Source organism: Xyrauchen texanus, chromosome 1 (assembly GCF_025860055.1).
Source record: "Xyrauchen texanus isolate HMW12.3.18 chromosome 1, RBS_HiC_50CHRs, whole genome shotgun sequence".
NCBI lineage: Eukaryota > Metazoa > Chordata > Actinopteri > Cypriniformes > Catostomidae > Xyrauchen > Xyrauchen texanus.
This window is the reverse complement of record NC_068276.1, coordinates 25,345,573-25,489,751: the sequence shown is the minus strand read 5'-3', so window position 1 is coordinate 25,489,751 and position 144,179 is coordinate 25,345,573. Positions and strand designations below refer to the sequence as shown.

The following is a 144,179-nucleotide window of genomic DNA, read 5'->3' as shown; positions in this document are numbered from 1 at the left end:
GTTTGTGACACTGAGTCTCTATCATTTTAACTCAGGTCTGCATTTTCAAAATAGCCTTACTGAGAACATGGCAACACAGTGTCTGGTTTGTGTACAGCATACTTTACATGTGTCAAGTTCAAGGATGTGTGTGAACGAGCTTCACTCATAAATGCACCAAGGAGTAAAAGGATAGATTTATAGTGAACAAGGACGTGTTTCTTCAATCAATTTAAAAGACATTGATTCAATTTGATGTCCTTTTTGGAGCTTAAAAGTTTTGGCCCCACTCACTTGCATTAGAAGGACACATCTTCCCAGATAGCAATAAGTCGGCGGTCCGCTGGCGGTGCGCCGGCGGCAGTAGAAGCGGCAGAATGGCGATATCGCAAACACGTTTGACGGCGGTCCGCCGGCGGCAGCCGCTTTTTAAAAGCGGCAGCCGCCTTCCTACCGCCTTCAATACGCGGACGGCCCGCTGGCCAGCCGCCGCTCCGCCGCCGTTATATCGAAGGCGGACCGTCGGAGGCAAACGCTTTTTTCGAGCGATCTGCCGCCGCTTATTGTATATATATATGTGTATATATATATTCTTATATTTATAGCATGCAGTTTATCAAGAATGATTGATCAAACCAGACAAATTTCCATTTGGCGTTTTAATTCCACATTTCAAAGTACAGTAACTGTCATTGAAACAAGATGTCAGATCACTGAAATATAAATGATAGAAAAATACAAACATTATATACACACACACACACACACACACACACACACAAAAGAACATGCAGGTTTCCAATTTCTTTTTTTTTTTAAAAACACTATTGTAACACTTACAATAATTGTTAATAATATAAAGAGGTCAGCTCTGGGATGAAAAGAATTACCAGTAAACACAAGCAATGAGGATATTTGGTACCAAAGAAAGTGCAGGATACCAAATAAATTGAGGTATAACATCATATTTACAAGTCATTTCTAACAATAGGTTAAGTGGTAATAATTTAGAGTAAAGCTCTGGAGTAGAATATACCATTATAACTGCAATGCTGACCTGTGGCACAAGGATTTACAAGCTATATGTAACAATAGAATAACAGTTAAGCACTGTGATGGAATGAAAGTATAATTTTTGGTACTAGTTAATGTGCAATATCAAGTATCAGAGGTATGAAATAGGATTTACAAACTATAATAGAATTGTTAAGCACTGACGGAATGAAATAAGCCAATACTAAAGTCACAGTAAGAAGAATATTTGATACCAGATAATGTGCAAATATCAAGTATTAGATGTATAATCTAGGATTTACATGCTATATTTAAAAATAGAATAGTTAAGCACTGTAACAATGAAATAAGCAGCAAATTGTATATGAAATAATTGAGATCTTTGGTATCAAGGAATGTGCAGGATAACAGGTATAATATACATTTTGACATTCAACTTACACATGACAACAAGTGGGAATAAATATAATTAACAGCAGAAAATCTGGCTGTAGAGAACACAGCCAATCAGAATGTCTGGAGAGGTTGGGGACTGCGTGGCGTAGTGGGCTAAGAATCACCGGTTTTCCCGACCTCCAGAATGAGGCAGTGCAAATTAGCATATCTTCAGTGATTCCTCGTGCGCCTGTATAAAAGGACAAACCATCCCATATTCATCCAAGGAGCTGCCCTCAAAGCAGGGTCACGAGAAAAAAAAAAAAAAAAAAGAGCAATTTCCACAGTGAACAGTGTGGATTGGGTGAGTGTAGTCTGACACTTTTAGCAGGCTCTTTTAGGGGTCTTGATGTTACTGACTGCAGGATAAAGAAAGGGTTCCAGTTGTCAGTGATGCTGGGGTGTCAGTAGTCAGCCTTGGGGTCGGCTGTGGGTCCCTCTCAGCTGTGCGGCGCCTTTTTCCACCTTCATGTTCAGATGCTCCTTTCAGGTAACGTTAACCTGGATCGCCTCATCAGTGGCATCCTGTGTTGCCGGGTTCTTCCGGATGGCTCCTGTAGAAAATAAAGATCTGTCATTCCATTTGAATGGCATAAGGTCATACACATCTACTTAAATATAAAAAAAATATCCAACTTACTTTGAACAATGGTCTTCAGGAACATGTCTCTAAAACGTGCTTTATCCCCTACACCAGTCCAGGTTGTATTGATGGAAAGGTGATTAGAGAAGATACTCTGAAGCATTCGCCACACGGTTGTCTTTAGGTCCCTCCCACATTTGATTGCCAAAAACCGAAGCTGAAAATACAAAAAAAACATGTTACAAATTACATTTCTCTGAAGCTTCTCATAAATTTAAAATGTGACAGGCTGTGGATTCAGACTGTAGAATATGCAGTGTACGATCTTAATTGTACTTTTTAGATTACCCTATACCGTTATAAACGAAATCGGCACACTTACAAATCGTTGCTGGAGCTCTTTATCCTGCCTCAAACTGTTGTCAAGCAACGCCAAATCTTCCTGGGTGTCTAGGGGGAGTAACAGATCCCCTGGCAGGGATAACTCTCCAACAGACACATTGGCACTGAAACGTTGCAGCATAGCATTTTGTCGTCCATGCTATGCACAACATCGCCAAATTCCAAGACGTCGCAGGATTAGGGTTTGATCTGCACCTACAGGGGTTCCCAGAATAAAAGAATAAAGTAGTCAGTCCTGGTCCTTCAACTACTAAACTATGACATTTATATCTAGGTCTACTACATGTACAGGTGGCCCCAGTGGGAATTAAACCAACAACCACAGGTTTTGTTTGCAAGTTGTACCCGATTGCCCAGTGCGAGCAAACGTCTTCAACATTGTCCCAACTTGCTTCACCTGCTCTTGAAGCGAGCCGCTGTCATCTGGGAAGTAACAATATATTGATTAGCAATACACTAAATATAATAGTAATATAATATAACCACAATTATCATACCAGTAACTTTCCCTGTAATTTCTATCCACAGTATGTTATGCATGGCATACAAGTTCATAATGAAGAACCCTTATGATAACATCAATTTAATTTTTTTTCTTTGAAGCAGAATATTTGTTCAGTAAAAGGGAGGAAAAAGAAAATGAAATATTGGTATACAGATTTTGGTTGATATATCATACTGTACAGTGAAATGTGCTATTGTTATATCCCTACTCACCTGAAGGACGGATAGATCAGGCAAATCTCCAGTCAGGCCTTTGTAGAGTGTGTGCTCCTTTTGAATAAAACTTTCATTAGTGGGAAGTTGCATATCCACAGGTATTTTAATTCAAACATGCAACATATTGTAATAAATCTACAATATTCAGCCTTTACCTTACACCCTCGGTTGTTGCTCTACACTTTTACTATATTAAATACTTATTTATATAGCTTGCTCACTGTATAATCATGATAGCCTAATACTTATAACACAAGATTGCATCTTAAACGAATGACTGAGTTGAAAACTTGAATAAGAACGCATTTTACACAGAGGGGACCAGCTAGGGAAACTTACCTGCCTACAATAACTGTTTTCATTTGATTTGAGTTACATTAAACATGAATAACCTTAGCCGAGTCCCCAGGAACATCGGGCTATTAAAGTAACAAGCCTGTAACTGCGGTCTTATTAATTCTAGCTTCACCATACACTCAAACTGTGAGGTTTATCTGCTTTTACTTACATTGCTCTGTACATAATATACTGTTTTTTGTTCTTTATATACAGATTGTATTAGATTTGCACTACAGGTGTGTATGTGGGTATGTATGAAGGTGAGTGTATGTACGTATATGTATAATTATTTATTCTGTGTTCTTTTTTGTTTTTAATTACCTATGTCTTGCTGCTGTTTTTTGGTATTGTTTGTATTGTTGTTGACTGGTAGCTCCTGTCACCTAGACAAATTCCTTGTATGTGTAAGCATACTTGGCAATAAAGCTGATTCTGATTCTGATTTTCTCATGGACCTGTAACACAATGCCCTGACAGTGACTTCACCGGTGTCCTGATCTTTATTAGAAACTGAGAGGAGACCAAGTTAATATAATTGATATCACAATTATCACAAAAATTAACAAACAGTCTGCTTTAAAACTAAGAAAAAACAAGCTTCTATACTAACGTTACATTAAAAATGAACACGTGGCTGAACTAGCTTAGCCGCTATATGCCGGCACACCACATTAGATTAAAATACTTACCCTTGTAGTTGTGCAGATAACTTCGATATGTAGAGTTTAAAGCCCTTGTCCCTCTTGCTTGTCGGAGCAGGGGACCAGGCATCAACAATGCGATGAACATCGCTGACGCCAGTATTTCGGAAGATTCTGGAGACATCGAGTAAAAAGACATTTTGGGCGTACGCCAAGTAAACCGGAAACAGATATGGCGACAGCGGAACTTCACAGTTCAGTCTTTGTCATGTGTTTTAGCAATACATTTTTAACATTTATAATGCGTTTAGATTTTTTTTATTGCCTTTACAGGGACTTTAACACTTTCTTAAACATTTGTACAGGTCATAATTGCAAAACCTGTAAAAGGTAAAATAACAAAAAAAATCGAGGTTGGAAAAAATGTAGACATAAACGAAATTTCTGCGCAACTGTGAAACTGTGAGTTTATCCTTCACGTCAAAACAGGGATTTTCATGTTTATGATAGATATCACCATGGTTGCAAATTAATAAAAAATAATTAAAGTATACCCGATATTTTGGCCATGTTGCAGATGTCTTTCACTGTTCACTGATACAGGCATTGGTGAAAAGTCTAACTTCATCAATTTATTCTGCTAAATTGTTCATACCCTGTATTAAATATCTATTTTAAAACCTAATCAGAATCAGAAAGATATTTATTGCCAAGTAAGTTTTACAAAAAGGAATTATTTTTGGTTTATTGCATGTCTCAATGTGCATCAATCAAAGAAATGTAAACAATTTTCACCTGTGCATAAATAATTCAATATATTTTACATATATTACTGTATAATCGCTTCAGAGTTTCAAAGTAATTTAAATGTCATTTCCTAAACCTTACTTTATCATGGAATCAAGAGTCAAGAATCTGTTATAAACCCTAATGGCTTTGGAGCAAAAAATAATAATAGCCAACATGGCTGGTCTATTTTGAGAGTCTAAGCTGTCCTTGCAGGCTATTTCAAAGCGGCTTGCCGCCGGCCGGCCGCGGTCGATTGCCGCGAGGCAACCGCCAGAGAAAACGAAGTGGGCGGCCCACCGTCTGACCGCCGGCGGCATCTCGCAAGAAATGGGAGTGAGGAATTCGGCGGCAAACGCTTCATCCCCGCCAGTGGGACGCACCTATAGCCGACAGCTTGGGGACGGCGGCAAAAAGAAGCCGTGCGGACATTTTTTGCTATCTGGGTTACTGTACATTCGTCAAAATATCTTCTTTGTGTTCTGCAGAAGAAAGTCATTTGAGACAGCATGAGGATGAGTAAATGATAACAGTGAATAAAAGATAACAGAGTTAAATTTTTTTAAAGGAAACTGTTTCATTTAGATGTTTCTAAAATGGAGGACTTTGTGTGTGTGTGTGTGTGTGTGTGTGTGTGTGTGTGTGTGTGTGTGTGTGTGTGTGTGTGTGTGTGTGTGTGTGTGTGTGTGTGTTTTAAGTGTCCAAAAGAGCCAATATAATTTTTGGTACCACTGCACATGTACAGTATGTAGGGCAAAAGACTTGGTAGTCGAAAATGAGTAACTATCATGTCAGGCACTTAAAACACATGAAAGTACAACAGAGCTATGGAAATGCCTCTTTATGTGTGGCCCTAATCGTTGGGTGTTTGTGGGGGAAGGTGGTGTGAAAACCTTTCATTCCTTTAACTAATCATTTGTAGTTTCTCAATGCAACCTGTCTGTACCAAATGCAGAAGCAAGCAAACTAGCAGGCAGTGTAGATTTATAAATGATTCATTATCAGAAGTACCAGGGGAGCTGCTGATGCTATGCAAAAACATTAATTAGTTGAATTGAGAATTAAACTAACAGGAAAAACACTCTGCCAAGGCTGACTATTAGGGGCACGGGGCAACTCCCAGAATCTCGGATGCCACGATGAGCACAGTGGGAAGGAGAGAGTATCTATTAATGATACTAAGACACTCAGGCTGGGAGAGGAGAAAGAGGTGAACCGATAAAGCTGGTTGGGAGAGGAGTCAAGAATAAGAAGGATTCATGAAGAGTTGAAGACAGGGGTTAGGAAGATAAGGAGGAGCAGGACAGATTGTGGGAGGCTCGGAGGAAGAATAGAGAAATGAGTAGAAGTGGAGAGTGGTGGGCCTACAGAGAATGAACAACACAGAAGGTGGTTTGTTTCAACACAGAAAAAACTTTTCTCACTTGACACATAAAATGTCCTTTCTCTGTGTTCAGCCAGTGCCTCTGAGTCTCCATACATGCATCTGCCTGCTCTTTGCAGGGATGTAGAGATGATTTGTGAAATTATTTACAGATTAAATAGAAATGTGAGCAGAGACAATTTATTCCAGCCAATTATCACTCAGTGCAGCCTACTGATTCCACAGTATAACAATGTAATTCATCTGTGGAATAACTCTATCACAGCTACACCACCTGTCATTTGCTTTTAACTTTTATTTAGAATTTAAAAGGTTAGTTCACTCATAAATTAAAATTATGTTATCATTTCTCACACTCATGTCGTTTCAAACCTGCATGACTTTTTTTCTGTGGAACACAAAAGGGGACATTAGGCAGAATGTTAGGGATGGACAGCCTAATTCATCATCCACTTTCATTTTATTCCTCTAGTCAAATGAGTAAAGAACAACATGAGGGTGAGTAAATAACAGCATTCGAAGTCATCAGGCAGTTCAATATTAAATATGACCAATGTGAGGGCCAACAGTTCTTTATATTGTCAGTTAACACCCCAAATCTAAGAATACATCAAATTATTCAAACATTTACCACATTGGACGCCATGCGAGGTTCGGACGTGTGAATGGCAAGATCTGCACTCTTTGCTATAACACTATTAATGTCATAAACTGGTGAGATTCGATACACTCTGTTCCATAACTGTTCTAGGAGGAAAATATGTAAAAGAATTCAAAATCATTGGGCTCTGGAGACATTAAAATACACTTGCATGCTCAAGCTGACTTTTTATATCTAATTTCCCTCATTTATTCTGTGGTTGATTGCTCAGTTGGAAACATTTTAGTCTCAGATCACGCCCTGGTGAATTTAGAGGTGTTTTCACATATGGAGAAAAGGAAATCATATAGTTGGTGCTTTAATATATCCCTATTGCAAAATCCAGAATTCAAACAGGCTGAAATCAATGTTTATATGGAGACCAACTGGTCCTCAGTATCCTCTGTGGACGTGGCTTGGGAGGCACTTAAGGCAGTTCTTAGGGGCCGTATCATACAGTATGCCTCATTCACCAGAAAATCCAAAGCACGCAAACTCATGGATTTGGAAGGGAATATTAAAAGTGCCAAGGCAGAGATAAAGTGCAGAATGTCGTCTGATGGCCTCAGAGAATTGACCCGTTTGAAATACATATATAATACTATTTTGTCATGGAAGGTGACGTTTTGGCTATCCAGGGCAAGACAGTCATACTTTGAGTCGAGTGACAAGGCAGGAAAACATCTGGCTAGACATATACAACAGAGAATCTTTTTCTACCATTCCCTCAGTGAAATCTGCTGGTGGTGAAATATTTACCTCAGCCATTGATATTAATAATGCTTTTAAAAAATTATATCTTGATCTCCATAGTTCCATGTCTTTGTCTACTGATGAGGATATTAGAAACCATTAGAACTTCCTAAACTGATGGCTGAGCAAAATAATTATCTTAATTTTGAGATAACCTTGGAGGAGCTTGGTGAGGTAATTAAGGCCTTGCTTACAGGCAAGGCTCCGGGCCAGATGGCTTTGCCACTGAGTTCTTTAGATCTTATGAAACAGAATTGGCTCCACTTTTGCTAGAAGTTTATATGGAATCATTAAAGAATGGAAAGCTCCTGCCAACCATGATCCAAGCCCGGATCAGTCTGATTCTTGAAAAGGACAAAGATCCAAGTGAGTGTAAGAGTTACCGTCCAATTTCCCTGATACAGCTAGACGTTAAAATATTGTAAAATATTTTGGCTAACCAATTAAGTTATGAAATCTCTTACATATAGATCAGGAGCAGTGTATACAGTGTCCGTAGCTCTTCTGATAACATTTGGTGTTTCATCAATATCATATGGTCAGTGGTGAATGATCAGACTCCAGTTTCTGCCATCTAGAATGGGATTATCTTTTTAAGATTTTGGAAATGTACAGGTTTGAGAAAAATTTCATTGGTTGATTAAGTTACTTTATAGACACCCGGTAGCCACGGTACAAACGAATGCATTAATTTCAGACTATTTTACTCTGGATAGGGGCAGCCAGCAGGGTTGCCCTCTTTCCCAATTATTGTTCTGTCTTGCCCTGGAACCATTAGCAGCCGTGATAAGGAAGGAGGATGATTTTCCAGGGGTCATGGTGGGTTACGCAGATGATATTTTATCATTGGTCTCTGACCATACTAAATATATGCCTTGCCACCACAGAATTATTCAATCCTTTTCTAAGTTCTTGGGATACTTTAATTGCTCAAAATATGAAGCTTAGACAGGTGCCTTCCAGTGGCCCAAACAGGGCATTATGTATTTGGGTATTTAATTCCCTATAGATGTGCCATTCTCTTATTTCAAGCAATTTGATAGCATAGAGAAATCCTTCATTTGGAATGGTAAATGTCCCAGATCACATTTCAGTAAGTTGCATAGGCTGACTGACAAAGGTGGGCTAGGCCTACCTAAGATTTAGTTTTATTAATATGCATTCAATCTCAGACATTTAGCTCATTGGTCGCTTTCACCTGAGAGAGCCACTCCCTGGTTTTGTATTGAACCGGATGTACTTGCCCCTATTTCTCCATTGCAAAGCCTTTCTATCAAAATAATCTGAGACGTTAAGTTACACCCCATTATCTTGTATTTGCACTTGGTATGGACAAAAGTGTCCTTAGTGTTTAATTCAGACATTTATTTAAATGTTGCCTTGAGCATATGGTTGAACCCAAAATTATGTATTAATTAGTCCCTTTTCTGCTGGTCAGAGTGGATTGTGAGGGAGGTTAATACACTTGGTGACCTATATGAGAGTGGAGTGTTGAGATCCTTTGAAAATTTGGTTCAACATTTTGGGATACCCAGATCACAGTTCTTTAGGTATTTACAGCTGCGCCACCTGCTCTGTACTATTTTTTGGGAGTAGCATGCCCCCCCTCCCCTAAACCAGCAGATACTCTGGGAGTGGTAATTACTGCTTTTGGAAAAGGTAATGAGGCATCAGTGTATTGCTCCCTGCTAATTCAGTATCTGGGGGATGGAGCTTTAACTTCTATCAAGAGATTATGGGAGAAAGATTAATCTTGGTATTGGAGGAGGAAATATGGGCCAGGATTCTAAAAAACATCAAGTCTGCATCTGGAGATGCAAGGGTGCACCTTATGCCATTCAAGATTTCACATCGATTCTATTGGACCCCTTCTAGATTGTATAGGCTTGGTCTTAAAGACACACCCACCTGCTGGAGATGCCAATCAGAAGAGGAGACACAACCCAAGTTTTTTGGTCTTGTGTTAAGATCCAAGAATTTTGGTTGAAGGTTCAGAGTTTTTTTGTGTAATGTATTGGGCACTCAAATTAAATTTTTCCCCAGACTCTGTATTTTAGGCAATGGAGCGGTCATTAATATAGGGGATTGTAACAGAAACCCAGACTCAAAGATGATGATAGAACACAAAGGCAGGTATTTATTTAACACACAGGGAATATATACAGGTGAGTATCAATCAGAAGGAGTAGAACAATAAATGATGTGCAGAGTAGTGAGAGTAGTTTATGGGCCACACTCACAAACATCAGACGGGAACATGAGGAGAGGAGAAACAGGGGAGACAGATCGATGGAGATGCTGGAGAGGAACTTTGGAGAAATCGCTGAATATCACTGGAGTGGAACTTTGGAGGCTAGCTGGAAACCAGGTAAGTGGCAGGTCAGTGAGTCTGTATTCCAAGGGAAGACTAGACATCGAATGAAAATGAGTGTGGCTTTAGTAGGGAGCTGATTGGCATGGTGATGAGAGACAGGTGCAGGGTGATTAGTACTCTGGAGAGAGAGCGGGGTGTGAAGTGAGAGAGGGAGCTTTGTGAATCCATGACAGGAATAAACACATAAACCAGTGTTATGATCGGCAGACAAATTGTTTTAAGGGGATGGAAGTTGGCAGGAGCACCCTCATTTCAAGAATGGTGCACGGAGATTGGGAGGGTGGCGGCATTGGGATTCATTTGATGGGAAATGGGGCAGCTATTTGGTGTTTTTGGAGGGCTCTCGTGGAGGGGCAATGGAGCGAGAAGTTTAGTTTTAAATGTGTGATTATTATTATTATTTCTTTTTTGTGTGTGTGTCTATAATTATGTGGACCACAGGGATGTTGTTGAGGGTCAGGGTGGGGTTGGGGGTTGGGAGGAGGATGGGTAATTGTGGGGGTTAAATGTTGATTTTGTGTATATATGTTTTTCTTTTCTCTGTTATCTGTATGAATCAATAAAAATGTTAATCAGGGAGAAAAAAATACCCACATTTAGCTTTCAAGAGGAAGAACAACCTCAAGAAGTATTTGAGTAAACTTAATGAAGAGATCATGTGTTTCATAAATAATACCACTGCTCAGAATTTAGGGTGAAAACTCAATATAATAAGTTTTCCTCAGTTCTGGGCAACAAGCATGAAACACAATTACAGAAATATGAATTTATTAGAAAAGGTCACACATCTTCTGATGCAAGCCAATAGTCACTGGAAGCGTAATAATTCTAAGGCCAACCTGAATATTATTTCAGTCAGTGAAGAATTGGATCAGGCCTGTTGAAAAGAGTGAGGAAGCAGGTTTTTGAGAGAGGGGATTATTTGGGTAACTTATTGTTCTTTTGAGGTCTCAGAAGTTCTGTTTAACTCTGCCAACTTTAGCATGCATTTATCCCCAATCCCAGACGTGTGACACACACACACAATGTTAAAAAATAAGCACCAGAGAGCTATGAAGGCTGAAAATCACCAAATGTCAGTCTCGATCTATCCACTCCAGTTATCTGTCTGCCATGGCAAGCTTTGAACCTGTCTGTTCTGCATGTATGCAATTTCACCTACGATTGATTAGCCACAAGAAATTAATCATAACTGCACACTAGATGAAACAAATTGGAAAATGAAAAATTAGACCAAGGCTGAAGCTAAAAGGAAAGGAGACCTGCCAACATTTCTAAGCCTCCTTAATTGACTCACTGGAGGGCCAAGACTCTAGTGGCTAGCTAGGTGTTTCAAAGTCTATGTTCTCTGCAACCACTGCATTCACTGGAAATAATGAATGTTTTTAGATATGGAAAATAAATATTTAATTTAACTGTCAGTTCTGTGGGGCGAGCACTTGGATCTTTCATGTGATGGCAGTTTAGAGGGGGGGCTGTGGATGTGTGGAGGGACACTGCTTGTGAGCTGAAGGCATCACTCCATTTACAAAGCAAGAGGGAAGCCAGAGCTCCTTTAATCAGAGGCCGGACGCATTGGGCCAGGCATGATCAGGCTTTGCTTGACAACATTTAGTGTGGTAAGTTTCACTCATGATAGGAATCCAGACAGGATTCAAAGTATTGACATTTGAAATATTTCCTAATAGGCAAGTTTTAGTTACATTTAAATGCTGTTTCGGCTAAAGCAGGCATTTACATTGTATGTTGTATGATATAAATATGATATTTACATTTACATTTATGCATTTGGCAGACGCTTTTATCCAACGTGACTTACAGGGACAATCCCCCTGGAGCAACCTGGAGTTAAGTGCCTTGCTCAAGGACACAATGGTGGTGGCTGTGGGGATCGAACCAGTGACCTTCTGATTACCAGTTATGTGGTTTAGACCACTACACCAACACCACCGCTTGCAAATATGTGTTCAGGTAAAATGAGTGAAATGCTCATATAATGATTTCTGAAGGATCATGAGACACTGAAGACTGCAGTAATGATGCTGAAAATTCAACTTTGATCACAAATTGCATTTTACAATATATTTAAATAGGAAACTGTTCTTTTAAATTGTAAAAAGAGTTCACACAATGTTTTTACTTTATTTTGGATCAAATAAATGCAGTCTTGGTGAGCAAAAACTTTTAAATGGTTGTGTAGGTATAAAATTAAGTAAAGTCTTTATGTTAAGAAAATATATAGTTAGATTACTTCTTTTAACTTAAAACTTGATTTTGATCATTAAGTCTCCTCACATTCATTCTCGTTGTCACATTCCTCATTGATAGGCCCAGAGGAGTGGTCTTTTTATCCTCAGGTATGAATTACATAAATATTGTGATAGTTCACGCCTCCTCGCATATTACCATTCAACACTAAAAGTGTCTTACAAAAGTTCAATTACTATGTTGTTTTGTATGAATGAGTGATCAGGATGGTTTTCACATCATTGTGTAGCAAACACTCTAGGCTACAAGATCCGGTTCTCAAAGGTCTTGTGGACAAATGTTTAGTATGTGTTATATGACCTTATTTCAAAGACTTAAAATGTAATTTTTTTCAAAAACCACGCATAAACGTTATTTTCTCAAAAATACAAACATGTACACACGTGTTGCTCACATATTATTTTAGCCCAGTTTGTGCTGAATACAGTGTTATGAGACTTTAGCCATTAATATGTTATTAAGCAACTGAAAAAAGCACAAATGTCAAGGCATGTCAAAACTTCTCCAGGGCCCAAAACACCCTCAGACCCCAGAGGGTTAAGGCTCTCTGATAAAACCTACAAGCCCTAATTTAGCATGAAGGAAAACATTTGAAATTTTATGTGCATTTGAAAATATGTATCTTTATCATCTCGAGAGTAATGATGCAAGCAAGCATCTCCTCCTGTGTGTCATTTACATTGTGTGAATGAGCCAAGATCATTAGCCATTGCACAAATAAAAATTGAAGTGAAACTATAAAAATTCTCGCTTGCATTTTTCTGGGAGTTTGGCGCGAACCTATGTAGATGGTACACCCATCAGAGCACTATAAAGCACTGCATCTTAATGCTCAGCTCTGAATGTGGCCGGTCCGTTCATATTAGGTGCTCAAATAATACAACAAGAACGGAATATGAGACACAAAAACATGTCATGGTAATCATGGTATATCTATATTTGCTTAAAATTCCCATATGTGGACAGTAAATTGTGACTGGAATATGAAGTATGTAATGCAGCAACATATGGCAGGCCACCAGGTACTTATGTCATAAAACGCAAAGCGGACTGGTACCTCTTTGCCCTTACATCACTCTAATAATTCAGACCACAAAAGGACACAAAAACTAACCTTACTCAGACCAAGGTGCTCTTTTGTGTCCTTTTAGTGGGATCTGAAACCACTTGGGCAGTTCACATTTACACATTATACCGCTCTGAGAGCGATTGGAGTGCTAAAACAAACTAGGTGTAGAAACATTATACACTGGATTATATTGAAAGTATAGAAAAAATATATTTTACATTTATTGCAATATATTCAGATATATAAACATTTTATAAGTAGCTTGAGAGTGTAGCGAGACCAACTTAATTGCGTCATGGAAGTGAGCGGTCACTGCTGAGCTTCTTTGCTGAGGTTTGTGGATCTTTCTCATTAGGATTCTTGGGTAGTGTAGTTTTTTACCAGGAATGTTTTTAACATATTTTTTTTATAAAGTGGAAATAATGTGGACCATTGATTAACAACCTTAGAGCACAGTTGGTCTTTCTTTGAAGGGAATATTAGAGGGATTTTAACTTCCGGAACCAAACCGCTGTGCGCTTTACCAAGTTACCAAAGTATTAATGTAGTAACGTCATTTAATGTTGAAACATTTATTATTGATCAGCATGTTACGTTCTTGATATGTTTTTGGGGCATCAACATATTAAAATTAGCTGACATTTAAATTTGAAGCCTAATTTGTGTGCTTTCAAATTGTCACACTGTTAGTTCGCCTTCGGTTTAATGTAGTCTGGCGTAATAGCTTTGGGAGACCACAAGGGGGTGATATAACATTTATTGTACTTAATACTGAAGGACACATCAATGTGGTACAGGTGGCAGTCACCATACACACAAAAGTTAAAGTGAAGATGATGAGTTTGTTAGGTGAGTGTTTGAAAGTGATGTAACTGTGCAAACTGAACAATGGCAACATTTATAATGCAATTTCTCTATATGTAGCCTTGAATAGGTTTCATTCAAGCAGTGAAACCACAAAAGATTAAAACAAAAAATGCATTGTGTAGGCCATAGCAAAGATACACATACACAATATATCATCCAGTAATGGCTAAAGTAAATAATCTATGACCTTTGGTAATGATTTGGGTCGAATGTAATGGAAAACTATGTGAGTTGTGCTACATAGTGCTGCAGAATTTTGAGCAGACTCCAGAATCGTAGCTGGACACCAGTGACAGACACGAAATGGTGGCTGCAGTGTATGTACCTTCATAGAAAATAATTGTTTCTAATTTTAGAATGCGCCATGTTGTCCGACAGACCTGTCCTGTGTGCAACCCCCTTTAAGTTACCCTGCCACCAACATTTTACCAAAGTTGTGTTGAAAAATATGTATGAAGAGACTAAAATTATTGTGCAACGATAAGATAGATAGATAGATCTGAAAAATGGCGATCTAGATAATAATCATCGGGTAATGTTCTGATTATTTATATGTGAAAAAAAGGCATTGTTCCCAAGCCTAAGTAACAGTAACTATTGTAGTTTGGTTACCATGGTGAATTTCCTAAATTGAATGGTGTTATTTTGTACAGTACATTACTTATTTTATGTTAGTGTACTAGACTCAAACCACTTTTCAAATTTTTCTAACTGTCAGGTCAAAATTAACATTGATTAACATGATGTTAAAACATTTAAATGGGTTGGTGGTGGAACAAATGGGTCAACATAAAAACAGAACATTATCTAATTTTCTCATATTCTACATGAAGAACTAATAGATCAGAAGACAGGTTTGCACACTGGACTACAGCCGTGTGTTTTGTCCTCTGTTTACATCTACGGATTATCATGTCAGTATTTGTGTTAGTTACAGTATTTGGCTCCATTGTGGACTAGACTTCATAATATGGCCTAGTTTATTACACTACTTAATTGACCCCACAAAGATTGTGGTGGTGGGGGCGTGGTTAAGCGCTGGTTTGTGAATGGAGAGCGAGATCAGGAGAAGAGAATGGTAAGGATCATCACCAGGCAATGATTGCCTTTAACAGCTGTTTGTCATTGCAGTGACAGTGTGGAGACAGACTTTTAGGAGCGAGCCAGACGCCAATGAGCTAGAGAGCAGCACTGTGTTCCAGAGTGTGATATTTGTGTTGTGCTGAAAAGCATTATTTGAGTGTGTCTACTGAAAAGTGTGAATTGTAGACTGTGAAAGTGTGGGAAATAAAGCCCTTTTGAGTTGGATCTCGTCGTCTCCCGAATTTTGTTACTCTGATGCTGAAACCTGGGAAGTTAGGGAGGACATGGTCAAGACCCTCACCAGCATCAACCAGACGTAACATCAGGCCCTCCTCCAGCTGCGCACTGAGCAGGAACAGCGATTCATAGCACTCCTCCAGGCCCAAGCAAATGCCGACAGATGTTCCTGGAGCTGGCTGCACCAGGAGGGTTCTGCTGCCGCAACCTTGGACCCCTAACCGCCCCGACCCAGCTTCCACTAGTCAAGATGGGCCCCCTCGACGAACCGGAGGTCTTCTTGGAGCTCTTTGAGTGGACTGCAGGGGCATGCGGATGGCCAGGCACCCAGTGTGTGGTCCAATTGAAGCCCAACTTGCGGCGCAATGGTTAACCAGCAGAGAACATCGTGATGTACGGTGACATGAGAAAAGGCATCCTGCAATGGGCCGGCTGGACACCCGAGTTGCAGTGCCAACACTTCTGCCTTTGCACAACAACTCCGGGATGCCTGCCTGTCATCGATCTGGTAGTACTGGAGCAGTTCAGCACTCAACTTCCGAGAGAGATGGCGGAGTGGGTCCAGTGCCACCATCCGGCATCACTCCAAACAGCCATTCAGCTGGCAGATGACCACATGACAGCGTAATCGGTAGCTGACGACCCCAGAGATCCTTCTCTCTCTCTTCTTCCCTTGTCTCCCCTTCTCAACCTGCTTTACATCCTGTCCCTGCCATCCCCTCCTATACTGGCTCCTTGACTCCGGGGATTGCACTACCCACTGGATTCCCCTGCCCCTCTCACTCCCAGGGTGGTGAACCCACTGTCACGGGTGCAGGCGTGGAGCCTGGGCTGGTCTTTTGGGGCTGTGGGGAGGAAGATGGGTAATTGTGGGGGTTAAATGTTGATTTTGTGTATATATGTTTTTCTTTTCTCTGTTATCTGTATGAATCAATAAGAATGTTAATCAGGGAGAAAAAAATACCCACATTTAGCTTTCAAGAGGAAGAACAACCTCAAGAAGTCTTTGAGTAAACTTAATGAAGAGATCATGTGTTTCATAAATAATACCACTGCTCAGAATTTAGGGTGAAAACTCAATATAATAAGTTTTCCTCAGTTCTGGGCAACAAGCATGAAACACAATTACAGAAATATGAATTTATTTGAAAAGGTCACACATCTTCTGATGCAAGCCAACAGTCACTGGAAGCGTAATAATTCTAAGGCCAACCTGAATATTATTTCAGTCAGTGAAGAATTGGATCAGGCCTGTTGAACAGAGTGAGGAAGCAGGTTTTTGAGAGAGGGGATTATTTGGGTAACTTATTGTTCTTTTGAGGTCTCAGAAGTTCTGTTTAACTCTGCCAACTTTAGCATGCATTTATCCCCAATCCCAGACGTGTGACGCACACACACAATGTTAAAAAATAAGCACCAGAGAGCTATGAAGGCTGAAAATCACCAAATGTCAGTCTCAACCTATCCACTCCAGTTATCTGTCTGCCATGGCGAGCTTTGAACCTGTCTGTTCTGCATGTATGCAATTTCACCTACGATTGATTAGCCACAAGAAATTAATCATAACTGCACACTAGATGAAACAAATTGGAAAATGAAAAATTAGACCAAGGCTGAAGCTAAAAGGAAAGGAGACCTGCCAACATTTCTAAGCCTCCTTAATTGACCCACTGGAGGGCCAAGACTCTAGTGGCTAGCTAGGTGTTTCAAAAGTCTATGTTCTCTGCAACCACTGCATTCACTGGAAATAATGAATGTTTTTAGATATGGAAAATAAATATTTAATTTAACTGTCAGTTCTGTGGGGCGAGCACTTGGATCTTTCATGTGATGGCAGTTTAGAGGGGGGGCTGTCGATGTGTGGAGGGACACTGCTTGTGAGCTGAAGGCATCACTCCATTTACAAAGCAAGAGGGAAGCCAGAGCTCCTTTAATCAGAGGCCGGACGCATTGGGCCAGGCATGATCAGGCTTTGCCTGACAACATTTAGTGTGGTAAGTTTCACTCATGATAGGAATCCAGACAGGATTCAAAGTATTGACATTTGAAATATTTCCTAATAGGCAAGTTTTAGTTACATTTAAATGCTGTTTCGGCTAAAGCAGGCATTTACATTGTATGTTGTATGATATAAATATGATATTTACATTTACATTTATGCATTTGGCAGACGCTTTTATCCAACGTGACTTACAGGGACAATCCCCCTGGAGCAACCTGGAGTTAAGTGCCTTGCTCAAGGACACAATGGTGGTGGATGTGGGGATCGAACCAGTGACCTTCTGATTACCAGTTATGTGGTTTAGACCACTACACCACCACCACCGCTTGCAAATATGTGTTCAGGTAAAATGAGTGAAATGCTCATACTGTCACGAACCCCGCTCCTCTGCCCCATCTCCGCTTCCTCGAGCACGCACACATGCACTCCGCGAGCGTGCTCGCTTCCCGCTCCCTCGCTCCGCCCCCTTGAGCTTGTACGCTCTTTTTCCTCCCTCGGGCTTCCACGCCCGGTTTTTCTATTACGAGCTCTCGCTCGTAAACTATCTCCCCCCTCTGGCTCACTTGCCCGCTGCAGCCAGAACATTATGACCACCTGCACTCACGCGCTTCCAATCCCCACACATTGTATACACCTGCACTCGCACCTATATATATCACTATCCTTTCATTTGTATCTTGTTGGTTATTGTATTTAGTTCCCTGTATCTTTGCCCTGCTAGTCTCGCCTAGTTTTGCCCCCCCCCCGCTAGTCTCGTCTAGTTTTGACCTCCCTACTATTCTTCCTCTTAGCTTGCCAGCTCCCCTAGTTCCCCTGTCTTTGCTCCCACTTGTTATACATCCTGTTTCCCCCGGCTTTGACCCTCGCTCCCCTCGACTACTCTCCCGGATTTGCCCCCTTTACTCTCCTTGATTCCCTGTCTTTCGACTCTACGCTTTCACTGACCATTTTTCACTGGATTTGCCCTGTTTTTGTACTGTTGCCTGCTCTTATACTAATAAAAGCACTTTTCTCCGACATTGTGACTGCCTCATCTTGTGTGTTTGTGTGCGGGTTACACATATAATGATTTCTGAAGGATCATGAGACACTGAAGACTGCAGTAATGATGCTGAAAATTCAACTTTGATCACAAATTGCATTTTACAATATATTTAAATAGGAAACTGTTCTTTTAAATTGTAAAAAGAGTTCACACAATGTTTTTACTTTATTTTGGATCAAATAAATGCAGTCTTGTTGAGCAAAAACTTTTAAATGGATGTGTAGGTATACACTCACCTAAAGGATTATTAGGAACACCATACTAATACTGTGTTTGACCCCTTTTGCCTTCAGAACGGCCTTAATTCTACGTGGCATTGATTCAACAAGGTGCTGAAAGCATTCTTTAGAAATGTTGGCCCATATTGATAGGATAGCATCTTGCAGTTGATGGAGATTTGTGGGATGCACATCCAGGGCACGAAGCTCCTGTTCCACCACATCTCAAAGATGCTCTATTGGGTTGAGATCTGGTGACTGTGGGGGCCATTTTAGTACAGTGAACTCATTGTCATGTTCAAGAAACCAATTTGAAATGATTCGAGCTTTGTGACATGGTGCATTACCCTGCTGGAAGTAGCCATCAGAGGATGGGTACACGGTGGCCATAAAGGGATGGACATGGTCAGAAACAATGCTCAGGTAGGCCGTGGCATTTAAACGATGCCCAATTGGCACTAAGGGGCCTAAAGTGTGCCAAGAAAACATCCCCCACACCATTACACCACCACCACCAGCCTGCACAGTGGTAACAAGGCATAATGGATCCATGTTCTCATTCTGTTTACGCCAAATTCTGACTCTACCATCTGAATGTCTCAACAGAAATCGAGACTCATCAGACCAGGCAACATTTTTCCAGTCTTCAACTGTCCAATTTTGGTGAGCTATTGCAAATTGTAGCCTCTTTTTCCTATTTGTAGTGGAGATGAGTGGTACCCGGTGGGGTCTTCTGCTGTTGTAGCCCATCCGCCTCAAGGTTGTGCGTGTTGTGGCTTCACAAATGCTTTGCTGCATACCTCGGTTGTAACGAGTGGTTATTTCAGGCAAAGTTGTTCTTCTATCAGCTTGAATCAGTCGGCCCATTCTCCTCTGACCTCTAGCATCAACAAGGCATTTTTGCCCACAGGACTGCCGCATACTGGATGTTTTTCCCTTTTCACACCATTCTTTGTAAACCCTAGAAATGGTTGTGCGTGAAAATCCCAGTAACTGAGCAGATTGTGAAATATTCAGACCGGCCCGTCTGGCACCAACAACCATGCCACGCTCAAAATTGCTTAAATCACCTTTCTTTCCCATTCTGACATTCAGTTTGGAGTCCAGGAGATTGTCTTGACCAGGACCACACCCCTAAATGCATTGAAGCAACTGCCATGTGATTGGTTGATTAGATAATTGCATTAATGAGAAATTGAACAGGTGTTCCTAATAATCCTTTAGGTGAGTGTAAAATTAAGTAAAGTCTTTATGTTAAGAAAATATATAGTTAGATTACGTCTTTTAACTTAAAACTTAATTTTGATCATTAAGTCTCCTCACATTCATTCTCTTTGTCACATTCCTCATTGATAGGCCCAGAGGAGTGGTCTTTTTATACTCAGGTGTGAATTACATAAATATTGTGATAGTTCACGCCTCCTCGCATATTACCATTCAACACTAAAAGTGTCTTACAAAAGTTCAATTACTATGTTGTTTTGTATGAATGAGTGATCAGGATGGTTTTCACACCATTTTGTAGCAGACACTCTAGGCTACAAGATCCGGTTCTCAAAGGTCTTGTGGACAAATGTTTAGTATGTGTTATATGACCTTATTTCAAATACTTAAAATGTAATTTTTTTCAAAAACCACGCATAAACGTTATTTTCTCAAAAATACAAACATGTACACACGTGTTGCTCACATATTATTGTAGCCCAGTTTGTGCTGAATACAGTGTTATCAGACTTTAGCCATTAATATGTTTTTAAGCAACTGAAAAAAAGCACAAATGTCAAGGCATGTCGAAACTTCTCCAGGGCCCAAAACACCCTCAGACCCCAGAGGGTTAAGGCTCTCCGATAAAACCTACAAGCCCTAATTTAGCATGAAGGAAAACATTTGAAATTTTATGTGCATTTGAAAATATGTATCTTTATCATCTCGAGAGTAATGATGCAAGCAAGCATCTCCTCCTGTGTGTCATTTACATTGTGTGAATGAGCCAAGATCATTAGCCATTGCACAAATAAAAATTGAAGGGAAACTATAAAAATTCTCGCTTGCATTTTTCTGGGAGTTTGGCGCGAACCTATGTAGATGGTACACCCATCAGAGCACTATAAAGCACTTCATCTTAACACTCAGCTCTGAATGTGGCCAGTCCGTTCATATTAGGTGCTCAAAAAATACAACAAGAACGGAATACGTGACACAAAAACATGTCATGGTAATCATGGTATATCTATATTTGCTTAAAATTCCCGTATGTGGACAGTAAATTGTGACTGGAATATGAAGTATGTAATGCAGCAACATATGGCAGGCCACCAGGTACTTATGTCATAAAACGCAAAGCGGACTGGTACCTCTTTGCCCTTACATCACTCTAATAATTCAGACCACAAAAGGACACAAAAACTAACCTTACTCAGACCAAGGTGATCTTTTGTGTCCTTTTAGTGGGATCTGAAACCACTTGGGCAGTTCACATTTACACATTATACCGCTCTGAGAGCGATTGGAGTGCTAAAACAAACTAGGTGTAGAAACATTATACACTGGATTATACTGAAAGTATAGAAAAAATATATTTTACGTTTATTGCAAAATATTCAGATATATAAACATTTTATAAGTAGCTTGAGAGTGTAGCGAGACCAACTTAATTGCGTCATGGAAGTGAGCGGTCACTGCTGAGCTTCTTTGCTGAGGTTTGTGGATCTTTCTCATTAGGATTCTTGGGTAGTGTAGTTTTTTACCAGGAATGTTTTTAACATATTTTTTTTATAAAGTGGAAATAATGTGGACCATTGATTAACAACCTTAGAGCACAGTTGGTCTTTCTTTGAAGGGAATATTAGAGGGATTTTAACTTCCGGAACCAAACCGCTGTGCTCTTTACCAAGTTACCAAATATTAATGTAGTAACGTCATTTAATGTTGAAACATTTATTATTGATCAGCATGTTACGTTCTTGATATGTTTTTGGGGCATCGACATATTAAAATTAGCTGACATTTAAATTTGAAGCCTAATTTGTGTGCTTTCAAATTGTCACACTGTCAGTTCGCCTTCGGTTTAATGTAGTCTGGCGTAATAGCTTTGGGAGACCACAAGGGGGTGATATAACATTTATTGTACTTAATACTGAAGGACACATCAATGTGGTACAGGTGGCAGTCACCATACACACAAAAGTTAAAGTGAAGATGATGAGTTTGTTAGGTGAGTGTTTGAAAGTGATGTAACTGTGCAAACTGAACAATGGCAACATTTATAATGCAATTTCTCTATATGTAGCCTTGAATAGGTTTCATTCAAGCAGTGAAACCACAAAAAGATTAAAACAAAAAAATGCATTGTGTAGGCCATAGCAAAGATACACATACACAATATATCATCCAGTAATGGCTAAAGTAAATAATCTATGACCTTTGGTAATGATTTGGGTCGAATGTAATGGAAAACTATGTGAGTTGTGCTACATAGTGCTGCAGAATTTTGAGCAGACTCCAGAATCGTAGCTGGACACCAGTGACAGACACGAAATGGTGGCTGCAGTGTATGTACCTTCATAGAAAATAATTGTTTCTAATTTTAGAATGCGCCATGTTGTCCGACAGACCTGTCCTGTGTGCAACCCCCTTTAAGTTACCCTGCCACCAACATTTTACCAAAGTTGTGTTGAAAAATAAGTATGAAGAGACTAAAATTATTGTGCAACGATAAGATAGATAGATAGATAGATCTGAAAAATGGCGATCTAGATAATAATCATCGGGTAATGTTCTGATTATTTATATGTGAAAAAAAGGCATTGTTCCCAAGCCTAAGTAACAGTAACTATTGTAGTTTGGTTACCATGGTGAATTTCCTAAATTGAATGGTGTTATTTTGTACAGTACATTACTTATTTTATGTTAGTGTACTAGACTCAAACCACTTTTCAAATTTTTCTAACTGTCAGGTCAAAATTAACATTGATTAACATGATGTTAAAACATTTAAATGGGTTGGTGGTGGAACAAATGGGTCAACATAAAAACAGAACATTATCTAATTTTCTCATATTCTACATGAAGAACTAATAGATCAGAAGACAGGTTTGCACACTGGACTACAGCCGTGTGTTTTGTCCTCTGTTTACATCTACGGATTATCATGTCAATATTTGTGTTAGTTACAGTATTTGGCTCCATTGTGGACTAGACTTCATAATATGGCCTAGTTTATTACTTTACTTAATTGACCCCACAAAGATTGTGGTGGTGGGGGCGTGGTTAAGCTGGTTTGTGAATGGAGAGCTGAGATCAGGAGAAGAGAATGGTAAGGATCATCACCCGGCAATGATTGCCTTTAACAGCTGTTTGTCATTGCAGTGACAGTGTGGAGACAGACTTTTAGGAGCGAGCCAGACGCTAATGAGCTAGAGAGCAGCACTGTGTTCCAGAGTGTGATATTTGTGTTGTGCTGAAAAGCATTATTTGAGTGTGTCTACTGAAAAGTGTGAATTGTAGACTGTGAAAGTGTGGGAAATAAAGCCCTTTTGAGTTGGATCTCGTCGTCTCCCGAATTTTGTTACTCTGATGCTGAAACCTGGGAAGTTAGGGAGGACATGGTCAAGACCCTCACCAGCATCAACCAGACGTAACATCAGGCCCTCCTCCAGCTGCGCACTGAGCAGGAACAGCGATTCATAGCACTCCTCCAGGCCCAAGCAAATGCCGACAGATGTTCCTGGAGCTGGCTGCACCAGGAGGGTTCTGCTGCCGCAACCTTGGACCCCTAACCGCCCCGACCCAGCTTCCACTAGTCAAGATGGGCCCCCTCGACGAACCGGAGGTCTTCTTGGAGCTCTTTGAGTATACTGCAGGGGCATGCGGATGGCCAGGCACCCAGTGTGTGGTCCAATTGAAGCCCAACTTGCGGCGCAATAGTTAACCAGCAGAGAACATTGTGATGTACGGTGACATGAGAAAAGGCATCCTGCAATGGGCCGGCTGGACACCCGAGTTGCAGTGCCAACACTTCTGCCTTTACCCAACAGCTCCGGCATGCCTGCCTGTCATCGATCTGGTAGTACTGGAGCAGTTCAGCACTCAACTTCCGAGAGAGATGGCGGATGTCCAGTGCCACCATCCGGCGTCACTCCAAACAGCCATTCAGCTGGCAGATGACCACATGACAGCGTAATCGGTAGCTGACGACCCCAGAGATCCTTCTCTCTCTCTTCTTCCCTTGTCTCCCCTTCTCACCCTGCTTTACATCCTGTCCCTGCCATCCCCTCCTATACTGGCTCCTTGACTCCGGGGATTGCACTACCCACCAGATTCCCCTGCCCCTCTCACTCCCAGGGTGGTGAACCCACTGTCACGGGTGCAGGCATGGAGCCTGGGCTGGTCTGTTGGGGCTGTGGGGAGACCAGGCATTTCTGGGACCAGTGCCTGCTGATGGATTTGAGCACATTGGTTCAGTCCCCTACACAAAGCATTCCACCCCCCATCAAGCTGGGATGTTCAGCATACCTGTGTGTATTAAGGGAGGTACATACCAGGCCTTTGGTGGATTCAGGTTACAGCCAAACCGCCATCCATCAATGCCTGGTTCAAGACTAGACTTTGGGTGCGAGACACAAGGTGAAGGTAAGGTGTGTGCATTATCGTGTTAGTAACCATGACAATTCAATTTCAAGGACAAAAGCATTGTGGCAAGGCTGCTGATAGTTCATGCCTCACCCATCCACTAATTTTGGGCACAAATTGGTCAGCGTTTTCCACTCTATTAAGGGAAATTTGTGTAGATGGGTCCTGTAACAGAGCATCTCGGTGTGGGGTTTGTGATGCACTAGCTGGGGAGTTGGAGCCGGGCCATCAACGTCAGCTCCACGTCAGTATGACATAAGGGAGGGGGAAGTCTCATCTTCACCAGCCCTTAGATGATTCCCCTACCAGGAATTTCCCTCTGGAGCAGACGTGAGATGAGACTCTTTTACACGCCTTTTACCAAGTAAGAGTCAGACATTGCACTCGCTTATCCGTACTTTTCGTACTAAATGGTCGTTTGTATTGAGTGACCCAGGATGCTCAGACAAAGGAAGATACAACCCAGTTATTGATACTGAAGGGCCATCAGGTAATGTTATTCCAGACAACTCATTATATCCAATGATGGGTCTCTTAGGGCAGGAAAAACACTATACCATCTAATGGACTGTTTTTACTGGCTGGGCATGTTCCGTGTTGGTGTGCGGCATGCAGTAAAAGTCAGCTGGAGAATCCACCGGCCATCTCAAGAGTGCCTTTGCGCCCACACCCTTTGATCGAGCTCACTTTTGAAAGAATTGGTATGGACGTCTTCGGGCCATTAGAGTGGACGGCATGTGGACATCGCTTTGTGATGTTTCTGGTGGACTATGCTATGTGATATCCAGAAGCAGTACTTTTGTGCCACATCTCATCATGTAGTGTTGCGGAGGCACTCTTCAGATTAATCTCCCGAGTGTGGACTCACTGATCAAGGCACTACTTTATGTCACGTACAAATTATGGAGCATTAAATCGATTTGGACAAGCGTCTACCACCCGCAAACAGACGGCTTGGTCGAACGGTTTAATAAAACCCTAAAAAACATGATTTGTACGTTTGTGCATGAAGGTGCTCGGAGTTGGGATAAGTGGCTTGAACCCCTGTTATTCACAGTTCCAGAGGTCCCACAAGCCTCCACTATGTCTTAGATGTCACGAGGACCTTCAAACAGCAAAGAAAAAATTCAATACGTTCTTGACCTGAGAGCAAAACTCCACGCATTGGGGAAACTATCACAGGAGAATTTGATACAGGCTCAAGAATGTCAGACCTGGCTGTATAACAGGGGAGCTCGGCTACAGGAATTTACACAGGGAGATAAAGTCCTTGTATTACTCCACACACGAAGCTCTAAATTACTCGCAAATTGGCAAGGGCCCTTTAAGGTCACACAGCGAGTCGGGGAAGTCGATCAGTTGGGTGTGGCTTGCTTTTATTCACTGGATTTAACAAAGGGTTATTGGCAGATACCCTTAACACCAATGTGTCGTGAGAAAATGGCCTTCTCCACACCGTTTGGCTTGTACCAATTCGTGACCCTTCCGTTCGGTTTGTTTGGGGCCCTGGCTACGTTTCATAGCATTATGGACCGCAATCTGTGTATGCCGCTGCCTATATGGAAGACATTATCATATACAGTAATGTTTGGCAGTGGCATATTCAGCATCTGAGGGTAGTTCTGAGGTCACTGCGATGGGCGGGACTCATGGCAAATCCTAAGAAGAGTTCAATTGGATGGGTGGAGTTACGGTATCTGGGGTTCCACTTGGGTCACGGGCAGGTGTTCCCCCAAATTGATAATATCACAGCGGTTGCGGCATGCCAGAGACCCAAGACATAAAAGGAGGTAAGACAGTTCCTGGGGCTGGCTGGTTATTATAGGAGGTTTGCGCCTAATTATTCGTACATCAACAGCCCACTGACTGATCTCACTAAAAAGGGAGCCCCAGAACCATCCAGTGGTCAGAGCAGTGCCAACAAGCTTTTATGCAGCTGGAGGGAGTGCTTCATGGTGGGTTGTTGTTACATGCTCCTTATTTTTCTCTCCCTTTTGTTGTACAGACTGATTGCATCAGACAGAGTGTTGGGAGACGTGTTGTCCCAGGTGGTCGAGGGGGAGGAGTGCTCGGTGCTGCACACCAGCCATAAGCTTTCGGCGAGAGAGGCAATGTAAAGCACCAATAAGAAGGAGTGTCTGGCCATCAAGTGGGCAGTCCTCACCCTTCAGTATTACCTCCTGGGGCAGGCTTTCATTCTTTGTTTGAACCATGCCCCACTCCATTGGCACTCCATAAGGATACCAATATGCGGATCAACCATTGGTCTCTGTCTCTTCTGCATTTTAAGTTTGAGGTGGTCCACAGAAATGGGAGGGGGTGTACTGGGTAGGCCAGATGGCAACCCGGCCTGAGTTGGGCGATGGGGGTATGTGATGGAGGGGGCATGGTTAAGTGCCGGTTTGTGAATGGAGAACAAGATCAGGAGATGAGAACAGTAAAGAACATCACCTGGCAATGATTGCCTCTAACAACTGTTTGTCATTGCAGTGAGAGTGGAGATGTGGCTTTTATTAGCGAGCCAGACGCCAGTGAGGGAGAGAGCTGCATGGAGCAGACTGTTCTAGAATGCAATATTTGTGTTGTACTGAAAAGCCTTATTTGAGTGTGTCCACTGAAAAGTGTGATTTATAGACTGTGAAATTTGTGGGAAATAAAGCACTTTTAGTTGGAGCTCGCTGTCTCCTGCTTCCTCCTTTCTGTGTAAAAAAAGAACTTTGTTACACAGATTCATATCTCATATGACTCCGGGATACATTGAAATTCTCAATGTTTGAAAAGCTGGAAATAATTAGAGTCAGCTTGTTCTCTCTAACATATTGAACTCAAAGAATATGTGCTGCCTTACTGCCCAGTTGCACAAGGTTAGTAGTGTAGATCAACAAATGTGCCATCTTGTGTGTAGCTAAATTGGTCCCTTTGCTGACTCAGTAATAAGAGAATGGGTTAAATGCATTGCTTCAGCATTAATAGACCTCAGCAATCCCCACTTGACTACTTCATTATCCAATTGTTGAAAACAGATGAAACCAGTAACAAAAAATCTAAAGTCTTTGCTGCATGCAGAACAAACTGTGTACTGATTATAAATTTCCTCTCTCATCTTGATTGCAGCTAGGAGCAACAGCTTGAGAAGCTAAAAACAAACCTAGGCAATAATTGAAATGTATCATGAAGTTACCCCTGTAAATAACCAGCAGCCAATACAACACATTCTTTCTCTTTTCCATTAACACCAGCCTGTATCCACCTGCAAACAAGTATACACAGGACTGCATGTGCACACAATGTAGGTGGGAGAAAGGTTTGGAGAATTGCCCAATTTCACATTTATCCTTAAAATTAAAAACGGTGATTCATCTGTGGAATATTAACGGTCAACAGTATCTTTCAGCGGATGAAGCCCTTTGAAGAAAAAAAATGAGGGTACAAGGGAAAAGAAAGAGGGGAAAAAAGGCCTCTCTGTTCAATGTTAATCCCGTATAGTGAATAACCCTGAGAGAAATGTAAATACAAATGTCCAATAACATGACAGCACACTAATCATTTTTACAAACTATATTAAATCTGTCCATTGTGCTTGCCTTTGCTAAGGATTGGCTCCCCGTGTAATTGTCATTGTAACCAATGTTGGCTTATGGGGAGGGAGAATTTAACTGTATTGATATAAGGTGACTGGTAGGCTTATTATTACTGTATTATTACCTCGTATATGTTTATTAAAACAATTTGTCGTGCAGAACAGTACTGGGGAATGGAAACATTAAATCCCAGTGTACTTCAGCCACAGAAATGAGTTACAATAAAATGAATAGTGGCAAAGCCTGGGCTGACACCGCAGTGCTGCGTAATAACCCACAGCTTCATTTCATTTGCTGATAATTTCCTGCCGTGGCCCTTGCCATTAAACATACATGTTGAGGATGATTGAAATAGGCCCTAAAAAGGCAACACAGAGAGAATAGAATAGGAAAAAGGCTTGGTTTTCTGTGGTCATCTTGAAGTTCAAAGGATGCAATGGTTTATCCTGTAGGCACAATGTGATCTCAAGAGTAATCATAGGCATTCAAAGGAAAAGTGTGGCTCTAGCACACATACAAATTTGTATGTTTGCATTGACACCGTAACATACAATATCAACATATGGACAACATCTGAAATGTAAACTGTTATATTTTGAACAACTTTAGAAAAGTACAAATGTTTGCAATTCCTTTGGGAAAAATTACAACAGAACACACAATACAATCAGGAAATGAGTGAAACACATGTTAATGTTACAATGTATTTATGTCTCTAAAGCTGTACATAAGTAAAAGTGCTGATGTTTTAAATGAATGCATTGTTTTATTGTTATTGTATGTTTCAGTGTCTAACCAAATGTACAAAAATGTATGTGAAAACATTATGTACAAATATCTTCAAATACTCTTGAGATCACCCTGGTATATGTCTTGAAACTAGTAGTGGCACATGCTGAACAAAAAGAAAGATCAGATGACCAAATGAAAGGATGTTAAGCTAACAAATGGCCTGAATGCAATGGGATCGACGTCCCATGTCACAACAATGTCAGACATATCTGATTAGTTTAATCTTGTATCTAAGAATATGTGACTGATGCAGCTTTGGGGAACTGATCACATGAAGCTTAAACAGACTGCATGTTGTACGGTGTTTGCTGATCTTTGCCTGTATTATTAGTCATCCAACTTGTGAGCAATATCACTACAACACCAAATGGCAGAAAAAGTAATGCACCACACAGATCAAAAGAACAGATAATTTGCCCCCTAGGAATTAATAAAGTAATATCATATTGTATAAGCTCTCTTTTCGCACCGTTGTCACAAAAAGAGAGCTGAGCCGAAAGGCAAAGTTCTCGATCTACCGGTCAATTTTTGTTCCTACCCTCACCTATGGTCATGAAGGTTGAGTCATGACCGAAAGAACTAGGTCGCGAGTACAAGCGGCCGAAATGGGCTTCCTCAGAAGGGTGGCGGGCTTCTCCCTTAGAGATAGGGTGAGGAGCTCAGTCATCCGTGAGGAGCTCGGAGTAGAGCCGCTGCTCCTTTGCGTTGAAAGGAGTCAGTTGAGGTGGTTTGGGCATCTGGTAAGGATGCCCCCTGGCCGCCTCCCTAGGGAGGTGTTTCAGGCACGTCCAGCTGGGAGGAGGCCTCGGGGAAGACCCAGGACTAGGTGGAGAGATTACATCTCCACACTGGCCTGGGAACACCTCGGGGTTCCCCAGTCAGAGTTGGTTAATGTGGCTCGGGATAGGGAAGTTTGGGGCCCCCTGCTGGAGCAGCTGCCCCCGCGACCCGACTTCGGATAAGCGGTTGAAGATGGATGGATGGATGGATATATTGTATAATTTCCATGTGTGTGATAGATCTTTCATAATAATCTTATTGGGTGCATGCAAAGGGTGTTGTTTTACATAATCTTTTTGAAGGGTTATTTTCCATAGACAATATATTAGGTTATCAATCCCCCTCTAATGCCAACAGTCTCAATCTAACAATGCAGTTGATTTAGTGACCAGCTTACGCCCATCATCACATCCACAAAAAGCCCTGGTCCTTCTGATCAATGCACAGGGTGATATACGAGTTCTCAGGTGTTATTTCCATTTATCATATTGTCCCATCAGTGCAAAATGTGTCTTTCAACATTAAATTTATTCCAGGAAAGAAATTAAATAACTACAGTGTTTTTTAATTTTTTTTATTTACTTAAGCCACATCCACTGAGGTTGATATTGTATCTTTCGCTGAACAAATTGTTTGCAGGCTGGATTGAGGACCTTCATTTTGTAAATCTCTTTTTCTCACTGGAATGTGTTGTTTTTGTTTACATTTAGTGAAGACAGGAATTGGTCATGGTAGGCCATAGGAACACAATGGGATTAGCCAGATTTTTTAAATCTATATTTCAAAACTGTTTTAATCAAATGGGAGGTATGTGAATGGGAGAGTATTGAGTTGCATTTTTTATGTCACTGGCCCTTGGGCCTCTGCTTTCTCAGATTAATTTCCTGATTACACAGCAAACAAAAATAAACGGATGCTACCAGCTAATTCCAGCATAATTAACAATTGAGGGAGTGGATTCGTCCAAAATTAAATCCCATGCTGTAACTCTCTTTCTGGACTATGTGGAAAACGCTTATTCAACAAACTCACCGTCATCACTGTAGGAAAGACAATGCTTTAGTTTCTCTGCAGTTTATGGTGAGAAAATTTACATGAAAGATGCCATGCAATAATAACACAACTGCAGCAGTATTTACACACTGTTAACACTGTCTCATTTCCAATGCAGTTTTGCTATTCATTAATTTGCTCCCTCTTTGAGACTTTAAGGAGATAGTCCTCTTTTACTCACATTCATGTCACTCCAAACCTGTATAATGTTCTTTCTTCTGTGGAACACAAAAGGCAGTATTGTAATAAATGCCCCATTGGCTGAATTCAATACAATGACAGTAAATATCTTACTTTAGTAGGGATACACCAATCAATCAGCCACCACCCTAAATCACCCGATCTTTGTCTTAAATCTTTGATCGGCAAGCGTCCCATCAAGCCTAGATTCAGATCCTATCTTTTTATTTTAAATTGTCATATCCATGAAATCACACATATGCTACATTAATGAATGAGCACTTGCTCAGCCCTCGAAGCACTGTGGCCAATGGAGTGTGAGTTATTGGCAAATAACTAGTCAATCGCAAATTTTCAGACATGCTGTAATTTATATGAATATGCCAGTTTGTTTTAAAAATGTGTCATTGAGGTAGTAAATCTGACTCACTGTACATTTAGACACAGTGGAGACAAAGATACTGCGAACAGATGTAAAAACAAATTAAACAACAAATAAAGATGGAAATAAAAATCTGAATATGTAACATGAGCTTAACAAGGAAAGACACCGGGAGCAGGATTCTTCAAATACAGGTAGGAAACTTTTAAATTGACCACTTCTCTTGTTTACAGCTTCACAATAACTCATCAGCTTCACACTAATTCATCAGTTTCACAATAACACATCAGCTTCACAGTAAGGCTCTCGAACCAGTCTCTCCCTTACGATCTGGAGCTTGCATGTATACCCCTCTCCCCAATCTCACTACAATTAGAGACAGGTGTAAGTCATAATTTGGCTCAGGTGTATGCCCCCTTACCGCTCTCTCCCAACGGATGCTCGACCATGCCCCCGCCCCTGTTGCTACATATCCCCACCGCCCGACTCAGGCCGGGAGACATTCTGATATCCTGACCGTCGCAGTGACCTCAGAACTGCTCTCAGATGCTGCATCAATCAACGCTATGAATGATGATGTCATCCAAATAGGTAGCAGCGTAAGCCAAATATGGTCTGAGGATTCAATCCATGAGGCGCTGAAATGTAGCAGGAGCCCCAAACAATCCGAATGAAAGTGTCACAAATTGGTGTAATCCGAACGGTGTGGAGAAAGTTGTTTTTTTCACGGGAAATTGGTGTCAAGGTGATCTGCCAATAACCCTATGTAAAATCCAGTGTAGAGTAAAAACGAGCAGTGCCCACCCGATCGAGCAACTCATCAATACGAGACATTGGGTAGGCATAAAATTAGGCACCGCATTGACGTTTCAATAATCCACACAGAACCTTACAGACCCGTTGTTCTTAGGCACCAGAACAACCGGGCTGGACTAGTCGCTGTGGGTTTTTAGCCATCCAATTCTTCCCAAACAATTTTTTTTTATGTTTGGGCAATCGGTATGTACGTGTTGGATGAGGTTAGTGTGACCCGGTAGAGGGGAAAACACAATCGCAAATTCTTGTTGTAGTTTGGCAACCTCTGTGAGTTAGTACGGTGAGAGGTGGTCTCCGCAAGTGACGGTGACGTGATTGTGTTTTGTGCTTACCTCTCGCTTGAGCACGGCCCTTTCCAGAACTACTGTAGCCAACGTCACCGTGGCTGACTCTCTCCACAATTTCAGTAGGTTGAGGTGATAAATTTGACATGTGGGCACATCTATGGGTTTGCTTTACCTCATAATCACCCACTTAGCATGTGACCTCAAAGGGTCCTTGCCACTTGGCGAGTAATTTGAAGCTCGATGTAGGGAGTAATATGAGTACCTTATCTCCCGTTGCAAATTCCCTTAGCCAAGTTCCCCTGTTATCCAGTCGGCTCTGTTGTTCTTGAGCTTGGAGCAAATTATCCTGTGTTAGTTGTCTCAAAGTGTGGAGTTTTACTCTAAGATCAAGAACGTATTGAATTTAATTCTTACTGTTTGAAGCTCCCTCCTCCCAAGCTTATGCGTATGACATCAAGCACGCCACGTGGTTGCCGCCCATACAGCAGCTCGAATGGGGAAAACCCAGTGGAGGCTTGAGGGACCTCTCGTACTGCGAATAACAGGGGATCGAGCCATTTGTCCCAATTTCTAGCATTCTTGTGCACAAATACGAATCATGTTTTTAAGGGTTTTAGTAAATCGTTCCACCAGGCCATCTTTTTGTAGATAGTAAACACAGGTGCAGATTGATTTAATGCCCAATAATTCGCAAAGCTCGTGTAGTGTTTGTGACATAAAGGTTGTGTCCTGATCAGTGAGGATTTCTTTCGGAATCCCAACACGGAAGATTATTTTGAAGAGAGCCTCCACAATACGTGCTGAGATGCTGCGTAGAGGCACTGCTTCCGGATATTGCGTTACATAGTCCACCAGGATTAATACAAAGCGATGTCCGCATGCTGACCACTCTAATGGCCCGACAAGGTCCATGCCAATTCTCTCGAAGGGGACCTCGATCAGCCTCGATATTTTGTATGGGTGATCTCTCATCACCCATACAAAATATCTACTTGTCAATACTTGTCACAAACATGCTGCAAATGAACTTGCTATTTGCCACAAATGTTTGACATAAGTTTGCAGCTGGTAGTAGTGAACCAGTAGAAAACCTTTGGCGACACTGAAGAGTTTGCTGCAAAACTTGTTTGCTTGTGAAAATAATGAGATTTTCATAATGTTTCTTATTATTGAATGTATCTCTGCTCTGTGTGATACTCTCATGTTGTTTACTGGTTGCCAGTTGACATTTGATAGTGACAACAGAACTATTCATATCTGTTTTCTATTCAAATATATGTTAGCATTTTACAATTGATAAAAATTGAATGCAATTTTACAGTGTACTTGTAAAAGTGTGGCAAAATCTGTTATCGTATCGGTATCGCCCTATCTCAGTGTTAAAGAAATCGGTGATCAGAACAGGTCTCAAATTTCCTGATTGGTGCACAACTACACATTAGTGCTTAATGAAGCATCCAAGTGTCATATAAGTAGTCGTCTAAAAGCATGCATTCACTTTGTCTGATGAACAGGCCAGAATTAATGTCTTTATTCATTTTTAAATTATATCAAATCAATGACAAAGTTCAAGAGGTTTGATGTTATCAACATAGCCTCCATATTGGATTTCAGAGCTATTAATAGATTTTATTAGATATTATTTGATTTGATTGAATTTGACAGTGAATATCAACTTAAATTACAATATGATCATAAGTGATACAAATTAAAGTGATTGTATGGCTTAAGAAGACTTGGAATATGACACACACAATAAATAGCCCTTTTTATGACACTGCATGCTTTGTTAGGCATTAAAGTGAGTTACTATGTATTGCTATTGGACTGAATTCAGGCAACAGGACATTCATTAATTCTTTACTTTTATTTTCTGTAGACAAATTAAAGTCAGCCTATGGGTGTGGACTGACATGAGGGTGAATAAATAATTACAGAATTTTCATTTTAGGGTGAAATATCACTTTTTTTATTAAAATGAACAAAAGAGTTACAGCGGTAAAGATGGATCAGAAATACGGTTAGAGACATTTAAATTTAAACACACTTGCTAGAGCTAATGCCATAGATTAAATAAGAGTCCAGTATCACAAAACTGACAACAGCCCCTCTAAATGGCTTCACTTCATCTTAACCACCGTCAGATTGTGTGCTCTGCTTTATTGTTTAGTCTCTGGATGTCATGACTGTAACAGTACAATTATTATCAGCAAATGCAATTAAATGTGAGGTCACTCTGAGTCAGACCATCCCACCTCACACCCATAGACCTCCTTCCTGTACAGACCCTCTTAGCTGCAAATTAATACAACTAATTACCATGTCAATCACAAGTAATGCTTATTAATGCCATTTTTGACAGCAAGTAGTCCCCCTTAAAAGCCCACTAAAAGACTGACTGCAGGGAAAACTAACTGCAAGAGAGTGAGAGTGAGCCATGCTTCGGTCCCACTTATGGCATTAGTCAATCTGCTGTCCAGATGTCTTACACAGGTGACAGCTGCAATAGCCTAACAAGCAAATTAATCATGGGGCTTTTGTGGCACTTCTTTCTCTGGAAACTCATTTAGCTTCATAAAAGGCTTCATCTCATGTGAAAAGTGACAAATTGCAGGCGCTGCGTGAAAGGCCCGAGCAGTGTGTGTGTGTGTGTGTTGCCTGAGAGGTAAAGCCAGGCAGGAGAACTCAGGCCAAGCCTGGCTCAAACATAAAGACGTCCTACTGCTGCCACGCCAAACGCAACTTCTGACGCTTCTCACAGGTGGCATGCCCAGATTAAAAGCCAACCCTGCCTCTGAAGCCAGCCACACGGCTAGCCCTTTGAAGCAGGGAAAAAGCACTTACTGCTGTTTGCTAATCACTCATTGTCTCTGTAGCTGGACAAGGAAACATGGATGCAAAAAACAGGCCCATAGGAATTTGGTTAACTAGCCTTTTGGCTTTGATAAGAAGGCCATGGGGGAAAATGCACATTTGACCTTTTGAGTTTGAGACATGGAAGCTCATGGATGAAGTTTTGTTGGGCAGACTTTTTAATAGAACGAGGCGTGTGGTAGGAAAAAAGGCTTGTTTCACAATCACAGACACAATTGTGTTCTCTGTAAATAAAGCCGCAGTGTTTCATGGCGATTTCTGAGTTGCTATGAAAAGAAAAACTTTTCAGCTCAGCCATAATAGCTTCAAGAGCAAGGGGAGCTTCAAGGAACAAAAAAGAAGAACATAATGACTTTATATTCCTTTATAAAGGAAGTATGGGCAATTGAAAACGAACAATGACAATAGAAGTAACAAAGCATAAAACTTTCGGATTTAGTGGAAGCAGAAATTTAATAATACGAAATATAAGAGATAAGTCCTTGAAAGTCGTCCAACACAAAACTGCAATTATTCTCATTACAATTAAAGAATAAAGGGTTTGCAAAGCAAAGTCTTCTCTTAAAGAGGATTACACTACTTTGTACGAGAGGGAGCATTCCCTATTCGTTTCTCTTCATTTTTCTCAAGAAGTTTATAAAGTGACAGATGTCAAAACTGTCATTATTACATGTGCAAGTATTGGATTCCTACTTTTTCACAGATAAAAAAAAAAACATTGTGCTTTATATTCCATTTCTTAAATCCTTTTAGTAAACAGCTGCCATTGTAGATTCTACATGGCCTCATGTAATAGTGGCTCATAAGCATTCTGCATGCATATTACATTAACACATTCAAAAAAGAAGTACAATGCACATTTTATGTTGCACAGAAACTACAGATTTTCTGAATTAATTCAACATGTCAACACTGCACCTCACTTTATGTCCTCTTATCTGTAGAATGATAGATAGAGAGTCATCCTCGTAGTTGCTTGCTTTTGGTAAACACCTCAATCACAGCAATAGATTTTGTTTAATTTTCTGTGTAATTAATGTCAGGAACAGGGTGCTCAGACTTGCGTTGTCTTCCACTGGCTCGGCACAGTTATGGGTGACAAACTTGAGTGATGACTTCATTTATAGATCGTGCAACCATCAAGCGGAAGGCAGACGTAGTCGACAAGGCCTCTGCCTCTCCAGGACGAAGATAGAGCCAACCTCTGACTCTCCCGCACTGTCCCACTGCCTGATATCCCCTTATCATGACAACTCACGTAATACATCTTAGAGCATTACACTGTGAGCATGCCGAGCTGTGATGGGCAAACTGGCTCTCTCGTCCAAATGTCTACTTTACATGTTTTAATGAATTACGGCTAGGTTGTTGAACAGCCTATTACCACAGCAGGCAGTTAGTGACAGGTGTTTGCCCATGCATCACTGAGGATGGGCTGCTGGGGAGAGCTGGTGACATATGGCATGAAGAGAGGGACTCCAGGTAGGCTGTTTGTCTTCTCTCGGCTATCTAGTATTGGGTGGGGTGGATGAGACACTGCCAGGGAAAGAGAAGTTCTGTTGGGTGAGAAATAGGGCAATGATCAGCCCAACTGAGAATGCGATTGTTTAATGTTGTCAGGCTAAAATGACAACGGCCGGTTGCATAAACATAGCCATTAACTTAAGACTGCTTCTAACAATTAGTTTGACTAGCTAAAGACACCATAGAAAGCCTGTTACATAAAACAAGCTCACAGTTGTATTTAGTAAGACAGTCTTAATAGCATTGCATTGTGGGAAAAGTAAGACACTGAACAGCTTTATAAAAAAATGGCAGACAGTGGACACTCAACACAGTTTTCATTCGCTGAAAATATTTGCTTATTAGAGGACTACAGTGCTTCAACATTTATTCTAATGAACAAATTTAGAGATTTTAACCCAAATAATAAAAAACATGACATTTTGTTCCCGCGACCCGACTTCGGATAAGCGGTTGAAGATGGATGGATGGATGGATGACATTTTGTTACCATCATTGAAGTCAAAGTCTTCTACAAAGTCTCAACTCAAGCCCCTTTAATCCCTCAATGGAAGCCTCCAATGGCTCAGCTGACAGTTATTTTCTATGGCAACATAGAATATAAACAAAAGTTAGCCTAGACTTGCTGTCTTAAATTAGACTGATCTAAGTCCTTATAAAACTGACTGAAAAATTGAAGACCAACATTTTAGATGACTAACTAGTAAGACTAGTCTAAACTAGTTATATGCAACTGGCCCCTGGACTTAATGAAGTGGGAAGTTGACCCTTTTTCCAAATAGAGTACAAATTAGGGTCTCAAACATACCTTTTCTGAAATGTACACTCTAGGGCCTGAGGTACTTAACCTTAAGAAAATGTAGATTTTTTTAAAGCTTAGGACATCAAATTAAATATTATGTGAGCTGTTTTATATTATGTTCTATTCATATTTTATAAGGTTTGCGATTTGCCATTTTGTTTTGTAAACCAAATTTTCCATATAACGTGTTTAAAATAAATATTTCACTCAAAAATGAAAATTTTGAACAAGCGAGCCACTGTGAACAAGCTTCTCTCAGTGCTCATGAACACGCAGTGAACGTTACTAAAAAATGACCTAAATTTCACATCACATCAAAATTCAGCATATGCCAGTGGTCGATATGTAAAAATGTATAATTAAAAAAACTTATATATATATGAAAATATTCCCTGCCTTCAGTTCGTTTGGGTGCAGCCTTCTCAAGGCTTTCTTATTTGTCAGTTTAAAGCAACAAACAACTTCTCAGTAACTTTTCAAACACTTCAGAGGTGTATTCCAGAAAGCAAGGTTAACTTACCGTGACATAACCCCGAACTCTCGGTTGATTAACCCAAAACTTACTTAACGCTGTGGGTTTCAGAACACCTGCGCAAGGTTTGTTCAGGCAACCATGAGTTTGACACTCATTTGTGCGCGTTCACGGTGAACTCAGAAAGGCATTCTCTGCACTGCCCTACAAAGCAAAAAGGCAGTAACTACGCAGAGTGCAGAACTGAGAAAAATGACTTTAAAGTTATCCTGTCATCCAGCCTAAGTAGTTGTAGGTAGATTATTGGACATGTGGCTGTTTTGTTACTTTATATTAGTTTATTCTTTGTACATATCAATCCTCATATTTAATTTGATATTTTACCCCTATTTTGCAGTTACTGTATTCTTGCTTTGTATTACTTACCAAAAACGTGGCACCATACCAAGGAAAAAGGCGGTAACTACAGATTCTCCAAAAACTATTTTGCCACAACTTGGGCTCTGGGTGTGTTATACACTGTATTTGAAATAATTGGAACCATTTGTTTTCCTGAACATGGATATACCAAACCCAAACTAATTTGACCATTTTAGGTCAATATTTTCCACCCAGAAGCTGTTCTGATGCTGAAACGGCTGCTTAAAGTCTCACATTGCTAAGCTGTGTCAAGGCCCAAATTGGGAAAATTTATTTTGAATAGGACCACATGCTTTTCTAGTTATTGAATATTTTTCCACCGCTGGTTGGATTATAACTTTGTGACATGAACAACAAAATGATGACATGGCATCGGCGATGATGTGAAGTTACAGCTAGGAGCAGGGAGGATCAGGGGCAGGTAAGCAAAGCTATTTAAAACATTGCCTGTCAATTAGCATAATGCTATCTGAATAGACCTCTGAGAGGAAGTCCCGCCCTGGTGGCTGACAGGTGTTTATATTGTGATAGCCTAGCCTCTAAATGTTTAATCTGTCACTGTTACTTACCATTCTCCGGGTATTTTCTTTTCAATGCCATTTCGACCATCTTCTTTCCCCGGCTTTGTGCCATCTCAAACAAAATGTGTGTGAAGTTAGAAGTGTGAAATCGCAAATGTTAAAACCGTCCCGTGAGGATGCTGCAAATTCAGCTGTGTGTGTTCACCATGGAAACAGTAACTTCCCCTCACAGCAACACGGTTATTTTTTGTTAGGTAAAACATAACAAGAATACAGTAATGGATGTTACTGTACTCTTGCTTTGTTTCACTAGGGCTTTTTGCAGTTAATGTACAAACGACTACCATTTTTCTCCAAAACGACACACATTTGAGATAAGATGTTTTGTCACATAACAAAGGATGCCTTGAATGTCATGAAAATGATAATAACTCATTTTTGACCAAAAATGCAGTTACTGCCTTTTTGTTTTGTAGGGCAGTGCAGATCCCGACTTCTCAAGTTACCATGGAAACAGTCGCTAAGAAGAAAGACGCATTATATTTCAATGACGCAGAACATTACGTTTTATTGACTGCAAACGAGCATTATTTCATATTCACTCATAATAGCGATTGGATCTGCATCGGTTTAGGACAGAGTTTGCTTGACAAAAATTATACTCAATCATTGCGTGAATTTTAAAATAGATATATAATAGATATAGATATAAAGTTCTACAGTACATATAAAAGCTTAATTCAACATTTAATATTAGACCTCTCTCGCCTACTTTAATGTTTCATAGGTCGACCGATATGTTATTTGTGTGCACTACATTTCATTATAAGTAGTGACATTCATATTCTATTAATATTATGATAATAGGCTATAGAAACTATATATTTTATTTTAAGATGAATTTTAATGGTATTTACTATGATCTGTGCATGCTCATTTTATTTCACTATATGTCATGTGAACTGAATGTATTTTCTTTATTTTTAATACATTTGATGTACCCAGTTGGGGTTTCTAAAAACTTCGCCTTTAATTTCCCACAGTTGCTGATGGTCTCATTGTATTAATAGAACCTCTTTCAATTGTATGATCTCCCACAGTTGTCATCATTTTCCATTGATTTATTGTAATATCTTTCAGTAGGCCACACATGATTATTCATGTGCATTATAAGGTGAAGATCTGCTGTAAAAGAGGCAGACAGAGGTAGGAGTTAAATTGTGTGCATTATGTTCTTTTCTCATTTGATGTGGCATTGTACAATAGGGTCCATCTGCCTCCAGCAACATGGTACGGAATTAAAATATATTGTTCTAATTGAAGATCATGTGTCTGACTATACATTATAGATGTTCATGATCTCAGCATTAGGGAAAAGTAACTCATCTCTTCCTTGTTAATAGGAAACTGTTAAAGGTCCCTATTGAAAAGCAGAACAAAAATATAATTTAGAGATGGACCATGTACAGCTTCTGATGGAGAAGAGGAGGCTGATACATCTTTTTATTGAATTACCTGACCACCAGCTAAAGAAGAGCACTGTGGGTGACCCTAAATGACAGCATGTCTCATTTATATTTTCAGATAATAACGAGAGAACAATGAACAAGTCTGGAAATGTGGGCATTTGGGCACAGTAGCCTACATGAATTAGAGTGATAAGAAATAAAATCTCTAACCTCTATATCTGTGGTCTGTGATATATTACACATATTATCTAGATAGCGAAGAAGAATAACAAGTGATTAATTGCTGAAGCTTTAAATTGGCAGACATTACATATTGATACCATGGAATGTAAATAACATTAATATTCATTGACTGAAGGAACTGTTAATAGAATGTGAATGCTATAATAAGTTTATTCTATGAAACTTATAAAATAAAAATTATTTATTAGAAGGGCTAAATATAAATACATAAGGCCCTGTCTTCACAGTGAAGAGTGTGGGGACATGCCAGTGTGTTCTTCGTTAAAAAAATATTACAGTATTAAAACCTTCCCATTAAATTTAAAGTGCAATGTACACACTTTGTTCACTTTTGAATGCAAATCTGTGGTGTGAGACTGAAAATGCCAGAGTAAAAGATTTGTAAGGTAAAGATCGCATTTTAACATAATATTGCTTAAAAAGTATAATATTGTGCGTAATCTGAACTTTCTCGCCCACTGTGCTGCTATTAAAAGGGCACGCATGCGATGGCAGCCTCTAAAACATCTACCTGAAATAAACTAACTCTGGAACATAACCTACTCCGGAGCAGGTTCTGTTCAGAAAGTTGCTATGGCTACTAACCAGGGGCATTGCTAGACATAAAACTCTACTGGGGCACAGGCCCCCCATTACTCATATTGCTTTTTTTTCTTTCTTGAAAGCCTGCTGCATGCAAGAAGTGTGCAACCCAATGCAATATACAAACTTCCATTGCTTAACTCACTATTCCTACACTACAACAAATACTAGGAAAGGTAAACATGTAGAGATATTAATCTTTATGAAAATAATTAAGTATCTTCAACATACTGTACATGAACTTTCTCAAGATGTTTTACGGCATAAAATGCATACACTGTAAATGCATATAACAAAACCGGAGAAAACTTTCTTGCACATTTGCATTCTTCAATATTACACATTACACATTAGGAAATCCTCTGTCAAGTAAGTCTATGGAATTGCACTATCCAACAATCAGGCAAAATGGCCTCAGAAGAAACGACTTTAGACAAAAAGGTTGCTATGCAGAGTTGGTCGCTAGGCAGAGTTGGTAGCTAAACTGGCTGAGTTTGGTTGCTTGCTTGAGCTATCTCTAACTTTATAAATGTAGAAGTGTCCTTTCTATAAATTAATAACTAGCCATAATTGGTTTGAATTAATGTTTGAAACACATTAAGTTTACTTGCAACAACAACTCAAAACAAGCCAAACTCTAGTCAATTTAATCGCTAGGTAATTCGCACATAGCAGCCATAGTTTGGCACTCTGTTTCAGGAACTGCCAACTGTTTATGTAGTGTCCAAAACTAGCGCTAGCGAATTAACCCTCTGGGGTCTGAGGGTGTTTTGAGCCCTGGAGAAGTTTTGACATGCCTTGACATATGTGCTTTTTTCAGTTGCTTAAAAACATATTAATGTCTAAATTCTAATAACACTGTATTCAGCACAAACTGGCTACAATAATATGTGAACAACATGTGTTACCATGTTTGTATTTTTGAGAAAATAACATTTATGCATGGTTATTTCAAGTCATTGAAATAAGGCCATATAACACATAATAAATATTTGTCCACAAGACCTTTGAGAACTTCTGATCACTCATTCATACAAAACAATATAGCAATTGAACTTTTGTAAGACAATTTTAGTGTTGAAAGGTCATATGCGAGGAAGCATGAACGATCATGAATTTGGATTGTGATTCACACCTGAAGAGACCCCTCCCCTGGGCCTATCAATGAGGAATGTGACAGAAAGAGAATGAATGTGAGGAGACTTAATGATCAAAATCAAGTTTTAAGTTAAAAGAAGTAATCTGACTATATATTTACTTTACATAAAGACTTTACTTAATTTTATACCTACACTACCATTTAAAAGAAGTGTCTTCTGCTCACCAATAGTTAATTTATTTGATCCAAAATACAGTAAAAACATTGTGTGAACTCATTTTACAATTTAAAAGAACAGTTTTCTATTGAAATATATTGTAAAATGCAATTTGTGATCAAAGCTGAACTTTCAGCATCATTACTGCAGTCTTCAGTGTCTCATGATCCTTCAAAAATCATTATAAGATGCTGATTTTCTGATATGGGCAAATTTAAAGTGCATTTTACTCATTTATCCTGAACACATATTTGCAAGCACAAGCATTGATGATAATGAGGCAGCATAAACACTAGATCAAATATATTTTAAACATTCATATAATTTTATATCATATTATATATCATATTTATATCATACAGCATACAATTTAAATTGCTGCTTTAGCCAAAACAACATTTAAATGTAACTAAAACTTGCTTATTAGGACATATTTCACGTCAATACTGTGAATCCTGTCTAGCAAGTCTGGAAATAGTCCCACTAGTAAAATATGTACATGTTTATATAAGATAGCATATCAACTAATGAAAACTAAATGACTTACTCGTCCAAAATTGTATCCTAGGCTGGATAAAGTCTCTCTTCAAAATACAAATGTTCATCGGAGTCCCGCTCTTCTTCTGAGGAAAATGTTAACTCTTCCTTCCTATCGCATGTGTATCATTACAAATGCGCAGTAAAGTGAATTAATTGTTTACATCAAACCTCTGAACACTGTTGGGGGCGTGTACCATTTCCCTTGATAGTCTCAGCCCATTAGCGAATGAATGGCACGCTCTACTGGTGGGTGGGATCACATTACCTATAGTGAGCTAAGCCTGTAAAAAATGTACAGTGCTTTGTTTCATACAGATTACATTGGAGGAGAATATTTGTTTTAAATTTGAATTGTTTTATTTCAAAGTAGAAATCTTAAGCTTTCTTCAGACATATGTTTCATGTTTGTGTTATAAGTATTCGAGGAGTTTCAGTTCATTTTTGTGACGTGTTTCAGAAATATGCTCATGGAGACAGAGACGTCTGATAGCTCACCCTTTTTATTTTCTTTATTTTACAAAAGCACAAGGTTTTGTTGTTATTGTGAGTGTACACAAATAAAAGTAGACCCTTTGTAGTTTCTAATGATGTCTTACACTTAACTTTATACCCAAAAATGACTGAGTATTTTAAGTTGTTTCAGCTGTAATGACAAAAATATCCAGCAGGACGCGCCGGCACATCCGTCGATCCCAGAGGGTTAAACACTAAACAGATCGATGAAGATCAAGAGCAAATACTAAACAGATCGATGAAGATCAAGAGCAAATACAGACAGGTAAATAAACACTGCAAGTCCTTTGTGTGAGACTTGACAGTGAAGTGGTGTGAAGGTTAGTTATTTATGCAGGCAGTGATGAGCAAGTGAATGGAGTGCAGGTGTGGTGAATTAGAAATTGGGTGATGAAGAGAGGAGTGCTGAGGGAGGTACAGAGCCCGAGTGAGGTGTGACAATGACAAAGTTTTCACACATGCATGAGTTCGATGGAAAAACAGCACAAGCACAGTCGATGAATTCAGATATCGACCCTTTGTTTCTTCGATCGTCTGAAATCCTCAGGGGTAAAATGTTCACTGCACATCCTCCAATATTTGAGAGAATGTAGGGGTGTACTGATATCCAGGTTCAGCGCGATAAGACAGAACTTCAATTGCTCATGATCATGTAGGCAATCAATGAACAGTTCATATTTTTCCCGGCGCATTTTCTTTGGGGTTTCTGAAAGTTAAAGCATCCAGGATACACATGCCAAATGACCATTTTTAACAAGACACAAACAAATACAAATCAAAACTTTTGTACAGCCCTCTTCTTGTAAACAATGACGCGCTTTCTGCCTCCTCTATGTGACGCTTGACCTTACTAATGAGCCTACGTCATCCCTCTCATGAGCGCACATCACAGAGATGTATGGAAGTGAACATTTGTAGTTAAAAAGTATACAGGTATTGTTCTGTTTCTAATAATAATCAATCGTTTGGGTTCAGAAGAATTTAATTTGTCGACTGTTGTGTTGGTTATTTTGATGCACCCTAAATATGCATTTTGGAGTACACTCACTTACATTGTTTAAAAGGGGAGGCATGAAGTGAAATCCTAAAAAATATTATATTCTGTTTTGATGAAAGAAACATCTTGGATGTAAATTATCAGCAAATTTTCATTTTTGGGTGAACTATTCCTTTAAACAGTTTATTAAGCATAGATAAACAATGGCCAATCTTAAATGGAGAAGAACTTCATATTACCTTGCTCAGTTCTTATTTTCTCTACACAGCCTCACAAGGAAACCTCACTCCAGCAATGTTTCCTTTGTACCAACAAAACATCTCCCAGTGGCCGTTTCCTGTTTCAAAGGATTCTGTGAAGCCGGATACCACTGAAAAAACTGCAGCTTTTCATGTGATTTGGTTGGAATGTTGATGACAAAACATTGACTTATAATGTAGGCTAAGAGTCAGATTAACATTACTTTAAATTTATGTTGGCTACCTTTTATTTATGACCTTTATTGCATTGTAATATATAGTCTGCTTACTGCAAATATTTGTGTTGCATAACGCACAAGTTAGCACATTCAATTTAAACATGGCATGTAAAGAGCAATCAGACAAACTAATGCACAGTAATTCATACTGAAGTATCCATAAAACATCTGACCAGATTGCTTTTCCTAATTTTGTATTCTGTGCCTGTCCATCCAACACACGATACCATCCGAAGATTACCAAGACTTTAGTGAAACCTCTGAAATGGTTAAAAAAAAGACCACCAAGAGATGTTTTGCAGGTGCCCTGGAAAACAAAACTTTCATTTTGAGACTGAGCTGCTCTGTTGCTCTTTGTTTACACTGTTGCTGCCGAACTAATTTAGTTAAAAGCACATGCATGTCAAGACCCAGGTGTTGATTTTACCCCCCAAAAACCTTTGATTCAGTGGTAATGCTTCATGTTGTCAATTCAAATCCTCTAATGTTTATTTTCCATTTAATGCTGCAATTTAAACAATGTAACCAAAACAAAAAAGTGTATACACAACCTAAACCCTTTGAGTTTTGATGGGTAAATTATGCATCAGGCACAATCAGAGAGGCTTGTTTAAGGGTTCAAAGTATTCTTAGGATTGGATAATACTCAATGTCACCATATGAGTCAACAAAAGTGCTATTTATTTAATTATTTGGGAATTATTTTTCTTTTAATCTAATTTATCAAACATACTGCCTGTATATTGCAAACACAGAAAGGAAAGTAATTTGGTAATAAATCAAGCCCTTGATATTTGACACAAGGACTGTGCTTAGTTTCAATTTTGGTGTTGGTATAATGATACATATCAGAAATGTCAAATTATTTGATGACACTGCTCTCTTAGCTGCATTTTTTACTGGCAAAAATGTCATTAAAAGTACATCACCATCACCTGGTCAAGCGATATATCCAGAATATATTATAGCGATATTATAGTTCAAAGAAAAGTGAAAAAGAATAGTCTTCGCACAGCTCTTTTCCAAACAACAGTTTCGAGTGACTTAAGAAAACAACATAAAAGTATTATAAAAGTATACAATACATATGACTCATGCTCTATATTCCGAGACTACTGAAGCAATACAAAATCTTTTGTGTTAGCCACAGAACAACATTTTTAAATAAATGTAAAATGGCATTATCCATTCTGTATGTATTTAAACTAGCATTCATTATTCCTTTAAGAAATGTTAAGAAAGTTCCCAAACCATTTGTTAAGAACATCTGCCTCTTCAGGACTTTATGCATCATGGCTTTATGATTGAGCCTCTCTTACACTTTGAAGTCTGTGCTCCAGATGATATTTATCAGTTGAGGATGAGGCAAACTTCTTTTCTGCTCTGCTGATGAGTGTGATGGTGTTTTAAAAATGGCTCAGGTTTCTATGGGCCTAAGTGTCTCACACCCCCAAGACAATATTGCCCAGGCGCCAGCAAGGCAATATTCAACCCATTCCATCACTTTATTCCACTCCCTACACATCCATATTTCATCCTACTTCTGCCTTAATGAAAGGCATGGCAACCTTACAACTAAGTCTCCTTACAGAGTTGAAATGGAAAATTAATAAATAAAAATCAGCTGGCCCTCATACAGACAGAGAACAAGGGTGTGTAGGGCCAAACTGTGGTACACAATGTCCAAAAAAAGAAAACAAAATCGGAGAAAAAAAAAGTAAGTGAGACAGACAGAGAAAGAGAAAGAGAGCAGAGAGAGAGAGAGAGAGAGAGAGAGAGAGAGAGATGTAAGGATAAAGTCCTCGGAAGCTCTGAGACAGAGGAGGTCATATGCCTGGAAAATGCTGGCTATCTCGATCCCCAGTTACTCCATCCAATCCCTTGTTCCCTTACCATGAAAAAGACAAGCGGCTGTTTATCCCAATGCCCTTTAACTGACATTAGTGCAGGTCTCATGTGCAATGCAGTTATCTTCCGCTGTCCTGAATATGTGACGTTTTTTTAAGTATTGTTTTGCTGTGTTAAGCGTCTCTTCTCTCTAGACGATTTTCAGTAAAGGGCTGCTGGGGCAGAAATCATTTGCTGTATGTGTGTTTGTGGGTTTAGGGAGGAGGGAGGGAGCTTGTTTCCGTGCTTGGTACTTGTACCTGTAAACATGTGCATAGTGGATGTTGGGACCCCAATGGGCTGCCTGCTGAAAAGGAAGGAATGGCAACATGGTCCTTCCCGTGAGCCACTGCAGGATGTGGCATTGGTTATTGAAAATCTGTGTACCTCAATGTCCCCATTTGTTTCACTGAAAGTGCAAAGCTCATAGGCTTGGCTTAAACAATAATTCTGAATGGACGAGGCCTTTAGATATTAAATTCCAACCTACAGGGATCCTGCATATTATTTGAAAGAACTAAAGCTGTCTAGAGTTTTGGTTTGTTTATCTCACTCAAACTCTTACAAATACAGTAAAAAAAATAAAACATCCAGTCTCTGTATACTCTAGAGTAATTTTTGGTTTACATTGCATTGGCCGATATGGCAGTCGTTTTGGACTTATACAAGGTGGATGCAGCATTATAAGGGTGGATGTAACATCATTAGTGTGGATGCAACATCATACACATGCAATAGCTTTTTACAATTGCCATTGTAGAAATGTGCTATTGTAAGCCATAAAGTATTTATTCAGTGGAAAAAAGTGTCCAATAATAGTTACCAAGTTACCAAGATAAAATGAGTAGTATTTGGCTGGTCAAGTGATCTCCACAAGGCAGCCCAGCTCCATGTAAAATAAGACTTTTTTTTAAAAGATAAAGCTTTTATTAGGCTATTGATATTGATAACTCTTCGTTTCATGCAAGTGTACCTTTTTTGTTTTTCAAAAACTACTGTTCAGCTGCTTATGGTTCAGAAAAACTTACTGTGTGCACTTTTTATTAATTAAAATGTAATTTAGTCAAAAACATATATAGAATTACAAATCAATGCTTACTGTAGCTGTGTACCAAATTACACACTATACATTTACAATATACACTATGTCCTCGACCATGTACAACCCCAATTCTGTAAAAGTTGGGACAGTATGCAAAATGTTAATAAAAAGAAAAAGGAGTGTGTGGCAGCGGGGGCGTTGTCAAGCGCCCGTCCGGGAGAGAAAAGCGGTAAGGGCGCTCACACCTGAGCTAAATTATGTCTAACACCTGTCTCTAATTGCAGTAGCTTGAGGAGAGCGGCATAAAAAGCAGCAGCAACAGAGCCCAGGGGCAGAGCCCGACACGAAGGCCAAGAAGCTATTGTGTTGAATCTGTGTGTGTATATGTATTATTGTTGGAGAATTAAAAGAGCAACCTTACCTGAAACCTGTTGCTGTTTCCGTCCCTTCCTCAGTGGAAACCCGTCACAGAGTGATTTATAAATTATATTCACCCTTTGCTATAATGAAAGCACTGCAGCTACACAATATATTATGTTTTTCCTTGTGAATTTCATTGTTTTGGGAAAATATACAGTAATTTCAAATCAGACGATTGCAACATGCTCCAAATGTTGAGACAGGGGCAGTTTAAAACTAAGAGCAATTTGATGAGTTGAAATAACAAGGTGATGTGAAACAGGATAAATTAAACAGGTGAGGCAATCGTGTATATAGGGAGGCTCCAAAAACAGCCTAGTCCTTCAAGAGAAAGGATCATTCAAAACTTGTCATTTTGGCAACAGATGCTTCAGCAAATAATCCAGCACTTTGAGAATAATGTTCCATTAGAAGAATTTGGGGCATTTCACCCTGTACAGTGCACAAAATTGTTAAAAGATTCAAGGAATCTGGTCAAATCTCGCTCCGTAAAGGGCAAGACAAAAACATTTCTGAATGCACATGATCTCTGATCCCTCAGACATCACTCTCTTAAAAAACGGCATTCATCTGTAATGGATATCATGAACATGGGCTTGGTATAGCTTTAGTAAATCTTTGTTTGTCAACACCACTCGCCGCTGCATCCACAGATGGAAGACTTTACTATGTAAAGCAGAAGCCCTGCATCAACACTGTCCAGAAGCGCTGCTGACTTCTCTGGGCTCGGTCTCATCTTAGATGTAAAGTAGAACAGTGGAACTGTGTTTTTTGGTCTAAGAGTCCACATTTCAAAACGTTTTTGAAAAGAAAAGCTGTCGTGTCATCCAGACCAATGAGGAAAAAAGCCATCCAAGCTGTTATTAGCATCAGGTCCAAAAGCCATTGTCTTTATGGGCCAGGGGTGTGTCACTGCCCATGGCATGGGTAACTCACACATCTGTGAGAACACCATGAATGCAGACAGATATGCAAAACATATTGGAGCAACATATACTGTCATCTATCACCGTCTTTTCCAGAAACATCCCTGCATATTCCAGAAAGACAACTTCAAACAACATACTGCCCAAATTTCAAGTGCATGGCTGTGTAAGCAGAGAGTGTGGGTGCTAGATTGGCCTGCATGCAGTCCTGAACTGTCTTCAGCTGAGAATGTGTAGGATCTATTTGCAGGCTCTAATAGAAATTATGACAGTAAAACAACAACCAACAAGAACTGACAAAGCAAAGCAAAAACTAAAGGGTATTTATACAAACAAAAGCTAATGAGGGAATGGAAAACAGGTGAGAACAATAAGGAAAAGGTGGCTGTGATGAGGTCAGTGCATACTGGGTAATGTAGACTGGGGGAAACACTTCAATATAAGAGTCCTAGGAAAAACGAAGGCGACAGACTGTGACAGTGTGGCGTATTGTGAAGCATACGATAGTATTTCAGATAGTCCTGGAAGATTTTTTGTGAAGCTATCTTTAGTGCTCGAAAGAATTGTTCTACCTGAATGATAGTAGATTGGTGTAGATTGAGTAACATTAGCTGATCTCAGCATACAAGAGATGAGGTAATGATCCGAGATGTCATCACTCTGCTGCAGAATTTCTATATTATCAACTCCATATGACAGAATTAAATCTAGCATATGATTATGGCGATGAGGTGGTCCAGTCACATTTGTTTTGACTCCAAGCGAGTTGAGAATATCGATAAATGCTAATCACAATGTGTCATGTTCATTGTCTATGTGAATGTTGAAGTCACCAACAATTAAAGCTCTATCTACAGTAACTACAAGATCTGATAGAACATTTGCAAATTCACCAAGGAATCAGAATAAGGCCCAGGTGATCTATATACTGTTGCAAGGGCAAAAGACGACAGAGATCTTTTATTTATGTCTGATGGTGTTAAATTAAGCATTATTAGTTCAAAAGCTTTAAACTTATTTCCTGTCTTCTGAGTAACACCAAATCCAACACATAATTGTAGCAACACCTCCTCCTCGCCCCTTCAGACGAGGCTAATTTTTATAACAATAAACTGGGGGAGTAGATTCATTTAAACTAATATATTCATCCGGTTTAAGCCAGGTTTCAGTCAAACAGAGCGTATCCAAACTATGATCTGTAATAATTTAATTTACAATTGGTGCTTTGGTTGAAAGAGTGCTAATGTTTAGTAGTCCTATCTTTATATGATTTTTATCTTCAATTTGTTTAGTTTTTTCAAGTTTGACCTTGAATTTTTTTTCTAAATGATTTAGTGAGGGGTTTGTGTTTGGTAGTTCTGGGAACAGACACAGTCCCTATATGATAACTAGGTGATACAGACTCTGTGTTGTAGTTTATGTGATCTGTGTGATGTATCATGGCAGCTAGCATACTTTTGGATTAGCCAGTTTGTCTGCTTCGTGTCCTGGGCCCGAGTAAGTCAAATACTATCATTAATAAGACTATGAGACAAATTACTAGAGAGGAGAGCATCTCTTTCCCTGGAGGGATGGAGTCCATCTCTTTAGCAGGTCAGGTCTACCCCTCATCTAATTGTCTATAAATCCTATGCTATTCTCCAGATACCACTCAGACATCCAGCCATTCAGTAACACTAATCTACTATAAACCTCATCACCACCTCTTTAAAATTATCTCTAGTGATCTCCGACTGGCGAAGCCAGACGTTGTTAGTGCTGACATGAAAAACAATATTAGAAAATCTAAGTTTAGCATTAGCCAGCACTTGTAAATTTGATCTCATGCCAGATGCTCTGGCACACAAAATGCATTTAATTATGGTGGCTGGAGTCTCTATTTCCACGTTCCTTTCAATAGAATCACCTATGACCAAGGCTCTTTCAACAGGATTCTCAGTGGGTGCATCACTGAGTGGGGAGAATCGATTGGAAACCCTAACAGGAACGGGAGAGTGGTGTCACTTTGCTGAGCGTGTATGCCGCCGAGACATCACTCAAACACCCTGTGCAGGGACTCTTCAGCTGGAACCAAAGTGTTGCTCGGTGTACTACCCGCATCCAAAACAGTATCTACTAGCTTCTCTTTCTCACTGACCTTGACTAGCGTTCGGATACAGGTCTCTAACTAATTAACTTTCTCCATCACCCTGACTAATTCCTTACATTTATCACACGTGAATCCTTCACTGCTGACGGAAGAAGCTATAGTACACATGTGGAATTTAATGCAGGAAGAATTATATGAGCGAATGCCATCACTTACAGAAATTGTTTGTTGTTGTTGGTTGTTCCTGAGCGGCGAGGATTTGGATCGATCTTGATATGTGGTTCTTTGAGATCGATGCAATAATCAGTGTAACACAGAGGAGAAAACGGGTGCGCACTGAATAATGCACACAGTTAGATCGGGATAAAAATAGAAAGAGGATGCACATGAAAAAATGCACGCAATTGAATTGCAATAAGAGAATATGCAGGGGAAAACCTGATGCGCAATGACTATTTTGTGAATCCCATGAACTGAAAGTGACTGGACTTGGTTTAGAAAATGTAATACATTGTGGTGAAGTAATGCAGAAACAACTGTGCAATATGTAACAAATTTAACTTAAATGACTCCCTCGCCACCATAAAACCTGTGTGAAAAAAATATTTCAATGGGCTGGCCCATAACATTCAGAATGACTCACTGGCCATGCTCTTCCATCGTGGTCTGTGACCTGGTCTCCCATGAATAACTTTCTCTCTTTACATTCACCAGACTGGGCTCTGCTCTGATTAACACCTCCAGACAGTAGATTAATGTGAGCTGTAAATTATGCCATCATTAGCATATTGATTATTTCTAAGTAATTACACCCAAACATGTGAAGCAATGTGGCACACATTTGCTGTGAATTCAGGATTCTCAGTCTAAGACAAAAACAACACAAAAATGCATGGAATTTGCTCCAAGAGAACAAAAGGTATGGAGCCGAAAAGATTAGTTGACCTGTTTTTTACAACTACATTTTGCATAATGGGGGAACTGAAGGGAAGGCCAAGCAAAAATGGAGAAAAGAGGTGGAATATTTTCAGCTTATATTGCAGAGAGTGGTTCCTATTACAGTGCATAATGACTCTATTTGCACTCCATTAGGTTACACAAACTCTGCTACTCATGACACACAGCGCTCATGCCTGCTGCTTTGCCAAAATTGAATGCGTTACACAACCATTCCACAGTCTAGCATCTGCAGGTTAAACATCTCCAATGGTGTTCTCTGAAACAAATGCATCAAAGAGGCTGAATAAATGGTCGAAGAGTGAAGGTAAACTAACCGGATTACTCCATTATACTATTAAGTTCACTCTGATACACTGAGAGATAGCGAACAGGCAAAAGCCATCAGAGGATATTAAATGGGGTTTGGATCCTCTCATGACTGCTCACTAGTGTCTTTGAAATTGAGCAGAGCTCTCACGATGACATGACTGAGGCTACATTACTGCACCGTGTTCAGATGAGGCCTAGCTGATGGCAGAGGCTTTGGCGAAAAATCTGATAAATAAACTGCTACCAAAGGCCTGTTTTATTGTGTATGCTCGCCTAAATCAAATATCAACAAAGCACAAACAAATGATTCTCTCAAAACTTAGAAAAAATTAGTATTTAGATCTGGGTTATTAAAGGTAAACATTAGCAAAGCATGACATTTGAAAAAGATTTCTGCCCTTCCACCCCACTTCATCAAAAGGTCTTGATGTGGTTTGAGCATCCAAAGGCAACTGGATTTTATGGATTCACACCAGCCTTCACAACTTCACAAGCACATGGGTTGGTGTGTGTATGTGTGTGTACAAGCAAGCCACGCAAGATTACCTCCAATCCCTGCAACCAGACACCCTCACACGCAAGCATGCCACCCGTGCAAGAGATGGAGAGAGTTTATATGTCACATAGAGGCTGGAACTCCGAGTGCCAACATGCATCTCCAGGAAACACTATGCTTTCAGTCTGATTCATTCCACTTTGTTATGCCCTTGCTTTGCACAAGCAAATTGTTTCTAAAAAGTGATGTGAGGGAGGAAATGGCTGTGGAGGATAGGTGAAGACTAACGCGCGATGACACCGTGTTTAATGAATTTGAACTCTGAATGGGAAGCGGGAGGTGGGGGAAGAAAGAGAGAAGAAATAGCAAAGCCTGCAAATGGTAGCAGGAGAGTGAAAGAAAGAGACAAAATTGAAAACCAGCTCTGCAGTCCCCTTAAGCAGCCTCCTGAAAGAAGCCATCTCAGCATAAGGTATTCCCACTGCAGATAAAGGACTTCCTCCCTGCTCATAATCAACACATAATGCATTATTTTCCACAGATAACGAGAAAAGAATTAGTTCAAATTATTTTAAGTTTTCTTAATTGCTTTTGCTGCCTTAAGCTGTTCTCAGCTGCCGCTCGAGCCTCTGTGCTGTTACTGCTGAGTTTACACACTCTTACATTTGTGTTAGCCTAATTCATGCACTTATCTTCCAATTCTAAAATAATGTTTTATGAAGCATTCTGGTCTTTATCTATATGTACACCTCCAATGCAATCACAGCCCTTAAATGATATTTCCACTAACACTCATCCCTAAAATTAAAAAAGCGGTGGGCGTGCGTTTCAGTGAACAAGCTAATATCCTAGATCCCAATGGGGCATTTACAGGTGGGTTTTTAACTCTAATTATCATCCACAATTACAGTATATCAACTTTTAGTAGCCCATTGTACTCCTGTAATACATCATGTAGACAGGTGCCTTGGCTATGGAGTATTTGTCTTGCATTAGATGGCAAAAAAACAAAAAGTCACTGAGATATAATGTCCTACCCATGCGTGATAATGAGGAAGGCACATTATGATTTTAATAGAGTGGCATAAGGAGCAATAAAGCATGTCCATTTTAATGCAGTAACTTACAGTAAGGCAGGACAAAGACATTCCATTAGATGGAAATGGTTTAAAGTATTGTTATAATAATAGTCAAGGTTTTGCCAGTCTAAACATGATCAGGTCGGGTATGAAACATCACATTCACAACCTTGATACAGCTCCTTTAGAATCCGGATCCATTGATTGAGTGAAAAAAATATTTTAACTTGAAGAATGTTTTACTTTAAATACATGTTAATCTCAATTGACAACATTTGTAGTGTAATGTTGACCACAAAAACTTATTTTGACTCATTACTGTTTTAAAATTCAACAATTTGGGATATTCTTATACCATTTACTGTATATATATATATATATATATATATATATATATATACACTCACCTAAAGGATTATTAGGAACACCATACTAATACTGTGTTTGGCCCCCTTTCACCTTCAGAACTGCCTTAATTCTATGTGGCATTGATTCAACAAGGTGCTGAAAGCATTCTTTAGAAATGTTGGACATATTGATAGGATAGCATCTTGCAGTTGATGGAGATTTGTGGGATGCACATCCAGGGCATGAAGCTCCCATTCCACCACATCCCAAAGATGCTCGATTGGGTTGAGATCTGGTGACTGTGGGGGCCATTTTAGTACAGTGAACTCATTGTCATGTTCAAGAAACCAATTTGAAATGATTCGAGCTTTGTGACATGGTGCATTATCCTGCTGGAAGTAGCCATCAGAGGATGGGTACATGGTGGCCATAAAGGGATGGACATGGTCAGAAACAATGCTCAGGTAGGCCGTGGCATTTAAACGATGCCCAATTGGCACTAAGGGGCCTAAAGTGTGCAAGGAAAACATCCCCCACACCATTACACCACCACCACCAGCCTGCACAGTGGTAACAAGGCATGATGGATCCATGTTCTCATTCTGTTTACGCCAAATTCTGACTCTACCATCTGAATGTCTCAACAGAAATTGAGACTCATCAGACCAGGCAACATTTTTCCAATTTTGGTGAGCTCTTGCAAATTGTAGCCTCTTTTTCCTATTTGTAGTGGAGATGAGTGGTACCCGGTGGGGTCTTCTGCTGTTGTAGCCCATCCGCCTCAAGGTTGTGCGTGTTGTGGCTTCACAAAGGCTTTGCTGCATACCTCGGTTGTAACGAGTAGTTATTTCAGGCAAAGTTGCTCTTCTATCAGCTTGAATCAGTTGGCCCATTCTCCTCTAACTTCTAGCATCAACAAGGCATTTTCGCCCACAGGACTGCCACATACTGGATGTTTTTCCCTTTTCACACCATTCTTTGTAAACCCTAGAAATGGTTGTGCATGAAAATCCCAGTAACTGAGCAGATTGTGAAATACTCAGACCGGCCCGTCTGGCACCAACAACCATGCCACGCTCAAAATTGCTTAAATCACCTTTCTTTCCCATTCTGACATTCAGTTTGGAGTTCAGGAGTTTGTCTTGACCAGGACCACACCCCTAAATACATTGAAGCAACTGCCATGTGATTGGTTGATTAGATAATTGCATTAATGAGAAATTGAACAGGTGTTCCTAGTAATCCTTTAGGTGAGTGTATATATATATATTGTCACGAACCCCGCTCCCTCGCTCCGCCCCCTCGAGCTTCCACGCTCGTTCCGCCCCCTCGAGCTCCCATGCTCGTTCCGCCCCCTCGAGCTCGCACGCTCTTTTTGCTCGCTCAAGCCCTCACGCCCACTTTGCTCCTACTGGCTCACATGCTCAGTAGGGCAATCTCCCTTCCTCGAGTTTCTCACACGTTTCCAATCCCCCAGAACATTATGACCACCTGCACTCGCGTCATCTGCACTCCTGCACATTAGTTTCACCTGCACTCGTCTCATCACCTGTCATGGTTTATACCTGCACTCGCCCCTATATATATCACTACCCTTTCGTCTCACGGTTGTTGGTTATTGTATTTAGTTTCCCATGTCTTTGCCCCCCGCTAGTCTCGTCTAGTTCTGAAACTCCTCTCGTTTACCCCTTAGCTTGCCAGCTCCCCTTGTTCCCCTGTCTTTTGCTCCCTCTAGTCCCGTCTCGCTGATTCTGTTTACCCCGGCTTTGACCCTCGCTCCCCTCTACTACTCTTCACTGGATTTGCCCCTTGAATGTACTTTTGCCTGCCTGCAATAAAACGCAGTTTGACTTACATTGTGACTGTCTCTTCTAGTGTGTGTGTGTGTACGGGTTACAAAATAACCAACCCCACCGAAGACAGTCACAATGCGTCGCGCTGAGGATTCGCGCAGCTCACTAGAGCGGAGGAACACGTCACATTCAGCGCGAGGAGCTACGGTGTGGAAACTTGACCAAGCGCTCGCGGCCCAGGGGCAGCAGGTATGTTCTATGTCTGAAATTTTTCACCCTGTTTCACCTGTGTCTGCCCCTGAGCCCGTTGATGCTTTCCACGCATCCGTGAGCGCTGTATGCTCTCCATCCCCGGAGAGGTTTTATGGCTCATCGGACGCGAACCAAGGGTTTTCCATGCAAGGCAGTGGTTATGTAACTCATAACCCCATCCTTGACATTATGGAGCCAGCGGCCCGACTCTTGGGTTTGCACCAGGGGAGCCAACCCTTGGAGGCTTATATTATGGATTTTTGTGCCCTGGCGTACCAGGTGAATTTTGATGAGGTGGCTCTGAAAGACATTTTTCAATTTGGACTGAATGAGCCAGCCTCATCATTCATGCCTGGTGGTCGCTGCTCTCTCAACCTGGCTCAGTTTATTGACCTCGCCCTACTGTACGCTGGTTCCTCGTTTACTGTGGGGAAGGCAGAAACTGAACCAGCGTTCCATACCACGGCCCCCGTCTTGAAGCCTACCATGGCCCCCGTCTTGAAGCCTACCACGGCCCCGTCTTGAAGCCTACCATGGCCCCCTTCTTGAAGCCTACCATGGCCCCTGTCTTGAAGCCTACCACGGCCCCTGTCTTGAAGCCTACCACGGCCCCCGTCTTGAAGCCTTACACGGCCCTAATCCCGAAGCCTGTCACGGCCCTAGCCCCGAAGCCTTACACGGCCCTAGTCCCAAAGCCTGTCACGGCCCTAGTCCCGAAGCCTGACACGGCCCCAGTCCCGAGGCCTGTCACGGCCCCAGTCCCGAGGCCTGTCACGGCCCCAGTCCCGAAGCCTGACATGGCCCGAGCCCCGAAGCCTGACACGGCCCCAGTCCCGAGGCCTGTCACAGCCCCAGTCCCGAAGCCTGTCATGGCCCCAGTCTCGAAGCCTTACACGGCCCCAGTCCCGAAGCCTGTCACGGCCCTAGTCCCGAAGCCTGTCGCGGCCCTAGTCCCGAAGCCTGTCGCGGCCCCAGTCCCAAAGCCTGACACGGCCAACGAGCCAGCGCCCATGCCCGCCACGGTTGGCGAGCCAGCGCCTGTAGCCTCGACCGTCCCCATGGCCACGTCCCCTGTTGGCCGAGGACACAAGAGAAGGAAGAGGGCCCCTTCTCCCCAGTCTCGTCTTGTGCTCAAGACCACAGAGGTTCCCTCAGAGTCTTCCACAGCTCTACCGACTTCTGCTCCGCCCCCAGAGTCTTCCACGGCTCTGCCGGGTTCTGCTCCGCCCCCAGAGTCTTCCACGGCTCTGCCGGGTTCTGCTCCGCCCCCAGAGTCTTCCACGGCTCTGCCGGGTTCTGCTGCACCCCCAGAGTCTTCCACGGCTCTGCTGGGTTCTGCTCTGCCCCCAGAGTCTTCCACAGCTCTGCCGGGTTCTGCTCCGCCCCAGAGTCTTCCACGGCTCTGCCGGGTTCTGCTCCGCCCCCAGAGTCTTCCACGGCTCTGCCGGGTTCTGCTCCGTTCTCAGAGTCTTCCAGGGCTCTGCCAGCCTCTGCTCCGCTCTCAGAGTCTTCCACGGCTCTGATAGCCTCTGCTCGCCCCTCAGAGCCCTCGCGACCTCCGCCTCTCGAGTCTCCCAAGGCTCCTCCTCCCAAGCCTCCCAGGGCTCCTCTCAAGCCTCCCAGGGCTCTTCCTCTCGAGCCTCCTAAGGCTCCTCCTCTCGAGCCTCCCAGAGCTCTACCTCCCAAGCCCCCCAGGGTTCTGCCTTTCAAGTCTCTCGAGCCTCCCAGAGCGCCGCCTCTCAGGGCTTCTCCTCCCGAGTCTTTCAAGGCTCCTCCTCCCAAGCCTCCCAGGGCTCCTCTTCTCGAGCCTTCCAAGGCTCCTCCTCCCAAGCCTCCCAGGGCTCCTCCTCTCGAGCCTCTCAGGGCTTCTCCTCTCGAGTCTTTCAGGGCTCCCCCTCCCAAGCCTCTCAGGGCTTCTCCTCTTGAGTCTCTCAGGGCTCCTCCCCCTCTCAAGCCTCTCAGGGCTCCCCCTCTCGAGTCTCTGAGGGCTCCTCCTCCCCTCAAGCCTCTCAGGGCTTCTCCTCTCGAGTCTTTCAGGGCTCCACCCTCTTCCAAGCCTCTCAGGGCTCCGTCTCTCGAGTCTTTCATGGCTCCCCCTTCGAGCCTCTCGAGCCTTCCAGGGCCCCACCTCTAGAGCCATTCGAGTCTTCCATGACCTTTTTCCCCGAGCCTCTCACGGCTCTACTCCCAGAGACTACAGAGCTTCCTAGGGCTCCGCCTCCTGAGCCTCCTACGGCTCTACCCCCCGAGACTACAGAGCCTGCCAGGTCGTCGCTTGGGGACCTCCCACGGCGCCACCTCCATTGGCTCCACCTCCTGAGCCTTCCAGGCCTTCCCCCCTAAAGCCTCCTTCAGCTCCACAGCCAGAGGCACCTACAGTGCTGCCTCTGACGACACCGCCTTTCACGGCTCTTCCCTGGCCCCCTGACCCTGTCCGGTGGCCCCCTGACACTCTCCCTGTCCTGTGGCCTCTTCCCTGGCCTCCTGACCCTGTTCCTGTCCGGTGGTCACATTCCAGACCCCCGGACCCAGTCCCTGTCCTCCAGTCGCCTTCCAGACACCCTGACCCAGCCTCTGCCCTACGGCTGCCCCCTAGATCTCCCGACCACCCGCCTGTCCGCTATGTTCCCCCAGACCTTGCCTTGATACTGCCCATTGACCCCATGGACTGTCTCATTTCCCTCTGTGCCCCTTGGACTGCCCTCAATTTTGTTTGTGTTTTGTGGGTTGTCTGTTCAGGGTTTTTTGTTTGTTGGGTTCAGCTCCAGCACCACGCGAGCCGTCAGGCCGTCCGTTTAGAGGGGAGTACTGTCACGAACCCCGCTCTCGCTCCGCCCCTCGAGCTTCCACGGTCGTTCCGCCCCTCGAGCTCCCACGCTCGTTCCGCCCCTCGAGCTCGCGACGCTCTTTTTGCTCGCTCAAGCCCTCACGCCCACTTTGCTCCTACTGGCTCACATGCTCGTAGGCAATCTCCCTTCCTCGAAGTTTCTCACGCGTGTCCAATCCCCCAGAACATTATGACCACCTGCACTCGCGTCATCTGCACTCTAGCACATTAGTTTCACCTGCACTCGCCTCATCACCTGTCATGGTTTACACCTGCACTCGCCCCTATATATATCACTACCCTTTCGCTCTCACGGTTGTTGGTTATTGTATTTAGTTTCCGTGTCTTTGCCCCCGCTAGTCTCGTCTAGTTCTGAAACTCCTCTCGTTTACCCCTTAGCTTGCCAGCTCCCCTTGTTCCCCTGTCTTTTGCTCCCTCTAGTCCCGTCTTGCTGATCCTGTTTACCCCGGCTTTGACCCTCGCTCCCCTCTACTACTCTCCCGGATTTGCCCCCTTTACTCTCTCCGATTCCCCGGCTTCGACCTCTTGCTCCCCTTGACTACTCTTCACTGGATTTGCCCCTTGATTGTACTTTTGCCTGCCTGCAATAAAACGCAGTTTGACTTACATTGTGACTGTCTCTTCTAGTGTGTGTGTGTGTACGGGTTACATATATACAGTGTGTATAAATAAGGGATAAATCTATTTATGTTGCAATCATCATTATGCTACAAATGATTTGAGCTTGAATTGAAAATAAACCTGAAAATTGTATTGAAATAAACCTGTCCAACTAAAGTACTAGTTTTAAACAAGCTTTTCTGCACTAGAGCAGTTTGAGCCCTTAACAAAGCTGTTAATGTTCTGCAAAGAATGTGCAAATTGTAAGAGCTGTCTGTAGAGTGGAGTCCCCAAAAAACACTCCTTCTACTTAGAGCCAGTGATGGAACAAATTTGGTCAAATTGGTAAAGTGCCCAAAGGGAGGAGGGAGACGTTCCATGGAAAACCAATTCCAAGCTTGGGTGAGTCCAACATTGTTTGGAAACTCTCCAATCTGAGAGACCCAACACTGAGTGTTAGGCATAGACTGTTAAATAAGATTAGAAAACGGGCTGTCCTTAGAGCAACCCTCAGTACTGGAGAGAAGGGGATTTCTGTCACAATGTAGTAAAGTCATAGTCTCCTTGTGCACCTGTCATTATAATTTTGTAAAAATGTTTGTATGCGCTGAAAAGCAGAATGCTGCTAAGTGGCACAGATTTTACAGATTTTGAGATCGCTTTGTGAATGCTGCTTGGAGAGCATCCGTTTCCTGCTTTGATATATTCCTGGTAGGACCAATTAAGCTTATACAATTCCTACAGGAGATGAAGAGAGGGCTGATGGATCTGTCATGGGACTGCATGATCAAAGCACACAGAGTGACGAGAGAGGGGGGAAAAAACATCACATGCAATTTCACATTTATTAGGGACTTTAAGAGGCTTGTTGTACACCAGTGGAGTTCATCTGAAAACAGTGCCGTTTAAATCATAGAGAACACAGCATAATTGAGACCTTGGAATAACGTGATAAAGCAGCTGTGCACGATTTCCTAAAATAATGACAGAGAGGCAGAGCCTTCAAGCTTTCAGAGTACTCATGATGCCCCCTCTGCCCATTCTCTCAACTGCTCTCCTTTTCTTGTCCATCTCATCTGAGAGTAGCTACTGATTCATAAAATCATTAAATCCCTATGTTGCACTATGAGTCTGCTGCTTTTAAATGATTTGCTTTTGTTATGAGCCAAAGAATCCTTTCATGGTGAATCAAAATTGAGAGCATGTAAACTAAAACAGAGACATGTTTAATGGTAGCCAGCTGGTATGTGTTAGCTGTGCAGTGTGTAAACCTCATTCTCCTGGCCTTAAGATACGCACTTGCGACCGAGGCTGGGGCTGTGGCTTTTCTTGCCTCCTTGCTAACGCGTGTGGCTCCCATGCCGGGGATCGCCGGTTCAAATCCCATTTGGGGTAGGTCGGGTAGGACCGCTGCCACTGGTGCCGTGACCCAGATGGGAGTAAGGTTTAGGGTGATGAGTGTAACGGTAGCCAGTTGGTACATGATAGCTGTGCAGTGTGTAAACCTCACTCTCCTGGCCTTGTGAGACAAACTTGCAACCGAGGCAAGAGGCCATGGCTTTTTTAGCCACCTTGCTAGTGCATCCGGCTCCTATGCCGGGGATTGCTGGTTCGAATCAAGCAGGTCGAGCAGGACAGGTGACCGATGACACATGCACAACAGCGGATTTACACCATCATTGGCAGTGAAGTGGCTTTAAATCTCAGTAGCTAATAAATCCATAAAAAGCCATGTTATCCCTACAGGAGTTGGAAATTGAGGAGTCTGAATAATGTCAATTTGATGTTAAAGTTTTGGGCTAGTATCAGATATTAAGTCTTTCTTCTGTGGAACACAAAAGGAGACGTTAGGCAAAAGGTTAGCCTCAGTCATCATTCACTTTCATTGCATCTTTTTTCCATACAATGAAAGTGAATGGTGACTGAGGCTAAAATTCTGCCAGACATCTCTATTTGTATTCTATGGAGGAAAGAAAGTGGGTTTTGAACAAATTGTGGGTGTGTAAAAGATGACAGAATTTAAATTTATGGCTTTAATATGCCTTTAAAGATAGATGCAAAGCCACATACTGAGTCCAGCATGTTAGTCCTACACTCTCTCCTGGCTTGCCTTACTGGGACAGATGGAGAAGGTAAATCAAGGCAGCTGAGTGGAGAGCACTAGTGACAGTGCATTAAGGCCTTCTTTGAGCAAACTGTCACAACTGAATGTTGGGGGGGTAGTTTGATTATACGTGGCTGACGTCCTGTCAGACATCCTTAAAAGCAAATGGGCCCTAAGTGCAGTTCAGCTCTCGCACTGTTAAGACGACAGCCACTGTGTGTGGGAGCATCTGTGCACCCCTCCTCCGCCCTTCCTCTTCATCCTTCTCGTCCTCGTCTTCCTCCGTACATTACTCACAGAGGACAATGAAGTGAGAAGTGATGGCGGAACCATCTCTGTGCACTTTCACCCCGTGTCCAAAAAAGCCTCTGACAAAGTGTCAGTCTTCAACATCATCATCATCCCCATCCCCGTCATTAAGAGCCAGGAGAACTTTTATGCTGTCTTTGCAGACCGTCAAACATCCAGGCCACTTTAACTCCCCCTCTACAGCCAGTGCATTTTCGTGCCAACACTGGAAATCTAATTGGGAAAAGGTACTATTTTATTCATCAATATGGTGGAGCTCCAGGGGCCTAACTGTCAGAGATAAGGTCTGTGTGAGTGCTGCAGTGTGTCGAGGTAGAGCGCAGGCCAGCGTGAGAGACACATCCTGAATGCTTGCATATACTGAACATGGACTTCTCTAAAGCAGGTTCTGAAGGTTTCTAGAAATCTGGTGTCCCAGGTCAATCAATCTTTTGACATGATTTTTATTAAATTTATATTCAAATAAAAATTACACTTACTCTTAATATCTTACTGAATGAGGAATAAAATTAATTCATTTTTCAGACTATAAGATTATTTATTTATTTTTTGCCTTTTGCAACTTTTGTAGAGAGGACAGGAAATTATGATGTTGTATACTGATTATTGATTCAAAGTTGCAGTATAGTTGCAGAAAGTTTCCAAGAATTTAGAAATTAAGGGGGCATTAGACATAATTCTATTTCTCTCTACATTCTATTTCCTTCCAGAATAGAGCCTTATAGCTCTATTCTGGAAACATTACCAGAACGTTATGGGAACCAAAAATTGTGAACAATATCAGGAAATGTTGTGATTAGAAATTGTGTCACCATAGCTCAATGTGTCAGAGCACATGCGCTAACCTCTAAGCCAAGGCTCCAACAAAAAAGTACACTATTATAATTTTAATGTATAATATATAATATTATCATCCTATTTTTACTTATTGTTAACAGTTGGATTTCAGTTGTGAATAAAATATAATAGCATTTTATGTCACAATAGTAATTTTTACAGAGGCTTTTACAAACCCTCCACGGCTTCAATACAGAACAAGCAATACAGAAGTTGCCACTACATTTTAAATGTTTGTCAAAAGCTACTTTTTTTGCCCTTCCATAGCACAGTATTTTTATCAGTCCACCTGGAAAGAAAGTAGTACTGGCTTGACACAACAAGTGCAGTAACAAGTAAAGATTAAATAATTACTGTTTGTAGTGGCATCAGATATTCAGAGTTTTGTTTCGGGCACTTAGTAACAAATACTAACAACTAAATATCCACAAACATAACCGTATATTCAATAAATATTCCAGATTTATAACTTATGGACAGGCAAACTTCATATCACAGATTCTATACACATAATATGCTATTTTTCCATTTAGTCAAAAGTCGGACAACATGAGACCACCTATCTCCATAATTCAGCATATTATAAACAAATCTCTTACATGAGAGAGCAGATGTACTAATGGTTGCCCAACAAGTCCATCCACTTCATCTTTAATGACTGTCTAAGACCTCACACCGATGAGAGGAACATGTTTACAGCAGTGCAGTCCTGCTAATCTAAGTAGCTCCATGGTGTTTGTTACTTCACTCTTCCATTTGGCCCAGTGTGTGGATGACTGTGCCCACTGTTTAGCCCGACTCAGAGGTGCTCAGAGAGGGATAAAACTGATTCCCCCATCTGGTTGAAATCCACTTTCCTCCCGTCCCTCGTGAACTGCTATCTTCTCCAGGATGCAAAAAAGCACTCCTGTAAGTGCCTGCCGCAGATGAGGAACACAGAAATATTCAAACATAGATTGAAATTTGTTGTTCTTCACAAATTTGTTTGGTGGGGGGTAGTGGGCAAATGGGCTGTTTTTCAAAGTGAGCATTTTAGACGCTGAAAAATTTACTAGATGTATGTGTAACACTTGTACGCTGTGCATGGGATCATCATTAAGACATTAAAAATGTACATGGTTCCAGAGGCCATTTTGCGTCCCAGTGAGCATATTTTTGGGTCTATTTGAGGACCCCTGAGGATGTGAGATCAGTCATGTCCTCCTCCAAGGACCAAGGATGAGATCAAGGGCAGAAAGATAAGTACAAAGCTGTAGCAGAAAGGTTGCAGACCTTGAGTCTTTATATGTTTATGAAGATGTTCATGAACAATAACAAGAGGGTTCCATAATTTAAACCCATGTCTCATTCAGAGTGGTTGCAGAAAGTTGTGTTTGTCAGTTTGTAACTAATTCTTGGCTTGAGCCATTTAATCATAAATCTGTTTAATGCACCACATCCTTCTGAGCTCTGTCACTATGCAAATGCCATCAGTTCAGAAGCCTTTCTAGACACTTGGGGCCTGATAGGATATGATACTTTAACAGTATATCTGAACTCTAACCAACAGCTATTAGGTAGAATCCAACAGGATGGATGAGTGCTTGACAAGTACAATTTCAGTGAAAGAGGTCATTATATGCTATAAAATGCTACATCGGCACTTTAAGGCTATATTGCCTTACGCTGCAGTCTCTACTATTCTTAGTGTCTTTGATGTCCTTTTGTGTTTTTTAAACTGCTTTTAATAATTTTTTCATTATCATAATGCATACACTCATACCAGATTATCTGCATTTCAGACCAAAAAAAATACAAATCAAAGGAAACTAATATGTGGTTTGGTACCACTAAAAATAAAAACTCTTTCATTATTTACTCATCCGAATGTCACTTTAAACCTTTGTGGCTTTACATCATCATGTTTAGTCATGAGACACGTTAACAACCAATAAGGGATGTGTTCCATTCAGAAGGGATCATCCCTATGCCCTACTCCCTTCAAAGACTTTACCACCCACTGTGAGAGCTTTGAAAGTCTAAAAGGTGTGGGGCTCAAAAATAAGGGTCACTCAGAACTCATTTTTTAAGTTATTTTTATTAGGAATTCTGTTTGAAGTGATCTTACAGCATAACTATCACGATTGTTCTCCCTTCAAAGTGCACATCGGAGGGTAATTTATTGGAGAACTTTAATAATATGAATTGCTTTGAGAGTATATAAGGCCAAATTGATTGTATTGTATGAGAAGACTTGGAATATAGAGCACAAGTCGTATAGATTACATTTACTGAGGTTTCTTCAAGTGTATCTGTGTGCATCCTGCAAGACGACAAGGAACATGAAGCAGGAGTCAGCATCCATTTAACATGAATAAATCCTGTAAAAAGTGCAGTTGATTTTAGTTAATTTCTCAATGTCAATATGAAGCCTCATCAAAGACTAGGTAAGCCTGCTCAGCCACACACAGTTCTAAAGAAAAGAAGAAGAAACATTACCTGTTGCAAAGCAGCAACTTGCGTGTTTTCTTATTTTTACACTCTATCCCCCCAACTTCCAGCAGTTCTCTCTCTCCCTCTTTTTTCTAAAAGCCACCCAAGAAGAGATTAATCATGAAGGGAAAACTCAACTTCACCCTCTAGCTGCAGGTCACAGTTCTTATTTCGTGTGGAATTGGCTTTCGGAAAGCAGAAGGTCTGCCTGGGGGGCAGGGACCTGATATGAGAGGAATTTGAGAATGAGGCAGAGGGGATTGATTAGCCCACTTCATATCCCCATACTCACTAAGCACACTCCAGCTGCAATCTAACACACCGCTGAGCTGAATAGACAAGAGAAATTGGATTCCTTCCTAATATTTAACCTTCAAGTCAGCTCTAACAGCTGTTGATGGGTTGCTTTCACAGGTAGTTACAGAGCAGACTTTTTTGTTTTTTTCGTTCTTTGTTGCTGCAGAGTTTTTGTGGTTAGTTATCCAATTACATCAGTGCAAGGAGCGGAGAGCTTCCCTGGGCTTTGGGCAGCGGTATTTCTGCAACTTATGATGTAATCTAATGATTCTAATTCACTTGCACACACAATCACATGACAAAAGATGTGACCTTTAATGGATGGGCACAATGGTGGTGACCCTGAAACATGGCTCAATTTTAGTTCTGGCTGCTGAAAAAAATATCCAGCAACACTGCATTCCATCCAATCATCGGATCTCACTGACAGATGTCAGAACAAAGGCCATTGGCATCAATCCGCTCACTCCTCCATCTGAAGTGCATCCGTACAGGCATCTGTGTTTTTTAGAAAGCTTTTATGTCTGTGACTTTGCGCTGGAATCCAACTCAATTAGCCTGATTGGGAATGCAATTAGAAATTTTGTTGTTATACTGTAAAATATAGAGCTCCATTCACCGCACTGGCAGGAACTTGTATATTCACTCAAAAGAGGCACTTTCTATTCATATGCCAATCAGTGAGCTGGAATCCGTGTGTCCTAAGCAATAAAGAATGGAACAATTTATTTCCTAGCACATTTGCTCATTTGAGTTCACTAAATTGTGAGCACATTTATGATAATATGATGCTTAGATTTGCAGAATATTAAGAGGGTCTATCTAGCAGATTTGCAAGTTTTTATACTATGACCATTTCAGCTCCATGCCTGCCTGAAGACACCCACACAACCACAGGCTGTGGCCAACACCTGCACAAACTAATTTCTAATTATAGTGACAATCTATTCACACTTGAAACACAAGTATTTTGAGTACATTGAGTACATTTTAATCAGTAGTTAACAGATTTTCTTCCCCTTTCGAATCTGGCTAAAGGATAACAACAGAAAGCGGTTCTATTGATTGTTCTTGTGCGAATCTATATCTACTGTATATATATGCTGCCTCACTTAGAAGTGCTGTTTGGAATTCAATTAAACTTTTTAGTTTGATTAAGGAGTTGTGTTTTTTTTAATTATTATTGATTGAAGCCTAAGTTGTAATACAAGATTGTTTTCATGCCCAGGAACCTGTCTGCTCTACCAATGCATTTCTATGAAGCCTCAAACTACTGCATTCTAGGAACTTAAGTGTTGCCTGGATGAGGCATCAAAGGGCTGCAAGAGCTTTAGAAAAAATGTCCTACAGAATCAGTGAATTTTGTCTATAAAAGTGTGTGACATTGAAAGCCTACAGTTGCCGATGACTTCATGCATTCAATGTGAAACCAACAGTATATGCTAAGTTAAGTCCATTGTTGGAAATCTGTCTGAATAAAACAGGATAACTTCAGGAGACTTGAACTTTGAAAGGTGCATTTATAATATGAGGTCAAAACCACTGAAAAATGCTTTACCTTGAGTTGCAATGCTGTAGAAAAAAGTGCAATCGAGTAAATACACAAATATTGAGCCACAATGGAGCTGGCGTCAAGGAAGTTGTCTCCCAACACCAATTAACTGGAAAAAATAAATAAGTAATTCTTTCTTTCCCTCAAGATAGGATGAAAGGCTTTTAATTCAAGCCTTTCATCTTATAAATAGTAAAAATGTTCTCTGCTTAAACAACATGGCAATGCCAATAATACTATTTGTCTCATGGGAATGGAAACACAAAGCTCTTGTTTAGCGCCTGAACACATTGTGTGTCCCAACATGATCATGTGTTCCTCAGTGCCCTGCGCCACACTCTGAAATGCTCCTTGTCCCAAAGAAGCCACTCTGAAAAATGCACAATTAGTCTTCCCCCTTTTGTCTTCCTTACTTCCCCTCTCCTCCCTCATATTACTCTGTCATTTTATGGTTCACCCAGAGGAGAATCTATGTTCAACTTTCAAGTTACTCCCTTATAATAACTATAGATGTTTACTTTTCCTAAGGCTGATGGGTAACTTATAGTGTCTTCTTTTATGGGTAGATACATAACTGCATGTTGGGAACAGCATGTTAAAAACAAAAATGTATGTAAACAAAGTTGACATTAACTGAGGCTGTTTTGCTGCTGCTGTTGCTCTTTTTGAACCCGTTTCCACCTAGTATTAAGATGTTTTTTTGCTAATCGGATCACATGTGGTCAGTGTTAAATACAGGTCTAAACGGGGTCAAAAATGTTTTGTGATCGTATCACAAAATCCAAATATGTTTGTGGTCAAAATCGCATTTGAACACATCACATTTGATGTGTAAATGCTAAAACGTCCTGTATGCATCCCGGCAGCAGCGAAGGACCACACCTCTCCTGTCAATCAACCGCTGCTTTAAAACAAGATTATAAACTTTGCCAGTTACAAGCTCTTTCAAAAGGAAATTTCCATCTGATTGGAAAATAACAGACAATTCTGCTTGAAATTTTGCGCATAGATTAAACTTTAGCTGCATCTGGAAGAAACAGCGTGCCATATTTGTTTCTTTTTATTATCATGGAACACTCTGACATAGTGATTGATGTATGTCGTCATGAAACAGATTCCCTCCCCTCCAAATCCGAACACAAGTTGTTACAGAAGACGCATTTAAATGACCAGGTGTAAACAGTGATGTGTCTCATCTGACCACATGTGATCGGATGTCCCGAGAAGCATCTTAATACCAGGTGGAAACGGGGTCTTTGCTAAATATGCTATGGCAGGTGTTTATAGGTTTACAGCTGCATTCTGGGTAACTTTCATCTGTGAATGAATGTGACGTGAATGGCAAAATGTGTAACATTTTTGTAAACATTCAAGCACTAAAAACATTTCAGTTGGGACAACTCTCTGAAATAGATTAAAGGTTTTTATTGATGGTAATGACAATGAAGTACGTTTGGTCTTGGCGGACTAGACTGAATAGGGCAAATTCGTAAACATTAATATATTCGCTGTTTCAAAAGTATAGCTACAAGAAGTAAACAATTTGCACGTAAACATGATTTTAGTGTTATAAAATTGTTTAGCAACCTTTTCTGTGTAAAGTTTCATTGCCATGATGACATGCAGTAACAATAATCAACTGTAAAAATTATTAAACTCATTTTTAACAATTTTACAGCTCATATGATACTCAAGTTTTAACATCATTCATATGCTTTTATAAAATTATAAGCTTCACATTTCTGCCTTTAAACCCTCAAAAACATCCCCCCTTCACAAGTGTCTCACAGTAACCTCGATTTTTGCTTTTTTTTTTTTTTTTAAGAATGGAGGGACGAGCCTAAATCATTTTTGTGGTGATCAACATAATGCCACAAATGCTTTTGATGAGCTTATCTTGTATTGAACCCAGAACATATGTCTAACAGTACGGACACCAAAACAGCAATCTTTTATTTACAAATGTATCTCTAGCCGAAGCTCAAAAGTGATGTGACGTCAAAAGGCACAGTGCGGGCAATTTTCAGGGCGTTAAAATTTGCTGCATAGTGGTGCTCATGTGGAATTTAGCACTTTGAATGGAATAACATTTGGAACTTATACACTGATATCCCGTGTGATCATGTTGTTTGAAATTGGATACAGGTTGATAAAATTGAGTGAGAAAGTTTTTGAAATTGCAGCTCATACTCTGATTTTCCTTTCCATGAGATGTCTCTCTCTCTCTCTCTCTCTCTCTCTCTCTCTCTCTCACTCAGACACATGTCTTACTATCTCTCTTCCACCTATTCATTTTCCTCCTGGTGTAACTGCCTATACCAATCACCACTTTTTTCTCCTCTAATTAAATATGCTTTCTGAGCCCTTTAAAAAAACCCAGTTTCATCCAAATACACAATCTAATTTTTCATTTGCTCTTGTAGATGATATAAGACATCAACTCAATAATTTATTAAATTACTTTTCCCATTCATTTCCTTCTATCTATAATTGATCTTCTCATTTGAAATTTCTGTTGTTCCTCTCACTCAGCCTGGCTCGCAGAAGGGCTGGTTGACATCGCTGCACAGGGCTAAGAAGAGTGTTTGCAGATACCCACTTCAAGACCAGATCTTTCCCTCTCAAACACCCTTACTGCAATCTGTCACTGCACCCCTCCACCACAACCTGTGGGTGCATTTGCGAATGAGGTCCTCTGATTTGTCAGATAAACGGACGTTTGTGAGGGAGACAGAGGGTGGCCTTCTGTAACAGTGACTGAGGTTTATACTGGTATAATGTTCAGTTTTCTGGGATTAAGACATATCAGACCGGTCATCTGGGTATCGCGAGTCAGCTTTCCTGTTCTCGGATTACTGTGCGATACAAGTATCGAGTCTACACTCTCAAACTAATTCTTTACTAATTCAAACTAATTTGCATATATTTGAATATTTTGCAATAAACTTCTAATTTTTTTTATATACATACAATAACTTTCAATTAATAGTTTCATATATTTCCATAATTTTTTACTAAAGTACATCACTGACATTGTGTAGTTCATTCCCTCATTACAAACATTATGTCTCATACCTTTGTCTTTTTGTTCAGATTTTTGCTTCAAATTAAAATCAGTTGTGATTCACCTCAGAACTGGTTGGTTTGGTTCATGACTTGTGAAGGATTTTATGAAATCCCTAATGAAAAAAATAATGGGAAAAACACTTCCAAAAACAAGACTGCTTAAAAAGTGGGTGGCAATGTTGCACTCTGTAATTGCTGTATCTTACTCTCTATTTGCCAAGTGATTTAATTAAAAAATAGAGTATCTTTGTACATTGTGGACAACTTGATGTGAAAAGAACATATGAAAAATGTGAAAACAAAAGAAGCAATCTAAACATTAGAGGTGTACAGTTAAAACTGACTCTCTTTGGTTCTCAAACATTGGCTAATGACAGAGCAAAATACTTTATGAAATAATCACTCTGGTTGTGAAGGAAAGCATAGAGAATTAAGCTCTTTCCCTGATCCGCTTTTCAGCAACTCACGCTGAGTGACTGTGAAGAAGAGGGAAGAATAATAAGTCCAAGAGGGAGAGATGAACAAAAGGGGGAAAAAACTAACAGTCTTGGCAAATTGAACCATAATTAAATGCTTACAGAATTTAATGCTTAGCTCATTTTAAAATCAGGTGGTTCTTTGAGGCAATTTCCTTTCTTTAATTACAATTTCCTGTGTGGTTTGACATTTAAAATGCAATCTTCTAGGAGGACGCGTTTATGATTTATTATTCGTGCCTCTATCACAATGTCAGTCTGCAGAAATTAGTTTATAATGCAAGAGCTCAAATGATTATGGCCTTTGACCAATAAAGCAGGCTCATTATTGCAGGCCACAGGAAAGATTAACATTTCTGACAACCAAATCGAGGAAGATTAGTGGGGAAGAGATTGTTTCAATGTCTATTAAATAAGCAGTTGTTCTTTTTTTTTTATTATCCCCAATGTGTTCTAAGTCCTCGTGGTGGTGTAGTGACTCGCCTCAATCCAGGTGGAAGAGGATGAATCTCAGTTGCCTCCGCGTCTGAGACAGTTAATTTGCGCATCTTATCACGTGGCTTGTTGAGCGCGTGTGGAGGCTTCACGCTATTCTCCGTGGCATCCATGCACAACTCACCCCACGCACGAACCACATTAAAGTGACCCAACATGACGCTACCCACCTTAGCAACCAGGCCAATTTGGTTGCTTAGGAGACCTGGCTGGGGTCACTTAGCCCACCCTGGATTCAAACTCATGACTCCAGGCATGGTAGTCAGCGTTTTGACTCACTGAGCTACCCAGGCCCACATAAGCAGTTGTTCTTATATGTGGTTAGGATTTCGTAGACACTTAAAAGCTTTTTCTAAGCATGAGTGAATTGAGCCATGCCAATAATTAGTCTTAATAAGATGAAAATGTGTCTGATTTTCAAAGCAAATACATAATCAATAGCAAAGGCTCATAGATTGTCCTTCAACAACACAAAAGTAGTTTAATGGCTTTAGAGATACACTTTTAGCTCCTCTAAGAGCCATTTGATGTCTTTCTTGCTGCAATTGCTTATTAAATCACCTTTAATTAATCATTCAACTCTCTAACTGAAATTGATTACAAGCTGGTGAATTCAAATGATACTTCAACAGCCCACATTCAGCTCTCATGTTCTCATTGTTCAAAAACATCCCTATATCATTTAACAAATCTTCGCAAATCTCTGACTTGTGTCCCATCATTTGCCTCTAGAAAATGGAGATGTGGCTGCCAGTTTCCTGTGATTATGTCCTGGGCAATGGATCATGTTAAAACACTATTCTTGATCCATAACCATGCTAGGAGTCATATCAATACTTAGCAATTTTCCCATTTATGAAAGATGAGATGATCAATTAATTTATAGGTAGTCTGTCCCTGACATTGTTTGGGAAATTATAATTTATTGGCTGCTTGTCTGATAGAATGCACAAGGTTCATTAAGTCAAAGGAATCATAATCAATGGGAAAACTTCAAGTAGTTCTCTCGAATAGCAGGAATGCTATTAGAGATTCATTCACTCATTGGAGGCACTTATGATACATTTAAAGCAAGGCATGTGGTACAGATTTTACTGTACCACAAGTTCTTTTTATACTTTAATGAGATGGTAAGGTCCATTCTATTTTAGTGGTGAGGTCTATTAAACGAACAGCATATTTTTTATATGCTGTATTTACATTGGTAGGGAGACAACAGAATGCCTGCCAATCCCAAAGACAAGCTCTTCTCATCAAGTGTCAGCTAAAACGTACACAGACTCTTTGAAGGTCATGCTCTCAAACACCATTCAAAACAAAATATCAACTTATAAATCTCCCCTATTATAAATAATGACCAAACTGAATATGAAATTGCGTAGATTCTCTCTCAAGTCCTTGTCCACTGAAACCCTCCTTCACTCTCCACTTCAACACTGATGGCGGCTCTCTCCCTGGTGATTCTTAAACACTTCTGTCCACCTGAATCGTTCTCCACTAAATGTGTGTGGTGTGTAGGATGGCCTCTGTATGCAGTCGGAAATAGGTCTGGACTTTGCTGATTGATCGTTAAGTGTTGTCCATGAGCCCATCATGCTGCTCCCACTTAACAGCCTCCACCACAGAAAGCAATCAGTGGATGTTACTGAGAGTCCCAGTGGGAGCAACTCTACAGTGATTGATCTCCAGCAGACCTCCAGGAGGATGGCTGGGGTAACATGGTCAAATCTGGCCTCTGCTACAGCCCCAGTATCACAGCATGATCTCCAGAAAGTGATGCAAGAGGATTGGCTGCCCTCAAAAAGTCTTCCAAGGAAAACTACAACTTCTAGTGACATCCATGGAACTATGCTGGAATGAATAGCAATGGTCAACCATGAGATGAACAGGATATGTGGTGATTGTCTCAAGGAGAACAGGGATATGATTAAGGAAGTGAGATAAACCAGAAGAGCACAAGCTGTGACCCTTTGAGACAGACCTCTATAAATGTAGAATATGTATTTTATGTAGCCGGTGGGTTGTAAAAGAAACAACACAGGATATAATAAATTACTTTTGGGGGTTTTATTTTGACAGTTCTTGAAAAAGAAGAGAAAAAACAGCGATCGAATATATATATATATATATATATATATATATATATATATATATATATATATATATATATATATATATTATATAATAAATATAAAAATATGGATTAATAAAAGAAATATGGATCAACGAAAGACAAAAATGAAATACAGAAATGAAATGGGGTAGAGGCTACCATCAAATAAAAATACTAACAGGGTATTCTCTGTATTTTATCCTCACAGTATTTTATGTATTTATCACATGTTTAAATCACTCATAGCATTTTATGCATTTAACACATGCTTAAATCACTCAAAGCATTTTATGCATTTTTAACCAGGCTTTAAGGACATGCATAACAGTTTAAAAAATATGTATTACATTTATTTACCAAACTGGAAAACACTCTGGGCTATAAATTATTAAATAAGATAAGATTAACTCTAAATTGACATATTCAGTCCTCACATGTGTGCCAAAACGTGGTCAAACTCCACACATGCAATCCATATGCATCCTTCAAATATTATCCAAAAGAAACACTCAGTTTTAAAGGGGCCACGTCCAATCCATCACCAGACGTATATTACATGACATTTCTCCACTTGGCTACATGTATATAGAGAATAATAGCGATTGTGATCATGAAAAACTTTTTTCTATTTTTATATAATATATACACTCACCTAAAGGATTATTAGGAACACCATACTAATACTGTGTTTGACCCCCTTTCACCTTCAGAACTGCCTTAATTCTACGTGGCATTGATTCAACAAGGTGCTGAAAGCATTCTTTAGAAATGTTGGCCCATATTGATAGGATAGCATCTTGCAGTTGATGGAGATTTGTGGGATGCACATCCAGGGCACGAAGCTCCCATTCCACCACATCCCAAAGATGCTCTATTGGGTTGAGATCTGGTGACTGTGGGGGCCATTTTAGTACAGTGAACTCATTGTCATGTTCAAGAAACCAGTCTGAAATGATTCGAGCTTTGTGACATGGTGAATTATCCTGCGGGAAGTAGCCATCAGAGGATGGGTACATGGTGGCCATAAAGGGATGGACATGGTCAGAAACAATGCTCAGGTAGGCCGTGGCATTTAAACGATGCCCAATTGGCACTAAGGGGCCTAAAGTGTGCCAAGAAAACATCCCCCACACCATTACACACCACCACCAGCCTGCACAGTGGTAACAAGGCATGATGGATCCATGTTCTCATTCTGTTTATGCCAAATTCTGACTCTACCATCTGAATGTCTCAACAGAAATCGAGACTCATCAGACCAGGCAACATTTTTCCAGTCTTCAACTGTCCAGCTCTTGCAAATTTTAGCCTCTTTTTGCTATTTGTAGTGGAGATGAGTGGTACCCGGTGGGGTCTTCTGCTGTTGTAGCCCATCCACCTCAAGGTTGTGCATGTTGTGGCTTCACAAATGCTTTGCTGCATACCTCGGTTGTAACGAGTGGTTATTTCAGGCAAATTTGCTCTTCTATCAGCTTGAATCAGTCGGCCCATTCTCCTATGACCTCTAGCATCAACAAGGCATTTTCGCCCACAGGACTGCCGCATACTGGATGTTTTTCCCTTTTCACACCATTCTTTGTAAATCCTAGAAATGGTTGTGCATGAAAATCCCAGTAACTGAGCAGATTGTGAAATACTCAGACCGGCCCGTCTGGCACCAACAACCATGCCACACTCAAAATTGCTTAAATCACCTGTCTTTCCCATTCTGACATTCAGTTTGGAGTTCAGGAGATTGTCTTGACCAGGACCACACCCCTAAATGCATTGAAGCGACCGCCATGTGATTGGTTGATTAGATAATTGCATTAATGAGAAATTGAACAGGTGTTCCTAATAATCCTTTAGGTTAGTGTATGTGAATAATGATTATGTGGATTGCTGTTGTGATGAATGCTTTTTGTAATCCATTCATTACAATAGCAATCCACTACTCTTGGATGTCACCAGCTCTTCTGTAGTCTATATTGGTCAGCTCTTCAAATAAAGGAAGAAAAAAAGGAGTAACCAAGATGAGAATTTTGTGCTTCAGTGGCTATTGAAAGATTAGGCAATAAACTGCTAAACACTCTCCCTGAGGAATGTCTCAAATGGGGATGGTCGAAAACCTTGAAATTTGAACCGTTCGCACACAGCCCGGCCTGGAGCGTTTGATGAGATTCATTATTGTAAGGGAGCTGAATACAAGTGTCTTCTGATTACAAGATTCTCCATTAAAAGTTCCCACCAGTGTGCATTTCCATGCTGCAACGTGAGTGGGATTAAAATCTCAATTCTGACCCAGTCAATTCTCCAAAAACAAGATTTCATTAAATGCAGGAAGGGAGGCAAATGGACTCGAAAGCACCAAAACAGCTGGCATATGAATTATAAAAATGTGCTTTCTGCTAACTGAACACACCTTCAGCTTGCAGAGGCATTATTATTTAATGTTCGGAGAGCCTGATTTTATGTAAATTGGAGTCGTCCTTTTTCTCTCTCTAGGCCCCTTCTCAGTGCCAGGTACTCTGAAACCAGGCATAGGGAAAGATTATGCAAACCAATTAACATATGAAAATAACATATTAATATACTGTCTGTGAACTGTGTCCAATCAGTTCCTTTTCACTGGCGTGTGTACAAAACAATTAAAATTAAATTTATACCGTTTTTTTACTTAACATATTCCTTCTCGTGAATGGAATCACTGAGCAAATGCTGACAGAAGTTTTACAGGCCTTGCACTCTCCCTTAAAGGTACACCATATTTTTAGGGATATTTACAAGACCCCACGCTAATAAATTATCATCTTTTGTTTGCTCCTAATGGTGTGTGCATCTAAAACAAAGCAGCGAAATCCATAGTGGTACCCATGTGCTAATGACGGGCATACATTATGCTGGCCGCTAATTACCGGCTTTCCATAAATAAAACAGAAGACAATCAATTAGCCAAGAATGTGTGTTTGTTAGTCATGGGCAGCAGGTTCCTCTGGGCAGAGAGTGCTCTGCAACATGAGGGTCTCTTCAGGGTGTAATTTCGAAATGGGCAGGAGGGCGACAGATAAATCACATTTCAAATGTTGTTCCTAAAAGCTCTTGAGGCAATCCACTTTGACTCACTGAGATTACAAGTAAATTAATACCTATGCAATTTCCAACCACTAGCACCGAAATATTAATGTGAAGAGCAGAAATCTTTCTCCATGAACGAGTGCTGGGCAAAAGAAGCATACATGTTATTATTGCAACCTTTTAGATTAGCTTCACTAAAAACCAGCTCTCTTACTAATTCATAAACAGTGACTCTCTTATGATGTCCCACACACCAGCTGACTGATGTATCACACTTGATGTTGACCAGACCAGGGTAAATCAATGTGCATTAACAACAAACCTAAAAGATTGTATCCAAATGATGGGAACATTATGCAGGCTAGGGGCCAGGCATCACTGCCTACCATAATGCATAATTTGAGCATTAATGTAATTTACATTTTAACACAGGCCCCTGAGTAAACTGATTAGTAGATGCTTATCTCCTAATGTGAAGGGGTTGTTGTTGTGACAGTGACATGTGAGGGGATAGAGAGACTGGATTACAACCAGCCAGGTCTGGGCCTTGCAATAACACAAGACCAAATATGAAGCCAATCTATTAGAAAGAGTCCCTGGCTCAATCTAATCATTGTCTTCAGAATCACATGGCTGTCATTCAAGTTTGCTTCTTTCCATCCTTCCTTTAAAGAGATGGCACCAATGATATGAATTGCTGTGGCACAAAACACAGCAAACTTGCTCTTGTCTCCAATTGGCTTTCTGATTTGGAATACAGGCACACTGCTCATATGGGTAATTCCATTGAAAAATTAATCAGAGAAGAAATTACATTTGGAAAGAAATGATTCATCTGGCATTTGAACATTCAATCTCGCATTGAAATAGAATTTGTAAAGGCACATTTTCCTCCATCAAATGTCTTTTATCTGTGTCCCTGCAGAGTTCTCTTTTTTGTGGGACAAATTAGTCCTCAGAAAGATGACAGTAGCCCTTTAAAAAAGTGCAACAAAGTTGCAGTCCCATGATGCAACACTCCCAGTGGTTACATCTGCTCCACTCTTTCATCTCTCTCTATTGTTAGGTGGGAACTGTCACATTAGGGGGAGAATCGGTGTCTCCCACCCCCAAGTCCTCCTTTTCTCTCATTCCAGTAGTTGGCAGGGTGGCAAACCCCAGACAAAGGTGAGTGTACCAGGAACATGGAGGAGAGCGCTGTTAGAGGGAAAACAGTTTGGGAATTAAGGTCATTAATTTTCCACTTTCAAGGGCTGCCACACAGACGGAGATAAAGTCAGCATAAATATTCTGCAGAAGTTTCTCCTGTCTCTCCCCCCTTTTTTCACCGGAAGCCCATTTATCTCCATACTGTCAATTAGTTGAAAAAGCAAAGAACTAATTAGGAACTGTGCAATTTTAATTAGCTGTTTTGATAATTAAACTAATTGGTTCCCTTGTGTTTCTGCAATGTGCGGCAAGCACTTTTTTTATATCTGGTCTGCAGATTTCACATCCGTTGGTTAATTTGCATTAAAAAGGAGCCTTTCTTAATAGCCTTAATTTGCCGTTGAAAAGAGAATCTACCATCAATAATTTGTGTAATTGGTAACCATTTGATTGTAATTTAGAGGCACGGCCGGACAGCTCTGCATGCCTAATTCCTAATGACTGGGATTGAAGTTGGATTAAATGTTTGGGAAGAGGATTCTTTGCCCCCAAATGACACCTAAGCTGTTTTTGACTTGTCCCATTTGGAATGATTAGGTGTACTGTAAATTGCTGTTTCGTGCAATCAAACATAGTAAGACTCTCTGAGGTTACATGCAATTTCTTGGATTATGGGATATGTTCTTGTAACAGGAAAGAGAGAAAAAAGGCTCTAGTTGGTACAGTTACATTATCTAGCCACTAGGAGGGGCTACATAAACTATATCTACTATAATTCCTGTGAAACATTAGAAATATTGACTAAAAACACAAACAATTCATAATTTCACAACATAAGCGAGTCACAAAATTAAGTGAGATTATTTCTAGAGATCTGAACTCATGACAGAGGATGTGCTCAGAAATCATAAAACATCCTGGAAAACCAGTTAAAATCACAAGATGTTTATCTGCAGTGAAGCATCAATCTCTCATTCACACACAAAAGAAAACATCTTGAGTATTGCCCATCAAATGAAAGAAAATGAGGACAACTTTCAATTAGTATTTAAATTCATATAAGTGTAAGCAGCACATCTATCATGTGCATCATCTATCTCATTTATCCAGATATCATCACAACAGGCCTCTTCAAGTCTTTCCTCCTAGCATTAAGGAGGGCTTTCCATTGTACAGTTCACAAAAAGCACCATGTCTGATACTGGTTTCTAATCAGCTTAACCATTATGAAATATAGGAGCAGCTAGTGTTCAACCTCTCCCTGACTCCACCATCCACTGATTGTTTGCCCCAGGATAAACGAGAACCCAACTTGACTCTGTGCTATCTGATTAGGTAGGGTTAATTATTGTGTAATGTTTTTGAACTGGCTGTATGTGAGACCCAGCAGTAAATAGATGGGTCTGTTAAATTCCCAAAAAACCAGTCCCCCACTCCAGGATGGCTCCCTTCACAACTGACCCTGTATCAATGTGGCATAGAACTGCACTCTAGGCCTCTTAATAATAGAGAAACAATAGATAGCTCTATCACTGACCATCAATACAGAAGGAAAGCATGATCCGTGTCACTGCACTGGTGTAAGTAATTCCTAGGGGGGATAATAAGAAGCCAGCACAGTCATATGAAGCACACCCTGATGTGTCCTTCAGACAGTTTTCTAATGATAAACCACTATAGGATTACAGCTCACCTGTCAGTCATAAATGACCCTTAAAATGAGTGACTTGAGTCACTGCTGGTCAACTTTGTTATAATGTGTTGACCAGAATTTATTCACACAGTATAACCATGTGCTCATTCTTTTTATTTATTTATTTGTTTGTTTGTTGGTAGCAGTCTTTCTCTTTTTTTTGCTTGCTGTTTTTATTAATATTGTAATTAGTCTTAATCACATTTTTATTTTTTTTATATTTTTACAGGAAAATTTCACATCAAGAATTATCAAGAATATGATTTTTGCCCTAATATCAAAGGTCTTACTGGAAAAATAGAAATTATGATCCAACGTGAATTTTCTTGATAAAGAATATGATCGTGTCTGGTAGCATGTGCATGTAAAATGGCTAGAAATAGCATTTTAGCTTAATGTAAAGCTGACAATTTACACAGGTTTATATCTATCTCTTGTGCTCCAAACTTACTTCAAACGTAATTCTCTGTCTGCTCGTATGAATGTAACACATCATAAGAAAGTGTTTCACCGCTGTTCAAATGCACTTTGGATCACTTTGGAACAAATGACAATAAAATGCAAAGTAATCTCTTCAGCACTCAAAATACTTTTTGAATGTAACTGTATTCTAATTACCAATGATTAAAATTGTAACTGTAGTGGAATACAGTTACATATATTTTGTATTTTAAATACATAATTCTGTTACATGTATTCTGTTACTCCCAACCCTGAATATCGTCTTGTGAGTTAAGAGCACACACCAGCAATGTTTTGAGATGCTTTTCACCCATTCTATTGTGATGACGAGCTCACTGCACTGCACACAACAACAAACCCAGTGCAAGAGAGTCATGAACAAATTACTCTTTTGAACCGGGTCTTTTTCATGAATCACCCAAAAAGAACTGAGGGTTTGAAATTAAGAGCTCATGTTAGCAGTTTGAATCAGATTTACTTTCTCAGTGAATCAGCTGTCAGTGTCCTCACATCTAGGAGTGTATATATTTCAAAATAAGAGTCCCAAGTGTATTTCAGGCCTCTTTATAATTAAAAGTCAAATCTGTGCTATAATGTGTTAACGCAAAATTTGTTTAACGCCACAAATTTTTTAAACGCTGTTAACGTGTAATATGGCCCTTTGAATAAACCGTAGTTCATGAGAAGTGAGTCAATTCGTGCAAACAACGCTAATGTTACATGCATTGACTGTCGGGAAAACAGATGGTGGGAGACATTATCGCACAGCAGTAGAACATGCCCGCAAAGCACAGATAGAGCAACGTGATTGCTGCGGCAAGAAGGCTGCCATTTGAACACCTTCCTTCCACTGCGAGGCGCGGTACGAAAGTTATGAGGCGCGTGAGGTGAGAGCGTGAATTTAAATTGTGAGCGCGAGGCCATCATCTGTTCTGCGACTGCTACATGGTGCTTGAATGACGTATAATGTGCCAGTAAAGGCAGCCGGTGGTGTTTCTGGTGCCCCCCTAGGTAGTTGGTGCCTTACGCAGACTGTGTAATATGCGTGTAGGGAGCGCGGCGGCGGTAGTGATTACTGGCTAACAAAAACTCTGCTGCTGTCTACATGGTTCTGTCACAGTGTCTATGTTTGATGGTGTATTAGCCAATGAAGAAGTTGGAGACATTGCTGGAACCCCGCAGGTAATCTACACTGTCGTTTTTAATCCCACCTATTACAATTGTGACCGGGTTCTAAAAGGAGCTGTTGATGTATTTTACACAGAATTGTAGACTTTTTTGCATGAGTGGTGCAAATAGTCACATGACAAGAGCAACAGTATAATTCCACTGTGCTCCTGGAAAGATTATGTCTGTCAAAACTCCTAAAAAAGAAGAAAATATATCCTGTCATAATACACTTACAACTACCATATTTTGTACATAATTTGAATTGTGTTCTGTTGTGTTCATTTTCTGTTGTTCAACTCTGTTGGTGGGTTAGGTTTTGTGTGGATCACTGAAAAATGCATCTAGATGAAGCATATTTTGTCCACTCATGTTTATAAAGATATTGCAAGTAATCACGATTAACTACAAAAATATATTCTATAAAAATATATAAATATTTTAATCATTCGAAAGTCCTACATATATATATATATATATATATATATATATATATATATATATATATATATATATATATATATGAGATCAAGGTTTTGAGACTTTTGAGGGACTTACACAACTATTACACAAGGTGCAAACAATCATTGATGCTCAAGAAAACAACACACTATTATATGCATAATATACTTTATGTAATTATCTGTAATGTAGTATATTTTATACTTATAATGTAATGTAGATTTGTATAAATTATGAAAGGGGTGTGAACATTTTAGACAAAAGGGAACGCAAACTTATCTTCTCAACTATATCTATGGTTTAGTAAAACTTTGATTAATGGGATTAATCAGCTGTTGTACTTTTTTCAGTTTCTAACTTGTTTCTGAACAACAATATAAAACGAGCAATTCTGTGATTTGGCAACTAAAAACAGCCATTTAGCTCCTTAATGTTTCAGTTCAAGAGCCAATGGCTCCTAAGTCATTTTTTTAGTCTGGAGCCCTGGGATCTAATCAAAATCTTAAATATACAGGTTATTATTGTTATGACATGATTTCCAAGTCATGTAATTGTTCTTTTTTTCCATCAGATATTATCGATCTACCCCCAATACATGACACATGCTCAAATGAAGAAAATCTTAATTATGAACTTTATTTAAATCATAAAATGATCTTAGAAGTGTAAATTTTTACTGAAGAAAAACGAACATAAATTTGCTTATTTGCATGTGCAATTTAATGGTGTAATAGAAAAATGTACTGCTAAATAAGAACTAAATAGCATTAAATTACAAAAGAAGTGCATAATTGTATTGTAATTACTTCAGGGAAGAAGAATGTATTTTTTTTAACATTATAACAAGTATTGAAATAAAAAGTAATTGATTACAAGTAATTAATTAGTAATTGATTATTACAAAATATACTGTTTAATAAATATAGGCAACATATGTAAACAATATGCATGATGGATGATCTTAGTGTGATAAAACACTTACTAAACTTTTCTGTTTAATGTTATATCCAATTTATGAGACTTCATTGACATGATGACATTACCCAGTAAACCCTAAAAGGATATAAACAATGATTTAGACAACTTTACGGCTCAAATAATACATTACACAAGTTTTAACTGAAGAATTTATATAAGAAAAAAATTACAAGCTTCACATTTCTGCCCCTAAATGACCTGTTTTAATTGTAAGTGCCCCACTTTTGTTTTTTTAAAGAAAAGAGAGATGTGTGGAAATTATTTTTGTGGAAATCAACATTATGCTACAAATGCTGGCAATTAAGCTCAACTTGTACTGAACCAGGAATATTCCTTTAAATGCCAGAAGGCCATTTGTAGCCCAGCAGATAACAACAAGGGGCCACGCTTTCTTTGTTCCCTCAGTTTGTTGTGATTGGATTAATTGGGTGTCATTCACTTCTGCAAGAGGTCAGCAGACATACATTTGTGGTCAAAAGTCATCCATATATCAGACAGCAGTAATAAAAAGTCAGGCAAGAGAGGCAGAGAGCAGAGGCTCATACAATGAATTTAGGGACAGGGCAATGCCCCTCTCTGCCAAGGTTGCTTAAGCCTGTATAGTGTGAATTAAACCATGAAAAAATTTCTGGGGGCATGGTAGATTTGCACCCTAATGTCTTATGAGTAGATGTAAATTACAAATTCATAATTTATGTCTATTCATCACCTTCAAGGAGATCCAGATCTGAAAGTAGAGAGACATAAAATGAGGAACATTTTCATCTCTAACTTGACAGGGATGTCTCACATGCACAGTCCTTCGTAAATACAGAAAAAAGCTGCGATAAACTGTCCTTAACTCTAATTCAGATGGCAATTAGGACTTCATAGTAAAGGGAAAAATAGTATGTCAGATTGATAACAAACAGATCACTCGTATAACCTCTGCATCTTCCATAATGGTTAATCTTGGGTGGATCTGTGCCTTGATTGGTTAAGAGTCTCCGCAGGGCAGGTGAAAGCACTGTCATTCATTTGCCCACCATGTAAGAGTAACATTTTTATCAGCAAACTAACAGCTAACAATTATATTAACAGAGCCAAACACGGCGTCCTATCTCAGCACTAATCAAAACACATCCCATCTGTTCTGTTGTCGCTCTCAAATTGACTGTTTATTTATGGGAAGCTGGTCTGGCTGTTCATGATCATATCCAGTGGAAATACTAATAATGACAATTAAATAGGAACGTTGCCAAACTGAACACCATACGAGCAAACAGTGTGAGCAAATTAGACCATGAAAATTGTTTAAGTATGTCTTTAAAGGCTCAAAAACACACATTTTTGGTGAAGAAATGTATTTTCAGAATGTATAACATGCACCACAATCACACAAGAACACATAATTGTATGCATGTACACACACACACACACACACACACACACACACACACATCCTCCAGTGAGCTTTAAACATAAACACTCCTAACACTCAATCACACACAGACTAGGACACACACGCACGTACACTTTCCCTTAGCTGTGCTTTTGTGTTTTGTCAAAATTAATGAGAAAAGTTCCCTTGCCCTAGGGGTAATTAGTGTCCTTGGAGTTAAATAAGCTAATACTTAGACACCTCTGGCACAAGCAATTATGTTTGTGTATTGAATAATTGATTCAAAGAAGGGGGAAGGGCTGCTAATCAGATCTGAGCATAATGAATTGATTTAATTAACAGGGGAATCCGTGACTCTCTTGGAAGTGCGCGCATTTATTCTGGAGCAGGAGCGAGCAGAGCGCATAAATTGGGTGAGAAAGGCAGCGCGAGCATGCTGTTAGTAGTTGTCATCCTCAGAATTGGATTTCTTGAATATAGTTACAGTTTCGGAGCAAATAAGAACTGGCAGGAACACGTTTATACCCCGACAATAGCTTCTTCGCAGCAGCTCAAAACGGGTGTTTAGAAGACAGTGCGCGATTAGATTTGAGTTAGTGTAATCGTTTTCGTGGCTGCTTTCATTTTCGCATGGAATGCACCGTCGCGTCTCAGTGTAGTTTAGACATCGTTTATTGCGCTCACGGTTTAGCCAGTGGATAATATTGACGCGCTTGCGTAAACGAACACAACTGGGGGATATCGCATCGAAAATAAATTCAACAATGCAATAAAGGACACATATGTTTCTCTACATGTGCATCGATCTCTGAACAGCGCACAACCAGACAGACGAGCCCGTGTAATTAAAGCTTGCAGCGATTATTATTACATTGTTGTTACGAAGCAATTTCTTCTCAAGAGACGCGCGTGGCGAGCGCTGAAGTGTGCTGGAGCCGAGAGCGGATCGCCTGGAGCCGGACTCCTCGCTCCTCAGGACGATGGTGTTAGACAAGGAAGAGGGTGAGTAGACTAATGATTGTCTTTATTTGCTCGTTATGACTAAAAAGAAGGGGGGGACGATAAAGTGCAGTGATTGGCGTCAATTTTCTTTCGGAATGCCACTTTCCTGCTCGAGTTTATTTGTCATGTCAATGGGACATGCTCGCGAAAGCGAGTATGTTACTACGAGATATTTGTAGTCGCGATAGGCATTCAGAATACGGTAGCCTACTTCTGTTTTAACATACCGTTACATGTTTAAATCAAACAGAGAGGACCAAATCTAACGTCGTCGTTCATCGCTGTATCGGCGCGTGAATAAATCTGTGAAGTTACGGAGATGTTTTATCAGCATCGGCTGACCTCCGTTCACAGGTGAGTGCATTTTGCCCTTAACCCTTACTGATGCGTCTAAATGAGTAGTTTCAGGAGAATTTGATATGTGTGTGTGCTTTATGTTAGTCTCTTAATCTATGCTACGCGCTGGTTCCTTTAGTAGACATCATCGAATCATTCTTTTTTTTTTTTCTTTCTGAACTTTTTGGTACAGGCTTCATGAGAACACCTGCAAGGGGTAAATCATTTGTACTGAATCCCAACTTTGTATTTTTGGCATGCTTCCTTTACAAAGTTTAGGATTAAAGCTGCTTTGACCTAAAATGAAGTTTCTTGTCATCTTCCATGGAATATATTGTCATTACACACATTTGCTAGTTTTAGCCAGGGGCCCTTTCCCTTCTAAAGTAATGGCTTGCAATTCAGCCCCATATTTGTGTCTGAAAATGGATATTCCATATCTATTTAAACCAACCATCCTTTCACTAACCTATCTAAAAACCAATAAGGGGATTGTCGTAGAAACATAAATTGGTCTGTCTCGCTCAATCCATGCTACGCTAATGTACCCAGATTAACTCAATTGTAAATTGTCTCCTTTGGATGTCTGTCTTGCTAAATGTTCCCCGTATGATTCATGATTCAGATTGCTTTTAACAGCTATTGGCTAAGCAATATGGTAAATGTACAAGGTGATGCAAATGGCATTAGTAGGAGAGGATGCACAGGAGCATGTAATGCAGTCAATACTACATTAACTACTGATGCCCAATTACAGAAGCAGGGAGAGTGGCTTTTAGGGGCATTAGGACTTACAGAAAAGCTTAGATCACCTGCTGCTCATTGCCTAAAAGCTTCACCCTTTGCTTGCTGGTGCCGACCAACTGCGCTGGCATTTTGACAGGCATGAGGAGGCAGCTTGGTCGGTGTCTCTCTCTCTCTTAACAAACACCGGCTTTGAATGTTCAGATCAGACTGATTCTAATAAAAGGCTGCAATCTGACTTATCAGTCGATGTATAGTATCTCCAAAGTTCTGTACATCTTTGTCTGTGAGATATAGAGGGAATAAATGTCTGCATAATATGATCTCACCATCTTCATAAGAAAAACCCTCATGTTTGCTGATATCACCCATAGAAATGTCTCTATAAGTTAACACGAATAGGACCTTCACACTTATGAACATCTCGCTGGTGTGTTGTGAGATTTTGTTTAATTTGGATGAGCTCCTTTAAACAAAAAGTGTGTATATGTGTGTGTGTGTATGTATATAATGAGCTATCACAATTCTGAGGAGTACAGGCAGATCAGTGTCTGGGCTGGTTTGTTTTCCTTGACTATACTTTCTTATAGTGTCTGACAAACAGCTATCTCTTGCAATAGTGACATTTTCTTGTTAACTTCTCCCCAAGACTCTGGAGTACAGTATGATACAAACCAGTTTTCAAAGTTTTTACCACAATCTATGCTTGCATTAGTTTTCTGACCTAACATTCACCCTGAACCTTTATTGGGTTTTTCTTTTTGAAATCTGTTTCTCTGTGAAATATTGAGTCATTCTTCTCTCTATGTACAAGCCAATTATTATGTATTTAGCACAGGAAATTGAAAGAGTGATTTTGTTGTGAAGCTTGCATGTCTTTTGCATGCTCTTGCTATTATACTACTGTCAGACTGGACAAGATTGCTGCTTTAATAAATTATCAACCCTTTTCTAAATTAGCAACCCTTTTCCCCCCAACAAAACATATGTATTTAAGTCAATTGTCAAATACCATACAGTACTTGAGTTAAGTTTTTATCACAACTTGGGTGGGATAAATGTGTCAAGGTATAGCACAAGAACAAATCCTTTTTAGTTCTACCTTTAAATAAAAGAAGCTCTCCATTGACTTTTAATTCTCTCTGGAGAAATGGGCTATTTTCTTTTCCTTCAAGGTATTTAAAACTATTTGCATTACTAGGAATAATTGTCTCCTCATTGTGGACTTGTTCAGGATTGATCATTCGCACCGCTGGGCTCCCTAAGAACCTGGTGAATGGAAGAACAGCCTTCTATTCTTCAACCTGATGATAAATTCTTGGTTACTTTTTCCCGTTTAATTTACGAGCCCTGCCAGCCCACTGTCCAACGCGTGTATTTGAAAAAGCAATGTTTCAAATGAATACTAGACCCCTGATCTCTCTGCTGCTGTAATAAAACTCTGGGCTTCAGGCACCGGTTTTTATTTTGAAATAATAAGAATTGCTTCATTCTTTACTTGAGTTACCATGGTAATTCTGTCTTGTAGCAATGTTATATTGATTTAGAGAGTGGACAGTAATATTTCTTTTCTGCTATTCTCCTTTCTGTGGGTTGATTTCTAATTTCCACTTGGAGATTACTTTTATACATTCTTAAGTCTTTTCCCTTTTTTTTTTTCCTGCTGCAAGGTAATTTTCTCCCTTGTATTTGCTATTTTCTCATCTTATTGGCTTGTTCTTACTCTAAATTAAACTTGCCAATTTCAAATATTGAAATTACATCAATGTTTCTCTCGCCCTGGGTCTCTTGCAATATTGCGCCTGGATTCAGGGCCTAATGCTTGTGTTCCTGCCACTTATATTGCTTCAGCCTGAAGAAATTCCTACTTTATAAACATTTCCTCCTGATGCAATTACAGTCCAATATCTCTGAAACTGATGTGTCCTCAATGTGGAGATCTGTCATTGCTGTGAGCTTAAATTGGCATGCTCTATTTTGATGATGGTTTGAATGCAGTGCCCTCGTATGATGGATTGACAGTTTGCTCAGAGGTTGAAATGTTCAACATATAAGGTCATTCTCCCTTTTCAAGAGTACAAAGAGACTTGGCAGTACACTTTTACAAATTTTTACCGCACTTGTGTATGTGTATATAATTGGCTATAGTTTTGGAACAAATTATTCCCTAGAAATTATCCAAATCTGACAAAATCTTTCTTGGAGACATTTTGGGATGTTATTATTTATAAAAAAAAAATAAAATAAAAAAAGGATCCATACATAAATTAGGGTTTTTGTTTTTCATTCTAAAAATACAAAACGTTTTCAGTTAGGTCTAGGGTGTAGGTTAGTTATTATAATAAGCTCCATAGAAAAACAAGTCTTATGTACTCATTTAGTTAGCTATGTAAACTTGTGCGCATGTAAGAGCGAGAATAAAATCAACCAAAATTCCACCTGATCTTTGGTGATCAACCAAATGTACAGTTCACCAAACCCATTTCTGGCTGTACCCCAGGGCACTAGATCATTATCAAACTTGTGCCTTCTCTTATCAGTGACTGCAGATGAATATCATTTTCCATCATTTCACCACAACTCGAAGGGGGCTAAATAAAGAGACGAAGGCTCTAAGGAGTGAGAGGAAAAAGTTTGATGGGGGGGGACAATGCACCTGTCTCCGATGCAAATCGTTGCACTCATCAGAGCTGCTCACCGGCTCAATCCCTTTTCCCTTGTTGTGTTATGTGATAGCACTTATATGAAATCCACAGCCTGCACGAGACTAACAACAGACTGCACTTTTGCATGTCCAAACACTCTGTCAAACATCAAGGAAGCTGGGTATGGCTCAAGTTGCATCCATATGGTCTGTCAAAACGGCATGTATCCATGAGAATTCCTCCCTCTTATAGAAGTCTTCCTTCTATTACCTTGTGTAAAGCTGTAGATATTGGTTCCTTTTTAAATAATTCCAACGTGGGATTTTTGAAGAGCTCCAAGGATGTACAGTCCATCACAGAGGCGTTTGGAACACCCAAAACCTTGTATAATATCCTTAGACATGCCGCCAGTGAGATGAATCGTCATTTTTTAGGCTGCCTTTTAAAATGTCTCGGGAGTAACATTTATCTTTCACCTTGAGTCCTGAGACGAATGCAGGCAGGTGGAGTGTGAAAGGGAGAGGTGCAGAAAACAATATCCAAGTATTGTACATATGCCATTTACACAGAGGAATAAAAAAATCATCAAACTTCAGCTTTAAATTGGAAAAAAAACTTTTCAGTGTTACTCTCTGTACAAATATCTGTCTTTTTCTTCTTTTGATGAAATGGAAGCATGTACAATGGTCGATTCTCCCAATGAACATGCTCCAAGTAATAGTACATATGCTCTGCTGAAAGAGGAATATACAGCTACATACTGATGATTTTACACTAGGTGGTTTTTAATTTACTTTCCTTTGGTCTTTAGACCACATGTTATTCCCTCATGTCACCTTGTCGTAGCACCTCTTGCGTGTCTCACTGCAAGGGTGAGTTGCTTCGTCTATTGAGACGTGTGTGCGCTACCACTTTCTGTCTCCCTCACACACACTGCTTCCCTTGCAGCAGGTCGTCACACTTGGCTCCATTTCATCAGTCCCTCTTCCATTTCTGTTTTTATTTATCTGCTTATTTTTCTCCTTCTCCTTTTTATCTCTCTTCTTTGCAGTTGTCCTGTGCAGCTCTAGGAATGTGGCTTTACCGCTGACATATAGCGCTAACTAAAGAACAGTCTGATGACCTACAGCTCCACACATTTGCGCTATTTCACAAGCAAGCTTTGAATGTTACTTTTTGCCATGACCTTCTGGTTTTAAATGGTTCAGCCTTTAAAAAAAAAAGGTACAGGCGGCCATGCTAATGAAATAAATGACTAGCACATTTTGCTTAAGGTCTCGTCCAACCTGCCATCTCATTCCGTCTGCCAGAGAGACTTTATAAAATCCTCATTAACCTTATCACATTTTGTAACTTGATAGAAGCGTTCCTAATGATACCTACACTAATATGCGCTTTGGCTCTAATGAACTTCGAAAGTGCAGCTTGGGGTATCATAGCCGTTCATTAGTGTTGCCTTTTTTTGTTTTATCCCCTTTTCTCCCAGTTTGGAATGCCCAATTCCTACTACATAGTAGGTCCTTGTGGTGGCGCGGTTACTCGCCTCAATCCGTGTGGCATAGGACAAGTCTCAGTTGCCTCTGATTCTGAGATGTCAATCCGCACATCTTATCACATGGCACGTTGTGCATGACACCACAGAGACTCTCCGCATGTGGAGGCTCATGCTATTCTCCGATCCACGCACAACCGAACACGCGCCCCATCAAGAGCAAGAACCACTAATCGCAACCACTTGGACTCAAGGTGTACAAGGTGACTCAACCGGGCCAATTTAGTTGGGCATTCCAAACTGGGTTGCTAAGGAGACCTGGCTGGAGTCAATCTGCACACCCTGGATTCAAACTCGTGACTCCAGGGGTGGTAGTCGGCGTCAAATCTCGGCCCCTATTAGTGTTACCTTTTTAAAAAATAAAATTAACAAATATTGTGAATGTGAGCTCCACACACTTCATCACGCTGTCTTTTATAATGTAAATATCACCCGACTCCAACAAAGGACAATGAAAAGATGCCAGAAATGGGTTCTGAAATGTATTTAGACACACAAAGGAGAAGCCTTGTTGCTTTTTGTATGTTTGAGTGAGCGTTATGTGGTTATGAATGATTAATGTGGAAATAGAATCTTGTGGCATAATTGTTACCCAGTCTGTTTATGCATGTGCGTTTCCATCTTGTTATACATTGATCTTCCATTATGCCTATTAGTTGGAAGGCCTTTTTTAATCCCCAAAATGCTCCCTAGATGCATATTTGCAAGAGTGTGTTTACTGGAGGACTGCAGCCTCACATTGATAATGGTTGTGCGTTTAAGTTTTATTTGGTGCATATGTGTGCTTGATAATGAAATTGCATGCTTGTATGCACAACTCTGTGGCTACATGTTTACTGTGTGCATGAGTGTATATCTGTGTCGAGTAGGTTTGCTGAATGTATTTGCCGTGTTTGTTGCATGTTTGGATGTGTGCTGAATTTATAAGTGTGCATTTGAAGTTCTAGCTCTATGATCACTGCAAAACACACATGAACTTCCACAGTAGAGCTTGTTATGACTAGTGAATGGTGGAGTGCGGGTAATGAAATTATGAAATGGGAAAAGCTACTCGTCTCAAGTGGTGATTTCGATTAGTCACTCCTCTGGTTAAAAAGGTAGTCAAACTGTTTTAATATTTTTGGAGATTGTAATTCCTTAGACACAGTGACCCACATTACCGCCCCTCAAACTTACACATTGTAATGTAGACATGATATTATGGTACTGTAATTTAAAAACTGAATACCCAGGATCTCTGGACTTAGTGTTCTTTTCTGACCATTTAAAATATTTAAGCTTTCATGCCCCCCTCTTTGACTTTATTGTACCCAAGTAAGATGGTATGTATGCTGTTTTAAAGGAATGTTCTGGGTTTTATTAAAATAAAAATACTTCAAAAGTATAGCCATAAAACATGTGTTAACATGATTTAAATGATAAAATCAATTACTAACCTTTTCTGTGTAAAGTTATCCCCAAATGTACTTAATTGTCATGACGTTGTGATTTCAACAAACCCTAAAACGACTGTAAAAATCACGATTTAAACAACTTTACAGCTCAAATAATAGATGAGTTTTAATAGAATAATTCATGTACCGTAAGTGCATTATAAAATTTAAAGCTTCACATTTCTGCATTTAAACCCTCTGAAAATTGGCCACATTCACTTCCATTGTAAGTGCCTCAATGTAATCCATTTGTTTTTTTGTTTTTTATAAAGAAAGAGGTACTAGTCTAAACCTCTTTTGTGGTATTCAATATTATGCCACAAATGCTGTCGATTGAGCTTAACTTGTATTGAACCCAGAATAGTCCACAAACAAAAATTTTTTATTATCATAAATTGTGTTTTATTTTCATTTAAATTTAGGGATTTTATTAATCAATATTTTTAATGCTGACTAGGGCATATTATGTTACAAATAAAGGCAACATTTAGGCCTTTTCCTTTCTATTTGGGCAACATAATAAACTCTTCTGAGCTCAAAGTGTGTGTGTGTGTGTGTGTGTGTGTGTGTGTGTGTGTGTGTGTGCCATAAACCGATAATAACAATTTTCATGTAAAGCACTTAATAGTTGGGAGAGAGAAATCCAATATGGCTTGTGTAAACTCATTACTTCCAAATATTATATTGATATTAAAATCTATAATTAAGAAAAAAAGGCCACAGGATATATAAAGATGCTGTTTAAAAAAAGGACCAGATGTATGCTGGCAGATGGAAACTCTGTCCACTTAATGAGATACTTACTTCCACAACTCATTGGCCGACCTTCAGTAAATCAAATCTTGAATGCCTAATTAAAGGCAGTGATTGCCAGTTAGTTTGTATTGTTCCTTAAAGGGGAAGGGCACTGAAAGGTTGGTTTAATCAATGCTCAGCGTGAGGGTTCTGATCCATTAGAGTGGCAGTTTTGGTCCAGATGCTTGGCCATTCTGCTGGGCTTTAATTGAAATTGGAAACCGCACAGGCCATATAATGCTGTGTCCAGCCCTCTTTCTGCAGGATGCCGATTTTCCCATTTCTTGACACACTTAAAACGTGACCATCTCCCGTGTACGGTTGGAGCTTATAATGGAGTGGCCATTCTATTTAACTCTGAGTTCTCCAGCTACGTCAATAACCTTGGATAGTCTTGCCACTCAATCATACCACTCTCAGTTCTGTTATGGAGAAGTGTTGTCACAAATATACAAGAATACACCAATCAGCCATTCTTTTAAAACCACCTGCCTAATATTGTGTAGCTCTATTGTTGTAGAGAGTGGTTATCTGAGTTGCTGTAGAATTTGTCAGTTCTAACCAGTCTGGCCATTTTCTGTTGACATCGCTCATCAACAAGGTGTTTCCATCCACAGAACTGCCACTCACTGAATTATTAATTTATTTTTGTTTTTGGCACCATTCGGAGTAAATTCTAGAGTCTGTTGTGTGTGAAATTCCAGGAGATCATCAGTTACAGAAATACTCAAAACCAGCCAATCTGGCACAAACAATCATTCATGTGATTATCTAATTAGCCAATCGTGTGGCTGCAGTGCATAAAATCATGCAGATACGATTCAGGAGCTTCAGTTAATGTTCACATCAACCAGAATGGGAGAAAAATGTGATATCCATGAATTGGACCATGGCATGATTGTTGGTGCCTGATGGGCTCATTTGTGTATTTTTATAACTTCAAATCTCCTGGGATCTTCACACACAACAGTCTCTAAAATTAACTCCAAAAATGTATTTTGTCAAAAACAAAAACCATCCAGTGATGGCAGTTCTGTGGATGGAAATGTCTTGCTGATGAGAGAGGTCAACAGAGCATGGCCAGACTGGTTGGAACTGACAATCTACAGTAACTCAGATAACCGCTCTGTACAATTGTGGTGAGAAGAATATAGTCTTGGAATGCTATCCCTAAGATGTAGGTTGGCACAGTTTTGGAGGCACGAGGGGGCCTACACAATATTAGGCAGATGGATTTTATGGTGTGGCTGATCAGTGTATACACGTATAACAAACGAATGGGCTTGATATACTGTAGACAAAGTAATTTGGTCGTGTAGTCACAAGAATGAAAATTGAAAAATTAGTGTCTGAACGTCTATTCATTCAGATTGACACTTGAAACAAGCCCTCAAGTTCACATTCTCCCATGACTCACGGGTAACTGTGACATTGAAATGGCTAATCACTTACAACTTGTTACAGTAAAATTACAATATATCTCCCTTAACCATTAACGCCACAGAATATCTACCTAATTTAAGTCAAGTACTTGTCCCCGATCTACTTTGCCTGATCAAAAAGCCTGGGGGGAAAAGTGTAACTGTTGCAATGCAAACCCTGCTTTATTATTTACCCCATAAGGAGATGGGCATCCGAAAGAGTGCTCGAATGACACGGAGGACTCACACCAAACAAATACCCCCCATGGTGGATTTGCATTATTCAGCTTTTGCCGTTTCCTCCATTTCCAAAGCCTGCAGCCTGGTTCTGAATGGCACACCTGTCTGGCATATCTTTTGAAACAGTAAATGTGCAGTAATTGCTGGGGAGAGGGGAAATTTCATACATCACTCCCTAACCTTGGGAGTGACAAACTTTAGAAGGCCCACATTTATGCCTAGCCAAATGCATTTTTAATGTCAGCTAAATGTGTTGGGGCATTACTTTGTGACGGATGGAGGAAAGAGGCTCTGACAGTGCTAATGGTTAAATTCTTGCAAGGAGTCATGAAGTAGCAGATAAGATTGTTCCCCTTTTTTTCTCAAAGTCTGAAAAGATCTGGAGGGAGAATAGATGGATTTATTCCTTTATTCAGATGCAAATACAATCTGTGGGAATAGAGGGAAAAATGAATTGAGTTCATATATATGAAGAGTCATTCATCAGCAGGGATATTGACAGTTTGTGCCTTCTGGAGCAGTAAATGGGATGCAGTCTCAGAAGTTTGTTTGCACGAAGACCTAAAACAAACATGCACTTGGAGTCTACCATAGAAAGAAACCAAACTGGTGAGATCACACACCAATTAGCTGCATCTGAATTTGCATTCTTTTTAGAGTATGTACTGCATTTGATGAAGAACGTGCTACATTACTTGGCCATTGAAAAAGTATGTTCTTTTAGGTATGCAGGCGAGTAGTATGAATACATTCCCAGACATGCTACATACAGGAAAGTGGCATTGTCTTGTGACCCAAATATTTTACGTAGTAATAACAACTGTAAAAATAATTTACAGGTACACTGGTATGTCGAAGTACAATTTAATGACAAGTAACGAATTTCTTGGAATTTATAGCATTTAGAGTCACCTGACTCATGGTTTTAAAAATTCAGCATTCTGAATATTACGTCTTTTCAGCTCCCATGACATTGTGGTATAGCAAAGTGTCCATAGCATGTGCACTTTAGAATCCCTGCAGATGCAGTAGAGTAGATCATCTGAAGAATTTTAACTTTATGAATAAGGATTCGGACCTTCTACTCATTGGACATGTTGCTTTTGGCATAGACTTGGGGATTGTTCCTTTGATCTTCTTTTGAAACTGCAATTTTAGTTTCTAACCCCCGTATTACAAAAATTGTGTATTCTCGTTTTGTTTCCACCACCTTTCTCACAAGCTTTTCTGATGCTGGCCTGTCAACGACTCACCTTCCAAAGCTATTTTTTTCACCATGATAGCAAACAAGAGCCAAAGTGTTGGAACACGTTGCCTCCTGCAATAACACTGCCACGTCTCCGAAATAAGCAGTAATGAATTTAGATAACTGTTGCATATCTCTCTGATACATTTCTTTTAATTAACCTCATGTGAATAAGTTAAAATTATAGGAGAAAAAGTGTTGAGGGGAATAATTAAATAAAGAGCATGCACACTAGCTAAAGTTATCCGTTAATTGGAATCTCATCTGTTAGCCAAAGCTTTAGCAAGGCACCAAGAGCTAACAATGTGTTTGGTAAGCCTCTCAATCTCCTTGTGTGCGTGCGTGAGCGTGCCACATTTTTAGGTTACAAACTGGTAACTACAAGGGTATTATGCTATAAATGTGCTTTGAGGACATTCTAGTGTGCCCACAATTCAAATCGCTTTAAATAAAAAAAACATCGAATTTATAGTTTGTACAGGATAAAAATAATTGTCTATGGAGAGTCCTCATCCGTGTGTGCATGTGTGAAAAGACCTTGGGTCAAAGTGCTGACTGCAAGTGTGTGCATGTAAGAGAAAAGGCCTTGGGTCAAAGTGCTGACTGCAAGTGTAATAAGTGCACCTCTGACGTGATGGAAATGACCGGCAGGGTTTGCAGAAAAGAAACCCTGTTTCCAGGCCCCACTTTTCCCAGACTCCCAACGCTGCTGCTCTTGAAGCTGGGCCAGTGTTTTTGCAGGCCTAATGCAGTTGCCTCATTTGGGCCAGATCAGAAGTAATTATGCTTGGGGAAAGTGGCTGCTTACCGCAGGGGTCAGGCCACTTGTAACATGTGAAAAGAGCAATTATTTGCGGAGACAAAACCCTTTTCTTATCCCGGGCAGTGCTGCAGCGTTTTCCCGGGGCTTATTAGTGGCAGCAGGCTGCTAAAGTTTGCAAAAGTGCATCACATTAATGAACAGCAACCACGTTCAAACTACACTGGTCATGCTGGCTTTGGTTTCTCAGTTTTTAACTTTCTCTCTTCCTCATTTCTTCGGTCAAATATACTCCTTAACCCAACTTTTCTTACATTGTAAGAACAATTGTAATCATTGCAGGCAGAGATGAGCCAAATCTGATTTCACAATTACTTAATCTGCCCATAAGCTATATAGCTGCACATATTCTCCCACTGTGTGCGTAAAAGTACATGATGTCTACTGAACACATGAATCAGTATGCACCAGACTCCGGGTTGCTGTTTTTAAAATCAAATTTAAGGCTTTGTGCGGGTTTGTTTGGGTATGGGGATGCCAATCTCAATTAAATCTTGAATTGTAGACTCTTAAACTGGCAGTGTCACACATTCAATATAGCCTAAACATTGCTTATCAGTAAAACAGGGTAGGATATATGCAAGTTTATCATACTTAAGACATGGTTTCCACATACACATATATCTCACATTAAAATTGTCTTATCTACTGTACCATTATATAAATAAATTAAAATTGGAGGTAGACCAATATAGAATTTTGCTGATATGATAATTAAGGCAATTAACCTGCCAATTGTTTGTAAAATTGGAAGCCTGCATAAAATTTTCTTATCCTTTCCTTCCTGGGATGGGAGGGCCAGACAGAGGCTACAAGAGCCCAAATTGAATTAAATTCCAGATGCAGTTTATGGTGCAACCAAAATACCAATAGCCAAATTTGATTCATATTGAGGAACTTAATTTTTAAAAGCTGAACTACACCGGGGACTCTTATTTTGAAATGTTTGCGCTTCATTGCATCCAGCTGCTCACTCAAACAGAGCTCTATCGATAATCTACAGCATATTACAATATAAACAATTAAAAGTAAACATTGTTATATTTCATCAACACTATATCATCATTATCAACAGGTGATCATTAGTGATTGCTTGCCATTTCCAGTACGGTCTAACGACTGCAAACTGCTCCGCAGCAGCTGGAAGCACTCACAAGCCCCCGCATGTGACGAGAAAATACAGTGCCATGTTTTCACTTTGAAAGACGCAGCACATGCATTTATTTAATTAAATCTTATTATTTTATAATCACAATAGGTTATATCATGATTCTGACCCCCAAATTTAAGACCTCTTTAAATGATAATTAAGACTTTTGTTGTATCATTTCATATATTTAAGACTTTATGACCTTACATTTAGGAAAACTGAATTTAAGACATTTTAAGGATCTGTGGAAACCCTGCAGAATGTTCTGGTCTGAGTTTATCAAGAAGGATAAACTGTCTTTATTAATTTGTTTGTTTCAGCTGGCATATTCTACCTGGCATGATTACCAGATGTGTTTTGTCTGGGCAGTAAAGGAGAATAAGTGTGTCTACAGGCTCAATTGCAGTAATAATGTGGACTGATCTAAAGGAACTGATTCATGCAGACAATGGCAGGACACCTGCTTCAGATCCCCATTAACCTCAATGGTGGATGGCTGATAAATTCTAGTGCAGACTGCCATGGTCGCAGCGTTTACAGAGTGCACACACAATGAACTGGGTCTTGACTGCAGAGACATGCAGGCAACATTTGGTTTATGATAAAGATCAACACAGTTGCTTGTAGTTATTTGTAATTCAGGATGCCTTTCTAGTGTTTATGTAGTTTTCATGCTAATTTGTCAGCACTATTTGCAACCAGATTCAATCTAATAATGTATCAACATTTAAAGATGCGCATAGACGTTTAAGTCTGGAATTCAATTTGAAAGAGAAAAACAAATCATGCATTTCAATTACAACTTGTACAGTATAGTCAGAATGTAAGCAAAATGAAACTGTTCAAATCTGTTGGTAACACAACCCAGGCTTATCTTTGTCTAATCCTGGTGCTTTTGAAACTTTTATACCTTCATACACCCAAAAGCAGGATTAGTGATCTTCACAAAAAGTTCTGTACCATCCACTATGCAGTTATCATGAATACTGTGGCTGGCAGCACTATTTCAAATGGGTACCATTTCATTTTAAAGACCTTAAGTAAAATATCAGCAGCATCCGTTCAGCAAGGAAATCTGTAATTCAGGCCTAGATCTGCCCACTCTCAGGGCAAGTTGGAATTCCTTATGAAGTCCACAGAGATCATCTTCATCACATGCCTTGGAGACATGTCGTTAATATCAACTCAGACCTCTCCCTTCGCTGTCACCACCAAGACTACCTTCTGAGAAATGGTTGAGCTCAAAGACCACAACCTCCCATGGCTTGATCAGCTTTAATTTGTCACGCTGTGGCCTTCTGGTCCAATCTGTCTCAACACTCATCTCCAGCATGCAATCTCCTGCTTTACAGTACCTTAAACCAATGAGCATCTCTAAGCTAATATATATTTTTTTATTATCAGGCTTATATCGCCAGGCTGAACAATCAATATTAATATACCAATATTTGGCCATTTTTAAATTATCAGTTGAGGCCATAACGGTGTCTGCTTTCTTGATTGAAACAAGTGCTTGTTCCCCCTTGTGCTAGTTCCAAAAGTTATGGTCAGAAATTAAGATTTTGACATGACTTTCTGTCCTCCAAGAAAACAATAACAAAAAGAGATCTTAGGCAACATGTTAACATCAGTCACCATTCACCTTCATTGTAAAAAAAATAATAAAACTAAGATGCAATCAGTGTAAGTGAATGGTAACTGAGACTGAACATTCTGCCTAACATGCTGCCTAATTTCTCCTTTTGTCAACAGAAGAAAGAAACACAGGTTTGGAACATATTTTCGGTGAACTCCCCTGTCATTAAAAAAAACATTCTGGCACTGATTTGTGTAGTTCTCTTTTTCACCACTACTCTGGAATGGAATGTACTTTGTCCCCCATGGGAAAATTTGGTTTGGACTCTGTTCGTATTCCCAAGACACCTGTTAAAATTTACAATCATCTATACAACATACCATACAGTACCTACACACCATGTAAGCATATAAGCACCCAGTGCAATAACATGTTCAGGAATGATCATTAAGCATTTTGACTGCAGGCACAAATTAGTTTGTAATTTACTTTGTGGAACTTCATAACATCTACCAGAAGGTAAAGTTATAACAAGAATGAAGTACATGGGAAGGATCGCACAACATTTGTCTTGCTTGCCTTAGTGTACCCTGTTCATAAAGAGACTGGATATTGTAATTATCTTTGTTACCTGTCAGTTTCATAGTAATTCATAATAAGTGTTAACCTCGATTTTAACTTCACAAGTGTTTAATATTTGGACAACTCTTCCCTGATCCATGCATGCATTGCTGCTGTCATAACCAGAGCCTGTCATACATGAAAAGTCATACCAACAGCTTTGCGACAGATGACTGCCTGTAATCCCTCATACTGTAGTCCAAGTCTCCAGCACATTGTCCTTCTAAATTGGTCCCTTTCTCAGATGTTTTGAGGTCATGCTCACTATTTATTCCATTGAAGTTCATTTAAGAACATCGCGTGATCCATATGCAGACTTGCATAAAGCACAAAGCCATGTTGATACTTTTGTTGAATATCTAATTGGCTTTAATGTGCAACCTGTAGATACCATAAGATTATCGTAAATGTTCTGGAATTTGATAATGAAGCCATTAACTTGAGACCATATAGCCGGTCTGTTGGAATCGCAAAACAAGTGCAAAAAGCATTGCCAACATCCAACCCTAATCACCTGCTCCCGCGAAGAGGCCTCACACAGAAGTGTCCAGTTAATTGATCAAATATGTTTATTACTGTGACCATACTCTACAGTGAGCTCCGCATCGTCATGATTGCCATTTGAGGGTGAATCTCACAGAACCCATCATGAAAACTAATACAAAAAATATGAAATTGTTTTGCATTAAAAAAATGCCTTTAAAGTCTTATGGATAACTTTTATGCTGACTTGTACGATTTTTGGAACGTAAAAAGTTTGGCAAACATTCAATGCATTGTATGGACCAAAAGAGCTGAGAAATATAAATTTTTAGTTTAGCAAATGAAAGAGAACATTTAGATGTTTTGCTTTGTGAGATTATTTTCAGGGCACTTAATAGAATAGTTAACACAAATGTTTTAATTTGAATATTCTCATCATTTACTCACCCTTATGCCATCCCAGATGTGTATGACTTTCATCTGCTAAACTAAAAATGAAAACTTTTTATGCTCAAACTGTATAAGTCAGCATAAAAGCCACTTCTCGTGTTTTTGGTGATTCACTTTCAAGTATACCGCCCCCTACTGGGAATTTAATGCATAAAGGACTTAAATATTGATCTGTTTCTCACCTACACCTATCATATGACTTCTGAAAATATGGATTAAAACACTAGTCGATGGGTTAATTTTATTCTGTCTTTGTGCTTTTTGGAGCGTCAATTTTGGCACTCATTCACTTGCATTGTATAGACCTACAGAGCTGAAATATTCCTCAAATCACAATTTGTGCTCTGTAGAAGAAAGTCATACACATCAGGGATGGCATGAGGGTGAGTAAATGATATGAGAACTATCCCTTTAAGCATGTTTTATCCCCAAATTCTCATTACAGCAATGCATCCAGAGGGTTTACAGTAGCTCTTACTATTCCTATTGTTTTCAAATATGATTGTCATTACCATGAGTTGGGACTTTGCTTGTGAATATGAATATGGCTCCTTTTTGTTTATTAATTCAATGCAATTAGTGTGTGGATGACCATATGTTAGTATAAGGAAATGTTTGACTCTGTAATAACCATATTTATTGTAGTAATGGGGGTGCGTAATTTTCATAAAAATATCACTATGTCTTAATGGCCCTAAAATAGGCTTAATTTTCTATTCAAAATCATAAACTGATTAATAAAATTATGTTTTGGCATAAAATCGGACCATCACCCATGTGCTCATTAAGACTCAACACAAAATGCAATAGAAGAGAAATAATCAGACCACAAAGAAAAATAAATAGATCTACCTTTTCTCATAGTTTTTCCCAAAGTTGCATCTGCTGCGAAAATTTGATAATTGTGCTGTAATGCTTGAAAACGATTCAGAGTTTTTTTTTTTCTTGCCCTAAACCTTAAATACATCTAAAGGGAACTCCATTGATATGATTTTTTGATATCTGCAAAAATGGAACTTGAAATGAAGGCCTACATAGAAATCGGATCCTATCTTTATAATGGAAAGTACATGGTCTGACAGTTTCAAATGCAAAAACCTATCTGTACATATTCAACTGAGATAAGGTCTTTAAATGGTGGATAGGCAGAAAAGAGGATGACAGGGAGCATTCCAATTATTAATAGCAAATTATTTTCTTCCCTCCCTTTTATTTGTTTGTGAAAACATTTGACAAGCCAAATGCTTCCTCTTGAAGGAAAAAATGGGTCTACTTTTAAAATATGAATCAAGTGGCAGATAGCAGGGTATGCTTTTTTGTGACATGGAATGACACAGGAAGGTCAGCAGCACTTGTATCTGTTAAATGGATTGGATTAAGTGGGAGCTGCCTCCTCAGTTTGCGTCTCCGTTTTATAATGTTGCCTTTTTTGTTCTGCAGGACAGAAATGGGGGAAGGGTCTACCAGCAAGATTCCAGGCTGTGCAAAGAGTGATGACAGGTGCAGTCTTCTGTATAAACCCCAAAATACCGACATGCTGATGTCCGAGTCAACATTACGCACTTTTATTCAGTCATTGGCTCTGTCGTTTTAGATTTAGAACATGGTGAGGCTATATGGGGGGATTCTAAAAGCAAATCCAGTTAGCTGTCTTTGAAAGAGACAATAAGAGGTTTCTCTGATTAGGCCAGACAGAATATAGCACTAGGCACAACTCAGTATTGAAGGTTGCTCCAACTGGTGAGACACAGAGAGGGAGTTAGCAGACTTGGATGTGTTGTGGATGTGGCTTAAACAATTACATGTGGTTCTCCTGAGGTGGGGGGGAAACGACCTTTGTGTATAATTATCTTATTTAAAGCAAAGGTTTTGAATAGAATATCTAATTAGCTGTCATAAAAGGCAAATTAAAGATTTTTGTGCCATCCCTTGGGGAACTGAAAGAGCCTAATTCCCAAGCTTGTGCTCTCTCTCTCTCTCTCTCTCTCTCTCGCTCTCATTCTCTCTCTCTCTCTCATTAAGACTGTTTCTAGTTCTGTAGAAGGCTGACAGGAGAGCACTGTTGGCATACCTGCAGAGTGCACCTCTAACAAGCCATGAAATGCAGGTAGAAAACGACCGCCCTCAGCTAGTGTGGCTTCAACTTAAAGGCTTTTTACCTTCATTTATACTGAACATTGGTATTTATAGTGAGTTTTGTGATCCTAATGTGGCGGCTTCAAGGGGCCCATATTGGGGCAGGAGGGGGGTGGGGGAGGAGGCAGGAAGGGAAGCATACCACTAATTGATGGCTCCCATCAGCGGTGCTATACCAATTAGCTTCCCTCTTTTTCCAGTTCTGATAAAGAAATAAGATGGCTGAATACCACCAGAGCTTTTCACATCAAAGTCATAAATTTAACTAACAAGCCCTCGCACTCTTGCCCTCATTCTCTCTCTTTCGGTCTTTCACAACTTTGAGTGCCCTCACATTTTTCCCCTCTTTTTTTTCTTTTTTTATATATAAAGAGGAAATGCTAACTATATTCATAGTACCTCTGATATGTGGACCGTTCAGAATCACTGAACAAATCTGGATCCAATAAATGAGCATGTGTGTCAGAGTGTTTTACTAAACTAAACATGGATATTGAAAGTACAGCATGAGAAGTTTGAGGTTAGTCCAAGGGGAGGATACAAAAAACATGAATATGCTGATAGTTGCATGCAGGGGACTGGATAATGGAGTTCATGCCCACTGGCGTACATTTGTTGATCATGTACAGTAGAACCATTAACGGACATTAAAGCTGGGGCAGAACAAGAGCTGCTGCATGTGACCTCTGCACCCAACCATCAGCATACTCTTAACAGACATCTCCTCTCATACACCAATGCACTCACAATCAGCCAAGCACAAGCATTGGATGAACCTAACAATAACAGGAAAATGTATATAGAAATGAGACTGTAATAAATGCATTAATTTAATCTCAAATACTCAAAATTAGTGATCAGCCGATACAGTCTGAAACCGTTTGATAACTGATATGCAAAAAAGAAATATTTTTAATAATTTTATTTCTGCTTTTTACTTGTAACAGAATGATCATGATAATCCTTAAAATACAAAAAAAAATGCATTGTGAATAATATATTAATCATAAAAGCTATGACAAATCTATAATATTATATCTATAAGTCAATTATGAAAAACATTCTTCCCAATGGAGATGTTGCCATTTTATCAGTAGATATGATGTTAAGGAAACGATAACCGATTTAAGGAATGTTTTAGGTTCAATATGAGCTCAATTGACCGTCTTTGTGACACAGTGTTAATTATCACAAAAAAATGATTTAGACTCATCCAATGTTTATTTAAAAAAGTTGGTGAGGTACCAGCCAGTAAATGTTAAAAACACACTATTTCAAGAGAATAGCCACAAGATGAAAACATTATATAGGTACATGTTAACAATTTTTGTGTGCATAATCTCTTATCTTAAAAAAAATTACTTTATCAAATATAACCTCTTTGATGACATGACAATAGAGCACAGATCCTGTGTCAACTATTGGATATAACTTCACACCGATGAGGTTAAGTGATTTTATCACACTAAATCATGTTAACTCCTGTGTTTACTTATTGAGGATCTTCTTTTAAAATTGTATATTTTAATGTTTATGAACTTTCCCTACATTGTAAGTCTGAAACCATAATTATTGCTTTTTTTTAATAAACAAGGGATGGGTTCAAGTTACTTTTTGTGGTTATCAACATTATGCCACAAATGCTGTCGATTTAGCTTATCTTTTATTGGAACTAACCTGGAACACTCCTATAAGTAGAAAAGTGTGAATATTGGTTTATTGGCTGCCTCTGCCTAAAACACAACACATTATTTGGACATATTCTTTGGTGTTTGATATTTATTGATTTTTTTTTTTATTTTTTATTTCTTCATTTGAGTATTGTAACTGTAAAATGGCTAATGCTTGAATCAAAGCCCTGTCCAGACAGAGACCAGATGTGTCTGTCTCTAAATAGGACTGGGGTTTTAATGGTTTGACGATCCACGGCTGATACACTGGCGATTGGGGGAGGAGGGAGAGGGTGTTGAAGGGGGTATCACATGGGGCTTTCTGAGAGAAATGTGTTTTGAAAGCAAAGAGCAAAAGAGAGGTATAGAGAGAGAGAGGGAGAGGGAGAGTGCTGGTTTAGCTGTGTGTTCTATTAGATGGATCAATAGCTCAGTGTGGGAGAGAGTGTCTTAAGAGCTGTTGTCCTGCGCTTTCAGCTGTGGCAGACCTGTTAGTGATGGCAGAGGGGTGCCGAGTGCCAGTGTTACCAGCTCTGGCCTGGGGGCGGCTTTTAGTCCACACACAAATGTCAGACCACAGATAGACTATTAGTGTTTAGTGCAGTTATTAAATGGACTTTATTTGTCCTTTAGGAGGCTAAAAGGCATGCTTAAAGGGGGGAGGGCTACATGACAGCAGGGCAGGGCTACATGACAGCAGGGCAGTTTAGCTTGTTTGGTTACTCTTCAATAGTTGAAATGCAGGAACGTGAGCGCAAGTGTTAAAAGAGATGGTGCTTTAGTGTGTATGTTTGTGTGTGTGTGGAAGGCACTTAGGCCAAACCATATCTCACTCGAAGCTGAGAGCAGTCTTGCGGTCAACAGTGCTCTAAAAGGTTAATGTTGATCTATACCAAACAATGCCCAGGAGAGGCTTTTATCATGGCCAACAGTTCTCATACTGATGAAATAGGGCCATGGTTAATCTTCAAAACAACATAAATACCTCTGTCAGCTATCTAAATGGAGCTGAACCTGTGGCATCCCAACACAGAGATGCATTCAAACTCCCATTAAACTGTATGTTGCAATCCAAAAATAACATCTGTTCTTTTGAGCTGGGGCAGCGATGGATGAATGTAGTCCAAAGTGACCTGCATGCCTATCTGCATGGAAGAGCATCCATGGCTAATGCATATGAAACAACCTGACATGGCTTGTTCTTTGGCCTGAGCTTCGGGGGTGCCGCCACCCTTATCAAAGGGCATGGAACATGAAAAGTCATGTTTAGCCAGGCAGTAAATCACAACCCTCTCTGTTTGTCTCCCTATCGCAACAGGTGTGCCGATGCTCTCCGTCCAGCCCAAAGGAAAACAGAAGGGATGCGCCGGCTGCAACCGTAAGATTAAAGACCGCTACCTGCTCAAGGCCCTGGACAAATACTGGCATGAAGACTGCCTCAAATGTGCCTGCTGTGACTGCCGCCTGGGGGAGGTGGGCTCCACCCTCTACACCAAAGCCAATCTCATCCTCTGTCGCAGGGACTATCTGAGGTAAGAACATGCTTGAGTCAAAGTACTACCACAGCAGAAAAGGGCTTGTTGCACCTCAGGCTTCATGACATTCAGAAAAGTACACCCTTGTCTAACGGGCGACGATTGCAACCTGTCCAATCTCCTGGGCCCTGTCTTTTCTTGCTCCTGTTATGTTTATCTGTGGGGTTAGCAGATAACTTTTTAGCTTGTAAATTATGTTTTAATGAGGTTGCTATACAGAAGTTTAAATGCTTGTGCTTTCCTCATTGTGGTGTGCCAACTAGACTCTGATTGCTACAATTAAATCCCATTTGTGAAAGTGAACAAATAGCTTTGAGAGGCATCTTGTGATTTTTGTTTGTTTAGCAGGTTAAGGTTTTTAAATGTTTACACGGATGTGACATCTTGCCCATTTGCAATGTTCAGTGATAAACTGCTGTTTGAGTTTGTTTGTGTTTGGACTTTCAGCTCACTCCAGGCAGCTGAGTGGCAGAACCACAGGTCTAAGATCCGTTTTGCCTCCTATCTCTGAGCCATCTGCTTGCTAAATTAAACATGATTATTTCCTGGGCGTTAAATCCCAGTCCCTGGGGTCTCCCAACCAGATCTAGCAATTTATACCCAAGCTGCTCTCCACAAGAGCCCCCACTGCTGGGGCTGTACTCAGCACTGCTGAGCCCTACCCTGTCAGAGTTGCAGTTTGGTTGTTGTCAATTAGCACCTCCCCCTTCGAGTCAGTGAAAATGCTCTCATTATTTACTCACCCTCAAGCCATACTAGATATGTATACATTTCTTTCTTCAGCAGAACACAAATGAAGATTTTTGGATAAATATTTCCATAAAATGTGCTTGCATTACATGAGGCAACTTGAACTTCAACCTAGTGTTCACTAGGTTCGTGCATACCACAGCTGGGTAGAAGCAACATTTTTTAGAATAAAAGTTTTAAATATTTACCTATTTCTTACATATACCTAGTGTTTCACTTCAGAAGACATTAATTAATTAATCCACTGGAGTCTGCTGGATTACTTTTATTGCTACCTTTATTTGCTTTTTTGAGCTTCAACATTTCATCACACATTCGATTGCATTGAATGGACAAACAGAGCTGAAATATTCTTCCAAAAATCTGTGTCTGTATTCTGTTAAAGAAAGTCATACACATCTGGGATGGCATGAGGGTGAGTAAATGATGAGAGAATTTTAGATTTTTGTGTGAACTATCCCTTTTAGATACTGTTGGAGTGACCTAACTGCTCATTAGGAAGACTGGAGGATTTGAAATAATGATAAAATAAACGGTAATGAAATTAAGTTTCCAATTAAGAAATAAAATTTCCACTACATGTTGCAAAACTGCAAAATTAAAATAAATAAATACAAAATTATTCTCTTAGGGTCTGTTCCAAAACTTACCTATTGGCAGCATCCTTACTAAAATTATGCCTCAGAAGAGAGTGATTTGGAACAAGCTACATAGGTGGCAACTTTGCGCATTATTCAAATAGAGCTCCTCACGCATAGCGCACGGGACACTCAACTTGCAAATTATTTCAATACAGGTGATGCAGGAGAAATGACGTGATCCTCTAGTGAGCCCAAATATGCATGGCAGACACATTTTGGGTATTTTTGTGTCTTCGGTTATATGAAACTTTTATTTGTCGATTCATTTCAATATTGAATGGATTATAAGTATATTTATATATCTAAATTTCTCTTGCTTCATCTGCCATCTTGCCTACCTAGAGAAGGATACATATGATGCTACCTTAGATTAGTTACGGCTGTCCTCGCGTTCACTGGCTTCATCTATCCTCTGCTCTCTACATTTGACACTTCTCACCGGAGCTTATGCTATGCCTACATCATACACCGGAACTCGACTCTCTCGTGAACCCGCGGACGGCCGTTACTGGAAGAAAAAGTTATAAATATGGATATTTCTTACAAAAATTAATCTCTTCGCTTCAGAAGGCCTTTATTAACCGCCTGGAGCTGTATGGATTTCTTTTTTGATGGATGGATGCTCTTTTTTTTGGGCTTCAAAATCTAAGGTACCATTCACTCCCATTATAAAGCTTGGAAGAGACAGGATATTTTAATATAACTCCGATTGTGTTTGGCTGAAAAAGAAAGTCATACACAACTAGGATGGCTTGAGGGTGAGTAAATTATGGGATCATTTAAAATTTTTTGGGTGAAATAACCCTTTAAGAGGCAGTATAATTAAGATACCTACCGTTTTGTACAGCATTCGCATCTGGAGCATGCCTATGATGTCTTTTGAAACAGCCCCTTAATCAGTTTTTGTCTAAACTACCTTAAAAACGGGATTTAATTGAGAAGCAAAATTACATAAGATGTTTTGTTTTCAGAGAAATTTAATAACATCTTGTGTGGTTTATGCCAGAAAAAGGTATGCAAAAAGCACTTGTCAATGCAGTAAGAAAAATCAACTTGTTTATTTACTGTATCTGGCTCCATTGGGATTTTTTTTTTCTTGTTTTAAGTGTAAACCTCACTGAATCTTATTTCATTGATCTTAGTACAAGACTAATGTCATTTTGCTTCTCAAGTAGCCAGAGTACAGAGTAAGAAATATATTTTGCAGTAAATAAAATCATCAGGCAGCTAATTCAGACCTTGGTATTGTGACCATTTGAGTCCCCTCGTTTGATTGGTTATTGTGGCAGGGCGGAGGGTGATGCCGAGTCGTGATTCTACACACTCGATCTCTTATCAGGCTAATCAAGCCTCCGAGAGGGATAAAGGCCGACTGCGGATGGGTTGTGCGAGAGATCTTTTACGGACATGTCCGTCATGTGTTTGTGTGTGTCTTTTGTTTAAGTTAATCATTAAAATATGATTTGTCGTCAAGCCGGTTCTCGCCTCCTCCTTTCCATTGAACTGCGTTACAGTTTTCATAGAGAATAAAAGTAGAGAATTATGGAGAATTACGGCACAAAACGAGCTTCCTGTTGCGGCTGTACTGGTACCGAGGTCCTAATGAAATTTAGCTCACTCATCTGCCGTTTAGCCCGTGAAAACAAGTGTGCTACTTAATTCCTGGAGATACTGGATATTAATTCTATTAAGGAACAAATTAAGTATCCCCCTCTCTGTGCAGACAGGGCAAGGCAGCTTCAGAGCGTGATTGAGATGCCATGTAGGGCGTCCCACCTAAACTTCATCTCCAGTGCACAGATGTGGAATCAGTCCGCTCGCCTTCAGTAATGAAGCTGAAATCTCACCCAGAATTAGCCTCCCATGCAGGGAGGCACTTCATTAAAGACGGGCAGGTGGATCAAACTTTTTTTTTTTTTTTTTCAGCTGGGTTTTTGGAGCCCTACCTTGCGCACATTAATTATGTGCAGTTCTCCTGAGTTTGTCCTTCAGGAGTACTGTAGAGCCATAATGACCCTCCTCCAACCCTTCCAACCAAACACACACCAGCCATCGCACAAACTAACTTCCTTACTAGATCAGTAAATGGTGGATTTATAAGCTTTTAGGCCTTTCTCTTCATTAGTGTGCACCGCAATAGATTAATGTGTTTTGCTAGGGTCAAGATTCCTTTGACCTCACCATCAAACTGCCAAAGAGCTTCTGTGTTTAATTGCATTGACCCCAGTCCTGAAATTATTGTATTTTTCTGAACCATTACATTACTTACATGAGTCATTTTACTAATCAAAGAGCAGTGCTTTTAATTGAAATATAAAGTAGATTACTCCTCTGCCTAATGATGACACATCCATTACTAGCCAACATGTGAGTATGATTAAAGAGGAGAGAAAACTCTCAGCAATCATTCAGTGTATTTTTGGTGGTCTCCTGAGCAAGCTTGACTATCGCCATGAGAAAGAAAAGAAACCAGTCATTTTGTTTAAGTGAAAACGCAATCCCTATATATTTACTGTATCTCATTTTGAAGAAACACCACTGTACCTAAACACACTTAGATGACTTGACCAATTCATGCATAAAGTTTGTGAATATCAGTCTCTTTGAATGCAAACAAAGGTTTTGAACAGCAGAAGTCCAATCACTGTGAGACATTAAACGGAAGGAAGTTGATTTTGTCTTCAGATGAGTTCTGAAGAAACACCAGAAGAGAAACACCTGTCTACACAGAGCCACAGGGAATTATACTGAACAATGAGCAAAGGCTTTCAGCTTGAATACAAAAGTTTAGTTAGACACAAAAAAGATTATGAAGGAAAAAGCTCTTTTCTGCTTTTTGTCTCACACTTTTTTTTGGTGAATTCATTGCGCTGGGGATTAAGATCTTCACTTATTGAATGAGCTATTAATAAGCTCTCAATTCACTGTAGCATTTCTTTAATGTTATTGTTAGTATCTGTTATTAAATGGACTTGTTTTCAAGAAAACTATTAAAAAGTTTGTTTTAATGACAAAAGTGAATTAAAATTATTCACAAATGACATTAGAGCCCTGGAAATCCTTTGGCACATTTTCCAAGGAATAACACATTAAATGGCCTTGCTGATAAAATGGTTGGTTTCACTTTATCTTGATTTATATTGCCTGAAAATCCAAGCCATTTTATTTCAAAGTTTGCTGGTGACCTTCCAAATGAGTTTCCGTAACCTCCTAATCCACTTAAATTAACCACCACTAAAGTCTCCATTTTGAGCCGGGCCATCACAGTACAGCAAAAACCTACTATTAAACCCAAGATTTCTTTACAGAAACCTGGTTATCTGTCTCAGTGTGTGTGTGTGTGTGTGTGTGTGGTGTTGGGGGGGTTAGGGGATAGAATATACATTTGTACAGTATAAAAATCATTGTCTATGGAAAGTCCCCATAAAACATGGAAACCATGTGTGTGGAGTTCCTCTGCTCTTAGACCAATCAAAAGTTTGCTGAATTTTCGCAAGCCTATAACAACACACTCAAACTGCCATTTCTGTACTTTCTGTGACCTGATTTAGAAAAGAAGGGAAAATGGGTCTTGTGATCTGTAACAACATGATGGACATGAGCCATAAGAAATTGTTCGAGATCCCTAGGGACTCCCGACCACCTTTTCAGTAGTGGGGCAGGATAACACAACATTGAACTCACAACTCCAGTTGCTTGCTCCAGCATTAAGGCATGACATTTGAAATGTGCTTGACCACAGTCTGTGTACTGTTCCCTTTTAGAGAACACGACTCTTCAGACACTTTAATCCTTCCTGCAGCCTCTGACCAAGTATGTGTCTGCAAACGTTAGGATTTATGTGGCCTGCTATCTGAGAACGTTTCAAAATCGAAGAATGACTGTCATATACATCTCACCCAGCATTCTCAAGATGCCAAACCACAGTTAAGCGTTGTCCTGTCAAATGCTGTGAATGCAAATGATTTGGCATAGTCTCCATTATATGCAAAGGTGGGTAGAGTAGCCAAAAACTTTACACAAGTAAAAGTACAATTACTTAAAAAAAACTACTCAAGTAGAAGTAAAATAATTATATAAATTACTAGAGTAAGAGTAACTGAGAATACTCTAGTAATTAGTTACTTTCACATAAAACGTAATGGATGTTTACACTCCTATATCCCAGTACATGATACACATTTAACATGCATTACAGAATAATTAATAATAATAATACTATTGATATTATTGTTAATAATGGAAATTGTCGTCATTCATCACCATGTTGTTCCAAACCCATATGACTTCCATTTATTTCTTCAGTGCATCAAGGTTTAGTTCACAATGCTCTCATTTTCTCACCCTCATGCCATCACAGATGTGTGTGACTTTTTTTCTAATGCAGAACACTAAGATTTTTAGAAGATCTCTGCTCTATTGGTCCATACAATGCAAGTGAATGGTGACCAGAAATTTGAAGCTCCAAAAAGCACATGGAGGCAGCATAAAAGTAATTCACCAGTGATTTTCAGAAGCAATATGGTAGGTGTGGGTGAGAAACAAATGTAATATATAAAGTGCCCAGTAGAAGGTGATATGCACAAAGAACTGAATCACCAAATACTCAAGAAGAATGTGAATGTGGACATTTATTAGTAAAAAAGGATTTAAATATTGATCTGTTTCTCACCCACACTTGTATCCCTTCTTAAGACAGATTGAACCAGTGTCATTTGAATCCATTTAATGTTGTTGCCTTTGTGCTTTGAGCTTCAGAGTTTTGGTACCCATTCACTTGCATTCTAGTATAAACTAACAGAGCTGAGATATTCTTCTAAAAATCTTTGTTCAGCAGCAGAAAAAAAAAAACACATCTTGGATGGCATGCGTGTGAGTAAATGAAGCAAGAATTTCCTATAAGGAGATGTTAGACAGAAAGCTAACCTTAATCATCATTTACTTTTCACTACATATTTTTTTTTTCACCTCCATATTTTGAAGAGGATGGTGTCTGAGACTGTCACTCCCTAACATTCTGTAACATCTTTTGGGCTCCACAGAATACAGAAAGTTTCATGGGGTTGGAAGAAAATGAGAGGGGGGAAATGATGATATAATATTAAAGACTGAACTATCACTTTAAGGATGCTTCTCAGATTTGAACGAATCCGTCAAGAAAAGTTTGGAAAAAAAATTCTATTATGGTGAAAAACTTCACGCAGTCCCAAGTTATATATAATGTTTAATTATACACGGAAGCAAGATCATGCTTCTGTTTATTATTTTACAGATTTTTTTGGATCTGCGTGAATTTAGTTGTGATGGTTCAGCATTGTCAGTGTCGAAAGAATGTATATTATTCCGTATTGTATTTGCACCTTTTTTCTGTGTTTGGAAGCTCGTTTTCCAGAGGACAAAGCAGCCCGTATCTGCAACCTTGCACATGCAGAAATGCTCACAATCGTGATCTGCCAAATGCGGATGTTTACAAGGATTTATACATTAGGCACTGATATGTTACAGCGCTGATATAAAAATTAAGGCTAAAAGAATCGATTCCTCGATTCTGAGGCATTGGGAATCGAGAATTTATTAGAAATGTTGGAATCGACTCCAACTGAATGTTTTTAATAAAACTGAAATGTATTGTTTGTATTGTATTTTATTCAGTATACAAAAGGTAGTGGGGAATTACTGTACAGTATATACATCTTTCTAAACAAGAACTCATGAATGGTAACAGACAATTTAAATGGTGCTATTTAGATTATTTTCGGTAGTTCTTTGTAGTGAGCTGTTTATTATGAGATTTATCTTTGCCTACCTTTTTTTTTTTTTTTTTTTCGGGATCAAAAAAGAATCCATTAAATGGTTTGGAATAGACTCTTTTGATCGATTCTAACTATTCCAAAACCAGGAATCGGAGTCAATTCCCAAATGTCTGGATTCGATGACTCTAATAAAAATGCGACTCTTAATGAGTCCATAAGAGCCCATAGTTACAAATTCACACTGAAAATGAATGAGCATCACCATGACACAAACAAGCCTACATTGTCACAATTATGTGGCGGAAAAACACGTCGGACAACCAGCCTACAACTCGTACTGTGTGAAAGAAAATGTTTCTTGTGTGGAAATACTTTGAACTGGGTGAAGGTGACAGCAGTGTTGCAATTTGTAAGCTTTGCACTGATAAAATGCACTTTGCAATTTTTCACAAACTACCTTAAAAACTGAACACTACTTGTTGAATTACTCTCCTGAAAGCTCGGCACAGCAAAGAATGATTCAATTGTTTAAGCCAAAGCAGAGGCTGCTTCAGCTAAAAAGGGAATATCGTCATCTTTCAGAATTCAATTAATGTGTTAAGAACATTAAAAAAAAATAAAAATCTTTCCAATGTAGTATTGAGCCGAACAGGAGGCTATTCAGATTTCAGTCAAGAATATGCTTTTTCAGTATTTGCAGGAAAAATATAGGCATAGAGTTAATTACATTTAGTATTTGTAAATAATTATCAGTGATTTGAAACAAGGTAGCATAAAAAGCAGAACCATTATCCGCATTGGCAGATGTTTTTGTAAATAATTTGAAATTGCTAATGGCACACAAATTTTGTATCTGTGCATACCTATAATAAATTAAAGATTATAATATTAAAGAAAATAATAATTATTCAAACGGACAATGTACATCATACGCAATAATTTTTTGGAGCTACTTGTAAATACACTTTAGTATTACTGTTATAATTACAGTATATGTAATGTACACAGACACTATAATGTAAAGGATAAACTTGTAAATAACTTTTATAGTCACTTTGTTACAAATTCTGCACTGACCTTGGAATAAAGCTGCAGTCTGATAACCATTATTTTAATAAGCTGAAGTCTTTGTGAGGCAACACCTCGTTGGGCTTGCACGGCCTACTCTGTGTCAGAGTTCTACATAAACACTTTTTACTGGAGCAGTAACCCAATCTAACATGGCTATTTTTAACACCTCGCCTATCTGATATAACAACATGCCCTCTCCCACCATAAGACTGCTCTCGGCTCGAGTCTGTTGCTCTAATTAACAGCAAGGTCTGCTGGATAGATACTGCCGGTGACACGGGGCGAGCAGTCGGGAGAGACAAATATGGACTCACAGCAACTTTCTTCAGTTTCTCCCTATTTCTAAAGTTAAGTCCTTAACTTTACAAGAGCATTTCAAACTGTGAGAGCGGTACCCTGACTTAGCCTGAGTCCCCTTCTCAATGTCTTCCTGTGTGCATTGCATCTCTGTTCTGCATGATATACACTGGTGGCCAAAGGTTTGGAATAATGTTCAGATTTTGCTCTTATGGAATACATTTTGTAACTCTAACCTTTTTTCTGTTTCAAAAGTGGATTTTTCTTGGCAATTCTTCCCATAAGGCCTGCACTCCTGAGTCTTCTCTTTACTGTTGTACATGAAACTGGTGTTGAGCAGGTAGAATTCAATGAAGCTGTCAGCTGAGGACATGTGAGGCATCCATTTCTCAATCTAGAGACTCTGATGTACTTATCCTCTTGTTTAGTTGTACATCTGGCCTTCCACGTAGCCAGTTGTGCTTTGTCTTTGAAGACTTTAGTGTACACATGTGTATGAAATCTTCAGGTTTTTTTGGCAGTTTCAAGCATTGTATAGCCTTCATTCCTCAAAACAATGATTGACTAACAAGTTTCAAGAAAAAGCTGTTTCTTTTATGACATTTATCTGATATTGTCTTTAAGACATGCCAGTCTGTTGCATACTGTGACAACTCAAAGTCAATGTTAAGCTTCATTTAACAAACCAAATAGCTTTCAGCTGTGTTTGATTTAATGGCAAGTGATTTTCTAGTAACAAATTAGCAATTTAGCATGATTACTCAAGAATAAGGTGTTGAGTGATGGCTGCTGGAAATGGGGCAGATTTTGATTTGATCAAAAATGACTTTTCAAATAGTGATGGTGCTACATTTTTACATCAGTAATGTCCTGACTATACTTTGCGATCAGCTGAATGCCACTTTGGTGAATTAAAGTAGCAATTTCCTCACAATCTGTCATTTTTTTTTTTAACTATTGCTGCCAGTGTATATCTATATCTCTTTGAATCTCCAAATTAAATATCGGAGCAAGGGCTTTGAAAATGAAAATGTAAATCCGACGTCTGTTGCTGTGGAGGAAAGCGATCTGCCTCAATGCCTCATGTTCTGTTTGTGACCTTGACGGTTTGCCTCCCATCTAATAAGCTTAAACAAACAGCTGAGAAATTTGAGTTGTGTGTCCCTTTCTGTGCTTCAGCGAGCATCTACTTACCTCTCAAGGTTATGTACCTCAACAACCAATCCCCCTACCAAACCACCACCCATGTCTCCCTCAGCTTTTAGCAGGTCATGGGTAAAAAAAGAAGAAAAAGAGAGGTAATGAGAGAAGAGGAAAGGAGGATAGAGGCAGTATCCTTGCAAGGGGAATCTTTTGAACTTTTGACTACATTATAGTATTTGTCTACATAGTACTATATTATAGTATTTTACTTGTGTAAAATACAGCTGGCTTTGGTCTAAGCAAAGTCTCATTAGTAACTGGATTTAAAAGCAAGAGGGGAAAACCTTTGAGCAGTTCAATTGCTCTCCTCAGACCTGTTTTCATGCTTTTGCAATGTGCTTGGCAAAAACTCTTTGAAGAATGGGATTAGAACCATGTGATCATTTTAATTAGATCATTAGCTAAGAATTAACATCTAGGTTTGTACTGTCATTAACAAAAAAGTCTTAATTTGTGCCAAGCTGGATTTACGTATTACATTCGATGTTCAATTTTTATTTTATTTTTTATTTTTTTATCATCTTTGGTTGTTTTCTTGCCTTTTTTGGTTAGTTTCTAGATCGCATAAAGACTAAGAAAGGTAATGGTGAGTGACTGTCTGTGTTCTCTCTCTCGCAGGCTCTTTGGTACGACGGGGAACTGCGCAGCCTGCAGTAAACTGATCCCAGCCTTTGAAATGGTGATGAGGGCCAGAGATAATGTTTACCATTTGGACTGTTTTGCATGTCAGCTTTGTAACCAGAGGTAAGAAAAGAAAGAGATCAAAACAAGATCATACTCTGTCTGCATTTCTAGATTTGAAAGAAAAGACAATTCTGCAAAGTTAATAACTTGCACAAAAAGCTATTAATAAAGCTATAGGCTTTACATAGTCTTTGATTGACCCATTCTTTTTGCATTTATAATAAATTAGCACCTTTACACTGTGCTTTCCATCAAGAACCAGTCTGGTACGTGTTTTGTCCTGGTTTGTTTGTGACTAGAAGCAGGATTATAGGTTTGAGTTGAGTGAAATTAGCCAGCGCTTTAGTGGTGATGCTGTTGCCAGACCAATACCAAGCCTGATCAAACTGTGAATGCCTTATTGAACGTAGTCAGCCCGAAAGCTCTTACTCAATACACAGCCAAGCTGAGCACGCAGCTATGTGTCTCGCCGAGGGAATTAAGCGGCCAGCCGAATGAACTTTTCCAGGATCATCCCTCCAAACATTTCTGGGAAGCAAAAGAGTGTGACAGTGTCTTTAAATGCTTTAGTGTGTGTGACCTACTACCAAAAAACACTTGTGTCATTCCCTAAAGCCTTTATACATACACACTCTAGACTCGTAGAATACCAAACACCTTGCTGTATACATGCTCAAACTCCATTTTAAGACAGATACCTCAAATACAATAATTTTCAGCAATGTTAGGGGGTAGAATAAATGGAGTACAGCTTCCTCTAAAGAATCTGGATGATTTGTGCTATGTTAAATTGATACATAGGTATTGCTAAAGTGATAGTTCCCCCAAAATGTACAATTTAGTCATTTACATACCCTCATGGTGTTCTAAACCTATATGACTTGCTTTTGTGGAACACACAAGGAGATGTTAAGCAGAATGTAAGACCTTTGTTTCGCTTTCATTGCATCTTGAGGGTAAGTAAATGATGACATGATTTGAATTTTTGTTGAACTATACCTTTAATGTAGAATGATTAATGAAGAAATGCTCCAATCAAACAAAATAAAGCATCTGGTAGAAAGAAGGAATAAATAGTCAGTGGCACATTTGGCGAGCACCAGGTGTGTAATAAAGTTTGGTGAGTGAAGACTCGTCGCTAACAAATGGTGCATGAGGAGCCCAGATTTCCCATGCTCCTCTCTGCTATGCTCTGTTCCTCTGCCAACACACCACATTGGTGTGGCACTGATTGATAAGAAACAACATCATGGGCAAAGCTTCTATCATTGCTGCTCTATTGTCCATACAGCATTCATGGCTTTCATATGCTAACTTATCAAATGTAAAAATGCAGTTCACACATGGAATGTTTTTCTCTTTAATTGGCATGAAATTTCATGGGAAGTTTTTTGGAGGCTAACAATTTATTCTTTGGCACCAAGCCCCAACATAGGGAAAACAAGCTCGTTGGTAGAGTTCCCTTCGAAACTGGTGTTGTGCCTTTTCCCTGGGAAGTGGAATGGTGGCATGATTTCATTGATTGTCCTGCTTTGAAAAAAGCCATTTGGTTTTGAAAACTACTTTAATTTAAAGCTGCGCCTTATTGCTGTGTTACAAGAGACTTTGAGGCCACCATTCAAACAATAGGGTATGTGATGCCAGGAAGCTACAGTAGCAAGTAAATGCAGTGATGTCGGAGACCGTTCATGGCATTGATTGTTCATTTACCAACCTAGTCTTATAGAATCACGTTACCATTAGGGATGTGCACGGATACTCGGCGAGTTCCAAGCCAAAAAAAAATGGTTTTCCGGCAGAGTTTGGGACATTTTTTCAAATATAGGGCGAGTCAGGGGGTGTTCAAACATGTTTTTGTGTGCTTCTGCACTGTTTTTCAATATAGTTTTAACACGCTGTACAGAGACGTCTTTGACTGTTTTGCTGAATCTCACTTTTTTTTTTCTTTCAGCATATTGTACAAGATCACTTAATTTTTAAACATAAAGTAAAGTTAATTACTTTTCAAAATCTCTAAAAATGCATCTCAAAACACCAGCTTTGTATCATTCGATGTGCTGCATTCTGAAGAAGTTCAGGTTGCAAAAAGGGGCTTCATGTGACTGACTGTTACACCATTAAACCTGATTCCAAATAGTTTTTCACAGAGCAGTTTCAGCACTTAAGCGGTAAGACTGTTTTTTCAATTTTGCTCTGTGCATTTTTACACAACGATACTTACACAAGTTCAACACCATTTGATTTTAAACCATTTAAAAAAAGCTTGAAGTACATCTTCTTTTACAAGCCGCGTCAATAGGTGGCAGCATGCCTTAACAAACCTCACAAGCAGCGCAGCCCCAGAATGAGAACTGATCACTTGGGAGGAAGCACAACAGAATCTTGAGACATGATTTTCAAAATATATAAACTTTTAATTTTACAGAACATCCTAAAAATGTGCCGTTTATGATGCTGAATACCAGTGAGACACTCCAAATGTGTCCATCTTGCACACAAGAATGCATGTTGTGAGAACTGGTCATATTGATTAACTCGATGCAAAACAGATTGCTGTCAGCTGTAGGCTTGTTCAATTTTATGAGAATAAAACGCAATATATTGAGTTCTTAATACACTTTTAGTATTGTCTAATCAATGCTTTATTCATCTGCCACAATAATGCAATTTATTTCAAGCTGACTTTCAATCCATATAAGAAATTTATTGTAGGCCCTACATAATATATTTATAAATATTTGAATTATGTATTTTTTCTATTATCTTTATTTGGGGTCTTTTCTCAGCAAATATTGATGTATGCAATTAATGTGATTAATCGCCATGTCATTCATTTGATAAATTAACATTTTGACAGAAAATGTTGATGGACCTCTTGCACACATCAAGAGTAAAAGGGCAGATGATAATTCATAAACGCTTAAAATGATGTGGTTGCTTCTGCATTTCACATTTACTTTGTATAACACTATCGGTAGGTTTAAGGTTTAGTGTATTGAGGTAGGTGTAGTTCTTTTGATCTCACATTTGAGAATGTAACTCATTTAGCACCACTCAGTGGACATTTCTCCTCAATACTACCGCGATTACATATAAGGACCACGTAGTATCATTTTGCAGGAATATCAGCACCGTCACAGAATATTTATGCAAACAGGGTGCGTAAACGACATCAAAACATAAAATGTTTATAAACCAATTTCACACCAAAACTATTCACACTTGAGTCCAATGTAAAATTTTCGTCATTCCCTGCAAAAATCTCATACCTAAATTGTTTGCCATCCAAATAAAAAAACACCCTAACAATTAAAAACAGACAGAACTCAGTTGTATGTGCGAGTTCATAGAGATGTTCGGTTTCATTTTTTAAATCTGCTATAGCCCTTTTTTTCATGCTAAAAATGTTTGACTTGGTGTGAATAGGACTTGTCTGCTTCAAGAGAAAACCCTTATTTGTTAACCCACACGTTTGTTTGGTTCTCTTGCAGGTTTTGCGTGGGCGATAAGTTTTTCCTAAAGAACAACATGATTCTGTGTCAGATGGACTATGAGGAGGGCCAGCTAAACGAGAGCTTTGAGACACAAGTTCAATAGCCAATCAAACAACTGCAGCGGCAGCTCTCGTTCCACACATGCATACACAAGCTTATGTGCGATGGATGTTCTGCTGCACTCAGAGAGAAGAGCATCTTTCTGCTTGCCTGCAATACTTTTTACAGTAAAAGTCCAATTGGTCCCTGAGGACTCAGTTGTAAATGTACTATTTTTGGCCCTTCCTGTCCCCAACACTGAGCAGTTACACGTTTGGATGTACAGTTGTGCCTGCTTAGTTGAGCACTGTATTGCCTGTATGGTTTTTGTGATTTGTTTTTCTGTTTTGGTATCGCTCGCTCTCTCTCTCGATCTCACTCTTTCTCTTTCCAACTCTCTCGTTCTCTGTCCCTCTCTCTTTCTCCCCCTCTCTCTTTCCAATGCTCTCATTCTCTCTAATGCCTCTCTGAGGGTATGTACAGTCTGTTTTTCTGTATATATAAACTGGAACATTTATTTTATGAAACTGTAATGCAATTTTATTACCAGTGTGAATTAAAAAGATTCTTAAATGTTCATAGTTGAGTTTGTCTTCTGATCCCAAAACCAAAGTTTGAAGAGGCCGGCCCACGTATCGACCATTTAATTATTGAACTCTTAAAGTGGCTGAAGCATCAAAAACATTTATGAAACCACAACGAAAAAATTAATTATAACAATTTTATATACAGAAATGGCTTAATGTAACAGCATATTTTAATTGCTGATGGACTAATAAATTGTTTTGAGAGAAATGAAATAAGGTCTTATTTCGAATAAAGCAAATGAATTAAAAAAACTCTGTCACTGTGTTGTTGTACACTACCTGTATATAAATCACAGGTCTGTTATAAAATCATCTGATTCTGACTGAAGTCATCATAAATACTCTGCTAGCATGAGGTCTTTAATATTCATTTGTATTCATATAGTCACTATGTTCTCATCACCACTGGTGACTATAGCAATTATCAGTGTTGATCAAATTAATTTCCACACATGTCTGACACTTTAGAACACATTTTTCAAAATATAACAAGGTTTTCAATACAAGGACTCCTAAAGAAATGTTGTCTGGAGAAAAAATAACAGCCTGCTATTCCTCCCGGATGCTAACGGAGCAATTTGTCATGCCACTGTGTGTGTGTGTGTGTGTTTTTTTTTTTTTTCCTGGTACAAAGGCATTGTGAGTTAAACTGCTCTCTCAAAAGCAGTGTATATCCAAATGGCTTTCATGAACAAAAGAAGTGCAATTAAAGGATTGCGACTGAGGTGACACAATCTTCTGTCCCATTACTTTTGATTTTCATCTGTTGGTGGTAATTCTTCTTTCTATGAGCTCTGAACCGCAGGAGAGCTGCTTCACGAAGGATCTGCCATTTAAAGCAATTAGTTTCATTCATTGTGGGGAAGAAATGGGAAGGGAATCAGTTGGGGTTGTAAAGCATATTGAAATTTCATTTACAGATGTCCAATACTTAAAGCAGACTCTTTGCTATAGTTTCACTAAATGGAGCCTTTCATGCTATTCATACGAAAACTCTTCCCATTTCCCAGAGTACTTTGAAAACTTCCAACTTAAAAGGGCATAAAGTAATAAAAAAGAACAAACATGAAATCCAAACTGATTTTTTTTTGTTGTTAAAGGCTGTCTACAAAGCTGAGACAAATTGTCAATTTTTAAGGCGCATTTATGACCATTTCCACGACTTTTCTGTCCCTCAAGTGACACCAAACCAAATTAATGGTAAATTAAAAATAATGATTGTTTTCAAACAGGCTTCACGGACACACCTCAGCCAGCCATCGATTGGAAAACAGATATTCCAATACTGCCTCATACTCATACCATTGGTTGAGTCAAAGTTGCTGTGTTGGACTTGTCAGGATGCTCAAACAAACATAACAAAGTTTTGATTGTATCACATTAGGGGTGTAAAGATTCACTCATCTCATGATTCGGTTCGGCCCATGATATTTTAAACAAGCCTGAATCAAGATTTACATGTATTATTATTATTATTATTATTAATCATTTTAAAACATATTCAAAACAGTTCCTTTAAAACTTAACTAAAAATATTGCTCATTAAAGGGCATTATGATCCATCAGATATGGACTGATTAAAAGATAGAGAAAATAAAAAACTGAAATATTAATAATTCTGCTTATCAGAAAATACAGAATTATGTTACATTCATATGCTTTCACACTGTCACTTATTACATACATTTAGAATAATCTAAATTAATATTTATCAATTTTATTTTTCTAAAATATTACTGTCACTGGTTACATTAAAATATTATTTTCAAAAAAGTTTTTTTTATAGAAATGAACACTTCTCTAGTTAAATAATGAAGGCTCTACCTAAATTTACTGAAGAAATCGAATTAGACATTTGACATTAGGATTATATTCCCCCCATATAATTATTATACATAATATTCAGCATTATAAACCGTAGATATATATAATATATATAGCACTATCATTATATCTCTGTAAACTTTCATTTTCTCTAGTACAGAGCAGATGCTCTCTCCAGCTCCTGGTGCTCAATGTATTTTTTGCTTACATGGTGAGGGGCAGTGGCATAACTACAGGAAGTGCAGGGTGTGCCCAGTGTGAGACTGGGCCTGCGACAGCCCCCCAAAAGGAAACAACTGAAGGCGAAATTGGCTGAGGGAGGAACACCCTCCCCCTTCAGAAAGCGAAAACAAACAGGTGCTCTGCACTGGGGCCCATTAGATACAAGTTACACCACTGGTGAAAGGAAAGCATCTAAAAAACAAAAGGCTCTGATTATTATACTGTGCTTTCACAGATGTTACGTATTATATCATATATTGTAGAACGTTTACCTTAAAGATTCAGATAGATCGCTGACTCTTGAGTGCTTCTGTCTGAGTGAAGTGCATGTGCATCTCAGTAGCAGCAATGCAGCAATATGATATGATCAATTTGATCATAACGCAGTTCTGATTGCAGTGTTTCAATATAATCCCTTCCCATGTGTAAACTGCAGTTGCAGTACACTTAAATCAATTATAGAGCTAATCAACAGCCAGTGATTCATCTGAATCCTTATGGTAAATGAACGATGGAGGCTTGTGCTTCTTCAAATAACATCATGATTTAAAATGTAACATCCATAACACATAACTATGGTTATTAAGAGAAATAATGAATCATATATCATACCAACACATGATGCATAGGCCTATGCTGACTCCACTGTCTGTTGTTTTATATCGCAATTACTTTTTTTGAACACACGATGCAAACCGTTGCATTTCTGTAACATGATATAGCCTGGCAATATATATAAGTTCACCCCTAGTGGCACAGGGCTACAGTGTTTACACACTTTTCCAACCTATCAATGGCTCATTTCAACCTGGTCTCTTTGAATCACATTACTACCTACATTTTAGCTAAATCATTTTCATGTCACTTGTTGTACATACCGCAGCAGTTTAAAACCAGTTTAAAAGGTTTAGGTTAAAGAGGTAGGCTATATCAATAGAGCATTAGAGGAATAGTTCATCCAAAAATGAAAATTCTCTCATCGCTTACTCACACTCATGACATTTTTGCTTTTTTCTAGAAATAGGTTTCTTACCTTCACCTATTATATCACTTCTGAAGATATGGATTTAACCACTGGAGTCATATAGATTTCTTTTCTGCTGTCTGTATGAGATTTTTGGTCCTTCTGAGTTCTGGCCACCATTCACTTGCATTGTGAGGACCTACAGAGCTGAAATATTCTTCCAAAAAGAAAGTCATACACATCTGGGATGGCATGAGGGTGAGTAAATGATGAGAGAATTTCATTTTGGGGTGAACATAGAAACAAAATTCACACATCACCTTCAACTTTTACTCTGTTAGATTCTGACTGTAATAATATTTAATTTCATATAAAAATAATATGCATTTTATCTTTTACAATATTAGATTACCATAAATATTGTTGTTTCACCATTCTTTTTTCATAAACAAACTTTTAGTTTGTTAGCACACACAAAGGTAGGAAAGAAATAAAGGAAAACACCCAGACAAATACATGCGCACAAACACAAAACTAAGCAGTAACATTCCACTCTCAAAGAATGGATTGACATCTAATCAGAACAATGAGGATAAAACTGCTCATTTTCACAGGTGCACACATACACTGGGCACATGTGAACATAACAGGCCATCAAGTGGAAGAATAAAAGCACCCAAACAATTGCCAAATCATCATAAACTTTTAACGGCGTTCCCCACCTGCATCAGAAAGACATTTATAACCACACATGGACAACATGTGGATTTTGACCTTTAGGCCAGACACCGGCATACAGTTTCCACCCAAATTGTTGAGAATGGGCTTATATTGTGTATGAAGGAAGACTTTCTGGAAACAGCAACTCCAGCAGAGAAGCAGACCAGCGACATCATTTGCTAACAAATAAATCAAGTGTACAATGTGCATTAATTAGAAATTCATTAAAAATTCAGACTCACCGGCAGGTGTGCAAATAAAGGATTAGCGAGACAGCAATTACACCGCATAAGTGTACCTTTTAATTGCAGCTCCTGGATTGATTTACTGAGGGAGACAATCAGCCTCTGTGCAAGATGCCTGATTGCTCATTTTCGAGAAAAATAATGAGGAAAAGACTACATAAACAACTACACACCCAGATCATCCCCAGCTGCAGCATTACCTCACACACACATCTGCACCCACAAACACCCATCGCACATTAATGATGATTTAAATGTGAAATGTGTGTAATTAAAACTACAGGTCAGTGCCATAGTGCATTTCTCTGTGCAGTCACCACTAGATGTGTGTTAAATCTTGACCTAAAAAGAAAATTCCATGCAGCATTAAATAAAATGTTGAAAGAACAAATGTTTATCTTAAAGTTCATAAAACGTCTTTATTTAAACACTGGACCTTAACGATTACTTCATTTTCTAATTTTAAACCATGACTTACACTGCACACAAATAACTATTGGCATTATATTCATGATGTTAATCAGAGGGGAACTGGCCCCCACTGTGCGTCTGGTTTCTCCCAAGGTTATTTTTCTCCATTAACCAACATCTTATGGAGTTTTGTGTTCCTTGCCACAGTTGCCTTCAGCTTGCTCACTGGGGTTATAAATACAATTATTATTTAATTTTTATACACAATTTACAATCATATTTAATCTTACTAGACATAAGACTAGATATTACAGTTTTCATTTTTTGTTAATGCATGATTTCCTGCAAAGCTGCTTTGAAATGGTGTGTGTTGTGGAAAGCGCTATACAAATAACAATTAATTGATTTGTCTTGACTTGACCCAAAAAAATTGCTTCATGTGGTAACTTCTAAATTGAATGGTAAATCAAAAACATAATTTTACAACTGAATTATTTGAGCACTGAATCAACCTAAATTCAAAAGGTTATACTTACAAAACAAATTTTAAGGGTTACATCAGGTAACATTAAAATTAAATCTCTCTCCTCATTTACTCACACTCATGTTGTCCCAAACATTTGACTTTCTTTCGTCTGCAGAACACAAAGAAAGATATTTTAGGAAGAATGTAGGATGTGTCCATACAATGTAAGTCAATAGGGTCCAAAACTCCAAAGTCAATTGAGGTTCAAGCTCCAAAAAGGACATAATGGCAGCATAAAATTAATCCACACATTTTGAGTTGTTTAATTCATGTCTTCTGAAGCGATGCGATCGCTTTGGGTGAGAAACAGATACAAATGTATGTCCTTGTTTACTAAAAATCTTAACATCCATCCTAATTTAATATTTGGTGCAGGCTACAAGAAGGAAATGCTTTGACGCTTCAGGTACTCTGGTATTCAATCTCGCAACTCTGTCATTTTATCTCACATCTGCATTTTCAAAATACCCCACTGGACGTGAAAACCACAAACCTGACTTCGAATGCCAACATTTATAGTGGTTATGTCTTAAATTTGGTCTGTTTCTCGTCCAAAGCAATCGCATCGCTTTAGAAGGCATGTCTTTCTCTATGTCTCTGTTATGATTAAGGCCCTGTTTCGACAAAGGTCATAACAGATGATTTGGTTGGCTATACAGACTATGCTGTCTCTTGATTATATACTGTAATATATATATATATATATATATATATATATATATATATATATATATATATATATGTATTAGGGCTGTCGATTTAATGCGTTAATTCAGTGCGATTCATTTAACAAAAAAATGACGCGATAAAAAAAATTACGCAATTAATCGCATGCTCACGGACCATAATAAGGAAGATTCCTGAGAAATGCAAGCTTGTAGTACCACCTGTTTACTCCAGAGGGCAGTAAGTGATATTTCAGCTGTATGAGCAACGCACAGTTTATACAGTGAAGAAAACACTTCAGTAGGCAGAACACAAACATGTGTTACGTTCTTGCATTCAAAACACTCGAAGGAGCGCAAATGCGATCTAAGGGATCTCAAGATGTGTTTAAAGATTTAGTATTAAACTATATTTAACTTGAAACAGTGACCTAAACATTTTATGTTTATGATGCATCACACACGAGATGTCTGATGCAGGTGTACATTGATGGGTTCTTAAACAAGCCCTCATAATAAATCTCCAACTGATTGACAAATTAATTTGTGAAATGGATTGCTGTGAACTGTATGCCAATGATTGACTTATGATCAATAATATGGTAGTAAACAATACGTTTGGTTACGTATGTAACCTCCGTTCCCCGAGGGAGGGAACGACACGTTGTGTCGGAGAAGCGACACTAGGGGGTCTCTCTTGAGCGCCGATATTCACCTCTGATCTTATTGAAAAGGGCCAATAGGAGTTGGCAGTCAGTATTTGCATACCCCGCCCCCGGACATACAGGTATTTAAGCGGGGCAAATACGGGAGTTCATTCAGGATTTTTCTGAGGAGCCGGAAATGGTCCGGCCACAACAGTGGCTCGGTTCAGCGACATGGCGGAGGAAAGACACAACGTGTCGTTCCCTCCCTCGGGGAACGGAGGTTACATACATAAGCAAACGTTCCCCTTCTGTCGCTCTCTCCACGTTGTGTCGGAGAAGCGACACTAGGGGACCCATTCCAATCTTGCCATGCGCTGAACCTTGTACGTGGACCGCCGATACAGAGGCGGGCAGGGATTTCATCCAGTGCCACGCATCGTCTGTACCTGGCTGCACGTACCCTTCCCCAATGCCCCATAAGAACATCGGAGTCCTTCTAGTTACCCTGGGAGGGGAACAAGGCGATGTTTGATAACATGGGAACGGGCCAGCCTGGCTGGGCCTCTTTTCTCTCTATGTTTCTCGCATAGAGTAATCACGACCGGGGCCCTTACACGCATATAGGGAAGGGGATCTTACCCAGACCCTGCGGAGACCACACCTGCCCTTTTTCTTGGGGAGGAAAAGTGGTAGACACGTCACACAGCCGTCTTAGGGCTCGTGTGGAAAGTATGGCGCGGTGGTAGATCCAGCCTTGAAAGGGGGGAGTTGCTACAGCACGGCGACCGGGGCAGCTGTAACTGCCTAAGGGAGACACGGGGGTCCGCTCGTAAGGGGACAGAACCGTGGAATTACACACAGGGGGAGTCCGAACAGGAGGCCTTCTTATTTTACCTGTGGAGCCCCTATACCAGTACAGGGTGGCCACCAGGGTACCCGCAGTGGCTTGGGTCGGCGAGTTCCTCCGCTGAACCGCGGACCCGGAGGGCTGGGGAGGAATCGACCAGGGTCCCGACTCGGAGTGGGGCGCCCTGGGAAGAAGGCGCACTACTTTACCTTGATGTCAGGAAAAGGGTGCTGGGCGCAAGCAATCCACCTGGCCGGTCGTTCTACGTGTTACCGAGTTCTACGGGCTCGGACCTGAGAAAACACGAGACGCAACCGACTCAACGCGGAGGTTGTAAAACCTCGCGAAGGTGTTGGGTGTTGCCCAACCCGCGGCTCTACAGATGTCTGCTAGGGAGGTGCTCTTGGCCAGTGCCCACAAGGACACAACACCCCTTGTTGAGTGAGCTCGGACCCGCAAGGGTAGGGGCACGGCCTGGGTGTGATAAGCCAGTGTGATGGCATGGACAACCCAGTGGGCGAGCCTCTGTTTGGAGACGGCATTCCCTTTCTGCTGTCCCCCAAAGCAGACAAAGAGCTGCTCAGAGCGTCTGGTGCTCTGTGTGTGGTCCAGGTAAAGTGCGCAGGGCGCGCACTGGACACAGCAACGAAAGGGCTGGGTCTGCCTCCTCCTGGGGCAGCGCTTGCAGGTTCACTACCTGATCTCAGAATGGTGTGGTAGGAACCTTGGGCACATAGCCCGGTCGCGGTCTTAGGATCACAGACGTATCTGCCGGACCGAACTCCAGGCAAGTGTCGCTGACAGAGAACGCTTGCAGGTCCCCGACCCTCTTAATGGAGGCGAGCGCGATCAGCAGGGCCGTCTTAAGAGAGAGGGCCCTGAGTCCAACTGATTCGAGCGGCTCGAAGGGAGGTCTCTGGAGTCCTGCCAAGACTACCGAGAGATCCCAGGAGGGAACTAGGCCTGGCCGGGAGGGATTCAACCTCCGGGCACCTCTCAGGAACCTGAGGATCAGGTCGTGCTTACCCAAAGACTTGCCGTCTACAGGATCGTGGTGGGCGGCGATAGCGGCAACATACACCTTGAGGGTGGACGGGGACAGCCTCCTGTCCAGCCTCTCCTGTAGGAACAGAAGCACTGACCTAATCGCGCATCTCTGCGGGTCTTCGGCTCGGGAAGAACACCAATCTGCGAACAAGCACCACTTTAGGGCGTAAAGGTGCCTGGTAGAGGGGGCTCTGGCTTGGTTGATGGTATTCACAACGGTTGCCGGTAAGCCGGCTAGCTCTTCCACGTCCCGTCCAGGGACCAGACGTGGAGGTTCCAGAGGTCTGGGCGCGGGTGCCAGAGCGTGCCCCGTCCCTGAGAGAGGAGGTCCTTTCTCAGGGGAATTCGCCAGGGAGAAGCTGTCGCGAGGAGCCTGAGTTCCGAGAACCAAGTCCGAGTGGGCCAGTAGGAGGCCACCAACGTGACTTGCTCCTCGTCCTCCCTGACCTTGCACAGCACCGGTGCAAGAAGGCTCACTGGGGGAAATGCGTACTTGCGCAGCCCCGAGGGCCAGCTGTGTGCCAGCGCGTCTGTCCCGAGGGGAGCCTCTGTAAGGGCGTACCAGAGCGGGCAGTGGGAGGTTTCCTGGGCGGCTAACAGGTCTACCTGGGCCTTGCTAAACCGTTCCCAAATCAGCTGGACCGACTGGGGGTGAAGCCTCCACTCCCCGCCGGGCAGGCGTTGTCGTGATAGCGCGTCCGCTACGACGTTGAGCTTTCCGGGGATGTGAGTGGCACGCAGTGACTTGAGTCGCTGCTGGCTCCATAGGAGGAGACGGCGGGCGAGTTGTGACATGTGGCGGGAGCGTACGCCGCCTTGGCGATTTATGTACGCCACCACCGTGGTGCTGTCCGATCTCACGAGGACATGTTTGTCCCGAACTAATGGGAGGAACTTCCTGAGAGCAAGAAGGACAGTCAGCAACTCCAGGCAATTGATGTGCCAACGCAGCAGGGCCCCTTTCCAATGGCCCGCTGCTGCGTGCCCGCTGCACACGGCACCCCACCCGGACCGGGAGGCGTCGGTTGTGACCAGGACGTGTCGGGACACCTGCTGCAGGGGCACTCCTGCCCATAAAAAGCAGAGGTCTGTCCAGGGTCGGAGTGTTTTGAGGCAGGCGGGGGTGATCCTTACCCGATGCGTGGCGCGGTGCCTTGCTTGTCTCGGGACTCGAGTCTGGAGCCAGTGCTGGAGTGGTCTCATATGCATCAGTCCCAGCGGAGCGACCGCCACGGAGGACGCCATATGCCCCAGGAGGCTCTAGAAAAGTTTTAGAGGGACCACTGTGCCTGGCTTGAAGGAAGCGAGGCAGTCCAGCACCGACTGAGCACGCTCGCTCGTGAGACGTGCTGTCATTGAGACTGAGTCTAACTCCAACCCGAGAAAAGAGATGCTCTGAACTGGAGTGAGCTTGCTCTTTTCCCAGTTGACCTGAAGCCCCAAGCGGCTGAGGTGCCGGAGCACCTGGTCTCTGTGTGTGCATAGTAACTCTCAAGAGTGTGCTAGGATGAGCCAGTCGTCGAGGTAGTTGAGAATGCGGATGCCGGCTACTCGTAGCGGGGCAAGGGCCGCCTCTGCGACTTTCGTGAAGACGCAAGGGGACAGAGACAGGCCGAAGGGGAGGACTTTGTACTGAAACGCCTGGCCGTCGAACGCGAACCGTAAGAAGGGTCGGTGTCGTGGCAGAATTGAGACGTGGAAGTACGCGTCCTTCAGGTCCACCGCTGCGATCTAGATGCTGAATGCCAGCCAGAATGTTTCTCTGCGTAAGCATTTTGAACGGGAGTTTTAACAAGGCCCGATTGAAAACTCGCAAGTCCAGGATTGGTCGTAAGCCGCCGCCTTTCTTGGGTACAATGAAGTAAGGGCTGTAGAAACCCTTCCTCATTTCGGTTGGAGGGACGGGCTGTACCGCGCCCTTGGCTAAGAGGGTCGCGATTTCCGTGCGCAGGGAACTGGCGTGCTCGCCGTGAAAAACGGCATTTGCGGGCCAGGTGACCCAGAGGCAAAGGAAATAGCTCTTTTATTGAGAATGTGGGTACCACAGCCCCCGTCAGGGGGTGTGGCAAATGAAAAAACAAAGGATTCTCCTCCCGGCCCTCCACCGGGGGACGGAGCGGTCTTACCACCTCCGGAGCTAACGTCTTCGGCTCTGGGTTGGCTGTCTCAGGAACGCTTGGGAGCCTTCCGGGTCCTGAAGGGGGTTCGTGAGACAGGGGGCGTGCGCCGCCTGCGGAGTGCTCGATGCTGGGGCGGAGAGCTGGGCCCAGGTTGAGGCAGAGCAGGAGCTGGTTTCCTCGCAGGGGGACGCCCTCGGCGGGCAGACGGGGCAGGGCCCGTAGCGGCAGGTCTGCGGCGGTGCATGATGTGCGAAATGGCCTCCGTCTGCCTCTTCACCGCGGAGATCTGTTGGGCGAAGTCCTCGACGGTGTCACCGAAAAGGCCAATCTGGGAGACAGGTGCGTCCAGGAAGCGGTTTTTGTCAGCCTCACGCATCTCGACCAGGTTGAGCCAAAGATGGCGTTCCTGGACCACTAGGGTGGCCATCGTCTGTCCGAGTGCCTGCGCTGTGGCCTTCGTCGCTCTCAGGGCGAGGCCGGTCGCTGAGCGCAGTTCCTGCAGCACATCAGGATCAGGTCCACCCCCGTGCATGTTTCTGAGAGCTTTGGCCTGGTGGACTTGCAGGAGGGCCATCGCATGCAGGGCGGAGGCAGCGCGTCCAGCCGTAGTGTAGGCCTTCGCGTTAAGCGAGGATGTTGTCCTACAGGGCTTGGATGGGAGTACGGGGCAACCCCGCCAGGAGGTAGGGCTACCGGGCATAGATGGCTGCGCAACTGCCCTATCAACCTGGGGAATCGCGTCGTACCCGTGGCGCTCTCCGCCGTCGAGGGTGGAGAGAGTGGAGCGGGTGGCACCTAGACGAGCGGAGAGCGGGGCTCTCCACGTAGACGTCAGCTCATCATGCACCTCCGGGAAGAAAGGGACCGGGGGGATGCGAGGCCGGGAACGGCGCGCTGCCCCCAGGAACCAATCATCCAACTGAGAAGGCTGTGGGGAGGATGGAGGGTTCCAGTCCAACCCCACGCTCAAGGCGGCCCGGGCAAGCATGTCGGACATCTGAGCGTCAGCCTCAGCCTGGGCCTGCTGGCCCGAAGGCGGCAGTCCAGGGGAGTCCTCGGCATCAGACACCGCACTCTCCGATGCAGCGGCGAGCTCATCTGCTTTGGACTCGGGAGGATAGACAGCCGGGCCGTGAGGCGAGCCGCTATCGCCGCGAGCGTGGACGGAGACCAGCGAGCATGTCGGGGAACGGGAGGTTCGAGGGGGGTTACCCGGCGAAACTGCACCCGCTGCCGCCCCAAATCGCCCCCAGCGCCAACCGCACCGTCCTTAATCCCGTGGGAAGGAGGAGCAATGCGAGGTGCAGCTGGGGTGGCTTGCTTTCTGTTGAAAAGCAAGCCGCGACCGCAACGTGGTCATGGTCATGTTCTCGCAGTGAGAACATGAACCATCCACAAACGCCGCCTCGGTGTGATCGCGGCCCAAACACACGACGACAGGCCGTCTGAAGCAGAGAGCACTCTACCGCATCCAGGAATGACACAGGGGCGGAAAGGCATCTTGAAAAAGGACGTTCAACGCCGCTGTGTTTGCTCTTTTAGAGAAAATTACTCTTTTAGTAAAAACTCTTTTAATACACAGTGTGTGTGTGTACGTGTCTGCGCTGTCGAAGCGCTCAGGGGCAACAATGCACACCGTGCACTGAGAAGGAGAAAGCCGCTGTTGTGCGCCGTCAAGATCCAACAGCATGCAGATCGTCAGAGGAAAACAGGAACGTTTAAGTGGCGTGTAACTCGCAGCAAACTGCAGACAGACCATCGGCTCCGAAGAAATTTTCTGAATGAACTCCCGTATTTGCCCCGCTTAAATACCCGTATGTCTGGGGGCGGGGTATGCAAATACTGACTGCCAACTCCCATTGGCCCTTTTCAATAAGATCAGAGGTGAATATCGGCGCTCAAGAGAGACCCCCTAGTGTCGCTTCTCCGACACAACGTGGAGAGAGCGACAGAAGGGGAACATTGTATTCTAAAGCCGCTTTTTGTATCGTCTTATCAATGATTAACTCTTCTGCATGTATAATTTGTATAATATTGAGTTATTGTTATATGAGGGGCTTTCTCAGCAAATATTTGTATATGCCATTAATTGTGATTAATTACTCGGGACACCATGTAATTAATTCGATTAAAAAATGTACTGATTGACAGCCCTAATATATATATATTAGGGCTGTCAAGGGTTACTTTTGAAATGTATTCCAATACAGATTAGAGAATACATGCTGTAAAATGTAATTTGTAACATATTTCGTTAGATTACTCAAGGTCAGTAACATATTGTAAATAATTTGGATTACTTCTTCAGCTGACAATTTACACAAGGTTTATTTCTATTTCTTGTGCTCGTAACTTACTTCAAACGTAATTCTCTGTCTGCTCGTATTAATGTAACACATCATAAGAAAGTGTTTCACTGCTGTTCAAATGCACTTTGGGTCACATCATTTATATGTATAAATGTTTCCCATCTGAAATAACTACATATTAAATGAAACAAATGACAATGAAATGCAAAGTAATCTCTTCAGTAATCAAAATACTTTTTGAATGTAACTGTATTCTAATTACCAATTATTTAAATTGTAACTGTAGTGGAATACAGTTACTTATATTTTGTAATTAAATATGTAATCCTGTTACATGTATTCCGTTACTCCCCAACCCTGTAAATATATATATATATATTCTGTTTCCCCCAACTAGGCATAAGTTCCTGATATGCCCAGTTAGGTCAAGTAATAAGCAAAGTGATAAAAAAAGCGGAAGGCATCAAACATCAAAGACATAAGTTATTAAAAGTCAGTCGGACTGAGACTATGTACTTCACTCTAAAATGTGTATGTTAGTTTCATAAAATGCTCTGTATAGCAAGCTGACCTGCTTGCACACCCCTGGGTAAAATTATTCCTGTAACACACTTGCAAATGGACAGACTGTAGGAGAAACGACATAAATGCAGAAATGCATAAACATGCCCTCGCAGCATTTCGCTTATTCTATGATCTCATTCTTAATTTAAACCAATTTGCCTAGAAATTGGTTTTAGGGTCACACACAGTGTTTTGTACACTAGCCCCTTTAACACACACACATACAGACAAGAAATTTCAGTCACATTCTCTCCTTCCCCTCTCTCTCCCTCGCTGCAAATCTTGTTTTGACTTTGAAGTGCTAATTTTGGAAGTTTAGCCAATTTTTATTTGCTGCTTTGAAATGTATCCTCTAAGCTGCTGCAGCAGCAATGAAATATACAGCCCCTCTACAATAAGGGATAAGTGACCAAAATGAGAAAAGCCTGTTTCTCTCCCAATACATTATATAACTATGAATAATCTGTGCTGTGCACTTTTCCCATGCTGTATGCAGGCTCAATTTATTTCTTTGAATATTAGCCTGCCCGCCCCCGTCAGCCCATCTCCTCGTCAAGCAAGATCGCACTATTTTAAATGCAGATGACACATAAAATTGAAAATGTATCCCAAGTACGAACATGTATCTGAAGTCAAGACATATGGATAGATGTATAGTCAGTTTGACATGTCAATACATTTTCACTCCTAGAGGACAAAGACGTCTTGAATCCAAATCCAATAATGAAAAGCTCATGAAAAGCAGGGCAGTATCAGTGGACCCACTACACAAACAATACAATGAAATTATCATCTTTCTATTCCAGTAAATGAGCTCAACAGAATAATACGATACAGCTGTAACTGGGAGACAATTTGTCTCATAGCATGGGCTAGAAACCTTTGTTCAGAGCGGGCAAGGGACAGGTGAGGCCCATTTATTTAAGGACACTGGCTATGTATTCCAATCAGGGAAACATCGGCACTATTGTGGCTGGAAAATGTCATTATTGCAATCAGCCTTGGGTTAGAGAGGGACTCTCTGCTGTATGGAAAGCAGATCTGAACAATGAGAGAAGGCCGTGATAATGGAGGAGCCTTGAATTCCACTTCATTTACTGCTGTAATGGATGCGGGGCTGACCCCAATCAGAAACCCCTTTTTTGCCCTAGTTTATTTTTCATCACAAGACAATGGAATCATATAGAAAAACTTGAGCCATTGGCCATCCCCCCACCTCTACCAATAATAACACAGCAGGCAAAAAAACGTAAAAGAGAGAAAAGAATGCCTCCCACCCCATCCACCTCCAACACGTCTCTGCTTTGCTATGGTTTTGGACTTGGCAATAAATTGCTTTGGTAATCAGCTTTTTGAAAAGCTTATTTACTGCTTGTTCTCTGTTTATTGTGCTCCTCAGAATGAAATATAAAATTAGATGTGCAATTTTCTCTTTCTAGTAAAGAAAGGAAGAGAGAGAGAAAATCACCTTGTAGGATATAGCAAATGGATTCAGGGCACAGTGTATATATTACTGTTGATTAAGTTTCTCTCCGGGCTGACGTGGTCCTCTATTGCTCTAAGTACTGATACAAGCCAGAGAGCAATGTGAGCTCAGGCTCTAAAAGGCAGTATGTGGTTAGATATTTCATTCTCGAACCCAACGAACAGTGCACCACCATGGCACAAACATCACGCAGTTGCCTCAGCTCAAATCGGCCTTGTCATCAGAGTATATCAATAAACCATAATTTCTGAAAGCTGATCCCAGGGGTGGTATTTTTGGAACTCTGTTTTCTAAATTGTTTCCAAATTATTTCTCAGTACTGGGGTCGTGGGGTGCCTCGCTTCTGTGCAGGGAGGAGGTGAGCTGGGTATAACTGCATGTGTTGCTGCTGACTGACTCAGCTTTGATGCAACATTCATTTAACCACAGCCGTACTTTGCTAATGCACAAGCAATGTACTCAATCACTGCAGTCCTCCAGCTCCTTAATAACACAATAACACTTCTGCTCCACCCTCCAGGGTCTTTAGTTTGCTGATGTTTTCATCAATATCTGTTTCTATGAAAAAGAATAGCCTCTGTCGTGTTCTAAAAGCTCCCTTTGTTGTTCAGAGTTTGCTATAGCTGTGCCTTTAAGAGGACACATTCAAGATATACAGTAGAAAATGACTGCAAAGCTGTAACGCACTGCTGTTGGTGCTGCACCAACTAATGGAATAGTCCTCTCACTAACTGTTTCAGCCAGCTTATTAAGAAGTGCTACCAGTAACACAGAGTAGAGAATTTAACACAGCAGCCAAGTTTCATGCAGCCATCCTTTTTAAAACAGCACCATCTGCAGGGTACATGCTGCCTCCGGGCTTAGCTAGCATCAGGAGGGGAGACAGGAAACGGAGAGTTAGAGTGCTCTATAGATCACAGGAGATGACTACGAGGGATCAGCTAAATTGCAGTTGTATATGTTCATTTCCATAGTGGAGCTCAGGCACCCTTGAAATATAAATCTACTTTATTGAGCATTGGTGGATTTGGAGGTATGAGACATAAAGAATGTTCATTATCACTCTGAATAAAGAGTGATGGTGATTAGATTACAATCTTGATATGCATCTGTGTTTGTTTGTTTGTGTGTGTGTGTGTGTGTGTGTGTGTGTGTGTGTGTGTGTGTGTGTGTGTGTGAGAGAGAGAGAGAGAGAATGCGTGAGCGTGCTCATTTATACAGGTTTCCTTCTGAGGGCCGAACTTTTTAACATTTGAAGATTTTGGACATTTGAAATAGACCTCACCAGTTAAAAAGGCTCATAAATCGGACAAATTATGTTTTGTTTTAAATCTACTGATTTTAACAGGTTTGCACGAGGGTTAGGATTGGAGGTTGAGTTATTGGTCCAGAAAGGGTTAAATTGGGCCAGGATGGTCCAGAATGGCGTTTGTGAAGAAAAAAACTTTTTTATCAATTTTTTTTTTTTTTATCCATTCCATTTCTTAAACACTCCGCTTCAGTCAGTTGCAGAACACGGCATATTCGAGAGTGGCACCATTCTCTAGAGCAGTGCGTGAAAAGCAATGTACTAAAAAAACTGGCCAGTCCGCCCATGATCAGCCCCAAAGTGCGTTGGCCCACCGGGAAAATGCTCGGTATGCCAGGTTGCCAGTCTAGCCCTGCTGTACATGTAACTTTGAGTATGACAGAGCATTTCTTTCTTTCTTTTATTTTATTATGTTTGATTTATAGGAAATATACAATGGGGTCCACAAGTGAAAGTGCTTCTATTTTGCACTAGTTATTAATTTAATACAAATGTTAATTACAAATTATATTACTAGCATAAATAATTGTAATATATAAATAATGTAATGTTATCTCTTATAATGAATAATATTATTTGTTTTGTTTGTATTACATTTTGAATGGTAATTTTTTTTGTTTATTTATTTATTTGGGGGGGGGGGGGTTGTAATTCTTACAATTATAGTGAAACAAATGTGTGTGCATGTGTGTAAAAGAGAGTAATCAAGAGAGATTATATGAGAGAGAGAAATATGTCTCTTCATTGGTTTGTGTGCATATCAGCATGTTATGAAGACATTAATGCATGTATGTTAGTATAGAGTGTGAGCTTGTGTAAGTGTTCTAGCTCAGAATGACAAGGCCACCCTGACACAGCTTCAGAATTGCTTGTGTGGGGCAACAGGTCCAGATTCAAGGGCCTCTTTGCCCACACAGCTGCTGTTTTACAACATATCCATGTCCCTCTCTAGCTGCAGGCCCCATGTCTACATTCATTACCCTTACTTTTATAATCCTTTAAACATACTTCATGGTGCTTTCGTGGAAATGTAATTACTTTTACAAGGTGACAAGACTTTCCAAAGTTGTTGGATTACCTGGACAGCAACACACTGCATGTCTGGGGTGGCAAAAACCTAAGCTGGTAATCATGCCCAGGTGACTGAAATGGTAGGAAACATGGTTGTCATATTATGACTAACAGCAACCTGGTCTGTCTTGGCAGAGGCAACAGAATCCCAAACAAGCATGCAAAACTTAGCAGTCCAAAAAGAAGTCTCAGGTGCTTCTTAAAGGGATAGTTCAACCAAAAATGAAAATGCATGCCATCCAAGATGCATATGACTTTCTTTCTTCTGCAGAACACAAATTAAGATTTTTAGAAGCAATATGATAAGTTTTCCCACACCTATCATTTTGCTTCAGAAGATATGAATTTATCCACTGTGGTCTTATGGATGACTTTTATGCTTCCTTTATGTAAACTTCTGGTCAACATGCACTTGCATTGTGAGGACCAACAGAGCGGAAATATTCTTTCAAAAGTCATGAGGGTGAGTAAATGATGAGAGAATTTTCTTTTTTGGGTTAACTATCCCTTCAAATGGTCGGTTCCCCAAAAAAAGAAATTCTGTCATTGTTTAATTTGTTGTTGCAAACCATATATGACTTCTTTCTTCTGCTGAACAAAAAGGAGATATTTTTAAGAATGTAGCTATCCCTGATTTCCATTCAATTGCAGTTGATAATGACTTACTTCAAACCTAAAAGCACCCAAAGATATCATAAAAGTAGTTCATGTGACTCATTCTCTATATTCCAAGTAATCTGAAGGCATACAATACAAGCAAACATTATTTTACAGTGAAAATCTGTAAAAAGTGATGTTTTCACTTTTGCTTTTATCAAATGCACCTGCAAAGGCTTTTTACAGTAAAATTACTTGTATTTTGACTTATTTCTCACCAAAACCTTTTGTATGCCTTCGGAACATTTTAAATAAGATGTATGAGTCACATTAGTTAGTTTTATGACACTTTTGTGTTGAAATCAGTAAACAAGACATTCTTTAAAATCCCTTATTTTGTGTTTCAGAGAAGAAAGAACAAACAGGTTTGGAAATAAATGATGTTCGAGTAAATCATGACAGAATTTCAATTTTGGGTGAACAATTCCTTTAATATGGGAGGCATTTTCAAAGAGCAAATGTGCAGATTCACTTCTCCATCTGTGGAGTTCACATTATCTAGAACTCAACAGATATAACCACAAGGGTTAATCTAGGCAGATAGTGGCATTTTCCTATTTTCCCTCAAAAATGTGGTTAATGAAAAAAGCTCAACAATCTGGAGACAGAAAAGTCTGTTGACAGCTGCCTTTGCATTGATATTCTCGCCGTCAGAGAATTTTACAGGCTAATTCTAAAAAGATTTTTTTGCTTTGAAGCATATATGCCTTTCTATTTTATTTTTTATTTTTTTTTAGAAAGACACACATAATATGCATATCTTCTGTTTTTATATCCCTTAGGTACACAACTAATGGGCCTACAACTAGATTCAAGCCATGCATCTAGGGTAAGCATCAACAATGTTATTCATTGAGAGGCAAGTCAAATGAGAAGCTGTCAGTCAGAGGGGGATAAGGAGGTTCAAAGGCTTTGCAGTGCATCAATGTTTGCAATACAGTTTATGAAGCACTAACTACACTTGGCACTTTCTGAAAAAGAAGTTTTTTAACTGCAGGTCTTTTTTTTTGTAGATGAATACTGAGGTAAATTGCGATCCATGTGAGATCTCGGTAGCACTGACACACATTCCGCTCACAGGTACTGGATGCTTCATATATGATTAATTAATTGAGGCAGGCTGCCATCTGTGTTTTAACTGATTAAATAGCGCACAAAGTGGGATGCACCTTTTGATGTGATCCTTTGGGAAACCTGTGCCGGCTTTGTATTTCTACCTTGATTAAGCACAATACTCCAGCATCTTCCTCTGCCTCTCCAGTTCAAAGGCTCTTTAATTTGAGAAGAAGGGACACAGAGGCATTAGATGTGCTTTAAAATCCTGCCCATCACCAGCAGCTCTGGTGGATTCCTTTTATGAGAGCATTTTTCATAAAGGACTAGTCTATTCTTTCACTCATTCACTCACTCACTCACTCACTCACTCACTCATTTGTTCATCCATTTCCTTTTTGCGAAGGGCCTTCATCTGCCTAAGTATAAAAAATGGATTCCAGTAAATTCTCACCAGAGATCCGTAATGGGGAAAGGCTTTTATAGGTCACACGTGTAATAAGTTTCAATGGTCTCACTCACTCAGATAATGGCTCTTTAGTCTATCTTGCATTGCTGCTGTACTGAAATAATGTAGCAATCTGTGGACCATTCAGTACAGTAGTTCTAGAGCTGTAAGGCAGCCAGGAATACAAAAAGGTGAGTCAGTTGGCTTGTGCTTGGGAAATAGTAACCTTAAGAATTGGAGCTCCAACCCAAAACCTCAATTCCCTCTGCATAGCTATGGTTCACTGATTTTTAGAGGCCTTACATGAGCCTTATTCCCCAGCACTCTGACTGAAAGAATGAAATTAGGATCAAGGCAAAGAAAATTAAGAAATAAATAAAAACATACAGTGCTAACTGATGAGCTCCCCAATAATTGTCCTCTCTGCAAATTAATTAGCTTTCAATAGGAGCCCAGTATAGTCGAAAACCTCATTCATTATCGAATGGAAATTGTGCCCTGATTGCTTTAAAATAGAAGTGCTGTGTGATGATATATTCCATTTTATGTTAATTATGAGGGATATGCTACCATTCATAATGAAGTCCATAATTGAAATGTTAGCCCAAAATCCATGTATATTTATTTTCCTTTTCTCCCTGACAATTGCAAGGCAATGACAGAGCAATGTTTGTGTCGCTATTCCAAGTAACATTTGGATCGTGTAGTCCTAGTTGAGTCAAATTATGCATACATTTTTTATTTTTCAAATTGAATCAATACATATCTCTACACCTTTGTCCACTTATTACATTTAACAGATACCAGCTGGTCACAGACAAGCAAATATCCCTTGTGGAGGGGTGAGTAAGAGACAGACACAGTGGGTGTGGTGTCAGACCTCGGAGAGGCATTTATTTAAAATAATAAAAAACAGAAAAAGAGGAATAAAGTGTCCAAAGGGGAAAGTGTCCAAAACAAAGGGGATTCTGACATCCTCGCAGTGCATGGGGATATGTGCAGGAAAGGTAGTACAGAGAGGTTAAGGTCCAGATGATATTAGACGGGGTCTGGCAGCTACAGGCAGTCCCCTCATGGATTCTGTGGTGTGTGGGGCAGCGGGCATTCCTGGGCTCGGTGCTCAAGGGGAATAGCGACCTGGCATTCTGTCAGTCAGCCGCAACGTGTGCTCCAATCCCGGCATTGCATCTAATTTCACACCGGACCTCTATTCCTTGACATACGAAGAACGGTCTCGCAAGGAGAGGAGCACCCGAGTTATAAAGGCAGTGGTGATGAGGCTCTTAGTTGAGTTCAGGTGAACCCCATCACACGTTGCCAAATGGGGAAAAGTCACTGCGCCCCTCCTCTCTCTCCTCTGCCAACTCCAGTTGTGGACCTGGCTGAAGAACGACCCTCTGAAGAGACTGGCAACGATGATCCACTGGAGGGGTGTGTTATTCCGTCACATCCCCCCACCCAGCGTCATCCCGGCAAAACCTCCACCTTGGGGTACAGGGCCGGAGATGCTTATTCCTCTGCCACCTGGGAATTCTACCTCCTCAGCCAGGCCCAACGGTCGAGCGGTGGAGTCAGTATGCCTCTCCAAGCCAGCTCTTTCACTCCCATCAGTATAGAGACAGAGAAACACGGGTTATGACAGCCTCAACCAACCTCAGATTAAATATGCAAATAATTCTCTGTCCCCATCTGGATTTCTCAGTAGACCGGCATGTGTGAGAACGTATGACATCATTGATGTTGCCCAACTGTGCCATTTCCTGCTCACATTAGGTGCCCGCATTATCCACCACTGTGGCAGGGTGAGAAAGAGACAGACACAGTGGTTGTGGCATCAGGCCTCGGAGAGGCATTTATTTAATTCAATAATAACAGAAAAAATGAATAAAGTCTCAAAAGGGGAAAGTGTCCAAATCAAAGGGGAATCTGGTGTCTTCTTGATGCATGGGGCAATGTGCAGGAAGGGTAGTGTGGAGAGGGTAAGGTCTAGATGCTAGTGGACAGGGTCCGGCCTAGATTCCGAGGAGAGTGGGGTGTCAGCTCTTCTTGAGTGGCCTGGCTTCCCTATGCCTCGGTGCTTAAGAGGGATAGCGGCCCGGCATTCTGCCTGTCGGTCAAAACTCATGCTCCAATCCCCGGCATTGCATCTAATTCGGTGGTTCGAAGTGCGGGTCCAGTGATGCGTCTAATTCGCCTGGGTTATATAGGCATCAGTGATGAGACTCTTCGTTGAGTTCAGGTGAATCCCATCAGGCACCGCGAAATGGGGAAAAGTCACTGAATCCTCCTCCCTCTCCTCTGCCCTCTCGAATAGGCCTGGCTGAATAACGGCCCTCTAATCATACTGTGGGTTCATAATTCCTACCTGATGCATCCAATAGGCATCTTTTCCAGGGTCTAATATTAACTTAAATGTTGTGCCAGAACTCTGTGGCATGAAGTTGGGAATAAACTGGTCCCAGCAATGCATTTGGCAAGACATTCCTGAATTTGCATTGCAAATTAGTGGATGAAAGCTCCAATGAAAGATGACAAATATAACTGCCTTATATAGCTCTATTTTCCTTCTACCATACTACAGTACAGTAGACCACAGTCTTTACTTTAAAGGACTTTACTTTGAAAGTGGAAAATGAGCAACAAAGAGGAAAACGACAAAAAAGACAAAAATTAAAAGAGTAACAGCAATTTAATCTGTTTAAAAAAAATTGTTTTATCCTAGTTTCCCCTACTGAGAGAAAGTCTCATCTGAATTATAATCCCCCTAAAACCTAACCCCTCCATGTCTCAGTATTCCCTATGAACATTGTATGATACTTAAAAGTAAAAGAAGGAATGTTTACCAGATACAGTACAGAATATGAAGAGCTGACAAAAGAGAGAAATGTATTGTAAATGACTGGTACCAAAGATTACTTTCCGTGAGACAACATGTAGTGATTGCGGAACCGCATTTGACTGTAGGAAGTTTGGAATGGAAGAAAGCATTGCTTTCAGCATCACAAGCTCCCGCTGACACATAGCTCCAAAAACAATTATTGCACTTTGCTGTTTTGTCTCAAACTCTTGACTAGCCAAAGTACAGCTTTGGTTCCTATTCTCTGTAGATGCATGCTAAAAACTCTCTACTTGCTTTGGCAAGTACAGCCAAATCTTTCGACACCTCCTTCAAATGATTTCACGTCAACAGCAGATGCATGTCATCGCTCTCACCATCCGCTCCTCGCCGCCCAATACAAAGAACTATGACAAACTGTCAAGAACCAAGCAGCTTGCTACATGGAAATGAAGCAGTTAAAATAATGCCACAATTTGATTTCCAATAAGAACCAGCATCTGTTTTTTGAGCATAAAACCCCAAATGTAGCCATTTAAAACAAGCTTGAAGATTAGTTCACATGAGCCAACATAATTTTTTTCTCTTTTTGAATTAAGTTCTGGCCGGAAATTCCGAAAAACATTATTACCCTGATTTCATGTTGCATCTAAACACTTTTTATGATGTTCACACCGGCTTATCCAATGTACGTGAGTGTTGTGCGCATGCCTGTTTATGTTTTGACATCAAAAACAGAGAATAATCCATTGATGTAAAGTTTCAAGTAAACACGATTTTCTTACATTGAAGGATTTTTAGAACAAGCTAATGTTTGTAGTTATCAGCATATTGTACACATAAACACACTTATTGGCTAATTCTGGAGCAATATGTTCAACATGATCACACTGGAAATTGGCATGTTAGTTACAAATGTTTTTCCACCAAAACTCGTACCCAGTATTCTGAATTCCAGACGAGCGCCACCATGTTGCAAATGTTCATGCAACGAAAAAAGTACGTACTGTGTCTTTTACATCACATTCCTTTTGATCTCTGACTAGTGAGATACTACATTTGCAAAGAACAAAGTGAAAGAATGCTATTTTGGTCTCTGTACGGTCAAAGTTAGGGTTTGGGTTAGGAGTATATTAATTTTGTTACTTCTCTTATATTTTAGAAAATTGGACACAACACATCCATTTAAAAAATGCATGCACACACCTGTAGTTCTAGCTTCAGCCACTAGGGGCAGTTCAGAAATTTGGAACGCAAAGACTGACTTCAGCTGACAAAACAGTTAATCTCATGTCTCCAATTTTCCCATGTGATCAGTCCGATTTGATATATTTGCATTTGTTTGTGTATAGACAATGCAACCATATTACAGTAGCAATGTATTTTTAATTAATCAAGTCTATCACATTTTAGAGGAACACAGCTGTACTGAGAAGAAAAAAGTGAACTAAATATCTCATAAGAACGGCAGAAACTACAGTGATTCAGGGAAAACAGAAAAAATGGAAACTCTAAAGCCTATGAAAATATACAACCATCAGAATTAGTATTTTTTAAATAATCTTCTCTATGGTTGATCCATTTGAGTCTCCTTTTTAGAGGAGATATGTAAACCCACAGGGCCGG

The 144,179-nt window shown here is 40.3% G+C and overlaps 1 protein-coding gene across 2 annotated transcripts; it reads left to right on the top strand.

Moving 5' to 3' along the window:
* Positions 1-84,611: 84,611 nt before the first annotated feature.
* On the top strand, positions 84,612-120,764 carry LOC127652586 (rhombotin-1-like). Of its 2 annotated transcripts, none has more exons than XM_052138851.1 (4): positions 84,612-85,210; positions 105,847-106,060; positions 116,397-116,522; positions 119,954-120,764. In XM_052138851.1, the coding sequence occupies exons 1-4, from the start codon at positions 85,189-85,191 to the stop codon at positions 120,057-120,059; spliced, it is 468 nt and encodes a 155-aa protein (XP_051994811.1). In that variant the 5' UTR covers positions 84,612-85,188; the 3' UTR covers positions 120,060-120,764. The 2 variants fall into 2 exon arrangements, with proteins under 2 accessions (XP_051994811.1, XP_051994891.1); XM_052138931.1 differs by lacking the exon at positions 84,612-85,210 and adding an exon at positions 102,191-102,222.
* The last annotated feature ends 23,415 nt before the right edge of the window (positions 120,765-144,179 follow it).

Excerpts from the sequence above, each read along its gene's own strand:
- LOC127652586 (XM_052138851.1), top strand. The coding sequence starts at position 85,189 with ATGGTGTTAGACAAGGAAGAGG. Across the intron at positions 106,061-116,396 it reads TGTCGCAGGGACTATCTGAG|GCTCTTTGGTACGACGGGGA; the intron begins GTAAGAACATGC and ends TCTCTCTCGCAG. Across the intron at positions 116,523-119,953 it reads TGTCAGCTTTGTAACCAGAG|GTTTTGCGTGGGCGATAAGT; the intron begins GTAAGAAAAGAA and ends GTTCTCTTGCAG.